At 40.9% G+C, this 144,179-nt stretch overlaps 5 protein-coding genes across 9 annotated transcripts; all 5 read left to right on the top strand.

Moving 5' to 3' along the window:
* The first annotated feature begins 1,128 nt into the window (after nt 1–1,128).
* Nucleotides 1,129–24,737, top strand: LOC308080123 (uncharacterized protein). Of its 2 annotated transcripts, XM_080421877.1 has the most exons (3): nt 1,129–1,264; nt 13,363–13,464; nt 22,469–24,737. In XM_080421877.1, exons 2-3 carry the CDS (start codon nt 13,395–13,397, stop codon nt 23,860–23,862), a joined length of 1,464 nt encoding a protein of 487 aa, XP_080278003.1. In that variant the 5' UTR covers nt 1,129–1,264; nt 13,363–13,394; the 3' UTR covers nt 23,863–24,737. The 2 variants fall into 2 exon arrangements, with proteins under 2 accessions (XP_080278003.1, XP_080278002.1); XM_080421876.1 differs by lacking the exon at nt 1,129–1,264 and having other exon boundaries at nt 13,217–13,464.
* A 31,678-nt stretch (nt 24,738–56,415) lies between these two features.
* LOC308080126 (uncharacterized protein) lies at nt 56,416–63,651 on the top strand. Its single transcript, XM_080421883.1, has 3 exons — nt 56,416–56,550; nt 61,806–61,907; nt 62,257–63,651. The coding sequence occupies exons 2-3, from the start codon at nt 61,838–61,840 to the stop codon at nt 63,159–63,161; spliced, it is 975 nt and encodes a 324-aa protein (XP_080278009.1). The 5' UTR covers nt 56,416–56,550; nt 61,806–61,837; the 3' UTR covers nt 63,162–63,651.
* A 4,523-nt stretch (nt 63,652–68,174) lies between these two features.
* LOC308080127 (uncharacterized protein) lies at nt 68,175–98,171 on the top strand. Its single transcript, XM_080421884.1, has 4 exons — nt 68,175–68,216; nt 68,338–68,396; nt 79,022–79,123; nt 96,803–98,171. The coding sequence occupies exons 3-4, from the start codon at nt 79,054–79,056 to the stop codon at nt 97,477–97,479; spliced, it is 747 nt and encodes a 248-aa protein (XP_080278010.1). The 5' UTR covers nt 68,175–68,216; nt 68,338–68,396; nt 79,022–79,053; the 3' UTR covers nt 97,480–98,171.
* LOC308080200 (uncharacterized protein) lies at nt 91,093–121,436 on the top strand (the record flags this gene model as incomplete). Its single annotated transcript, XM_080421976.1, has 3 exons — nt 91,093–91,137; nt 120,264–121,256; nt 121,378–121,436. The coding sequence occupies exons 2-3, from the start codon at nt 120,275–120,277 to the stop codon at nt 121,434–121,436; spliced, it is 1,041 nt and encodes a 346-aa protein (XP_080278102.1). The 5' UTR covers nt 91,093–91,137; nt 120,264–120,274.
* On the top strand, nt 100,926–133,933 carry LOC308080125 (uncharacterized protein). 4 transcript variants are annotated; one of them, XM_080421880.1, is made up of 4 exons: nt 100,926–101,064; nt 126,173–126,271; nt 127,498–127,599; nt 132,455–133,933. In XM_080421880.1, the coding sequence occupies exons 2-4, from the start codon at nt 126,202–126,204 to the stop codon at nt 133,381–133,383; spliced, it is 1,101 nt and encodes a 366-aa protein (XP_080278006.1). In that variant the 5' UTR covers nt 100,926–101,064; nt 126,173–126,201; the 3' UTR covers nt 133,384–133,933. The 4 variants fall into 4 exon arrangements, with proteins under 4 accessions (XP_080278006.1, XP_080278007.1, XP_080278005.1 ...); XM_080421879.1 differs by lacking the exon at nt 100,926–101,064 and adding an exon at nt 125,359–125,619; XM_080421881.1 differs by lacking the exons at nt 100,926–101,064; nt 126,173–126,271 and adding an exon at nt 119,214–119,302.
* The last annotated feature ends 10,246 nt before the right edge of the window (nt 133,934–144,179 follow it).

Genomic DNA, 144,179 nt, shown 5'->3' with positions numbered 1-144,179 from the left:
TTATACAACATCTGGAGTTACAGGAAGAGTTCAAATAGAGAAATAATATAGAAGAAAGGAACACAGAGCAAGTACAAACCAAACTAAACAGGAAGGAGCAAGTATATGCATCTTCAGAAGTATATACATGTATTAATATACCGATGGAGGCATGGGTCTGCAGACAGGGCTGATACAATAGGATTGTGGGTCTGCTTTTATAACTTGTTGTGGCTCTACATCTTAGCACTAAATAATATGAAATCTCATGATTAGTTAAGACCATTTTAGGTCAGCCTGACCCAATGCAATTACTTTCAATAAATCTTAAAGAACCTTTTTCCTGTTTCCCAGAACATGCTGGTACAATAACCAACCTCTGAACTGTCTGGAACATGCATTCCGTCATTCTCTTCTCCATGCAATGATTCATATAAACAATATTTATGTGGAAAAAAATAACTTGTGATGTTCTTACTGTGTCAGTCTGAATATTTGCATTTTTTTTTTTTTAAACAAATATTTATCATGTAACATGGTATGTTGGTATATATATGTTGTATCCTGCATTTCTATGAGATGTGATCAGACCTGTGCAGCATCAATGTGCACTGATGAAAGCTGATGGATGTAGGGCTGCAACTATCGATGATTTTCCTCACGATTATTCTATACATTATTTTCCCGATTAATCAAAAAATCAAGAATGTATTTTATATATATATATTTTTAATATATAGATCAATCAATCAATCAATTACTTTAGCCTTATTTTATACTATGCTGCACAACAGTGTCCCACGAGACTAGTGAAAGTAGCTGATCTACAAGCCATTTTTTCCCCATTTTTTCTTCAAATAATGACATCCCCAAAATAGGGCTTGATTATTAATTGATAAATGTATTAATTTATTGATTATCTGTGTCTATTTCATAATAAATGAAATGTATTAGTTGGATTAACTGTTTTACTCCTAGATGGATGTTCTCTTGTCTACAGGTCTGGAAGGTCACATATAGTACTGTAATGGACAGTACCCGAGACCAACAGTAGGGAGCAGCAATACACCAACTGGCGTCTAGACAAAGTGGTCGTCACTCAGGAGAAGAACATACCCACAATGCACTAGTGAAAACAACATGGTGGTGTGTTGACTGACTGAAATACCATAGATTTATATAAAGGTAAAACACAAAGAAAACTTAAACATGTCGTTTCTAAACAGTGTCGTCGTTAAGCAGCAGGAGGACGTTTGTTAGCAGCTCAACCACTGAAACACAGCAGGTAAAGATCAACTCATTTATGTTGGGTTTCATTAGCCCCATTTAGAACCTCTCCCTCCGCTATGTAGCTCCGAGATGAGGTCCTACGTGGCCCGGTGCCGTTTGGGTGAACATTTTCCGCACATTTTCCACTTTACATGTTTCTTACCCCTTTCTGCACATCGTATCCAAAAAGTAAAGGTTTTCTGAAATGCTCTCAGATGTTTGAAATTTTAACGTACCATAAAATCTATCCAAAGAGTTGAAAAAAGCGTTTAATTGTAAGACATTGCGCAAGAGTTGCGCCCGTAGAGATAACATTACTGATTCCCCTACTGGTCAAATGTTGAATTGCATCTATAATATTATGGAACCGGTTGAGGAGAGAAGCGATTTAAAGTTTTTTTTCAACTCGTTGGATAGATTTTATTGTACGTTAAAATTTCGAACATCTGAAAACCTTTACTTTTTGGATACGATGTGCAGAAAGGGGTAAGAAACATGTAAAGTGGAAAATGTGCGGACATTTTTCACCCAAACGGCACCGACAAACGAGGAACCTCATCTCGGAGCTAAACAGCGGAGGGTGAGGTTCCGATTGGAGCTAAGCTTGTGAGTAGAAATGGTTCACATGATGACGCTCGTCTGTCACTATAGCGTCATGACGGAACATCAACCTGGTTTTGGCACTTTCTTCATTTACAACCCGTACATCTCAGGCGCGTACGGTGGGTTCTAACGTGGACTGGGCCTCGAGCAACGATGGCTGATAAGTGACAGTCTATTGAGAATTACCATCAGCGTTAATGCAAGAGAGAGAAACGTGAATAAAACACAATATGCAAGTATAATCAATGTATGTTTTTTTATTCTCAAAAGTGTATTTACAACAGCAAAGTTAACAAATCAAATACAGTGCACTGCAGTGCAAACATATAGCAGCCTAGTCTGTTACAGCTTAATACGACGGGGCTTGCACAGACAAGGATGACGTCCAAAACAGCTTTGAGATGATCGCGGTTCTTCTCGAGTTTCTCAGCATAAATCCCATCAGTGTTTGTCAACTGATTTAGGACTGTGCCACGGCCACTTGCGGTTACTTCTTTGTATCCCAGGTATCTTTGTAGTCCTTCTTTATGTCCGTCGCTCTTCTCATGCGTCGTAAAAGCAACGCCTGTGCGTTTCCAGGCTGAAAAGCCAGCGTTCTCTGAATGCTCAGGCGCAAAATGCCGACAGGTCTTGCAAAACACAGCATCTCGACTAATGCTGTACTCGATGAATGAATATTTCTCATACCAGTTTTTTAAAAAGCACCTGGAGCGTCCGTTGATCGTTGTAGTTGGGAAGCGGCTTAGTTTGGGTTGAGTTGCTGGCTCGTCGATAGCAGAGAGGTCTGTAGTCGCAACTGCGCCGCTGGAATCCGGGGAGCAGGGGCGCACTGGTATGGTGCTGTTGGCCGCGGCGATGGTTGCTGGTGGTGGCGGGTCTGGCGTTGTGGTGGGCGCTGCTGGTTGTGGCCCCACTGGCCCCCCACCGCAGACATGCAAAAGTGTCACTTTTCAGCTACAGTCACCTTTTTTAACCCAAATAGGGCAATTGTGTGACACCTGACCCGAAAGAAAACAACATGTTGTCACCTTTTTCACCTCGGGGCTGTTTGCATGCCTGCCACCAGCAGCCGCTGGTGGGGCAGTCGTCACCGCTGGCACGGTGATGAGCGCTGGTGTCCTGGCACTGCTGCTGTCCTCCTTTGCTGGCGTCTTGCTGGAGCTGGCGGCGAAGTGTAGTAGCATGCTGCTCTGGACGAATCGTTTTTTGGTTGGTGGCTTGAGCTTCTTCATGTTGTAGAGTCACAGCTAGTCTCTGGACCCGCTTTATACTGTTTACCTGGCAAGAGAACCGGTTTGACAGGGAAACCGGTTTTTAATGGCCCGACTTGAAAACAAAGGCGAATTCCTGTGGTTGGCTACAAGAGAATAGGGTGAGGGGCCAATGTTGGGGCTAATGTTGTTATGTTGATTTTTAGTTTTTTTCCCCCTGGGGGAGCAGAATTTTCCAGACCGGGCCATGGCCCCATTGGCCTCTATGACGGTACGCCCTTGGTACATCTATGTAAACGTTCAGATCTTCAATCGGTGGCCCCTATGCTTTCAGCTTCGCGGCCCTATCGGCTGGGAGGTGTATTGGACTCTGATACATTTTTATAACTATGAAGAAAATGGCCACCGATCAGGATTAAAATGCTTTTTATTGAACAATACGGCAGATACGGGTACTTCTGAGGGCCCGTACATAATTGTAACATCCGTGGCCATGGGGTAAGCACTTTATATTTGAAATCTGAACGTTTATGTAGATGTACGGACTAGAGATGCACGATCTAGAGATGCACGATATTGTTTTTTTGAAACCGATACCGATTATTTGCTGGGTCATATCGGCCGATACCGATCCGATATATTATATATTATATTTATATTGAGCTCATTGCTGATTTTTTTTTATTTTAATTTGTTTTACTGGTGGAAGTTGATGGTAAACCCCCCTCTCCACTAACTCTACTGTGATGAAAAATATTTATGGAATAAATACATTAATTATATTCTTCTAAGTAACAAACTTAATTATGACATCATTTTTGTATGCTATAAGCCATCACAGAATTATTTGAATCTTTGTATAACACAAAACCATATGTCATTGTGGCCTATGGAACTAAGATCATTGAATCTAGTTTGTTATTAGTGTTATTCGTCTGTTGCCTAAATTAATTAGCCTCTGCTCTAAACAATAAAGCCCCCCTTAGCTCTCCCAATCACAACTCCCTGGAGCCACCACTGTGTGTGTGTGCGTGTGTGTGTGTTACAAACTAATCTTACCATAAATACAATCATTGTTTAGTTTATCACTATCTAACATTCTATAACACAAGTAAGACGCACAAACGCTGGAAGCAAACGCAGCTCGAAAATATTGTGTATTTACGGACTTGTGTGTGTGTGTGTGTGTGAGTGAGTGTGTGTGTTTTGACTGTAGCTGCAAGCAGCTTGCGTGTTCAAAAGCGTCAGCTGGTTGCACTCGAGTCGAGTAACGAGTGTTTGTTACGTCGATGTTAAATAACGAGGCAATGTACACATTCGTGTTGAAAATATATCCTCCGCAGTATCCCTACTCTAATCTAGTTTAAGATGTACAAGAAACCCTCTGACTGTTCTGGGTATGAACTATGGACGTGAAGAGTTTGTTTGCTGTTAGTTTGACTACATGTCTCTGTTCACGCAGCCTAGCCTAGCCTGCTGATCAGTGCACTGTCTGAGAGGCATGCAGAGCGTGTGTAGGGGGGAGGGGCAACTGTCTCTCTTAAAGAGACAGAGACGGGCAGACAGACTGCTCTCGGGCATTTTATTAATGCTTCTCAATATCAGGGAATTTAATCGGGTTTATTTTGAGATCGGTTCGATACCGATATGGCATTTTAGGGCAGATATCAGCCGATTCCGATACGTTACCGATTATATCGTGCATCTCTAGTACGGACCCAAGTGTGAAAGTGCAAAGACTATTTTTAACCTACTCCAAGACTGTCGGATAATATATAATATAATATATGAGCTAGTACATGTGTAGGATATTTACACTGTCCACAGTAATGTTAATGTGATTGTCAAGTGAAGTTAAACATTTGTCTAACATTAGTCATGCTGTACAGTGTTGCCAGATTTTGCGAGAGAAACAAGCAACCAGGTTTATCAGAATCAGAATCAGGTTTATTGTCACATCACAGGTTTACAAGGTAAAAAAGTGGGTGAAATTAGTTTTTGTACATCGTTCGTTCCCATCGCAATGTTATTTACATAGAAAGAAGAGGGGGAGGAAGAAGAGGAGTGGGGGGGCAAGTGGGAAGGAGATCAAACAAGAGAACAACAAAAAGGCCAAACAAGTTATCTACATATTTACAATAGTACCTGAGATAAAGGAAAAACTATACTGTGCATGATATACTTATGGACGTTAAGGTGCTTAGAGAAAAACAAGAAATGATGACTAAGTCATATTATACCGGGTGCTGTGTGTGTGTAATTCAGGGCTGCCAACACTACTGGATCCTGCAGGAGTCTCCTGACAATCTCCTGGCTTGTCATTTCTCTGGATTTGGGATCGAACTCCCAAAATTCACCAGAACACAGGGAATTACATCTACTATGTTCAAAAGTGCACACACACACACACACACACACACACACACACACACACACACACACACACACACACACACACACACACACACACACACACACACACACACACACACACAGGTGTCTGTCTGGCTGTGTCTCTGTCAGTCTGTGTCTCTGTCACTACCACTGCCTCGGTCACAATGTAGGGATGTTGGTGTCTGTCTCGGTGTGTTTTCACCAGCTTGAATAGTTACTTCATAATGTAGCCTATCCTTACCCAAGTCAAAACTACAGTATTTCACTTAGAAATGTATCGGCAACAAAAATAAACACACACACACACAGACCCATTGAATTTATTACAATGGACAGGTAATGGTCGTCAATAGCACAACATTTAACTATGAAAGAAATGAATTTGACAAAAGACAGCGAAGGATTGTCAGGTGATGGACAATTGACACGTTTCAGAATGAGTGAAAGATGCAATCAGAGTGATGCACAGCCAGTCTGCCACAGTAGGCAAAATAATAATAGTAACCAAATAGTAGCTTTAAGGCAACTATAAATGTACAACACTAAGGTACCTTACAATACACTGAATACAGACACGCTTGTAAAAGTCCCCTAGTTCCCTAACAGGGGGGTAATTAAAAATGTTCTGCCTCCAAAGCTTTTCCTGTCATACCTAAATAAATGTAGAAGTACTCTGTTACAAGTAAATGTCCGGAATTTAAAATGTATTTGAGGAAAAGAACAAAAGTATTGGAATCAAAATATACTTAAAGTACCAAAAGTGAAAGTACTAAAATGTTTGAAAATAGCAGATCTACAAGCTCACAACACGTTGTGAGCTTGTAGGTATGAAATAGGACTGAAGTGGTATAAATGTATGTTTTATAATGTAATATATATCTACAAAGTAACTAAAGGTTTCAAATAATTGTAGTGGAGTAAAAGTACAATATTTGCCCCTGAGATGTAGTTGAGTAGAAGTAAAAGTACTGATATTTGGAAATACTGCAGTAAAGTAAAAGTACCTCAACTGGTTATTTAATAATGTACCCTTATAAATGTAGTGGAGTAGAAACTACTCAAGTAAAGTACAATGACATTTTTTTGATTGTGCTTTCGTTTGGAATATGTTTAACCGTGTGTGTGTGTGTGTGTGTGTGTGTGTGTGTGTGTGTGTGTGTGTGTGTGTGTGTGTGTGTGTGTGTGTGTGTGTGTGTGTGTGTGTGTGTGTGTGTGTGTGTGTGTGTGTGTGTGTGTGTGTGTGTGTGTGTGTGTGTGTGTGTGTGTGAGAGAGAGAGCAATCTGGGAACCCAGAGCCAGTGAGAATGAAAAACAGCGCCCTCTGCTGTTTGTACTATCTCTCACTGGCTCTGGGACAATGACGACACAGCACCTATGCGCAAGGAAACCGGGGTTTTGGTCTGCCATCACCGCTCCACTTCCGGGTGGTGCGACTATGTTTTCATTCCCACTAACAATATTTCTACACGGAACACTAACACCACTTCTCCCAGAGAACATGGATCGTTTTGGTTATAAGCCCACTTGTTTCTATGATGAAAGAGCAAGTTTCCGTGGTTTTGTCTGCTCCGCGGACGCTATTGTTGAATTAGTTTCGGCTTGTTTCGAGTAGGGAAGGATCAGCGGACACGTAAATCCCGCCCACTACATTTGATTGGGCGCGGCCTGCGCCCAATCCTGCGCAGGCCTAGCGCGGCCTGCTTCCTGATCTGAAGGCACGCCCACGCCCACACAGTGCGTACACGTTATGACGAACCTTCACGACAGATTCCAACGCAGAGCAGAATCTGTTCTTGAGAGATTAGTGTGAGAGAGACACACACACTACAAAGTAACAAGTAACTAAAGTTTTCAAATAATTGTGCTGGAGTAATGGTGTTGTAAATGAATAGTAGCCTTGAAGCTACTATTAGGTTACTATTATTATTTTGGCTAGGCTACTATGTGGCAGACTGGCTGTGCATCACTCTGTGAATGCATCATGTTTCATTCTGAAACATGCCAATTGTCCACCTGACAATCATTAGCTGTATTTTTTCGTCTTTATTTCTTTCATAGTTAAATGTTGCTATTGACGACCATTACATCTCCATTGTAATAAATTCAATGGACTCTACGCATATTTCTTTCATACATAAATGAGTTAACTGGTCACCACCGGTCTTTTGTCCATGAACAATGAATACAACACTAACAACACAACAGTAGTTGTGCTTTATTGCGTTAGTTCATTATGTAGCCTACCCTTACCCAAGTGAAAACTACAGTTTTCACTTATACTATAGGCTATATGAGCAGTAGCACTGAAGCAAGCTCGCAAAGCGTTGCATTCGCGACGCTTTGTGAGCGATGTGCTATTTTCAAGTAGGTTTAAAGCGCTCATGTAGCCTAGGCGATTCTTGTGCGCTAGTTTTCATAGACCTGGTTGCTTATTTCTTTCCCAAAATCACTGCGCAAGCATGAAGCTAGCATGTAGTAGCATCTAGCCAAACACACAGTAAAAGTCACTCGTGAGTCCACCAACAAACTGGACAAAAACAATGCTTGTCTACAAAACTTGTTGCACTGCATTGTGCTATATTATTTATGTGTGTTTAAGGAGCGGTTGGGTCCATTTGGTTGCGGACTGACGGGCAGTGGTGTTGGTGTAAAGTAACTAATAAGGATGTGCCGATATGATTTTTTTGACCACTGGAGGTCGCACTTGAGTCTTTTTTCCTTTTTATGTTTTCTATGTGCTGTTGTTGACCCCTATGCTATGATGTTACATGAATTAGCGTGTAAAAACCATAATTTGGACAACAGAGTGACAGTCACACATGTCTTTATTTATCAATGCTCTCACAAATATTAAATAACTTCAAATATGACAATAAAACGGCAGGCCTAGCCTACTCAGTGACTGAAAAAAGGAACAATTGAACATGAAAACAAACTGTAAACATCCTCAAATAATACAATAAAAGATGTAATAAAACGATGTCTCAATGATTATAATAATAATAAACTGTTGCATAAATCGGTATAGGCCTAGCCTACTCAGAGTGCAAATGAACATGAAAACATCTACAATAATAACAGTGGTGTAAAGTTACTAAGTACATGTACTCAAGTACTGTACTTAAGTACGCTTTTGAGGATTTTTTTTACTTGAGTATTTCCCAGTTTCAGTACTTTTACTTCTACTTTAGTTACTAGTTACTTTTCAGATGTAAATTATGATATTATAAAACATACATTAACCACTTTAGCCTTATTTTATACGTAGGATATTTGAAAATATTTTTCAAAAATGTTAGTACTTTTACTTTTAGTACTTTAAGTACATTTTGATGCCAATACTTTCGTACTTTTGGCCTAAATCGGCAGGCCTAGCCTACTCGTATTCAGTGAGTGCAAATTAACATAAAAACGAACTGCAGTGTAAACAATAAATATCGTCAAATAGAAAAAAAAAGCCTCAATAAAAGACTATGGCATCAATCGGCAGGCCTAGCCTACTCGTATTCAGTGAGTGCAAATGAACATATAAACAAACTGCAGTGTAAACAATAAATATCCTCAAATAGAAAATAAAATTCCTCAATAAAAAACTATGAAATAAATTGGTAAGCCAAGCCTACTCAGTGCAAATGAAAATGAAATGGGACTGTAAACATTGAATAGAAAAACAAAACTACAACATAAATTAAGTGTAAATAAGAAATGACAAAACTAAAATGTGCAGTTTTTGCACACAGATATATATATATATAAAAATGCAATTTAAAGCCCAATGTAGACTTTCTGACCTTTAATATTCCCGCTGGGGAAATTCACAGGTTCTTGGCCAGAAACACCAGCATGTCTACCTTTGCAGGCTTCAAGAGAGATCTTTGAGGTCTGACTATATTCCCCGCTGTGCTAAACACCCTCTCCGATGCAGTGCTTGTAGCGCAAATGCAAAGGTACTTGCGTGCTACATTTGCCAACAATGAAAAGCGGAGCTCATTGCGTTGCCACCATATCAAAGGGTCGTCTTCTGCGTCAATCACAGCCTCCTGTGTATAAATTGCCAATTCGCTGGCAACCTTCTCCTCTGTGGTTTTAGGAGGTGCAGCGGCCGCTGCTCTGCTACCAAGAAGACTTCCCAATGACCTCTTCTTCTTTTTTGGTGGCGGAGCTGGAGCAGCTTCTACGTTGCCCCCCCGCCCCTCCCCCGCCTCCTCCTCAACTCGCTGCATCTCCTTAGCTAGAGTGACTGCCTCCGTCTCCACTTTACGCACAATGTCACCCAACTCGTCTTCATCGAAATGAATCCCACGGTACCGTGGATCAATGAAGGTAGCCGTGCGCAGCAACTCTTTCACTAAGGCCTTATCATATTTGTCCTCTAGACGCTTCAAGATGCCCTCCTTCAGATCCTTAGTGAGAGCTACATCATCCTCTGCCTCACACAAAATCTCACTCCTCATGAGTTTGAGCACTGGGATAAGCGACGATGAGGTGACATAGTTCTCCCCTGAGAGAATGTCGGTGAAATCACTGACTGGCTTGAGGGCTCTGTTCACCGCGATCAACACATCCTTATCAGACCAGTTGAGCTTGGCAATACATTTGGGGTCATTCGCTTGAATACGACGTATTGCTAATTCCTGCTCCACAATTCGCTCGATCATCTTCTGTTTGGAGCCCCAGCGAGTTGCACAATCCTGTTGGATGATAATAATAAAATTGTAAAGGGGGGGCTATAATTATAATGTATCTATAAATAACGTGAAATAGCCTACTTACTTAATATGCACGTATTGTTTATTTCTATTAATTAATAACTGGGTGGTCTTTCTTAACTACAAGGCTACATTATGTTTTTATTGATTGTCGCGTTGATGAACGTTCTCTCACTGTAATAAGCGAGTGGTCTGGTAGATTGAGATCCTGCTGTGCTAGGGCCATGTCCCTCTTTCTCTTCCAGCTGTGAGAAAATTGGCAAATGGTGCTGCGACACCGCTGCATGGTGTTATCTATCCTCTTGCGATTCGGGTCGGCTGCCAGTGTGTTGTTCACGGCAAGATGCAGGTTATGGCCAAAACAATTAAGCCATGGCCAGCACAATTCCTTGGTGATGGCAGCAACAATATTGGCTCCGTTATCCGTTGTTATTGCTGACAAGTTTTTCGGATCCAGTTGCCACTCACGTAACTGTTCTTTGAGTGCATCAGCCATGTTTTTCGCTGTGTGGTCTTCTGGGAAGAAACTTGTCTGGAGGCACTTAGACACCATATTCCATTCTTTGTCAATCAAATGGACCGTTAATGACATGAATGGTGTCATATTAACACTGGACCACATGTCCGTCGTCAGTGCGAAGTGGCCCTGGCCCTTGTTAATTAAAACTTGCACCTCATTTCTGACTTCATTGTACAAGGCTGGAACGGCAGTTTCTGAAAGATACTTGCGACCAGGTGGATCATATTGACGGTCGAGTGTATGGAGAAGTGCTTTAAAAGATGGCTTTTCCACGGTGTTGAAGGAAACCATCTCTTTCGCAATGAATTTAGTGAGTGCATCCGTGCACTCCTTCCATCTGGCACTGTCCTGATTATATTTTGTGCCCTTGGAAAATGACTCTTCTATGGATACTTGTGCTGTTGAAGGCCCAGCAGAACTTGTAGATGGTCCCCCTTTGGCTGCGGGGCCCATCTTGGCAGCAATGGCAGCATGCTTCTTTCGCAGGTGAGCGTGCAAGTTTGATGTATTACCACCTTTAGCCGGGACTTTTTTGAGACAGCTCTTGCATATAGGCACATCTAAATTTTTCGGATCACCTCTTTCATCTTTTTCGAAGCCAAAATGTTTCCATATTTCCTTTGTTTTGGTCTTTGGTAATACTAGGTGTTCTGCCATCGTGTCATTGTTTTTGTTGTCACTCCAACGCTCTGGGAAACTTTTGTAACAACAATGCAATGCGCAGCTCTCGCCCCCAGGCCCCCCCCCCCCCCCCCCCCCCCCCCCGCCCGGCCACTCAACTTGTAACCTGATCTCCTGCCTATTTGTTGCTGAGCAGCAGCAGCAGATTCGGCAGCACCACTGCGCGTCTATAAAGCGCTGGACTCCGTTTATAGTATACACAAACATAATAAATATAATACAAATACACTTTTTTGGAAGTTATATTTTAATTGGACACACTTTTAATTTTTTATTTTTATTTTTATGACAGACCGGTTTAGTCGGTCCAAATAAAATGAACCGGTTTAATCAGGCAAACCGGATCGAACCGGTTAAATCAGAAATCGTCACAACCTTAGTAACTAAGTACATTTACTCGAGTACTTCCACTTCCCCATACTAAACAAAAACAATGCTTGTCTACAAAACTTGTGTTTCACTGTGCTATATTATTTATGTGTGTGTTTAAGGAGCGGTTGGGTCCATTTGGTCGCGGATTAACGGTCGCCGTTCAGAGTATGGTGAAGTTTCGGGGAAGTCTCAGACTCCCAGTGGGGGTCCCCGGACCACCAGTGATTGCTTTGCGGGGGTCCCCAGCCCCCCTTGTATATCGGCTATAGCTTGAAGTGCTAATATGGCCTATAGTTGCTTCTTTGCAACTCTAGTGTGTGTGTGTGTGTGTGTGTGTGTGTGTGTGTGTGTGTGTGTGTGTGTGTGTGTGTGTGTGTGTGTGTGTGTGTGTGAGAGACACACACACTTCCTCTCTCTGCGTGGCTCTATTCTCTCTCTCTGCTTGGCCTGCGTGTGTGTGTGGGGGGGGGGCTTTCTTCTCTCTCTCTCTGCGTGGCCTACGTGTGTGTGTGTGTGTGTGTGTGTGTGTGTGTGTGTGAGAGACATGCACTTCCTCTCTCTGCGTGGCTCTATTCTCTCTCTCTGCGTGGCCTGCGTGTGTGTGTGTGTGTGTGGGGGGGGGGGGGGGTGGCTCTCTTCTCTCTCTCTCTGCGTGGCCTACATGTGTGGTGTGTGTGTGTGTGTGTGTGGGGGGGGGGGGTTAGCATCTCTGTAGCCTGAGGCTTAAGATGCAGTAGTGTAAGACGCATTGATTTAGCTGCGAGGGGATTGGCTTAAACGGGGAAGTGTCCCCATTGGCTTAAAGGAGTGAAGGACAGGCAGGACAGCCAATGATGAATAGGTGTCGTGGGTGACGATGTCTCTGTCTCTCTGTACACCCGGCGCTCTTCGAGCACCCGGTAATAAAAAGAGCACAATAAAAAGACAAAAAAAGGATTAAGGTGCAAAAAGTCAGTGCGTGTCAACTGCATAATCCACCTAAGGTAGACTGACCCTGGTATAATCCGCAAGTAGCTCCATGAGGGAGGGAGAGCAAAAAAAAAAGACTTGTACCTGGTGTAGTCCACAGGTATGTCCAAGGAGGAGCTAAATCCAAGTCATTTGTCCCTGGTATAATCCACAGGTGTGTTCAGGAAGAGCCAAAAAAAAAAGAGGCTGCGACCAGCTGGACAGTACCGCCTATTGTCAGGCTGCTGAACAAGGCTCATGCCTCATTCAGCAGTCTGACAGCAGCCGGATTAAAACTGCACCAGAACCTGGTGGTGGAACTCTTGATACTGCGGTAGGGCCCCTTGCCCGGTCGCGGTCGTTGTAGGGTTTTGAACAGTTTGTGACTTGGGTGGTGCTTGTCCTTGAAAACAAGGCTTGTCTATGAAAACAAGCCAAAGAAGCGACTATAGGCCACATTAAACCTATGCATCAGATATTTGAAAATAGACTATCTACAAGCTCACAACACGACACGTTGTGAGCTTGTAGATCTGAAACATTTCAACAACACAAATCTGGTAAGGGGGCCCCTGCCACAAAATGTTTTTTTTTAGATGGGGGAGTAGTCTCCAGTTTAATAACTGGAGACTACTGTGTCCAGTCAGTAATGTCCTTTTCAATTCCTTCATTTCAGACCAGTGTGTGGAGTCCAGACTGCAGGTGAAGATGAACTCTCCAGACTCAGCCAGGGCTATCTCTATTAAACAGGAGGAACCTGAAGACAACCAACACCTCAGTAAGTTTCATGTGTCTTTCTTTCATATTTTCTGTTATGTTGTAGAGTAGGGGTGTGCCTAATTTCACCAAACGATACGATACGATATTTGGCTCACAACTTCGATACGATTTCGATACGATACGATACGCACTTTTTTATTATGAAAAATATATGGGGGAGAAAAAAAGCAAATGCAAACAAATAATTCTGTTTTTGCATTATTCAGACATGCGAACTTGTAGCTTTTCAGCTACAATAGCCGTTTTGAATCCAAATAGGGCAATAGTGTGACACCTGACCCGAAAAAACAACAACATGTTGTCACCCTTTTCACCCCGGGGCTGTTTTTGCATGCCTGATTATTATTATTGTAAAAAAAAAAAAAAAAAATCTAAATGATTTTTTTTCTTCAAAACGATACATATCGTCACGAAAACGTATCGCGATATATCGCGGGACGATATATCGGCACACCCCTATTGTAGAGCTGTTACAACAGACTTGACACTTTGCGCCACCAGGAGGCCGACTTATGTAAAACACTTTTTTGATATTACTCCTTCAGATTTTTTCCAAACATCACGCAAATCAGTCCACAGTATCTCTATAGTCATTAAACAAAACGGGTCTTTCAGATTTTTCATATTCCTTCCTGATTGGCTATGATTGGCTTCCAAAGTTTGCAGGATTGCTCTGTTTTGAACAAAATGCCTCAAATCATGAACACAGTGTGCAATTTTCGTGCAACTTTGCACGCACATTCCCACTAGGCCAAGGAAAAAATGCCACTTGAAAATGTTAAAATCAGCCTCATGATGGCGCTACAACAGGCCGGTTTGTGTTTTAATCTATAACTGCACCGATCTGTGCAAACAGGGTTCCCGCGGGTCCTTAAAAAGTCTTAAATTGTTTTTGTTTTTTTTAAATGTATTTAATCTTAAATTTGACCGTAGGTATTAAATTTGAAGATTATGTTTTTAAGGCTCATGGGAAAATGAAAGCCATAAACATTTGTGCGTATTCTAGTGTTGAATTTTCCATAAAGATATAGAGCATCGCAGTTCCCGCCCACTTCCTGGTTCCACTTCGAAATACTCAATGCATTTTTCCCATTGACATTTCCAAAATAATTTATATCAATTAATTTAAGCCTAGAATCAAGCCATCCAGGGTCCTGGTGAATCATGACCATAAAACATTTTTTTCTGTGATTTTGTTTATTTTATATTTAATTATATGATATACTATATTTAATAAATACCCTTTGTTTTGCCGTTTTCAAAAAAGTTTTTTCACAGAATCAAACGTGTTATGGTCATGATTCACCAGGACCCTGGATGGCTTGATTCTAGGCTTAAATTAATTGATATAAATATTTTTGGAAATGTCAATGGGAAAAATGCATTGAGTATTTTGCGGTTGAGAGACGCACACACAGCAGTCAGTGTGTGTTCCATAGGCTAATAGCCCCGCCCTCCCCTGTCTCTCTTCTCTGTCATTCACTCAGCTGGAGTTGACGAGCTTGTGTCTCGTTGCTCGGCCGTCAGCGCTGCTGTGTCGCTCGTTAATTCATTTGCTCCAGGTGTCTGTGTAAGCTCAGAAGCTCATTTAAGTGGGCATTGGACAAAATCATAGCCACCGCGACCGTTTTGGTTGATAAAGATAGCAGTAGTTGTAGTTGAGCACTGTTTGGCAGTACTTGTTGCGAGGGACGCTTCCCCCTCAGCTGTTTGACTGATCAGAAGTAAATCAACTTGGATGCTCTGTGTGTGCGCACGCACGCACGCACGCACGCACGCACGCGCACACACACACACACACACACACACACACACACACACACACACACACACACACACACACACACAGTGCAGTGGTTCCAAAAGTGGGGTCAGGGGACCCCCAGGGGTCCTTGAGGGAGTTCCAGGGGACCCAGCTAAATAATAGATCAACCCGATCTCCAGAGATTACCGTAACATTGCACGGAACGAGTGCACTTCATTCCGTGGATAGCCGCCTCGGAACTCCCGAATTGCGTGCATATGGTACGGCGCTGCCTTTGTGACAAAACCATTTCGGAGGCGCGCAGTCACAGGCGAATTGTCCCCCCGTGAAGGACCACCGAGGGAGCTAAGGCGACCGAGTTGCCGTCCTGAACGGTGGGACATTCGCCTGTGCCTACTCAGCGCCGTTTGAGTTATGTACCGATAGGCACAGAATCGTAAATTTTATTGTGCGGACTGCTCTGCTTCCGGGTTTTTCCGTGTTGCGACTGGTTACGCCCACCGTGGGACTCGCCGTACATATGCACGCAATTTGGGAGTTCCGAGGCGACTATCCACGGAATGAAGTGCACTCGTTCCGTGCAATGTTACGGTATTCTCTGGAGATCAGGCTGAATAGATAGTTAGGAACCAAATGGACCCTTATGGGTCTGTAACTCTAGAGTGTACAAATGGAACCATTTGTACACTCTTGAGTTACATTAACATTGATTTTACAATATAAATTGGGGTCCCAGCACTATAAATGCCATTAGGGCATTAGTCCGTAGCCTAATGCATGTCAAACTGGGGATCCTTGAAATTAAAGTAGTTGAGAATCACTGGTAGAGCTGTAAAATCTTCTCTTATGGGGGGCCTTGGCTTATCTTTTCAAATGGGGGTCTGCAGGCTTATACGTGTGAATTTGGGGGTCCTTGACATGAAAAAGTTTGAAAACCACTGGTGTAGGACGGACACACACACACACACACACACACACACACACACACACACACACACACACACACACACACACACACACACACACACACACACACACACACACACAAGCACCCTAATGCTTATCAATCTGTAATAGGCTTATACAGTAAATAACACACAGCGTTTGATTAAAAATATATATATATATGCCCATAGCCGCGCTATGAGCTTGTAGATCTGCTATTTTTTGGAATAATTGTGGGTCTTTGAATATGTATATTTTTTAAAGCAAACATTTGTAACTCAAATCTTTGCTTCTGGGGATTCTACGAATGTATTCTAAATCCTAACAGTTTTTTGAGGACCAGCGTGAGGACCAGGTTGCTATAACATCAGTGGTTCTCAAAAATTATATGTATTTGGCCGTGGACCCCCATCTCAAAATATTTTGTTCCGGGGACCCCCAGAAGTTGTAACAGAGTTAAAAATGTTCGCTTTAAAAGATTTTTTCCCCGCAATTTTTCAAAAATAGATCTACAAGCTCATAGCGCGGCACTCTGAGCTTGTAGATCTGCTATTTTTGAATACCCAAAAATCTTAAAATGACACATGCGTTCCCGGTCTTAATGGATTAATAGAAGTTTTACCACCCGCTGGCCTGCACTCCCATTAGCCAATTTCAATATAGGAAGACATCGTTGCGACATTTATTTGGGTCTTAAATTACATTTGTTGAGGTCTTAAAAGGGTCTTAAAAAGTCTTAAATTTTACTTTAAAAATTGTGTAGGAACCCTGGTAAAACTTTATATGCACACTCCCTAGACGCCAAGGAAAAACCTTTGCCCTAAATGCTTCACATCTGACTTTTTTAGCGCCACCCAGGAGGCCGACTTATGTAAAACTAAAAAAAATTCAGATTTGATCTAGATTTCACGCAAATCGGTACACATGATCTCTATAGTCATGTGATCAAGACGGAACTGTTAGATTTTTCATATTCTATCCTGTATGGCTAAGATTGACATCTAAAGTTTGCAGGAGTGGCTCGTTTTGAACAAAATGCCGCAAATCATGAACGCAGCGTCCAATTTCAGTGAAACTTTGCTCTCACATTCGCACTATGTTGAGGAACAAATGCCACCCTTTTAAGATTGCCCTATTATAGCGCCGCCAGGAGGCCGATCTTTGCTAAATTACAAAATTGCTCCTACAAATCTTTTCCCAACATCGTGCAAATCGGTACACATTATCTCTATAGTCAAGTGATCAAGACGAATCCGTCCATATTCCATCCTGATTGGCAAATTACGAACATTGCTGGCCCACAATAACATACCTGACCTGGCAGAGACCTGTGCTCCGCTAGTTTAAATATTTGTAATAATTGTTGGACATATTGTCCTCAGTACTGATTAAGTAATTATAACTTACAACTTTGTTTGCACCCTCCCTATGTTTTCAGTGTTTTCATTTAAACCATTGCTACAACTCTGACACATCAAAGGTCCATATTACTGTCCTATAGTAATCATTCTTGGTGATGAGGTGGGCGTATAAGGAAGCTTGGCTGCAGAAATGTTAAAAACAGATGGGCTACTTTCAACTTATTATCTTTACTTTAAATTATTACTATTATTCATCACTAATATACTGTATAAAACTCGTAATCTTTTCACTCGAGATTCATATGTTGGAGAGTTGATCTTTGGCCATATTGCCTTTACATTCTGCAAATATGAATGCTATTTTTGACACCACTGGGTCTCCAGTTATTAAAGTCCTTATTCAATTGCTTCATTTCAGACCAGTGTGTGGAGTCCAGACTGCAGGTGAAGATGAACTCTCCAGACTCAGCCAGGGACATTTCTATTAAACAGGAGGAACCTGAAGACCACCCACACCTCAGTACGTACTGTCACTATACGATAATCTTGGCAAAAAATATAATGACTATGATAATATCCGGATATTCATAGCCATTATTAAATATCACTCAATATTTATTTTTAACATGTTTTATTCTCATTACAATATTCAAAAGCACGTCCTCTTTTTCACAAATGCAATACAAAAGAAAAACTGCTGCGGGGAACGGTGGCGCAGTCGGTAGCGCTGTCGCCTCACAGCTAGAAGGTCAGGTTCGCTGTGGGCGTTGGGGGCTGTCTTCTCCTCTGCGTCATCAGCGCCCATACCCTAGGTGGGGTTGGCGAAAGGGCCTACTCTGTGTGGAGTTTGCATGTTCTCCCTGTGTCTCCTAGGGTAGTTAATACCCTCACAAAAACATGTAGTGATCCTTGTTGCTATTCCTTCCACACGCTACGTCCTACCGGGGAAACTCCCCCCTGTCAGAAACGGAATAGATTGAAGAGAGAGATGGAAACGGAATAGATTGAAGAGAGAGAGAGAGAGATGGAAACGGAATAGATTGAAGAGAGAGAGAGATGGAAACGGAATAGATTGAAGAGAGAGAGAGAGATGGAAACGGAATAGATTGAAGAGAGAGAGAGAGAGATGGAAACGGAATAGATTGAAGAGAGAGAGAGAGATGGAAACGGAATAGATTGAAGAGAGAGAGAGAGAGATGGAAACGGAATAGATTGAAGAGAGAGAGAGAGAGAGAGATGGAAACGGAATAGAGTGAAGAGAGAGAGACATGGAAGCAGAATGGCTTGATTGGACATCTCAACCTATTGCCATTAACAGGAATCGAACCCTCAACCTTTGGATTGACAGGCTGCAACACTACCTATAGTGCTATAGCTTTGTCCAGGCTGAGGTTGTCTGTTGAAGATAAAAGTGAACCAGTGAAAGCAGCCGATCTACAAGCTCAGAAACACGTTGCTATCTGAAATGTTTTGAGATTGTAGATCGGCTATTTTCAGAATGAAGTATGTCATACATTGCAAAAACTTACCCTCTCAAATAAGCATTTCATGTTATCTTTAACAATTGCACATGTATTCATTGCTACAGTCTTGTTGTTTGCAATGCACTTTAAATGAAATCTGCACCAAGTGAGGCTTGAACCGGCAACCTTGAGATTGTGGGGCATTCATTTAAGCGGGAAGCCATTGGACCAACAGTCCTGATGTAGTGAAAACGGAGGTCAGACAGTTAATACCATTTCACGCAAATAGCTGAAAAATCCTGGGTTTAAGTGTTTTTCAAACTGCTCAAAATTGCGGACAATCTAAGGGCGGAGCTTACTGATCAAAGCGATAGATGTGTTCCTCATGAGTCAAGGCACATGTGTAAGCAGGTTTAATGGCTGTCGGCCAAATGAGGCATGACTTTTGCCTGTTTAAAGTTTGCATTTAAAAAAAATTGCTATAGCGCCCCCCTTTGGCCAATTGGAGTAAGATTGGTTTCAGTGATATTTGGAATGACCCTCAACCTTTGCAAAGTTTCAAAGAAATGTGAGTCTGCATGTATGTGTTAGGGGCAGATGAATAATTTTCATAAAACTGCAATAGGTAAAATCTATCTCCTCCTGGGATTTTTGAGTAATTTGCACGAAATTCTTTACACATGAACTTTGGACCTCTGCCGACAAAGCGTTAGTACCGGATTTTCCATAAGTGAAAAAATGCAGAAGTTAGGAGCCAATGACTGTTTTTCATATAATTCAAAATGGTGGGATATCTAAAGGTCAGAGGTCAAAAGTCAGAGGGTGAAAGTTGTTCAGCATGAGGAGACTCATATGTGTATCCAAGTTTCATGGCTCTAGGTCAAATAGGGCATTAGTTGTACCTGTTCAAAGTTGGCATTTTCAATTGAGTGTTGTAGCGCCACCTTTTGACGAAAGATTGTGAGAATTATTTCTTGATCGTTTTTCATGACCATCTACCATATGGCCGAGTTTCGTAAAAAGCGACAGCACGGTTCACCCAGAACTGCGAAAAGTGGCAGAAACAGAAGAACTAAAATAAAGGCAATCTTAAAACAGGTCCAGAGCTGAGCTCTGGCCCCGTAATGATTAGAAATAGTTCATTTTACCATATTAATACATTACAAATGCGCAATCTCCAGGGTTGGGTGTGGTCGCGAGTCGCGAGCTGTTGGGGGGAGTGTAGCGCCCACTTCACCGCTCACACCGCTCACAGAAAATTTGCACCGGGTTAAAAAGGGTTACAAAATCGTGGGATAAAAAATAAACTAAAACCTAAAGAAAAACTGCACAAAATTGTACATTTTTCTACAGAGTGGCTGTAGACCAAAGCATCTAGAACAGGGTTTGTCTATATCACACAGATCAAGCCGCTAAGTGCTTGACGTCATGAATCGGAAGCACATGAAAGCCTGACGTGCCTGGTAAAAGTTTTGTAGTAGGTGAAAACTATGAAAAATTATTTTATGGTGTGCCTCTGTAGGGGGTGAGAGCTCTAGAAATGGGTCTGTTAGTCTGCACTGTGTGAGATAACAGATCTTTGACAAGCTTTTTAGAAGTTTGTTGATTTGAGGTGTAACCACTTCAACCCTAGCATCCCTTTGCTGGCGGGGTTTGAAAAAATGCTGATCTACAAACTCAACAAGAGATTTGGTGTAGAGGGAAAAGAGAAAGGACCAGGTACATAGTCGACATTGCTCAACATTAGCATTAGTTAAAGGGCAAGACCACTTTCGTAACTACACAACCCAAACCTCTACCAAAGTGGTCTTGCCCTTTAACTAAGCTTTTTTTTTTCAAACTTTCAGAGAATATCCGTGGTCGTAATGGGGACATAGTTGACAATAAATGCCAAAAAACATGAAAATGTATAATAGTTGAGAATTTTTCCAATCTTAATTACTTCCTGTCAAACAAAAAAAATAACATAATATGAGATAACATCGGCGGGTAAGTAGGTAGCCTTGAGAACTAATTATTCCCGAGCCATGTGGCCCATAGGCAGGAGCTTATCTCCTGTTTCTGTGGTGTGAGGTGGCTTGATGTACAAGTATATCCCCGATCCATGATGTACAGTACACAGAGACTTACCCCAATCCAACCCTAGATAATGAGTGTCAAGCGGGGAGACATTGCGTCCTATTTATAGTCTTTGGTATGACCTGGCCTTGGTATTGAACCCTGACCTCCCAATCTCAGGGCAGACACTTTAACCATGCCAATGAGCTGGGTTTTCTAATCTGCGGGTACTAACCAATTAAGTAGTCTTTCAAACAGCTATGATTCATCAGCCTATGCTACATACCAGAGGACAGTGCCACTCAATCTGAACAAAGAAGATGGCCAAATGGTGCGTTATTGATTATGTTATAAACAGTACATTAAATGTTTCCAAAAACATTTGAGGTGAGAAATAGACAATGCCGAAACATACACTTGATTCAGCACTGCCTTGTTGCAGTGTGCAACGCAACATGTTTAGATCACATATTTAATATATTTGTTCGCTGTGTTATAAATATTGAGCAGAAAACTCATCTGTGATTGGCTCAGAGACACCCAGCTCCTGTTTCACTGGGAATTACGTTAAGATATGGTTGCAAAAAGCCATTTCAGCTGGTCTAAAAAGGACGACCCATTTTCAACCTATCTTCATATAATAGATCCTCACTAATGCTCCTGATAAAATAGTGTCATTTTTTCCTACTCAGTCTGTGTCTCATAGGAGGTCTGTGGACACTTCAGAAATCTGTCTACCAGTGACATCATCGTTAGGAAGGTTTCTTAGTTTTTCTTTAATATATATTTTTTACATTTTTATTAACGCGGGAACAATGGCTTCCATTATAGCATGCTAACTTTCCAGCAATAGAAAGCCTGTAGTTTCTATTAGTTGGATTCCCCATCAATGATATCACTGGTAGACAGGTTTCTGAACTGTCCACAGCCCTCTTCTGAGACACAGACTCAGTAGACAAAAATGGTGCCATATTATCATGAGCATTAGTGAGGTGCAATTATATGAAGACAGGTTGACAGACAAATCCAGTTGTATATAGCTTTGCCTCATCTTGCTCACATCTTGATTGATTGATTGAATACTTTATCAGTCAAAAAATTTAAACTGCATGGAGGTACAGTAAAACATTTAGGCTAAAAGGAACACAAAAGACACGTTTTAATGATAAATATTTTTTCTATCACCGTAATTCATTTGTCAGGTAATATAACTAAATATATTGATTCAGATTACTTTTGCTAACACTTTCGAGTCTGCTTTAGACTTTCCAGAACCACCTGTAACAACCTGTACTTATTTAGTAACTGTTTTGTCAGTCTTAGTAGGTAATAGCTATGTACATGGAAGATAGAATAGATATACATTTTAGGAATCCTGTGTTCACTATCATGTTATTTTTCTGCTCCTAGACATCCTGCACATGGTTGTGTGTAAAGAGGAGGATTCTCCTGAGCAGAAGAGGAGCCCCAGTCTGCTCCAGGAGGAACCAGAGCCTCCACACATTAAAGAGGAACAGGAGGAGATACTTCAAAGACCAGAGGAGCTTGATGGATCAATGTTGACATTACTAGCAGTGAAAAGTGAAGTTGATGATGAACACATCTCTTCACACTGCTCTGAAGTTGAACTTGAACTTGAATCTGACACTGAAGTCACTGAAGACAGTGATGATTGGGGGGAGACCAGTGGAGGTGTCCACACTGGAGAAAACCCTTTCCTCTGTAAACTGTGTAACAAGAGTTTCAGTCAGTCAGGTGACCTGAAGCGACACCAGTGTGTCCACACTGGAGAAAAACCAAAACCTTTCTATTGTAAACATTGTAGCAAGAGTTTCAGTCAGTCGGGTGACCTGAAGCGACACCAGTGTGTCCACACTGGAGAAAAACCTTTCCATTGTAAACATTGTGACAAGAGTTTTAATCACTCATTTAACCTGAAGACACACCAGCGTGTTCACACTGGAGAAAAACCTTTCCACTGTAAACATTGTGACAAGAGTTTTAATCAGTCATCTGCCCTGAAGATACACCAGCGTGTCCACACTGGAGAAAAACCTTTCCACTGTAAGCATTGTGACAAGAGTTTCAGTCAGTCAGGTACCCTGAATGCACACCAGCATGTTCACACTGGAGAAAAACCTTTCCACTGTAAGCATTGTGACAAGAGTTATAGTCGGTCAGGTCACCTGAAGACACACCAGCGTGTTCACACCAGGGAAACCCCTTTCCACTGTGAACACTGTGACAAGAGTTTCAATGACTCAGGGTACCTGAAGATACACCAGCGTGTCCACACTGGAGAAAAACCTTTCCATTGTAAACATTGTAACAAGAGTTTTAATCGGTCATCAAACCTGAAGACACACCAGCGTGTCCACACTGGAGAAAAACCTTTCCACTGTAAACATTGTAACAAGAGTTTTAATCGGTCATCTTACCTGAAGACACACCAGCGTGTTCACATTGGAGAAAAACTCCAGCGTGTCCACACTGGAGAAAAACCTTTCCATTGTAATCATTGTGACAAGAGTTTCTTTCACTCAAGTCATCTGGAGACACACCAGAGCGTCCACACTGGAGAAAACCCTTTCCTCTGTAAACTGTGTAACAAGAGTTTCAGCTTTTCATCTAACCTGAAGCGACACCAGTGTATCCACACTGGAGAAAAACCTTTCCACTGTAAACAATGCGACAAGAGTTTCAGCTGGTCAATTACTCTTGAGATACACCAGCGTATCCACACTAGAGAAAACGTTTCCACTGACAACACTGTGACAAGAGTTTCAATGACTCAGGGAACCTGAAGACACACCAGCGTGTCCACACTGGAGAAAAACCTTTCCATTGTAAACATTGTAACAAGAGTTTTAATCAGTCATCTAACCTGAAGACACACCAGCGTGTCCACACTGGAGAAAAACCTTTCCATTGTAAAGAGTTTCCGTGAGTCACGCCACCTGAAGACACACCAGCGTGTCCACGCTAGAACAAACTCTTGTCACAGTGTTAACAGTGTGAGAAGAGTTTCAGTCAGTTAAGTGCTCTAAAAAGATATCAGTGCCTTCACACCAAGGGGGAGGAAAAACACTTTCCTCTATAAATCAGCTCACTAAACAGCTGTATGTTGTCAGGGTGTTACATAGACAAGCAAAAATATCATGGAAATTTATGTCAATAGAAGTTTCCATTAGGACTCATCTTGTGGAGTCTTTGTCCAACTCTTTTGTTTTTCTTATTTTAAAACATTAATACAATCAGTTTAGTGTTAACAGTAACCTTTTTTCTTTCTTATTTTACTTAAAGGTATTCCAAATGATTGTGGTGTTATTTATTTATATTATAAATGACCATGTAAACCATATTGATTGTATAAGGTAGGACTGTTCCAGAATTGTAGTTTTTATATCATGATTTGATGTCATTGTGCTGTGTGCTATTAAGTATGCTCAATGAATGGGGCACCATTTCAAATAGCTTTCTTATTTAATATCAGTTAACTGAGGCAAAAATACTTTGTATGTATGTTTTATGAATTATGACTGTAATTGTTACACTTAATGAAATAGCTATGATGTATACTGTTCATGATATACTATGGAGTGGACATAAGGTCTGTCAAGCATGTCAATCAATCACTCAAACCATTTCAATTATTTTAATTAAATGCTGGTTAACTGAGGGATGCATTTTTATTTATTTATGACTAATAATTACACCTAATGTATTGACTATGATCACTATTAAGTAGGCCTGACCACGACTAAGTCGAATAGTCGACTGGTTAGTCGCGGGGGGTCCGAGTCGACTGCGTGTCTCTTAGTCGAATCTAGTCGAAGGCCAAAAATGTTTTTAATTGTTTTTTGGCCAAGTCTACACCTGCAACCACACGTAACTTCCACTTTATTCTTATTATTCCTCGTCTTTGTATTGGTATTGTTTGTGTTGGAGCGCCTCAGTGCGGCTGCAGAGTTCATGTGCAACCTCTTCCAGAGAGAGATAGAGACACTAGAAACTCTGCTGGAGACACAAAACAAACTGTGTAGACTTGGCCCTTTTGAAATAAAATGTATTTTGGCCCTAAAAACTATTATATATATATTTTTTGTGTGTGTGCAATAGTCGACTGCCAGTCGACTATTGGCAATTAATCGCCAATTAGATTCGACTAAACAAATCCTTAGTCTGGGACAGGCCTACTATTAAGTCATATTACATGATTAAGAGTGAGATGTGATAGCAAATTAAAGCCTGTGAAAAGCCCTATAGCACACACACACACACACACACACACACACACACACACACACACACACACACACACACACACACACACACACACACACACGTGCAAGATGTTTTATTACTACAGTATAAGCCTAATGGATTATTATAAGGAAAGTGAAATATAAGCTATGATCTCTTAACATTACTATTTGGGATGTGTGGAAGAATTTAGTCTGCAGGCACAATTCAGAATCAACTTTAGTGTCACATCACATGATTACAGATGGAAAAGAGTGGGTGAGATTATCTTTGTACAAGTTCTCAACATCTACAGTTACAGGAAGAGTTAAAATAGAGAAAGAATATAGAAGAAAGAAACAAGTAAAACTAAAAAAAGACTAAACAGGAAGGAATAACTCTAGAAGTATACTGTTAACCAGTGACTCCAGGAAACTACACTGATGTGTCCAAGTTTGTACATCAGTAGATGTTTTGTTAACAGAAATACTCTGGGAGTACCAGTGACCAGTGGGTGACGACCACGAAGAGTGTGGTGACATCTGGAGAGACAGAGGACGGCCGGAGAGACGGCAACCCGGTTTGGAGAGGGTTGGCAGCCCTAACCACTTATTCTGAGAGGAAGAACCCAAAGCAAGCTACATACTGACGTAAAACCTGCAACATTCAAGAGGGTTTATAAATCCATCAAGGCAGAATGAGATGTTTGAACGACGACACAACGCACAGAAGTCACTTCTGGTCAGATGCAGGAGGAGCCAGGCCCGGAGGCAACCCACAGTGCCCAGAGCCTCCTAGTGTCGCCAACACCTGCTTTCAACAGCTCACCTGCTACCCTAAGCCCCTAAGAGACAGTGGGGGCAGTGGCATGGCACTTGGACACATGCCGGTGTCTGATCAGCTTCGGTCGAGACGCCTGGAGGAGGATGTCTGTTGCAAGACCCGAAACACCCAGTGACTCAGGAAACAACACTGATGATGTGTCCAAGATTGTGCATCAGTAGATGTTTTGTGAACCTATATAACATTTGTTAATAAACCAACAGAGCCATATCTGCAGATAGATCTTGGTCAACAATATTATGAAATCTCATGATTAGTTACACCATTTTAGGTCAGCCTGATCCAGTGCAATTTATCCATTACAATCAATCTATCTTACTGAACTGTTTCCTGTTTCCCAGAACATTCTGGTTCAATAACCAAACTCATAACTATTTGGAACATACATTGCTTTGAAATAACTTGTGATAATCTTACTGTGTAAGAATGCCTGAATATGCCATAGGCCTACAGTCTGAATTTATCATAGCCATATTGATATAGTTACATACTTTAGTTTGAAAATAATATGGGTAATATGTTTAATACAAGGTATATGTTGCATCCTGTAACATGGTACTGTATTCTATGAGATGTGATCAGACCTTTGCAGCATCAATGTGCACTGATGAAAGCTGTGATGGATGTAGGGCTGCAACTATCCATGACTTTCTAAGCAATTCGTCTATAGATTACTTTTCTGATTAATCAAATAATTAGGAGCTGTTTTTTTCTTAATATATTTTTTACTTCTCAACAAATTGATTCAGTCCTATGTCTGTGTCGTGTAAGACATGAAAAATAGCTGATCCACAAGCTCAAAACGCATCGCACTGTGTCGTGTTGTGAGCTTGTAGATCTGTTATTTTCAATATTTTTGTATTTTAAATTTGCGGGAAGATGTTGCCTATAATGACATATCTATAATGTAATGTAATGTAATATCCAAAATAGCGATTGAAATCGGTTAATTTATCAAATTAATGATTAACAATTATTATTTTTATAATAATTTAATTTGATTAGTTGGATTAACTGCTTTACTCCTAGATGTATGTTCTCTTGTTTACAGGTCTGGAAGGTCATAGTACTCTAGTCTACTGTTACTGTATATAAACAATGGACAGTACCTGAGACCAACAGCAGGGGGCAGCTATACAACAACTGGCGTCTAGACAAAGTGGTCGGAGAACATACCCACAATGCAGTAGTGCAAACAACATGGTGGTGTGTTGACTGACTGTTGTTGACACTTTAAAATTCCATAGATTTATATAAAGATAAAACACAAAGAAAACTTAAACGTGTTGTTTCTAAACAGTGTCGTCGTTAAGCAGCAGGAGGACGTTTGTTAGCAGCTCAACCACTGAAACACAGCAGGTAAAGATCAACTCATTCATGTTGGGTTTCAATGTATTTATTGACTCAATATGGAATATAAATCTAATTGCTGTTACTTGCCAGACTATAATGCATGTGATCAGAAACACACAACAACCAGTACTTAAAGCAATGAGGTACAAACGTAGCTTGTACATGAGTAGAAATGGTTCAGATGACGCTCGTCTGTCATGACGGAACTTCTGGTTTTGTCACTTTCTCCATTTACAACCCGTACATCTATATAAACGTTCAGGTTTCAAATATAAAGTTTTTACCTCATGCCCACGGATGTTACAATACTGTACGGGCCCTCAGAAGTACCCGTATCTTCTGTATTGTTCAATATAAACTACATTTCCAATCGGTGGCCTATGCTTTCAACTTCGTGACCCTATCGGTTGGGAGGTGTATTGCACTCTGATACATTATAACTATGAGAAAATCAGACACTGATCGGATTAACATGCTTTTTCTTGAACAATACGACAGATACAGGTCTTTTTAAGGGCCCGTACATAATCGTATTATCCGTGGCCATTGGGTAAGCACTTTATATTTGAAATCTGAATGTTTATGTAGATGTACTGACCCCAAGTGCGAAAGTGCAAAGACTATTTTGAACTAACTCCAAGACTGTCAGATAATATATGACAGTCTCGTATCAAGTCTTGTAAACCAGTAGGATCTTTACTCTGTCAACAATGTTAATCTATGATGTTAATGTGATTGTCAAGTGAAGTTGGAGCTCCATGTCTTCATGAACCAGACATTGAATCCTTACCAACTAAACATTTGTCATGCTGTAGCGTGTCAGGCCTAGAATGACAACCCAGGTAATGCATGGCATTGAAAATAGTTTCCCTGTCTTGTTCATGGGCTGCAAATTTAGCTCCAAACCCACCTTTCTGCTGTTATTATAATTGACAACGGTTTTCTCCTCATTTCTTCAAATTATATAGCGTGTATACTTCAAGTTTGTTACATCACAATTTTACAAAAACGGCAAACACGCCGAGGGAACATTAATTCAGCTCTAAATGCTGAAAATAAAATAAAAAAACGGTTGAATTTGCATCATGTCTATAATATGCATACAGGCAATAGATCATTTGACATAGACCCGGCCTATATTTTCTTTTTTTAAGTGTTGACAAATGTTGGGCACACAAATATTTTCATTGAGATTTTGCACTTGTAATTGATTTTTCATGAAGAATAAGGCATTCTAATGACATACGCAAGCTTTAGTCCTATATAAGTCTGCCTCCGAGCAGACTTGAGAAAAAGCGTGCCTCCCGCACAATTCACCGTCAAAAAAGATGAATGAATCAGACTACTAACATGGGAAGCTGTGTAAATTCCTTTACGTAAAAATAATATGGGGGCGTAAACAGCTTAGTGAATTGTGCCCAACGGGTCTCATTGGGATGCATCATTATTCAATACCTTGTAGATCTGCTATTTTTAATCACCAAAGTATAGGTTTAAAATGGTTGCACTGATTTTGATGATATACATTTTGCTGGGGTGCCCCTGGAACCCCCTCAAGGACCCCTGGGGGTCCCCGATCTTCAGTTTTAGAACCACTGTTCTAATCTAGACCCTTTTTTAAACAACTGTGCAGAGCCATAACCTCGGTCCCAGCCTCACTCATCTGCGAAAAGAAGAGCCTGGTCACGACCTAAAGCAGCGAGTGTCTCGGAAGTCCTTAGTAGACAGGATTTCCGTTTCCCCCGGAAACAATATTTTTTGACCAATCACAACACTCGTTTCATTCACAGAGAATGTTAACAGATTTGTAAAGCATCAACGTAATTTCCTTGGGCGGTACTTCCGCCAAATTCAACCATTTCCGGTTGTCAACTTCCTAGACAACCAACATCCCAGGTCTTGCCCAGGGTGACAGAGCCATGGGCATGAGGAGGGAGGGTGGGGACTAGGATAAGTGGGTGGTCAGCGTGTGTCGTTTTCCTATCCGATCGTAGTAACTTGGTGAGAACAGACTGCAGCCCCTAAGATGAAGTTAGGAAGTATTTACGCAAAACACAGTTACAACGACGTAGGCACGCCGTCTCTAGTGGACTTGAACAACGAGAGACACCGCCAAACGTTGCAAGGTCCACGAGAGCCGACTCAGCGCCCTTCGAGCTATATAACCGATAGGGACCAGTGGCGTCCCCAGGATTTACATTTAGCCTAAATGTAAATCCTGGGGACGCCACTGGTCCCTAAATGATTTAGGGCAGGCGAGATTTCTGGTGGGTTTTGTCCACACAAAAATATCCTTTTAACACTTACTGTAGTACAATTTCATATAATTGTGTACAATTTTTGGAAAAACATTCTTCCTCCGTATATATTAATATTCAATTCAATTCAAACTTTATTCCAGACACACAGGGGGTCCATAGAGTACATACAAATATCACACAACAAATACATAACAAGACATAAAATCATACATAGAGGCTGACTCTCCAGTGTTTACGCAGCCTGGACGAGTACCAGAGACAGCTCTTCCCAGGATTGACTACTATATCCTCAATAATACTGTTCTGGGACTAATAATACCCAATGATCATGTTTTAGGGGAAGTAGAACCATGGAACCCTAACGTCCTTATTCAATTCCTTCATTTCAGACCAGTGTGTGGAGTCCAGACTGCAGGTCAAGATGAACTCTCCAGACTCAGCCAGGGACATTTCTATTAAACAGGAACCTGAAGACCACCCGCACCTCAGTACGTTTAATGTTCTCTCTCTTTCTTTCATGTTTCTATTGTAGAGCTGTCGCAATATACATTTTTGACTATGCAATAATCTTGACAAAATATATCATGATAATATTCCGATGATGAAACAAATTGGTCGGGCTGTCTTGTGTTGCACGTACCATAGGCACCGGATGTCCCCCCACTATTTAGCATCCGACTGGCGCTGGTCTAGCACCCCACTGTTCCCATTTTGTTGCACAATCGTCGTTGTGTATTGGCTGCATGCTTGCCTCTCGCTGCAATGACCGTTCTGTTACTGGCTACGTGTGCTACGTTGCTCTCTCAACTCGATCAACTAGGTGCCAGACAAGCTTATACACAACAAATTGTTGTTCTTTGTATTCCGCTTGTGGGTGTGAAAGAAACAGAAGCCCGTGGGGCTCGGGTTTCAAGAATCAAGTGCTGCTATGATAGACTGACTGACCAGTGATCAGATTACTGCAGCTCAATAGGCTATGGGAACAAAGTTGTTCCCCCGTCAGTTAAAGTGAGAGCAGAGAGCGCACGCACAAAGCACATCAAACCTCTGTGGAATCAAAGTGCACCGTGGCATGTGTGATCATGGATTCCTTATTCATCGAGGTGAATGTTTCTTATTGTAGGTTTCTACAGCGAGGCTAGATTTCATATTTCATTTAGAGTATAGCTGACATCTCGCCTATACTGTGTTAGAACAGCATTTTAGGTTTGTCGGTCCATAAAATAATGGGTGCTTTTTTCATAATTGTAAGAAGCCAAAGTAAAAAAAAACAAAAAACATTGACATCACTTCCCTCACAGAGGTCAAATAAAGGCTGGTTATGTGATCCCATCCCTACTTGTGAACATTAGTTGTAACTTGGGGATGTATTTTGGGCAAACAGTGTTTTCAGTGTTTACGCTAGATGGCGCTGTTCCCCAACCTGTGATCCGCCATTTCACTCTCAGGCACACAAAGAAACAGGAGATCACGTGATCACAAAATCTTAGTCACCATTCGCTTCCTTGTTATTCGTCTGTTTCTTGCCTCCCTTGTTTTCCTCTGAATGTTTGGCCAGACATGCTATATTAAACGGCCAATATCTAGAGAATGGACGGTTGAAATGAAACGTGGAAGCATATTGAAAACCTCCGTGTTTAGCAACGATTGGGGGATCGATCATACTGGAGATAAATATTCTGTGACTACTTACAAAGGTAAGACAAACGAGAAATCGCACTACTGGCCATTATTCATTTATTTACTTGGCACAGAATGAGTTAAGCATGATTCCCTAATATGAATCCTATAATCTTTGCAGCCAAGATTCATATGTTGGAGAGTTGGGCTTAGGCCATTTTGTCTTTAGCATCTGCAAATATTATTGTTATAGAGTACAGAAGTCCTGACGTCACTCGTTCATCCCCAGGTTCGTAAAGTAATTTCGCTATGGAGAATGACATTGGGTCATCTTAGAATCGTCTCATATAAGAATTGTGGTCCAAAAATAAACAAACTGTTTCGGCGATATTGTCAGGGAGGAGGTTCTGTATCGTTTATGATAGTCAGTCACTTATATTTGATACAGTCTGTTTCTGGCGAAAATTTAACTAATTCGGCGGAATTAACATCTATCTATCTATCTATCTATCTATCTATCTATCATATGCATAGGCCTATATTCTAATCTATGTGATCTATCCATCTATCTTTCAACTTTTGCAATGAGCGATTCGATATCTGAACGCAACAAACCAATTGAAAGGATTCCCTCACAAAAATACTACTTTTCGTGGGCAACATATGGTATAAATAAAGGGGTTTTAAGACTCGCGACACACACACACACACACACACACACACACACACACACACACACACACACACGTAACTTGAGTACATGTACTCAAGTACTGTACTTAAGTACTTGAGATATTGTTACTTTACTGGAGTATTTCCAATAATTTTACTTCTACTCTGCTATCCCAGAGGAAAATATTGATTTGACAACTTTAGTTACTAGTTAGTTACTATGTGGATTTTGATTATTATTACAAAACCACTTCAACCCTACATTTCGGCCATTTGAAAATAGCAGATCTACAAGCTCACACAATGTGTAATGTTCATATATATATATATATATATATATATATATATATATATATATATATATATATATATATATATATATATATATATATGTGTGTGTGTGTATGCTAGGCCTACAGTTATTATTATAAACGATCTATCTATCTATCTATCTATCTGTCTATCTATCTATATCTATCATATGCATAGGCCTATATTCTGATCTATGTGATTTATTTATTTATTGGTTCATTGATGCCTGAACGCAACAAACCAATTGAAATGATTCCCTCACAAAACTTTCCCTCACTTTTACTTTTCGCGGGCAACAAATGGTATAAATAAAGGGGTTTTCAAGACTCATGTCATAGCGGCAACATGGATCATCAGCAGCGGATCAGACGACGGAGGCTCTTGATCATTCTTGCCGCTCTGGAAGATGAGGAAACGCGGGAACGAGCCGTGGCCCGCCAGCGCTCTGAGCGGACTGTGTGGGTCCACAGCATCCTCCAGACCCATTTTGAGCGGGGTGAATTTCACACGCTGGTTCGGGAGCAAATGCTGGATCGAACCCGCTTCCAAGAAGCTTTCAGGCTTTCTGTGGCCCAGTTTGAGGAGCTGTTGGCGAGAGTGGGACCACGCATAGCGAGGATGGACACAAACTACCGCCGAGCGATACCCCCAGCTGAACGGCTCGCAATTTGTCTTCGGTGAGATCTCTTTTATTCTAGCAACATGCAAATAAGTATAGTTATTTATTTATTTTGCTTATAGCGTATTCTAGAACCCAATGAAGTGCTATTACGTTTTCTGTATTATTCTTCTGTGGTGGAAATCAACAATCTACATGTTGCTAAAGTAGCCTACTGTGTTCAGGTCAATTTAGAGTACTTTTACCTAACTTGAGTATTTCCATTTGTCAATGATTTTACTTCTACTAGGCCTACAGTAAAAAAAAAAAATACTAAAAAATGTTAAAACTATTTGCTACATTGAGGAAGCAAAACTTTTTACTTGTGGTGCATTCATTTTAGTACAAAACAAAACAAGATGACCTCTTGCTCTATATAATAATAATGATAATAACAATGATAATAATAATAATAACTAAATCTTTTTCAATTGTGTTTTCAAGCTTCTTGGCCACTGGAGACAGCTACAGGACCATAGCTGGCAGTTACCGTGTGGGCATCTCCACTGTGTCTGGGATAGTGCCAGAGGTTGCCAAAGCCATCTGGGAGTGTCTGGTTGGTGACTTCATGGCTGTACCCACCACAGATGACTGGCGTGCCATCGCTGCTACCTACCAGCGACGTTGGAACTTCCCAAACTGTGTCGGAGCCATAGACGGGAAGCATGTTGTCATCCAGGCCCCCCCGGCAACCGGTTCACAGTTCCACAACTACAAGGGGACTTTCTCCTTGGTCCTCTTGGCAGTTGTGGATGCTGATAAAAACTTCCGGGTGGTCGACGTCGGCAGCTATGGAGGTTCCAGCGACGGTGGGATCCTGGCACACTCTGCCTTTGGTCAGCGTCTGGTGGATGGCACCCTCTACCTCCCTGAAGACGCTCCACTTCCTGGGGCAGAAGACTTGGGCCGGCAACCCCATGTCTTTGTGGCAGATGAGGCCTTCCCTCTTCGCCGCAACCTCATGCGGCCATTCCCCGGGGTTCACCTCACCAGGAAGCAGAGGGTCTTCAACTACCGGCTGTCCCGTGCCAGACTGGTGGTGGAGAACGCCTTTGGCATCCTGGTAAGCCAGTGGAGGATGTACCATCGGGTCATTCCCCTCCACCCAGACAATGCAGATGCCTGCGTCAAGGCCACGTGTATCCTGCACAACTTCATGAGGAGACGCACCAGCCGTGGACCTGCTGCTGCTCGACCACCAGCTGTGGACCTGCCCGGAGAGGCTCCGGGGCTTCGTAGGCTTGGCAGAGTGGGCAACAACAACGCTGCACGAGAGCCCCTCTTCAGGAGAGAATGCTTCACCTCGTTCTTCTCTGGAGTGGGTGCTGTTCCTTGGCAGTATGACGTGGTCTAGTCCAACACAAAGGCTCTTTTAAGAGCCACCCCCATATTCCAATGAAAGAGTATAATTCTACTAAACATATGAAAACCCCCCTTTCCTAAAGAAATTCCATTAAGTAACAAGTATGCACAAGCACATAAAAGAGCCACTCGTAATCAGATGAAAGAGCAGGTAATTCTACACCAGTACATGTCAAACTTTCCTAAATATGTAGAATATACACGAGCACACATGGGCCTTTTTAAGAACCAGCCATTTTCAAATAAATGTAATATTTTGAGTATTCCTGGCACACTGAATAAATTGTTTGGCAGAGGGAATCACTGTGCAATGCAGTTATGCAAGAACATGTTTAATAACAATATAACAATTATGTGCAAAAAATAGTGCAAAAAAAGCCTTGCCACAGGTCAGAGGAGGCCAACATTTTTAACTCAAATCTTTGCTTCTGGGGGTCCCTGGAACAAAACTATTTTCAGATGTGTGTCCATGGCCAAATACATACATTTTGGGGGTCCTTGACATGAAAAAGTTTGAGAACCACTGATATATTTTTGAAATCTAACTTCCTTCAAAAAACTGTACAACACATTTGTGGAATCCCCCAGAATAGCAGATCTACAAGCTCATAGCACGGCACTCGGTGCAGCGCGCTATGAGCTGGGAGGGGAGGCGTAGTGTGTACTGGGAGGGGAGGTTTAGTGTAGCCTGGCATTGGCCAGACTGATAACGTGGATTCACTCTCACGTTCCTCCCCGGTGTCAGTCTGGACTTCGGCGCAAGGGAGCAAGTATGAGAAATCATCAATGCGTTTCAACTGCTGTCCGTACAACAGTGAAAAGCATCCAAATCATTTTCTGATTTCTCATACTCGCTCCCTATGGGCCGAAGTCCAGACTGATACCGGGAGGAACGTGAGAGTGAATCCACGCTATCAGTCTGGCCAATGCCAGGCTAGGTGTAGTGTGTTTCGGAGGGGGGCTGTAGTGTTTTTTTTTCTTTTTACAAAAAAAAAAGCACACTACAGTCCTTGCTCTCCCAGTTCCTTGAACAACTGGTCGTTCACTGCCTTCAGTATGTTCATTTTCACCACAGCCTTCCCCCTGGCCGACAGCGTCTTCACCGTGTGGGCAATGCCCAGAAAGTAGTAGTCCTCCCCATCCAGAGCCTGCGGAACAGTGTGAGGGAGGGTGTGAGAGGGCCCAGCGGTCTCTGCCATTGCCAACACAAGGCTCTCCTGGAAGGCCGTCATGTTCTGGTGCTGGGTGTTGGCCTGATGTCGACGCACTTTTCGGGGCACTGGGGTGTCGTCCTCATCCTCAGACATCTGAAATCCAGATAGCTCCAAATTAGGCATTGAAGGTTTAATTTAATTTATTATATTATATAATTTAATTGCATTGAAGGGTTTAATTGAAGATTCTTCTGAACATGTATTCGATTGCTTTGTGATCAATTCAAACACTTTAATTTTAAAATAACAAACATCAGAAAATAGCTCATCTACAAGCTCACTACGTGTCGCGACCTGTGTGCGACATGCTTCCATAGAAGACAATGCTGCCTTCTATGGAATCAAAATGACTGCAATCAGTCGTAGTGACTGAGAACTTCAATCCATGTGAATACATCCCAGACAATACCTAGTCTCTGCAATATCAATGCAATAAGGACATGTTTCCCAGCCCTTACCTGGGTTTCTGGGATGTCCTCTTCCGAAAGGGTGCCGGGGTCCTGGGCAGCTGAAGGAGGTAGGGTTGTAGTGCCCTCGGGAGATGGAGATCTACATGTACAGAAAAGAACAAAAATAAATCAGGCCAGAAGGAAACACTAACCATTCAGTCACAAAAGTATATTATAAAGCAATAGACATTTAACCAATTAAAACCTTGATACTTAGTAATCTTAACCTTTCACTCTGTGCTCTTTTTTCCCCTCTACACCAAACCTCTTTGCTGAAAATAGCACGAGGCGTTGTGAGCTTGTAGATTTGCAACAATAACTTTGACTCTTATGTACCTGTACACAGGATGTAACAATAAAACAAACCTAGAAAGTAGGCTGCTGCTGGTGCCCTGAGCTGCTGGGAAGTCCAACACGGGACCTAGGCTCAGGGTGAACACATCAGGTTCTGGAAGTGGTTGGAAGGTGTGGGGGTGGATAGCTGCAGGCTGGGTCCTCTTGCGGGAGACGGTGGCTCCAGCCTTTTTAAGTGGTCCTGGAGGCCGCACGACGCCGCTGGTGCCCTGGGAGGTGTATGTGCTGCTGTGCTGTGGTCCTAGTAGGATCAGAAACAGAATCATCTTTATTGTCACATCCAAAGTTTACAGGTGTAAAACAGTGGGTGAAATTCGTTTTAGTGCAAGCTCCATTTTTGAATGTTTCAAGAAAAGAGAAAGGCGAGAGAGAGGGGGGGGGCAAGGGAAGGAAAAATAATAAGGAATAAAAAGATAGAAGAGACAACGACGTATCTACATATACTCATAGCATATCCATCCAAAATAGCATATCCATCCAAAACATATATGTACATGAGATTTCAAAATAAGGTGCATGAGCATAGCAGCTGGTATCTGTTCCTAGACATTAGTGCAAGAACAGTTTCAGTGCATGTACATGAAGATTATGGTGCAGATTACCCTGGGGGGTAGCAGCGCTCATCTCCATGTTGCCAGTCGTGTCCCTTTTCTCCATATGGTCCTTCATGAAGGACATGACTGTGGCAAATGCCCAGATCTTAATGGGCACATTGGCCGAGCCACTGGTTTTGCAGTCCTTCACCAATTGCAGGTGCTTCTTGTAGCCCTCTTTCAGGGTCTTCCACCTTCTCATGCACTCTTCCACTGGGGAAAAACACAAAATACATGTCATGTGACCTGAGTAAAGCAGCAGCTACATCATATCAAAATAACAATTATAACATGCATTGTAAAACATATACATTTAGACATTACAGTGTGCTTGTTATTTGCCAAGTGAACTAGACAGTATGGACAACTAAGTAATGTAGAACTGTAACCGTGCATGCATGTACATTTATGCTTTCAGGTGTCATGCTTCTATGTTGTCCAATAAATGCTTATCTCTCTATTATCCAACTACTGCAAAGGACTGAGGGCTGTGATATTACACGTAGGAGAAATGCATCTCTCGCTAAGATTATGCATGTTGTTTTTAGTGCATACATTGCCAGCTACAGATGGAAAATATAATATCCATAATGCCAGCCATCTGAACTGAAATACAGTGATTTATTCTACTTTAAGTTCAGTCAGATGCAATTGTACTTCCACAAGCAGTATATGGCATTACAAGCACTTGGATGCAGATAGTAGGCCATTCATTGATTGATAGAATCGATCAGTATACTGATCAGCATTTTTACAGATCAAACCTCCAAAATATTACAACTTTTCATATATAATAATCAGGTAACATGTTAGCCCTGAGCACTTGTGTACTGTACTTAAGCACAATTTTGAGGTACTTTTACTTATTTTCAATACTTCTACTTCTACTCCACTACATCTCAGAGACAAATATTGTACTTTTACTCCACTACAATTATTTGAAAACTTTAGTTAATAGTTACTTTTCAGATATAAATTATTATATTATAAAACGTACATTAACCACTTGAGCCCTATTTTATACATAGGCCAGAGGTCTTCAACAGGGGGTCCGGGACCCCCAGGGGGTCCTCAGAGTTACTACAGGGGGGCCCCCAAATCTTTGAGTGATATGACATTTTTTTACATTAACCACTTCAACCCTAACATCCCATTTATGAGGAGAACTTTAGCCAAAAATAGCAGATCTACAAGCTCACAAAGCTTGTAGATCTGCTATTTTTGGCAAAGAGGTATAGGTGCAGAGGGAAAAAAGAGCAGACCAAGTTGAAAAACAAAGGAGTTTAATCTACAACACAATGTTATACATAGAGGGGGTCCCTGCTTCATCTCTCTCTCAGCTAGGGGGTCCTTGGCCTGAAAACGTTGAAGACCCCTGACATAGGCTATAGCCTAGATCTGCTATTTTCAAACATTTTAGTAATTTTACTTTTGGTACTTCAAGTACATTTTGATACCAATACTTTTGTACTTTTACTCAAGTATATCTTGAATTCCTGACCTTTACTTGTAACAGAGTATTTCTACAATGCAGTGCTGATACTTTTACTTAAGTAAGAAATGTGAGTATTATATATTTAGCATTTTTGCTAGTATTTTAACTCACCTTCCTGGGCGACTACTTCAGCTACCTTCCTCCATGCGTCCATCGTCTTCAACCTGTTTCTGTAGTCGACAAGCTTGTTGTCGTACAGTATGGGGTACCGACTCACTGCAATGATCAGACTATCTTCCCACTGCTGCCTCCTCGCCTTTCTTGTGGCTTTTTTGCCCTTTTTGCCACCTTGTTGACTTGTTTGTCCTTGTTGATCCGCCATTCTGTCTGTCTTCACCAAAAACTTCTCCACGAAGGGGGTGTGTTCCGATCGATGGGGAATAGGACAGCTGTTTCTGACACCCGACACCACTGTCCTAGTGGCCTCGGGTGGTCAGCACACAAAGTGCATAGCACACACACATGCCGTTCTACGGCGGGGAGAGATCTCCACTTGCTCGCTGAGAGCAGGTCAGAGTGATCAGTTGTGATTTATCGCCTTCTCGGTGATAAAGGTTATTATTAATTCATCATGACAGTATGTAGTAACTTTAATATTCGTTTTATGTGGGTGTGTGTAGTCACCGACCATATATATGCCATGTTCTTGCCAAATCACCATTAATATTACAATCAGTATTATTATTACTAATAATAATTACTTTTACTTTTGGTACTTTAAGTACATTGTGATGCCAATACTTTTGTACTTTTACTCAAGTAAATTTGGATTACCAGACGTTTACTTGAGTGTTTCTATATTACAGTATTGATACTTTTACTGAAATAAAAACATTTAGTTATTTTCCCACCACTGACACACACACACACACACACACACACACACACACACACACACACACACAGTGATGCGGCGGGGAGATTTCCACTTGCTCGCCGAGAGCAGAGCAGAGCAGGTCAGAGTGATCTGTTGTGATTTGTCGGTGTCTCGGTGATATGATAAAGGTTATTATTAATTCATGACAGTATGTAGTAACTTTAATATTCGTTTTGTGTGGGTGTGTGCAGTAGTCCAATTCGGCCTCCGTGTTCATCTACCCCGCTCCGGTGAAAACCGGGCGGTCTGTGGTCAACTGTGGGGACCACAGACCACAGCGGACCGTGTGACCTGTCCGCCCCCAGCGTGCTCTCTCCTCCCCGGGGTGAGCTGGCGGGGAGAGGGGCCTGTCTCACGGAACATAACCAGTTTTAACTGCTTTCACGACTTGTTGGTCACATATCCTTTTATTTCCGACCATTTATATGCCATGTTCTTGCCAAATCACCATTAATATTACATATACAGCCTTTATTTAAAAAAATAGATTTTTCTTTCGGAAAACCGCATCTCCCTGTCTGCAGCGCCTGCGAGCAGGCAGTGCGAGCAGCGGGCTGACATTATTTTTTGGCTGAATGCGCTAGTCCCCGCCTACTCAGATCATGCTGTGCTCTGATTGGCTAGAATTGAGCTTTAAACGCCTACAGTTTGAAATGCTTTGAAAGCAAAAGCTTCAAAACTCGTGTCTGGGGAGAAAAAAAGCACGCTTTTCCATTTAGGCGTTTAAACGCTTATGAAAAAAATTAAAACGCCAATTTGCATAGAGATAACATTGAAAATAGAAGCCAAGTCATTGTTCAGAAAAACGTCGGTGTGAACACAGCAGAGGAGGGGGGAGTTGTTTGTTTTTGACGGACAGTTTGAGGGTCCAACGGAGTTAGGAGTTTTCGTCAGAGGCGCTTTTTAATACTTTTCATATGTTATTATTAAAAAAAAAATTACACAGATGTAGAGGGGGTTCAATAGCGTTGATTTATGAAAAAGAAAAAAAAAACTGAAAATGGAGTTAGCTGGTCCCGGCTGGACACCGACGATATAATAGATCCTCACTAATGCTCCTGATAAAATAGTGTCATTTTTTCCTCCTGTCTCATAGGAGGTCTGTCTCTGGACTCTTCAGAAATCCGTCTACCAGTGACATCATCGTTAGGAAGGTTTCTTGGTTTTTGCCAGACCCAAGGGGTCGGGCTTATTGATTGATTGATTGAATATTTTATTAGGCAAAAAAAATTAAAACAGCACAGTTACATTTAAAATACTTTGTCTAACAGGTCCGTTCATAAAAGTCCTTGCGGACTTGTTTCCAATGAGGGCCTTGGTATTTAATTCATAGACATATATAGTGGCACCACAGTTCAAATATCATTACAAAATAAACAGCAAAAAAAAATAACACTATGTACAACAAAAAATTAAAAAAGAGGGGGAAAAAAATAAAAATGTACAAGAACAGGGGGGGAGGGTCTGCTGTCTAACGGGAAAATGGTACTACCTCCTCCTTTGGCCTCCTGAAAGGTGATTTTTTTAAGGCTCTTTTAAATGAGCCCAGCGAACTGCATTTTTTGAGGGATGGAGTTAGACTATTCCAATCCTGGGTGGCAGTGCTGTAGAAGGAGAATTTGCCCATGTTTGTTTTATGGGTGGGTGGTACCAAATTGTTGTTAACGCTCCCTCTGGTATTGTGACTGTGGGTGTCGCTAACCTTTTGGAGGTATTTACTCAGATATGCGGGAATAGGGGGCATATCGGGCAAATTTGCATTTACAATTTTGAAGGCCAGTCCCATTTTTAGTTGTTTAACCCTGTCTTCCACCCTGAGCCAGCCTAGGCTGGCAAAATGGGTGGGAGAAAGGTGGGTCATGGGCCCCAATCCGAGGAGTAGCCGAATCAGTTTGTTTTGGGAGGTTTGAAGCTTAGTCTTCAGTGACACTGAGGTGTTGGAGTACCAGGAGGTGCAAGCATAGTCAAAAAGTGGTTGAATCAGGGCCCCAGAGAGGGTCCTGAGGGCCTGAGGGTTGACAAAAGAGGAAACTCTGCCCATAAATTTGGTTCTCTGGTTTACTCTTTTGACCACCTTTGTAGCCATGCTTTCACCTGTCAGGTATTTGTCAAGAACACAACCCAAATAGGTAATCTCTTCTTTGCTAGAGATAATTGTGTCATCGACTTTGACCTTGAAATCATTTACATCCATCTGTCTGAGGGAATGTTTGGTCCCAAAGAGAATGGATTCAGTTTTCCCAAGGTGTAGTGACAGTTTGTTATCGGTAAGCCAAGTACGGATTTTTGAGAGTTCGGAGCTGAGCGCCTCCTCAACTTGCAACTTGTCCTCTCCCGAGATCAGGAGTGCCGAGTCATCAGCGAACAGGAACAATTTGCAGTTACAGGCAGCACTCATGTCGTTAATGTATAGAAGAAACAGCAACGGCCCTAGAATGCTGCCCTGAGGAACCCCACAGCTCACCGGGAGGGATGAGGACATGGTTCCGTTGATGTCAACCACTTGTTCTCTTCCCTCCAGGTAAGATCTCATCCAGTTTAGTGATGTGCAGTCAAAACCAATCGCCCTCAGCTTATCAAGTAAAATGTTTACAGTGTTTACAAAAGTTTACAGTGTCGAACGCTTTTTGGAGGTCCAACATGACCATGCTGCAGTATTTGCCCGCGTCTACCTCACGTTTGATGTAGTCGGTCAGATACAGTAGGCATGTGTCAGTGGAATGGGAGGTTCTGAAGCCCGATTGGAATTCAAACAACAGTTTATGCTCGCTGAGGTAGCTGTTGATTTGTTCTTGAATTAATCGCTCTACAACCTTTGAGATGGAACAAAGGATGGAAACAGGCCTATAGTTGCCAGGTTCTAATTTGCTTCCTTTTTTATGCAGAGGGATTACTCTTGCCAACTTGAAATCCTGTGGGACGTGACACTGGCTGATGGATAGGTTTGTGATTTGGGCTACTATGGGGGCAATAGCAGTAGCTGCGTCTCTGAGGAATCTGGTGGGGATATTGTCAAGGCCGGTGGCCTTGTTTGGCTGGAGAGCGAGTAGTTTTTTCTGCACATCATCAGCATTTACTGGTTTGAATGAAAAAGAGTCTTTTTTAGCCCATAGTTTAACATAGTGAGCATGGATGTGGTCAGAGCCGTACAAACCTGAATGCTGAGGAAGTTTGCTTACCAACTGGGTTGCAATGGTGGTAAAAAAGCTGTTAAAACAGTTCGCTACCGCTTGCTTGTCGGTAATGAGCACGCCGCTTGAAATAATGCAGATGTTTGTAGCTTTGGTTTGAATTTTGTTGTTGCAGCCCAATTTCTGTAGCGCTTCCCACAGCTTTTGTGGGTGGCTTTTGTTTGCCTCAATGCTTTCATTTAAGAAATTCTTTTTGGCAGTTTTGACCAATTTGTTTACTACATTTCGTTGATTTCTGCATCTTTCAAGTAGTTGCACATCTTTGCATTTCCTGAACTCAGAGTACATTTTGTTTCTGAGTTTGATGGCATTTAGGATGTCTCCATTCATCCAGGGTTGTGTACTGGCTCTGACTCTCACCACCTTCTTGGGCGCTAGGCTATCAATTACAGACACAAAAGCAGTTTTGAAACCAGTCCAAGACTCCTCAGCCGAGGAGCCACTGAGTACATTTGACCAATCCACTCTCTCCAGAGCTGTTGTGAGAGCTTCTGATGAGTAAGTTTTCATAGCTCTGCAGCTGACCGTGCTATGACAATCAACTACAGATCTGTGAAGCCTACGCGTGCAGAAAATTATGTTATGGTCGCTTAGACTGCACTCAATGACTCCACTTAAAGGAATCCTCGACTGGTCTGATGTCAAAATGAGGTCAATGATGGTCTAAGAAGTGGGGCCTACCCTCGTGATATTTTTTATCATTTGGGTGAGGCTATGCATGTCACAGAATTTATTGAAAGATTTAAATATGGCGGCGTCTTTCCGGAGTACATCCGTATTGTAGTCGCCAATCAAAATCAATTCCGAATTTCCAATGATTGCCATGTGCTCCTCTAATAAATCATAAAACTCATTTTGACCTGGGGGCCTGTAGATTGCGCCAATTATCAGGGGTTTAGCGTGAGGATAGGTGATTTCTATCCAGACTGATTCCGTGGAGTTGTTCTCCAATTTTGGGTACACATTGAAAATGATGTCAGATCTCACATAAATGCATACCCCTCCTCCACCAAGAGTTCTGTCTTTCCTAATGACATTGTAGCCTATAATCTCAATTTCAGAATCGTCTACTGTGTCATCCAGTTTTGTCTCTGAAAAGGAGAGAACCCCTACCTTGCCATTTCCAAACATGGATCTTAGTTCAGACATCTTTGTGGGGGTTTTGAGGCTATCCACATTTAGGTGAATGATGTGTAGGCCTTTTTTGGAGAAAATCGTGTCCATCTGTTCAGTCTGGAAAAAGTCAGGTTCCTTAAGCTGTTTTGTTCCTGTAGCTTCAAAGGTGGGTGGGGCAGGTGGAGGTGTGATCGGGGGAGGGGGGCTTTGTGTTTGCAGCAGGGCAGTGGGGGAGGGGGGTGCGGGAGGGGATGGACTTTTGGGGGAAATGGGAAACTCAGGGAGAAAATAATCTCTGTTTCCACGCCGATCCCACAGAGGAAAACCTTGTAGTTGACCTCCAGTGCCCGTTGGAAAAACAGGGAAAAGGACGTTTCCCAGCATTCCTCTCGGTGGGACACTTTGTTGTTGTCCTGGTATCGACTGGTGGTGGTGGTGGAGGTGGAGGAGGAGGGGGGGTGGGGGAGGGGTGAATCTGTTGTCCCGCGTCGACGCCATGCGGTGGTGCCAGGAGATAGGAAAAACAGTGGGAAAATCACCGTATTCCTGTGCTTCCCTCTGAGAAAAACCTTGCGTTTGTCTCGAGTCCATGTTGCGCATGAGGAAATCCTCTCGTTGACGATGTTGGTGGGGAAACCCCTGTGAAGTCATCGGCCAGATTTCCTCTTGCAGTGGTGTTCTGTATGAGAACGTGGGTCCTGGAGCCAACACAGACGTTAAACGGGACAAATAATCCATTCTTGTTTCTCCAGGGCTCTGCTGGGGTTCGTACTTATCAGGTGAGGTTGTCCGTTGCCAAACAAAGTTATTTGACTGCATGTTGTGGACTGCCGGGCTCCGTCTAACGCTTCCTATACACATTCTACACTACTACATCTATCGCACTACTATATATGGCACTAATCAATGATACTGCTTCTCGTTCATTGACGAAGTCGGGCTTTGACAAAGTCGCCTCTTGCCTTTGTTCGCCTGGCCTTCGTTTGCTAGCCGCTTTGAAAGCAGGTGGTTTAAAACAACTTCAACTGATTGCTAATTGTCTGTCAGGACTGGAGCCCCTAGTATGAACAAGGCAATTGGCCTGGTTCAGGTCAAACTCCCTCTGATAGGGCAATCAGGTCACACCTCACAATATAGCTCTAATGCTTTTAAACAAATTACTTTTAAACACACTAAACTATATACAGCACTGATACTCTGAAGCAAGCAAAGTACAGCTAAGCAACTTGATAATACAAGAAAAGATATACTCAGACTACAGGTGAGTCAGGCAGTTACAGAGTTCCTCCAGGTGATTGAATAACACACTGGAGAGACTTTGGCTGAACAGACTTTAAATACACCTTGAGAATCTGGAGACTCCTCCCCTAGTATCAACAAGGCAATTGGCCTGGTTCAGGTCAAACTCCCTCTGATAGGGCAATCAGGTCACACCTCACAATATAGCTCTAATGCTTTTAAACAAATTACTTTTAAACACACTAAACTATATACAGCACTGATACTCTGAAGCAAGCAAAGTACAGCAAAGCAACTTGATATTACAAGAAAAGATATACTCAGACTACAGGTGAGTCAGGCAGTTACAGAGTTCCTCCAGGTGATTGAATAACACACGCTTACATGAGGCTTTGTATCTGTTTTCTCCATACATGGGCATGGTCACTTTGTCCCCCGGCCCCAGCCAAAAAACGAACTATTCATGAAATCATTATTATGTCACATACTAGGACTTCATTCTGGGTCTGGCAGAACGCTGGTCTTGTTCTTCAATATATATATATATATTTTTTTGGGCGGTGTAGCCGCCCCTATAAGTGGGGTTGGGACACCTCATTAGTATTAGTTTCCTGCACTGTGATTGGCCCATTAGTACACACCTAGCTGTACTGTGATTGGCTGACTCTATTGGCTGACTCTATTCAGCACTGTGATTGGCTAGCGAGACACATGATGACATTAATAACCTATAAATAGGATTATGCACTTCCAAAAATCATTTTTTTTGGAAGTGAGCTTCCATCACTATGATGACCACTGTGATGACCACACCGCCCACTTCACACTGGGTGTGATTTTTTTGGGCGGGGAAACCGCCCCTTTATGTGAGGTTTGGATATTTGCACACCAAATCCTGCGCTGTGATTGGCGGGGTACACCAGTGTACCCCGTCTATTCAGGACTGTGATTGGCTAGGGAAACATGACAATTGTGCATAGCCCTATAAATAGGACTATGCACTTTAAAAAAACCACATTTATGTTTTTTTTTAAGTTAGGGGTGTTGGTCCACAATATTACTTTTCTTTAAGTGAACTTCCATCACTGTGAAACCATTGTGACCACACCGCCCACTTCACACTGGGTGTGATGTTTTATTAACGCGGGAACAATGGCTTCCATTATAGCATGCTAACTTTCCAGCAATAGAAAGCCTGTAGTTTCTATTAGTTGGATTCCCCATCAATGATATCACTTTTAGACAGGTTTCTGAACTGTCCACAGCCCTCCTCTAAGAAACAGACAATTTGACAGTAGACAAAAATGGGTAGACATATTATCATGAGCATTAGGTGAGGTCCAATTATATGAAGACAGGTTGAACATGGGTGACGTCGTCCTTTAACACTTAACCTGCCAGAATTATTTCAGATTTATTGCAGTTTATTTTTCATTGAGAAAAAAAAAGTACTCAGGAGCCGAGATACAGAATTTTTAAGTTTTAAGTTAACAAGGAATTGGATAGGAGTCTAGATCTTCGAAAAATCATATCTCCTTGGTCTTTGGGTCAAATTAAAAAGAAAAAAAGAAAAGAAAAAATAGTTAACTCGATCTTGGCAATCAAGTGATTAACAACATTAAAATAAGTATATCTTCAACTATTTCCAGATTTCAGTGCATGGCACGTCACTTGAAAGCTTACAGTCTGCGCTTTAATAATAAAACTGAATAATATAATGACCATGACTTGCAGCGCATTCTATTAGATGTGGAAAAAAGCTTGCTTGCTTGACCTATTGGCAGCATGCACAAGAAATGTGGCACTGATCGGTACAGTGGTTTGTGAAATTAGCACCAGACACACAGACTAATTTCTAGACATACTGTACACGGTCTGATAATGAAAATAAGTGTACATACATTTTAAACTACGACCCATTAACTTTCACCAGACATGTAAAGCTTTTGTGTTTGGAGGTGCTTCTGGTTCAAAACGTCATGCACTTAGTGGCATGAGCTATGATTGGTCTACTTTGGAGGTGACATACTGTACATACAGACACATCCAGTTGTATATAGCTTGGCCTATAGCCTCACTTACTCTCAATTCAGAGCTCACATCTTGATTGATTGATTGATTTAATACTTTATCAGTCAAAAATGTAAACTGCATGGAGGTACAGTAAAACATTTTGGCTACACAAAAAACACATTTTAATGATTCAAATTAAATATTTGTTCTATCACCGTAATTCATTTGTTGGGTAATATAACTAAATATATTGATTCAGGTTACTTTTTAAAATATGTATTTTGATATAATCTTGCTAACACTTTCGAGTCTACTTTCGAGTTTCCAGAACCACCTGTAACAACCTGTACTTATTTAGTAACTGTTTTGTCAGTCTTAGTAGGTAATAGCTATGTACATGGAAGATGGAACAATAGATTTACATTTTAGATATCCCGTGTTCACTATCATGTTATTTTTCTCCTCCTAGACTTCCTGCACATGGTTGTGTGTAAAGAGGAGGATTTTCCTGAACAGAAGAGGAGCCCCAGTCTGCTCCAGGAGGAACCAGAGCCTCCACACATTAAAGAGGAACAGGAGGAGATACTTCAAAGACCAGAGGAGCCTGATGGATCAATGTTGACATTACTAGCAGTGAAAAGTGAAGTTGATGATGAACACATCTCTTCACACTGCTCTGAAGTTGAAGTTGAACTTGAATCTGCCACTGAAGTCACTGAAGACAGTGATGATTGGGGGGAGACCAGTGGAGGTGTCCACACTGGAGAAACCCCTTTCCTCTGTAAACATTGTGACAAGAGTTTCAGCCATTCAGTTCACCTGAATAGACACCTGCGTATCCACACTGGAGAAAAACCTTTCCATTGTGAACACTGTGACAAGAGTTTCAATGACTCAGGGAACCTGAAGAGGCACCAGCGTGTTCACACTGGAGAAAAACCTTTCCATTGTGAACACTGTGACAAGAGTTTCAATGACTCAGGGAACCTGAAGACACACCAGCATGTCCACACTGGAGAAAAACCTTTCCACTGTAAATATTGTGACAAGAGTTTCAGTCGGTCAGTTCACCTGAAGACACACCAGCGTGTTCACACCAGGGAAAACCCTTTCCACTGTAAACATTGTAACAAGAGTTTTAATCAGTCATATCACCTGAAGAAACACCAGCGTGTCCACACTGGAGAAAAACCTTTCCATTGTGAACACTGTGACAAGAGTTTCAATGACTCAGGGAACCTGAAGAGGCACCAGCGTGTCCACACTGGAGAAAAACATTACCTCTGTAAACTTTGTAACAAAAGTTTCAGCTTTTCATCTAGCCTGAAGCGACACCAGCGTGTCCACACTGGAGAAAAACCTTTCCATTGTGAACACTGTGACAAGAGTTTTAATCAGTCATCTCACCTGAAGAAACACCAGCGTGTCCACACTGGAGAAAAACCTTTCCATTGTGAACACTGTGACAAGAGTTTCAATGACTCAAGGAAACCTGAAGAGGCACCTGCGTGTCCACACTGGGTAAAAACCTTTCCACTGTAAGCATTGTAACAATAGTTTCAGTTGTTCAGGTGACCTAAAGAAACACCAGCGTATCCACACTGGAGAGAAACCTTTCAACTATAAGCATTGTAACAAGAGTTTCATCTTTTCATCTAGCCTGAAGCAGAAGAAGAGCCCCAGTCTGCTCCAGGAGGAACCAGAGCCTCCACACATTAAAGAGGAACAGGAGGAGATATTTCAAAGACCAGAGGAGCCTGATGGATCAATGTTGACATTACTAGCAGTGAAAAGTGAAGTTGATGATGAACACATCTCTTCACACTGCTCTGAAGTTGAACTTGAATCTGACACTGAAGTCACTGAAGACAGTGATGATTGGGGGGAGACCAGTGGAGGTGTCCACACTGGAGAAAACCCTTTCCTCTGTAAGCATTGTAACAAGAGTTTCAGTTGTTCAGGTGACCTAAAGAAACACCAGCGTATCCACACTGGAGAAAAACCTTTCCTGTGTAAGCATTGTGACAAGCGTTTCAGCCGTTCAGATCACCTCAATCGACACCTGTGTATCCACACTGGAGAAAAACCTTTCCATTGTGCACACTGTGACAAGAGTTTCAGTGTTTCAGTTCACCTGAAGACACACCAGCGTATCCACACTGGAGAAAAACATTTCCATTGTAAACATTGTAACAAGAGTTTCAGTCAGTCAAGTGACCTGAAGACACACCAGCGTATCCACACTGGAGAAAAACCTTTCCATTGTAAAGATTGTAACAAGAGTTTCAGTCAGTCAGGTGACCTGAAGCGAAACCAGGGGTCCACACTGGAGAAAAATCTTTCCACTGTAAGCATTGTGATAAGAGTTTCAGTCAGTCAGGTGACCTAAAGAAACACCAGCGTGTTCACAATGGAGAAAAACCTTTCCACTGTAAGCATTGTGACAAGAGTTTCAGTCAGTCAGGTGACCTGAATGCACATCAGCGTGTTCACACTGGAGAAAAACCTTTCCACTGTAAGCATTGTGACAAGAGTTTTAGTCAGTCAGGTGACCTAAAGAAACACCAGCGTGTTCACAATGGAGAAAAACCTTTCCACTGTAAGTATTGTGACAAGAGTTTCAGTCAGTCAGGTGACCTGAATGCACACCAGCGTGTTCACACTGGAGAAAAACATTTCCACTGTAAGCATTGTGACAAGAGTTTCAGCCATTCAAATAGACACCTGCGTATCCATACTGGAGAAAAACCTTTCCACTGTAAGCATTGTAACAAGAGTTTCAGATGTTCAGGTGACCTAAAGAAACACCAGCTTATCCACACTGGAGAAAAACCTTTCCATTGTGAACACTATGACAAGTTTCAATGACTCAGGTCACCTTAAGAGGCACCAGCGTGTTCACACTGGGGAAAAAACCTATCCACTGTAAACAGTCTGACAAGAGTTTTGTTGGGTCGCGTCAACTTAAGGTACACCAGCGTATCCACACTGGAGAAACACCTTTTCACTGTAAACATTGTAACAAAGAGTTTCAGTCGAAAACTCTTGTCACATTAACAGTTTGAGAAGAGTTTCAGTCTGTTAAAGGTTTCATGACGTTCAGTTTTACCACACATTAAAAGTCTTTGTCATGGTCCTTCAAACGTGTATAAAAAGTTAACAAAAAAATCCACTCCATTGATCCATGGCAGGTGTTTTTCTCTCACATTTCTAAAGCCTTTTCAACTGCAATGAAAAAAGAAATCTTTGCCTGCGGGTGTCGCTGGTGAGGGATTTTGCCTGTCAATCATCACCTCTGCTCCGCCCCCCCCCCCCCCCCCCCCAAAGGAAAGGATAGGGGAGGGTAGGGGTGAGGAGGAGTCTGGGCGGGATTAATGGGCTGTGACTTCACTACCGAAGGGCCAAGCTCAGATTACTTTTCAGCCTAATTATTCAGAAAACCCCAGACCACAGAAAATCCACTTAATGTTCAAAGTTCAGATTTTTTGGGTGTAATTGAGGTCATAAAACCCCCCAAAATACATAAAAAATAAAAAAAAAGTGAAAATGAATGTCATAGAACCTTTAAGTGCTTGAGGTTAAAGTGTGTGCAGAGGTGTCTTTTATACAGGTAACGAGTTCAAACAGGTGCAGTTAATACAGGTATTGAGTGGAGAATAGGAGGGCTTCTGAAAGAACAAGAAACAGGTCTGTGAGAGCCGTAAGTCTTACTGGTTGGTAGGTGATCAAATACTTATTTCGTGCAATAAAATGAAAATGAATGACTTAAAAATCATTCAATGTGATTTTCTGGATTTTTTTTTCCTGGATTCTGTCTCTCACAGTTGAAACACTTCAACTGTGAGAGACAGAATCCAGGAAAAAAAATCCAGAAAATCACATTGAATGATTTTTAAGTCATTCATTTTCATTTTATTTTCATTTTTATGTAACCATGACAGGTTACATTCTTTGTAACCTGCAAAATCGGCAGTGTATCAAATACTTGTTCTCCCCACTTGGGTATAGCATCTGGACAACCGGATCCTATATGCCTATGGGCGTATCAGGTTTATTTATACTTAAGTCTGAGTCATAGTGACATGCCTATATATATATATATATATATATATATATATATATATATATATATATATATATATATATGGGCTTTTCGGGTTTGTTTGTGGTTCTCTGAGTTATAGTGACATGGTCGTGGTCCTGCCTATACTGTATACGTGTATCAGGTTTGTTTATGGTTGAGTCAGAGTGACGTGGCCGGAGTCTTCCCGCCCACCCTCCTTTAGCTACTTTTAACATAGGATTTTAAAAAACATTTTAAAATACTGAAATTAGCCGATCTACATTGATGCATTGTGAGCTTGTAGATCGTTATTGTCTCCGCCAGGCCGAGAGCCATGGCGGTTTTGCCCCCCGTCCGTCCGTGTGTCCGTCCGTGTGTCCTGTCCGTGTGTTAGCAGCTAATCTCCGGCACCGTTGGCCCGGTCGCTGCGAAACTGTGCACACACACTCCCTGGATGCCAATCAGAATCTCTGCCCATTTTTTCCCCATTACTCCTACAGCTTTTAATCAAACGTCATGCAAATCGGTACACAGTATCTCTATTGTCATGTGATCAACCCGGATCTGTCCGATTTCCCATATTCCATCCTCATTGGCTTCCAAAGTTTGCAGGATTGGTCCGTTTTGAACAAACTGCCTCAAATCATGAACACAGATTTCCATTTCCATAAAATTGCACACGCACATTCCCACTAGGCCGAGGAAGAAATGCCACTTGAAAAGTTTCAAATCAGCCTCATGGTGGCGCTATAACAGGCTGTTTTTCATTTTTAACAATAACTGCACCGATCTGCGTGAAACTTTGCACGCACACTCCCTAGAGGCCAAGGAAAAACAGCATTTTTCACATCTGCTTTTTACAGTGCCACCAGGAGGCCGACTTATGTAAAATACATTTTTGGATATTATTCCTTCAGATTCTGTCCAAAAATCACACAAATAGGTACACAGTATCTCTATAGTCATGTCATCAAGACAGATGTGTCCGATACTTCATATTCCATCCTAATTGGCTAACATTGCCTTCCAAAGTTTGCAGGATAGGTCCGTTTTTAACAAAATGCCTCAAATCATGAACGCAGTGTGCGATTTCCGTGAAATTTCGCACGCACATTCCCACTAGGCCGAGGAACAAATGCCACCCTTTACACATTGGTCTATTATAGCGCCACCAGCAGGTCTAATTTCACAAAACAAAAAATATTTTGGAACAAAATGCCTCAGATCATGAATGCAGTGTCCGATTGCAGTGAAAGGCCTAAAAACAAATGGCACCCGTTTCACATTGGCCTATTATAGCGCCACCAGAAGGCCACAATAACCTACCTGACCTGGCGGAGACCTGTGCTCCGAGGAGCACCTTTTCTAGTTTTCACAATTTTTAAATGTTTTTGAAAATACATTTAAAAAATGCCAAATTATATTGTCATAAGGGACATGGTGTTGCGCAAGTTAGGACCCTCAGTTTTAAAGGGACAGTAATGCACCAGTGCTACCAGTGGAAAGGTTAGTATGGAGTCCTGTCTGATGTGAAATTAGTACTGATTGATTTTATTGGTTAAGTTTCTGCCATCTTGCATCTTGATGCATCTTGCAGTCCATGCTTCAAATGACTGTTTAAAATTGTTGAAACCTGGAACCCAATTTGAATCTACAATTAAATATAACAAATTAATTATTGATGTAATATACGTAGATAATAAATATGTTCTGTAGTGTTTTACATATGATCAACAGGCAATGGATTTGAAAAGTATATTGGGAGAGAAATGTATGCGCGGCACCACTGGCAACGGTACCCCCTAGTTTAGTTTAGTTTAGTTCATTAGCATATTGTTATAACAAATATAGAAACAATACATATAAATGACAAGTTGCTGTGCAAGGAAAGGAAGAAGCCGGCTGGCTTATTTGGAATCCTTTCCTTCATGGGAGAAATCATTAAACAACAGGATTAAAAGTTCAATACAAAATAATACAAGTTTCCAAGGGGAACAGTGGTGCAAATAAAGAAATTGTAAAGATTACTAAATCAATGGACTACAGTAAGGAAGACATGAGATATTGTTTTAAATGTTTCTTAAATATTGGGAAGGATAGTGAAGACTTGAGTGATGCATCAAGAGAGCTCCACAACTGAGGGCCTCTAAATGTGATGAAATATTGATGTTTCGAAGTGCGACAAAAAACTAAATTAAAATCATCTCTTTGCCTTGTGGGGTAGGAGTGAAAATCAGAAGTAACAGGAAAAAAAATATGAAAAGAATAAGGAAGGTCTTGTTTACATTTTCTTTATTTTGAACATAAATAAGCAGGTTTGAAAAACATGAACCTTATCTATAGGCAATAAAGAATATTTAATAAAGAGAGGTGCAGATGGCTTGTGTCTATTTGAGTTTGAAATAATTCTCAAAAACCTCTTTTGAATGATAAGTAGTTTAGTTAGATTTGTAGGATATGTAGCAGCCCAAACAATATTACAGTAATTAAGATGGGGGACAATTAAACTAAAATAAAGAGTTAAATGAGACGAAGGATGAACCAGTGGACAGATCTTTCTCAATATGCCAAGCATCTTCATAGACCTCATAGCTACAGTATCAATCTGTTGTTTCCAATTTAAATGATCATCTATAATGACGCCCAAAGATTTTGTATGTGAAACCTGACAGATTTCCGTACCATTAATGAAAATTCTAGATTTATCTATTGGGATTTTTTTGTTTATATTACTAAAAATGTAGGCAGGGCAAGGAGGAATTTGGATGAGGCAAGTAGATTGGAGAAGTACTTGTAGGGGGAAAAAAAAAAACTCATGTCAGACTCGCGTTGATAATAATTCGACTTGTATTGCAAATTACGGTATTGTGCTATTCACTTACACTGTAAATAACTATAAACTATATACAGTATGTGGTACAACAGTTTTTTCTAGAATTCTACAGTTTTTATATGATTGAATGTAATCTGGCTGTGTTTCATTACACCCAATGGGAGACACGATTTCAGTTATTTTACTTATTAAATATTGGTTAACTGAGGGGAGAAACTTCATGTATTGTTATGTATTATGACAGTATTTTTTACAATTAATGGAATGGCTATGATCACTATTAAGTTGTATTACATTATTAGAGTGTTATGTGATAGCAAATTAAGGCCTTTGCAAAGCACTATAAAACACACACACACACACACACACACACACACACACACACACACACACACACACACAAACACACACATACACGCAAGATGTTTCATTATTTTGATATAATGTATAATATAGTTATCAGGAAGGTGAAACATTAGCTATGATGTCTTAACATTACTATATGTAGGATGTTTGGAATAATTTATTATCTAGGCACAATTCAGAATCAACTTTAGTGTCACATGTTCACATCACATGATTACAGATGTTAAGGACAATTACAATTATACAACATCTGGAGTTACAGGAAGAGTTCAAATAATATAGAAGAAAGGAACAGAGCAAGTACAAACCAAACCAAACTAAACAGGAAGGAGCAAGTATATGCATCTTCAGAAGTATATACATGTATTAATATACCAATGGAGCCATGGGTCTGCAGACAGGGCTGATACAATAGGATTGTGGGTCTGCTTTTATAACTTGTTGTGGCCCTACATCTTAGCACTAAATAATGTGAAATCTCATGATTAGTTAAGACCATTTTAGGTCAGCCTGACCCAATGCAATTACATTCAATAAATCTTAAGAACCTTTTTCCTGTTTCCCAGAACATGCTGGTACAATAACCAACCTCTGAACTGTCTGGAACATGCATTCCGTCATTCTCTTCTCCATGCAATGATTCATATAAACAATATTTCTGTGGAAAAAATAACTTGTGATGTTCTTACTGTGTCAGTCTGAATATTTGCATGTTTTTTGTTTTTTTTAAAACAAATATTTATCATGTAACATGGTATGTTGGTATATATATGTTGAATCCTGCATTTCTATGAGATGTGATAAGACCTGTGCAGCATCAATGTGCACTGATGAAAGCTGATGGATGTAGGGCTGCAACTATCCATGATTTTCCTCACGATTATTCTGTACATTATTTTCCCGATTAATCAAAAAATCAAGAATGTATTTTATATATATTGTTGCCAGACCCAAGGGGTCGGCTTACATGAGGCTTTGTACCTGTTTCGTCCATACATGGGCATGGTCACTTTGTCCTTAGGCCCCAGCCATAAAAGTCTGTCCCCCTTTCGTCCATACATGGGCATGTTTTGTACCTGTGTTCTCCATACATGGGCAAAAAACAGGTTTTGGTCACTTTGTCCTTAGGCCCCAGCCATAAAAGTCTGTCCCCCTTTCGTCCATACATGGGCATGTTTTGTACCTGTGTTCTCCATACATGGGCAAAAAAACTGGTTTTGGTCACTTTGTCCTTAGGCCCCAGCCATAAAAGTCTGTCCCCCTTTCGTCCATACATGGGCATGTTTTGTACATGTTTTCTCCATACATGGGCAAAAAACAGGTTTTGGTGTCACTTTGTCCTTAGGCCCCAGCCATAAAAGTCTGTCCCCCTTTCGTCCATACATGGGCATAGACACAGGCTGACACGTCATGTGAAGTCTAAGTCTGGCAGAACCAGGTCTCCTGGTCTTGTTTTTGGGCGGTGAAACCGCCCCTATAAGTGAGGTTTGGATATTTGTACAACAAATCCTGCGCTGTGATTGGCCAAAAATGTACCCCGTAACCCCGCCTAACCCTGCACCGTGATTGGCCAATCACAGTCTATTCAGGACTGTGATTGGCCAGTGTCACATGACACATGTGCATAGCCCTATATAAGAAACCATAACTTTAAAAAAAACATAAATTTGTTTTTTTTAGTTATGGTTTCTTCCATCATAAAGAGTGTTTCAATAAATGTATTTATTTTTTGTACATGATTGGTTGACTCCATTCAGTATTGTGATTAGCTAGCAAGACACCGCCCACTTCACACAGGGTGTGATTTTTAAATATATAGATCAACGAATCAATCAATTACTTTAGCCTTATTTTATACTATACTGCACAACAGTGTCCCACGAGACTAGTGAAAGTAGTTGATCTACAAGCAAGTTTTTTTTTTAAATTTTCTTCAAATAATGACATCCCCAAAATAGGGCTTGATTATTAATTGATAAATGTATTAATGTATTGATTATCTGTATCTATTTAATAATAAATAAAATGTATTAGTTGGATTAACTGTTTTACTCCTAGTTGGATGTTCTCTTGTCTACAGGTCTGGAAGGTCACATAGTACTGTAATGGACAGTACCCGAGACCAACAGTAGGGAGCAGCAATACACCAACTGGCGTCTAGACAAAGTGGTCGTCACTCAGAAGAAGAACATACCCACAATGCAGTAGTGAAAACAACATGGTGGTGTGTTGACTGATTGTTGTTGAAATACCATAGATTTATATAAAGGTAAAACACAAAGAAAACTTAAACGCGTCGTTTCTAAACAGTGTCGTCGTTAAGCAGCAGGAGGACGTTTAGCAGCTCAACCACTGAAACACAGCAGGTAAAGATCAACTCATTTATGTTGGGTTTCATTAGCCCCATTTAGAACCTCTCCCTCCGCTATGTAGCTCCGAGATGAGGTCCTACGTGGCCCGGTGCCGTTTGGGTGAACATTTTCAAACAAGAAATGATGACTAAGTCATATTATACCGGGTGCTGTGTGTGTGTGTGTGTGTGTGTGTGTGTGTGTGTGTGTGTGTGTGTGTGTGTGTGTGTGTGTGTGTGTGTGTGTGTGTGTGTGTGTGTGTGTGTGTGTGTGTGTGTGTGTGTGTGTGTGTGTGTGTGTGTGTGTGTGTGATATTCAGGACTGCCAACACTCCTGGATCCTGCAGGAGTCTCCTGACAACCTCCTGCCTTGTCATTTCTCTGGATTTGGGATCGAACTCCCAAAATTCACCAGAACACAGGGAATTACATCTACTATGTTCAAAAGTGTGCACACACACACACACACACAAACACACACACACACACACACACACACACACACACACACACACACACACACACTCACACACACACACAGAGGTGTCTGTCTGGCTGTGTCTCTGTCAGTCTGTGTCTCTGTCACTACCACTGCCTCGGTCACAATGTAGGGATGTTGGTGTCTGTCTCGGTGCTTGAATAGTTACTTCATAATGTAGCCTACCCTTACCCAAGTCAAAACTACAGTATTTCACTTAGAAATGTATCAGCAACAAAAATAAACACACACACACACACAGACCCATTGAATTTATTACAATGGACAGGTAAAGGTCGTCAATAGCACAACATTTAACTATGAAAGAAATGAATTTGACAAAAGACAGCGAAGGATTGTCAGGTGATGGACAATTGACACGTTTCAGAATGAGTGAAAGATGCAATCAGAGTGATGCACAGCCAGTCTGCCACAGTAGGCAAAATAATAATAATAGTAACCAAATAGTAGCTTTAAGGCAACTATAAATGTACAACACTAAGGTACCTTACAATACACTGAATACAGACACGCTTGTAAAAGTCCCCTAGTTCCCTAACAGGGGGGTAATTAAAAATGTTCTGCCTCCAAAGCTTTTCCTGTCATACCTAAATAAATGTAGAAGTACTCTGTTACAAGTAAATGTCCGGAATTTAAAATGTATTTGAGGAAAAGAACAAAAGTATTGGTATCAAAATGTACTTAAAGTACCAAAAGTGAAAGTACTAAAATGTTTGAAAATAGCAGATCTACAAGCTCACAACACTTTGTGAGCTTGTAGGTATGAAATAGGACTGAAGTGGTATAAATGTATGTTTTATAATGTAATATACTAGAAGTTCTGCCCGCTACGCGGGCAGAATTCTAGTATCCCCCCCCTAACCCCGCCAAAGAAAATGTCGTTTGGGGGTACAAAATCATGGGATATAAAAAAGAAAAACCCAGAGGATCGCCCCTCCCCCCCCCCCCATTAGGGGTCCCTGGAGACCCTGGGGTCTCCAGGCCGTGACCTACAGACACGGCGAAGGAAAACTGTGAACACAGCCACGCATGCAAGATGTTGCACATGAACTCAGCAGCCGCACTGAGGCGCTCCAACACAAACACTCTGACATTAAGCTTCACACAACAAACATCAGCAGCAAACATTCACCACAATGACAAAGAAATTACGTCCGCGCAAAAATAAGCGAGGGCTCGCTTATTTTGTCTTTCCCTCCCTCCCTCTCTTCCTCTCTCTCTCTCTCCCTCTCTGTCTCTCTGTCTGTGTCTGTCCGTCAGTAACCTCGCATCACCAGTCTTTCCACCTTGGAGGAAAAGTCCGTCAGCGAAAATTATCTGTCGCTGTTTGGCTGACTGTTGTCTCTCTCCCACCCTCCCTCTCTCTCCCTGTGTGTGTGCGTGCGTGTGTGTGTGTGTGTGGTGGGGGTGGGGCGGGGGGGACAGCCATGACGCAGCGGGACTTTTGAGATGGCTATTGGCAAAATAGGTTGACTTATTCGGATACATGCGTGTGACTGTTCGACCCTGCCGGTTCTCTGAATTTTTATTTTTAAATAGGCTCTGTCATGATTAATTAACCACACATATGAAGTGAAACAACTGAATTCTATCCAAACGATATGTTATAAGTGAATTCCTTGACTCAAAGAAGAAGTTTGAGAGCGTTTAATAAGCGAAAATAAGAAGTGAAGGCACTGGCACCCTGAGTCGCACAACCAACAATGGCTGCCGTTCGGTTTTTTTCAGGCTGCGAACGCGCCACCTGATTGGCCAACTTTTGCTGTCAATCACAGAACGATGAGCGACGTTGCCATGTCCAGGAGTTGTAAGCGTGAAGTGGGTGTAAATTGGTTAGAGAAAGTGCGTTTAATAATATATAACATGTATATGTAGAATATATTGAAAGGTCCATAGGCATAGGTATGTTATTTATATAGATCCAGCGTGTCTGTCCCCATCTGTGGTGTTTTTGGCATGAAGCTGGTGGCTTGTTGCTGGACTCTTGTCTTCCGGAGGAAAATTCACGGAGCGGATTGCGTATTACTGTCGCGCAACCTGGCAACGTCTTTGAGGCTCCTAAAAGGTCTCACCTTCCGGTGTGTCGGTAATGTGTGGGGAATTTTGTGTTGGACGGATTTAATTATGGTGTGAGGGGGCAAATGTGTGTTGAGGAATGGAAAGTGGACGAATAACTGCGTGAATGAATTGCGCACGTTGTGACTGGTGTTGTAGTGACATGTGAGATGTTATTGTCGTTATTTCGGCGAAACAAATGATTAAAAATGAAGTGCCTTCAGTCGCACCACCGGAAGTGAGACGATCTCTCAATTGTAATAATAGATATCTACAAAGTAACAAGTAACTAAAGGTTTCAAATAATTGTAGTGGAGTAAAAGTACAATATTTGCCTCTGAAATGTAGCTGAGTAGAAGTAAAAGTACTGATATTTGGAAATACTGCAGTAAAGTAAAAGTACCTCAACTGGTTATTTAATAACTTATAAATGTAGTGGAGTAGAAACTACTCAAGTAAAGTACAATGACATTTTTTTGATTGTGCTTTCGTTTGGAATATGTTTAACCCAAAGTGTGTGTGTGTGTGTGTGTGTGTGTGTGTGTGTGTGTGTGTGTGTGTGTGTGTGTGTGTGTGTGTGTGTGTGTGTGTGTGTGTGTGTGTGTGTGTGTGTGTGACACACACACTACACACACACTACAAAGTAACAAGTAACTAAAGTTTTCAAATAATTGTGCTGGAGTAATGGTGTTGTAAATGAATAGTAGCCTTGAAGCTACTATTAGGTTACTATTATTATTTTGGCTAGGCTACTATGTGGCAGACTGGCTGTGCATCACTCTGTGAATGCATCATGTTTCATTCTGAAACGTGTCAATTGTCCACCTGACAATCATTAGCTGTATTTTTTCGTCTTTATTTCTTTCATAGTTAAATGTTGCTATTGACGACCATTACATCTCCATTGTAATAAATTCAATGGACTCTACGCATATTTCTTTCATACATAAATGAGTTAACTGGTCACCACCGGTCTTTTGTCCATGAACAATGAATACAACACTAACAACACAACAGTAGTTGTGCTTTATTGCGTTACTTCATTATGTAGCCTACCCTTACCCAATTATACTATAGGCTATATGAACAGTAGCACTGTAGCAAGCTCGCAAAACGTTGCATTCGCGACGCTTTGTGAGCGATGTGCTATTTTCAAGTAGGTTTAAAGCGCTCATGTAGCCTAGTCGATTCTTGTGCGCTAGTTTTCATAGACCTGGTTGCTTATTTCTTTCCCAAAACCACTGCGCAAGCATGAAGCTATTATGTAGTAGCATTTAGCCAAACACACAGTAAAAGTCACTCGTGAGTCTACCAACAAACTAGACAAAAACAATGCTTGTCTACAAAACTTGTTGTTTCGCCCCTTACTGCATTCCGCTATATTATTTAAGTGTGTTTAAGGAGCGGTTGGGTCCATTTGGTTGCGGACTGACGGGCAGTGGTGTAAAGTAACTAAGTACATTTACTCGAGTACTTCCACTTCCCCATACTAGACAAAAACAATGCTTGTCTACAAAACTTGTGTTTCACTGTGCTATATTATTTATGTGTGTGTTTAAGGAGCGGTTGGGTCCATTTGGTCGCGGACTAACGGTCCGACGGGCAGTGGTGTAAAGTAACTAAGTACATTTACTCGAGTACTCCCACTTCCCCCATACTAGCATGGGACTGGGAGGACGGCCGCCGTTCAGAGTATGGTGAAGTTTCGGTGTGTGTGGGGGGGGGGGGGCTCTCTTCTCTCTCTCTGCGTGGCCTACGTGTGTGGTGTGTGTGTGTATGTGTGTCTGTAGCCTGAGGCTTAAGATGCAGTAGTGTAAGGCGCGTTGATTTAGCTGCGAGGGGACAGGCCGTCTCCCCATTGGCTTAAACGGGGAAGTGTCCCCATTGGCTTAAAGGAGTGAAGGACAGGCAGGACAGCCAATGATGAATAGGTGTCGAATAGGTGTCGTGGATGACGATGTCTCTGTCTCTCTGTACACCCGGCGCTCTTCGAGCACCCGGTAATAAAAAGAGCACAATAAAAAGACAAAAAAAGGATTAAGGTGCAAAAAGTCAGTGCGTGTCAACTGCATAATCCACCTAAGGTAGACTGACCCTGGTATAATCCGCAAGTAGCTCCATGAGGGAGGGAGAGCAAAAAAAAAAGAGTCACTTGTACCTGGTGTAGTCCACAGGTATGTCCAAGGAGGAGCTAAATCCAAGTCATTTGTCCCTGGTATAATCCACAGGTGTGTTCAGGAAGAGCCAAAAAAAAAAGAGGCTGCGACCAGCTGGACAGTACCGCCTATTGTCAGGCTGCTGATCATGCCTCATTCAGCAGTCTGACAGCAGCCGGATTAAAACTGCACAACCTGGTGGTGGAACTCTTGATACTGCGGTAGGGCCCCTTGCCCGGTCGCAGTCGTTGTAGGGTTTTGAACAGTTTGTGACTTGGGTGGTGCTTGTCCTTGAAAACATGGCTTGTCTATGAAAACAAGCCAAAGAAGCGACTATAGGCCACATTAAACCTATGCATCAGATTTTTTAAAATAGACTATCTACAAGCTCACAACACAACACGTTGTGAGCTTGTAGATCTGAAACATTTCAACAACACAAATCTGGTGAGGGGGCCCCTGCCACAAAATGTTTTTTTAGATGGGGGAGTAGTCTCCAGTTTAATAACTGGAGACTACTGTGTCCAGTCAGTAATGTCCTTTTCAATTCCTTCATTTCAGACCAGTGTGTGGAGTCCAGACTGCAGGTGAAGATGAACTCTCCAGACTCAGCCAGGGCTATCTCTATTAAACAGGAGGAACCTGAAGACCACCAACACCTCAGTAAGTTTCATGTGTCTTTCTTTCATATTTTCTGTTATGTTGTAGAGCTGTTACAACAGACTTAATCTCTCAAGAACAGATTCTGCTCTGCGTTGGAATCTGTCGGGGAGGTTCGTCATAACTAAATATATTGATTCAGGTTACTTTTTAAAATATGTATTTTGTTATAATCTTGCTAACACTTTCGAGCCTACTTTAGAGTTTCCAGAACCACCTGTAACAACCTGTACTTATTTAGTAACTGTTTTGTTAGTCTTAGTAGGTAATAGCTATGTACATGGAAGATAGAACAATAGATTTACATTTTAGATATCCCGTGTTCACTATCATGTTATTGTTCTGCTCCTAGACATCCTGCACATGGTTGTGTGTAAAGAGGAGGATTCTCCTGAGCAGAAGAGGAGCCCCAGTCTGCTCCAGGAGGAACCAGAGCCTCCACACATTAAAGAGGAACAGGAGGAGATACTTCAAAGACCAGAGGAGCCTGATGGATCAATGTTGACATTACTAGCAGTGAAAAGTGAAGTTGATGATGAACACATCTCTTCACACTGCTCTGAAGTTGAACTTGAACTTGAATCTGACACTGAAGTCACTGAAGACAGTGATGATTGGGGGGAGACCAGTGGAGGTGTCCACACTGGAGAAAAACCTTTCCTCTGTAAGCATTGTAACAAGAGTTTCAGTTGTTCAGGTGACCTAAAGAAACACCAGCGTATCCACACTGGAGAGAAACCTTTCCTGTGTAAACATTGTGACAAGCGTTTCAGCCGTTCAGATCACCTGAATCGACACCTGCCTATCCACACTGGAGAAAAACCTTTCCATTGTGCACACTGTGACAAGAGTTTCAGTGTGTCAGTTCACCTGAAGACACACCAGCGTATCCACACTGGAGAAAAACCTTTCCACTGTAAGCATTGTGACAAGAGTTTCAGTCAGTCAGGTGACCTGAATGCACACCAGCGTGTTCACACTGGAGAAAAACCTTTCCACTGTAAGCATTGTGACAAGAGTTTCAGTCAGTCAGGTGACCTAAAGAAACACCAGCGTGTTCACAATGGAGAAAAACCTTTCCACTGTAAGCATTGCGACAAGAGTTTCAGTCAGTCAGGTAACCTGAATGCACACCAGCGTGTTCACACTGGAGAAAAACCTTTCCACTGTAAGCATTGTAACAAGAGTTTCAATGACTCAGGGAACCTGAAGAGGCACCAGCGTGTTCACACTGGGGAAAAAACCTTTCCACTGTAAACAGTCTGACAAGAGTTTTGTTGGGTCGCGTCAACTTAAGGTTTCTCCAGCGCATCCACACTGGAGAAACACCTTTCCACTGTAAACATTGTAACAAAGAGTTTCAGTCAAACTCTTGTCACATTAACAGTTTGAGAAGAGTTTCAGTCTGTTAAGTGCTCGAGGTTAAAGTGTGTGCAGAGGTGTCTTTTATACAGTTAACGAGTTCAAACAGGTGCAGTTAATACAGGTATTGAGTGCAGAATAGGAGGGCTTCTGAAAGAACAAGAAACAGGTCTGTGAGAGCCGGAATTCTTACTGGTTGGTAGGTGATCAAATACTTATTTCATGCAATAAAATGAAAATTAATTACTTAAAAATCATTCAATGTGATTTTCTGGATTTTTCCCCCTGGATTCTGTCTCTCACAGTTGAAGTGTACCTATGATACAAATTACAGACCACTACATTCTTTGTAACCTGCAAAATCGGCAGTGTATCAAATACTTGTTCTCCCCACTTGGGTATAGCATCTGGACAACCGGATCCTATATGCCTATGGGCGGGTTTATTTATGCAAGTCTGAGTCATAGTGAAATGCCTATATATATATATATCTATGGGCTTTTCTGGTTTGTTTGTGGTTCTCTGAGTTATAGTGACATGGTCGTGGTCCTGCCTATACTGTATACGTGTATCAGGTTTGTTTATGGTTGAGTCAGAGTGACGTGGCCGGAGTCTGCCCGCCCACCCTCCTTTAGCCACTTTTAACATAGGATTTTAAAAAACATTTTAAAATACTGAAATTAGCCGATCTACATTGATGCATTGTGAGCTTGTAGATCGTTATTGTCTCCGCCAGGCCGAAAGGCATGGCGGTTTTGCCCCCCGTCCGTCCGTGTGTCTGTGTGTCCGTGTGTCCGTCCGTGTGTCCTGTCCGTGTGTTAGCAGCTAATCTCCGGCACCGTTGGCCCGGTCGCTGCGAAACTGTGCACACACACTCCCTGGATGCCAATTCAGAATCTCTGCACCGCATTTTTCACATGGGCCTGTCATAGCGCCACCAGCAGGCCGATTTGTGCAAAACCCATTTTTTTTCTCATTACTCCTACAGCTTTTAATCAAACGTCTTTCAAATCGGTACACAGTATCTCTATTGTCATGTGATCAACCCAGATCTGTCCGATTTCCCATATTCCATCCTCATTGGCTAAGGTTGGCTTCCAAATTTTGCAGGATTGGTCCGTTTTGAACAAACTGCCTCAAATCATGAACACAGCTTGCCATTTCCATAAAATTGCACACGCACATTCCCACTAGGCTTAGGATGAAATGCCACTTGAACATTTTCAAATCAGCCTCATGGTGGCGCTATAACAGGCTGATTTGCATTTTGCCAAGGAAAAACTAAAATGTTCACAACTGCTTTTTACAGCGCCACCAGGACATTTTTGGACATTATTCCTTCAGATTCTGTCCAACAATCACACAAATAGGTACACAGTATCTCTATAGTCATGTCATCAAGACAGATGTGTCCGATACTTCATATTCCATCCTAATTGGCTAACATTGCCTTCCAAAGTTTGCAGGATAGGTCAGTTTTTAACAAAATGCCTCAAATCATGAACGCAGTGTGCGATATCCGTGAAATTTCGCACGCACATACCCACTAGGCCAAGGAACAAATGCCACCCTTTACACATTGGTCTATTATAGTGCCACCGGCAGGTCTAATTTCACAAAACAATTTTTTGGAACAAAATGCCTCAGATCATGAATGCAGTGTCCGATTGCCGTGAAAGGCCTAAAAACAAATGGCACCCGTTTCACATTGGCCTATTATAGCGCCACCAGGAGGCCACAATAACCTACCTGACCTGGCGGAGACCTGTGCTCCGAGGATCACTTTTTCTAGTTTTCACTATTTTTTTATGTTTTTGAAAATACATTTTAAAAATGCCTAATGATATTGTCATAAGGGACATGGTGTTGCGCAAGTTAGGACCCTCAGTTTTAAAGGGACAGTAATGCACCAGTGCTACCAGTGGAAAGGTTAGTATGGAGTCCTGTCTGATGTGAAATTAGTACTGATTGATTTTATTGGTTCTGTTTCTGCCATCTTGCATCTTGCTGTCCATGCTTCAAATGACTGTTTAAAATTGTTGAAACCTGGAACCCAACAATTAAATATAACGAATGAATTATTGATGTAATATACGTAGATATTAGATAATAAATATGTTCTGTAGTGTTTTAGCTGGCAACGGTACCCCCTAGTTTAGTTTAGTTTAGTTCATTAGCACATTGTTATAACAAATATAGAAACGATACATATTAAATGACAAGTTGCTGTGCAAGGAAAGGAAGAAGCCGGCTGGCTTATTTGGAATCCTTTCCTTCATGGGAGAAATCATTAAACAACAGTATTAAAAGTTCAATAAGAACAATACAAAATAATACAAGTTTCCAAGGGGAACAGTGGTGCAAATAAAGAAATACAAATTGTAAAGATTACTAAATCAATGGACTACAGTAAGGAAGACATGAGATATTGTTTTAAATGTTTCTTAAATATTGGGAAGGATAGTGAAGACTTGAGTGATGCATCAAGAGAGCTCCACAACTGAGGGCCTCTAAATGTGATGAAATTAATTTCGAAGTGTGACAAAAAGGTACATTTAAATCATCTCTTTGCCTTGTGGGGTAGGAGTGAAAATCAGAAGTAACAGGAAAAAAAATATGAAAAGAATAAGGAAGGTCTTGTTTACATTTTTTTATTTTGAACATAAATAAGCAGGTTTGAAAAACATGAACCTTATCTATAGGCAATAAAGAATATTTAATAAAGAGAGGTGCAGATGGCTTGTGTCTATTTGAGTTTGAAATAATTCTCAAAAACCTCTTTTGAATGATAAGTAGTTTAGTTAGATATGTAGGATATGTAGCAGCCCAAACAATATTACAGTAATTAAGATGGGGGAAAATTAAACTAAAATAAAGAGTTAAATGAGACGAAGGATGAACCAGTGGACAGATCTTTCTCAATATGCCAAGCATCTTCATAGACCTCATAGCTACAGTATCAATCTGTTGTTTCCAAAAAAAAAATCCATTTAAATGATCTATAATGACGCCCAAAGATTTTGTATGTGAAACCTGACAGATTTCCGTACCATTAATTAAAATTCTAGATTTATCTATTGGGAATTTTTTGTTTATATTACTAAAATTCTAGGCACCTCATGTATGTCAGACTTGCGTTGATAATAATTCGACTTGTATTGCAAATTACAGTATTGTTGTGTTATTCACACTGTAAATAACTATAAACTATATACAGTATGTGGTACAACAGTTTTTTCTAGAATTCTACAGTTTGTATATGATTGAATTGAATGTAATCTGGCTATGTTTCATTACACCCAATGGGAGACACAATTTCAGTTATTTTACTTATTAAATATTGGTTAACTGAGGGGAGAAACTTCATGTATTTTTATGTATTATGACAGTATTTTTTACAATTAATGGAATGGCTATGATCACTATTAAGTTGTATTACATTATTAGAGTGTTATGTGATAGCAAATTAAGGCCTTTGCAAAGCACTATAAAACACACACACACACACACACACACACACACACACACACACACACACACACACACACACACACACAAGATGTTTCATTATTATGATATAATGTATAATTTGGTTATCAGGAAGGTGAAACATTAGCTATGATGTCTTAACATTACTATATGTAGGATGTTTGGTGGAATTTGTTCTCCAGGCACAATTCAGAATCAACTTTAGTGTCACATGTTCACATCACATGATTACAGATGTTAACGACAATTACAATTATACAACATCTGGAGTTGCAGGAAGAGTTCAGATAGAGAAATAATATAGAAGAAAGGAACACAGAGCAAGTACAAACCAAACTAAACAGGAAGGAGCAAGTATATGCATCTTCAGAAGTATATACATGTATTAATATACCTATGGAGCCAGGTCTGCAGACAGGGCTGATACAATAGGATTGTGGTCTACTTTATAACTTGTTTTGGCCCTACATCTTAGCACTAAATAATATGAAAACTCATGATTAGTTAAGACCATTTTAGGTCAGCCTGATCCAATGCAATTCATCCATTACATTCAATAAATCTTAAGAACCTTTTTCCTGTTTCCCAGAACATTCTGGTACAATAACCAAACTCTGAACTGTCTGGAACATGCATTCCATCATTATCTTCTCCATGCAATGATTCATATATACAATCATTTTTTTCTGCAGAAGAAAATAACTTGTGATGTTCTTACTGTGTCACAATCTGAATATTTTTTTACAAATATTGATCATGTAACATGGTATGTTGGTATGTTGTAGCCTGCATTTCTATGAGACGTGATCAGACCTGTGCAGCATCAATGTGCACCGATGAAAGCTGTGATGGATGTAGGGCTGCAACTATCCATGATTTTCCTCACGATTATTCTATACATTATTTTCCTGATTAATCAAAAAATCAAGAATATATTTTATATATATTTTTTTAAATATATATCAACGAATCAATCAATTACTTTAGCCTTATTTTTTACTATGCTGCACAACAGTGTACCGCGAGACTAGTGAAAGTAGTTGATCTACAAGCTCAAAATGCATCGCATCATGACACGTTGTGAGCTTGTAGATCGGCTCTTTTCACTTTTCTTTAAGCTCTGGACGTTTTTTTTTCAAATAATGACATCCCCAAAATAGGGATTGATTATTAATTGATAAATGTATTAATTTATTGATTACCAATTTGTTTTTAATAATAAATCAAATGTATTAGTTGGATTAACTGTTTTACTCCTAGATGGATGTTCTCTTGTCTACAGGTCTGGAAGGTCACATAGTACTGTTACTGTGATGGACAGTACCCGAGACCAACAGTAGGGGGCAGCTATACACCAACTGGCGTCTAGACAAAGTGGTTGTCAGAAGAAGAACATACCCACAATGCAGTAGTGAAAACAACATGGTGGTGTGTTGACTGACTGTTGTTGACGCGATATATGTAAGTGCACGTTTTTGACTTAGATATATATATATATCTATAGTTGTTGACACTTTAAAATACCATAGATTTATATACAAGTAAAACACAAATAAAACTTAAACGTGTCGTTTCTAAACAGTGTCCTCGTTAAGCAGCAGGAGCACGTTTGTTAGCAGCTCAACCACTGAAACACAGCAGGTAAAGATCAACTCATTCATGTCGGGTTTCATTTGTATTTATTGACTCAATATGGAATATAAATCTAATTGCTGTTACTTGCTAGATTATAATTCATGTGACCAGAAACACATAAAGCAATGAGGTGCAAACGTAGCTTGTACATGAGTAGAAATGGTTCTCATGACGCTCGTCTGTCACTATAGCGTCACGACGGGGAACTTCAAGCTGGTTTTTGCCTGATGGGTTTTTGGCACTTTCTCCATTTACAACGTTCAGATTTCCAATCGGTGGCCTCCTATGCTTTCAGCTTCGTGACCCCATCGGCTGGGAGGTGTATTGCACTCTGATACATTTTTATAACTATAATAAATAAAATGGCCACCGATCAGGATTAAAATGCTTTTTATTGAACAATACGGCAGATACGGGTACTTCTGAGGGCCCGTACATAATTGTAACATCCGTGGCCATGGATGGGGTAAGCACTTTATATTTGAAATTATCTGAACATTTATGTAGATGTACGGACCCCAAGTGTGAAAGTGCAAAGACAATTTTTAACCTACTCCAAGACTGTCAGATAATATATGACAGTCTTGTATCAAGGCTATGTCATGTGTAGGATCTTTACACTGTCCACAGTAATGTTAATGTGATTGTCAAGGGAAGTTAAACATTTGTCTCATCTTCATCTTTCTGTGGACGACGGATTCATTCCTTGAATCTCCACAGAATCTACACCTGATGGAGACAGAAAAGGGGAATCCACGGGAAATGAGAAACGAAAAACACTCTGATTTCTACCTGATCGGCGCTACAGTATCAACAAAACATCTGGGATTTGCGGCTGGAGTTCTCCATACACTCCTGGCTAGAAAGAAGAACGCACCCCCGGCAGGACGAATGGACCGAAGATATTTTTCTTCTCCTGTCGGGTGATATCCACGTTAATCCAGGCCCAGTTACCACCAGGCAAACTTCTGCCCGTTTGGCGAGGGAGGAAAACTTTGCCAACGATGCTAACGTTGCTAAAGCTGCTAGCATTGCCAACGGCAACGTCGAACAACAACAAAGCCTGGCTGCAACAAAGAGCTTCCAGATCACCGGAGCCAGCGCAACCAGCGTTGCCACTGAAGCTAGCTACGTCGACAACACCAATGGCTCCCCACCAAATCAACTAGGCGAATCAACCCAAATGATCAACCGAAACACCCACGTTGTTTCCACCGCAGCCGTCGACGAGGACGCTTGCACCGACGTGCCACGGCGATCAACCGGGAGATGCAGCATAGACGAGGACGCGGAATCAAGGAGTCACCTAGCTGTTTTCACCAAAGCAGAGGCCCTGATGCACCGTTTTCAACCTACGGTTCTTTCCACGGCCTTGGTCCTAGCAGAGGCCGTGCTGGGGCCCCCGCGACCCATCCCCCCCACAACCCCCCACCCCCCCCCAACCCCCACAGCTGGCTTCTTACGACGGAACAAAGGCTTTGATGGACGCTTACGCCTCAACACCCCCCTCCCCCCGATACTGCTCCTCAACATTTTCTCTCAGTGGATAAACATCTCTCCATTGAACAAATGAACAAATCTTTTGGTGTAGGCTTGCACATGATCCACCTCAATGTGAATTCCCTCGTAGGAAACAAGCTAACACAAATCAGGCAGATGTTTTATGATGGTAAGGTTGACATTTTAACTTTCTCTGAAACTAAACTTGATCATACGATAATGGACTCTGAGATTGAAATTGAAAACTACAAATTCTTCAGAAATGATAGGAGCATTAATGGGAGAAATGGGGGTGGTGTATGCATGTATGTACATAATGACAATGACTGCATCCTTCGCGAAGACCTGAAGGATGCAGCCATTGAAGCTGTGTGGGTCGAGATCATTTTTAAACATGCCAAACCTGTGCTAGTCGGTACCATATACAGACCTCCTAACCAGACTGATTTCTATGAAAGACTTGAGGAGTGTTTAGCTAAGGTGGAATATGCGGAGACGATACTTCTTGGTGACTTTAACACAGACATGCTCCGTAAGGAAGCGTCAGTGTATAAGTCATTCAAGGGGTTTTGTCATCGGCACTCATTCCACCAGCTGATCACTCAGCCCACAAGGCTGTGTTTTTCCACTCAAACTACAATAGATCTCATTCTAACAACGGACAAGGACAAAATCCTCAATAGTGGTGTTTCTACCTGTGGCATATCTGATCATAACATGATCTTCTGCACCAGAAAGAAACTTAAACCTAAGACCGGTTACTACAAATCAGTCACGATCAGAGACCTCAAAAACTATAAGAGTGAGGACTTAGATCACAGGCTAGAGGAACTGGACTGGTCCGACGTACTAAACAGCACACAGGTAGACGAATCTTGGCTTGGTTTCAAAACCAAATTGATTCAAATTTTGGACAGTGTGGCAGTGGCTCCCATGAAAACCATCAGGGTCAAAACCCGCTCGGTACCATGGATGAATTCGGACATCCTTACTGCCATGAAAGTCAGAAACAAAAAGTGTTCTGAGTTTCATAAAGGTAGGATCAAACTCGCCAAATGTTTTAACAAGGTTCTCGTATCCCACGTAGCTAAACTTGAAAAAGAAAAAAACAAACTAAGAAACAAGGTTAATGGCATGCTCCTATTAGCAGAAAAAAGCTTCCTCGATGACAAAATTGAGGAAAATCAAAGCAAACCACGAGAGCTTTGGAAGCTATTCAACAACCTACTAGGCTGCAGCAAGAAATTGAAAACCAGGTTTACAAACATAAGCCTCAAGGTGAATGACACTCTCACCACATCCAAACATGAAGTGAGTAAAATCCTCAACATATTCTTCACGACCATAACCTCAGATTTGGTTGAAAAACTACACCCTCACTCTGGCTGCTATGGTGAAGAGTATGTTGACTCATTTTACAAAAAACAGGGTGAACGCAAAGATGATTTTAAACTCTCCCCTGTGAAAACAGAAGAGGTGTTTAAAAAATGTAGTGCTCTTCATCAACACAGAGCCACAGGCCTCGACAATATCCCCGCCAAATTTCTAAAAGACTCAGCCGCCTCCATTGCTCCAATCATTACATAATCCCACATAATAAACCTCTCCATCATACAGGGACGGGTCCCTAACGATTTCAAAAAAGCAAGGGTGACCCCTCTGTACAAAAAAGGAAACAAATTAGACCCTGGCAACGCCCTATTTCTATTCTTAGCTCCATCTCGAAAGTCATGGAAAAAATAGTCTATGAACAGGTCGATAAGTATCTTGCCGAGAAAAATCGAATCTACAAATTCCAATCTGGTTTCAGAACAAACCACTCCACTGACACATGCCTTCTCTATTTGAACGACTCTATCAAACAAGATGTCGACAAGGGCAAATATTGCGGCATGGTCATGTTGGACCTCCAGAAGGCCTTTGACACCGTTAATCACCCAATTATGATCAATAAGCTCAAAGCAATAGGTTTTGATGATACGTCAGTGAACTGGATGAGATCCTACCTGGAAGGGAGGGAGCAAGTGGTGGAAGTAAACGGCACCCAGTCCCCCCCCCTTCCTGATATATGTGAATGATATGTCATCAGCCTGCGACTGCAAACTGTTCCTGTTCGCAGATGACTCTGCCCTGCTAGTCTCGGACAGGGACAGGCTGCAGGTTGAGAATACCCTCAGCTCTGAACTCAACAAGATCTGCATCTGGCTCTCTGACAACAAACTTTCACTACACCTGGGTAAAACTGAATCCATCCTCTTTGGGTCCAGTCCTAACCTTAGCAAGGCAGAGAGTTTCACGATCAAAGTGGGTGATGATGTCATCAAAAAGGATGAAATTACCTACCTGGGCTCCATCTTGGAGGCAAACCTCTCTGGTAACAAAAACGCAGAAGAAGTGATCAAAAATGTCAACCAAACAACACGCTATTTGTGGAGGATTGATCGTCTAGTCAGTAAGAATACTCTGAAAATTCTTGCAGGGGCCCTCATTCAAGGTCATTATGATTATGCATGCACTTCATGGTATCACAACACCTCCAAGGCCTTAAAAATAAGGCTCCAAACATCCCAAAACAAACTTGTAAGGCTACTTCTTGGCCTCAATCACAAAACCCATCTAACCCCTGCACATTTAGCTAGGATTGGATGGCTTAGGGTTGAGGACAGAGTACAGCAACTTGCTATGGGCCTGGTCTTCAAGATACACCACAACATTGGGATCCCCCTGTATTTGTCAAAATACCCCTGTCTAAGTCTTAACCTACCCCCCACTACCCCCCCCCCCCCTCTTTAATTTTCCTCTTTTGTATATATATTTTTTTCTCTCTTCATACCAGTAACCTGAAAGCTGATTGTATGACATTCTGTATAGTAGTGTGTATATCCGTCTGTCTGTCTCATCATGATTTGTGTGCATGGGGTTCTCATCTTAAACAAGCTGCGTGCTTAACTGAGTCTTCCAGTTTAGTAGACCTTGTATTGTGAATTTTGTACTTCCATGTACTGTGATTCTCATGTCTTACTAAATAAAAGTACATCAGTCTAACATTTGTCATGCTGTACAGTGTTGCCAGATTTTGCGAGAGAAACAAGCAACCAGGTCTATCAGAATCAGGTTTATTGTCACATCACAGGTTTACAAGGTAAACAAGTGGGTGAAATTCGTTTTTGTACAGATTCGTTCCCATCGCAACGTTATTTCCATAGAAAGAAGAGGGGGGAGGAAGAAGAGAGGTGGGGGGCAAGTGGGAAGGAGATCAAACAAGAGAACAACAAAAAGGCCAAACAAGTTATCTACATATTTACAATAGTACCTGAGATAAAGGAACAAGACCAGGAGACCTGGTTCTGCCAGACCCGGAATAAGTACTAAGATCAGAGCACTACGTCACAGCTAAGCCGGACGTGTCAGCCTGTGTCTATGCCCATGTATGGACGAAAGGGGGACAGACTTTTATAAGCCGGACTTCACATGACGTGTCAGCCTGTGTATGCCCATGTATGGACGAAAGGGGGACAGACCTTTATGGCTGGGGCCTAAGGGCAAAGGGGGCATGCCCATGTATGGAGAAAACAGGTACAAATATGCCCATGTATGGACGAAAGGGGGACAGACTTTTATGTCTGGGGCCTAAGGACAAAGGGGGCATGCCCATGTATGGAGAAAACAGGTACAAAGCCTCATGTAGGCCGACCCCTTGGGTCTGGCAACAAAAACTAAGGTGCCTGAGCATAGCAGCAATGTATGTATACTGTGCATGATATACTTATGGACGTTAAGGTGCTTAGAGAAAAAAAAGAGCACAATAAAAAGACAAAACAAGTCAGTGCGTTATACATGGGATTAAGGTGCAAAAAGTCAGTGCGTGTCAACCGCATAATCCACCTAAGGTGGACTGACCCTGGTATAATCTGCAAGTAGCTCCATGAGGGAGAGCAAAAAAAATGAAAGTCACTTGTACCTAGTGTAGTCCACAGGTATGTCCAAGGAGGAGCTAAGTCCAAGTCATTTGCAGGGGGGGCTCAGGGGGGCGGCGACCCCTTAGCTCTGGAGATACTATGGGGGCTGGGGGCTGGAAGCTCCACATGCAGGCGCGAACACGCACCGTCAGCGGCGAGACGTATTTAACACCTTAAACAATGGCCTCAACCTGGCAGCTTTGCATAACATTACGTTCTCACTTTACGTCCTAAAACGGGTTAAACGGGTATCAGCCTTGATGTTCATCAAGTTACATGGGCCATTGGGTCACCTGTAGACGACTGGGACCATACAGATTATGTGCTAAATTGGAATAGATTCCATCGCTTAGCAGAGGACCCAAGAATGAGAGCTGTACCAGACACTCACATGTTATCCTTGACCATTGTTGGAAGTTCTTCTGACTGTTCATGTTAAAACCACTGTTGAAAGCAATGTAAGTGATGTTGTCATCTTGTGTCTTTAAAACATAATTAAGTCATTGAAGTAAAGATGAAAACAAGGCTTGTCTATGAAAACAAGCCAAAGAAGCGACTATAGGCCACATTAAACCTATGCATCAGATGAGTCATTCCACGAAACCGGTACGATTTGCACTTTTTTTTTTTTTTTAAATGACCCAAATGTTTCACTTTTCTGAATACCCCACAACATTAAGGACATATTTAACTTGCAGAAAAAAATATTTTCCCATCTCAGGCATTAAATCCATATTATTATTGGTCATTATTATATGATACAGCACTATATTTTCTCAACCCCGTTATGGACACTCTGGAAGCAGTTTGAATATGATTATGAACTGTATTTGTAATTAAACAAACATTTTCCTATTCATAAAATGTCCCTCACACTAATTCAATAATTGGAAATATAAAAAGTACATCAATTCTCCCACTTTTGTTATACTAAAGCCTTAAATGTGCCATTTTTTAAAATTCTTTGATGCTTTTTTATCATAAATCTACTTTAGCATCTGACTTTTAACTAAACAAGGTATTGTTATGATTGCTCTGAACATTTCTGACAGAGTTCAACAAACATTACATACATTTTCATAAAATATTAAAGAAATAATCACAGAAAATATAGGCGTGACAGGGTTGAGACTAGGATAACAGGGTTGAAGGTGGTAAACGGGGTTGAAGAGACAAATACAGCTTAACATAAATAGTTTTTTTTAATCTCAAATTCAATGTAATATTTTCTATAAACATTGTATTTCATTATGCAACCATTTAAGAAGAACAATAGACATCCATTTTAATTTAACTGAATTTTATTAACACTCTTAATGCAGGGTATTAATGATATGTAATATAGCAGTTCTACTAGCAGTTTGCTAATGATCTAATGATCCCCTTAATCCAGACTCTTGTCTGGAGGGTTACTGTCAGGAGGGGCTATGTCCATGGGGATATTGACAGGAGGGGACATGTCTGGATGGACAGGTTCGGGAGGGGCCAAGTCTGTGTCCGGGCAGTCAAAGTCCGGGGGGACCATGTCTTCAGAGCACTGTGGTGGGCCTTCCGCACTGTCAACAGCAGAATGGACAACATCCTGTTCAGGGTCTGGAGAAAGTCAGACTGTGAGAGAGTCAGACTGGGCAACATCAGACCCTTGGTCAAGTGAGTCGTCATCCTCTTCTGAATGAACTTCATCATCACCTGCCTGCATCAGCCAGTTGACTGTACGGACATCACTGTCTTCCATCACGTCAGGCACTTCAGGGCACAGATCACTTCCATGTGCAGCAGCATCACATTCTGAGTGTGCAGATCCACTGTCCACTTCACCCTCACAGGGCAAGAAGCTAACAGAGAGTAGTAGATTCCTGTGGACGACTCTCTCTCTCTGCCTATCAGGCAATCCTTGACTCTGTAGACATTGATCTCAGGCTTGACTGACATGACCTCATAAGGAGTCGACTCCCACTTGTCTGTAACTTTGCGTTTCCCTGGCACACCTCTGTTGGCGATCAACACTCTGTCTCCAACGACGAGGGGTGAGCCCTTGACTTTGCGATTGTACAGCATAGCATGGCGAGTCTGTTCTTTGAGACTGTTCCTCTGCACAATCTGAGCAGCCTCATGTAGATCTTTCTTCAGGTGGGACACAAAGTCTGAGTGGCTGACAACAGCGTCATTGGTGAGAGCATGCTGAAACATGACGTTGACGGGAAGACGAGGGATTCTCTTGAACACAAGGTAGAACGGTGCAAACCCTGTTGTCTCATGCTCCATGCAGTTATATCAGAAGGTGAGCAACTGCAGCATTTGCAGCCACTTTGCTTTGGATAGAGGGGGAAGGGACCTGATCATATCTCCCAGCGTTCTGTTAAATCGCTCTGTGACACCATTTCCCATGGGGTGATACGGAGTCGTATGGGATTTCTGCACCCCGGCCATCTCTAGAAGCTCCTTAATCAGCTTGCTCATAATGTTGGCTCCCTGATTCGAATGCAGACGACGGGGAAAACCATAAATGAGAAAGAAGTCATTCCAGAGACGACAAGCGACTTGCTTGGCAGTCTGATTCTTGCATGGGAAGGCGTGTGCCATCTTGGAGAAATGATCAGTCACGCCTAGAACATCCACAGACTTGCTCCCTTGCTCAGCAGTCCAAAAGTCTATGCAGACTAATTCCATAGGCTCAGAGGTGACTATGTTCTTGAGTGGTGCACGGCTGTGTGGCTCAGGTGTCTTCCCTACTATGCAGCGCTGACAGGACTTAACATAGTACACAGCATCACGTTCCATGCCACTCCAGAAGAACCGTTGCCTCACCAGAGACAAGGTACGGTGCTGGCCTTGGTGACCCGCTGTGTCATGGAGACCGTGGAGTTGGGCACTATGAAGTGGAAGATCTTCTTGTTCATGTGGGGATCTTTCTTTGTCTTGTACAGTATGCCATTCTGTATGGTGAGTCTACTCCAATGCTTCAGCAGCTTGATCACGCTACGTGACTCAACAGCTCTCTCAAGCTTGGTAGGTCTCTTGTGCCTCTGTACAAAGTACATGGCCCTGCTTATTGTGTTGTCATTCTCTTGTTGACTGACAAGCTGGCTCTGCAGGAGTGCAGTGGACTGGTCTTCCTTCTGCAGAAGATTGAAGTCAGCATCTGTTCCCATCACGTGACTCAGACCCCCAGTGGACTGAGCATTGAGGATGGCTCTGATGCGACTGAGCATCTTGTGTCTGGTGGAACTGCCTCTTGCACTGGCATGTTCGATGTCTCACCGCCTTCATCCACAACAGCCTGACAGTTGGACACTCTGAACACCTCTTGCACGGTTCTGTCGTTCACGCCGTTGACCTGGTCCAACAGCGAGGTATAAGGCTCGGTCACAAGGCGATGACTGACACACGACTGGACAAACGGCTCACGGCTCAAGGCGTCGGCTACGATGTTCTTTGGGCCGGGGATGTACTTCAAGTCAAAGTCGTATGCAGTGAGCTTCGCCACCCACCGCTGTTCACACACATCAAGTCTGGGTTTGGTCAGAATGTATGTCAAGGGGTTATTGTCAGTCCATGTGGTGAAGTGTCTGCCTTTCAACCAATGGCTGAACTTGTCACATACTGCCCATTTCAAGGCCAGAAATTCAAGCCGGTGTGCGGGGTAGTTCAGTTGGGAATGAGAGAGGGTTCTACTCGCAAAGGCGACTGGTCTGGCTAGTTTTTCACCACCTTTTTCATCTCCAGGATAAACGCTGGTGCCGCTGTCATTGATTGCTTTTTTTCCCCTTAGCCTATACATTGTTTTTCCATCTTTGTCGTTCTCTCTGCAGGTATTGCTCTCTCCTTGCAGGATCAGCATTTAGGCGGGCACGGTACTGCCTCTGCCTTTCTGCCGCTGTTGTTGGTGCCATCTTGGACTCATAGATGTCTGTAGATAATTACATTGATATAATTAAATCAAATATACTTCCAGAGCTATTCTATGGGCAGAAACTTTTAGAAGAATAGAAAACTTTTCCAATGATGTGATTCTGAACAGCAAACCCAGCTTTAGCGTAGACATTATGAAGTATATAATATGCATGTAGTATAAGAATGTTAATGTAATACAATAATTCATTTAAATAATATTCAACTTCACAACTAAAGTGTTAAAACACAACCCCGTCACAATCTCTCAACCCTGTTATGATGAAATTAATAACGGGGTTGAGTGTAACGGGGTTGTGATTTTTTACTCAAGATGGCCACTACTCTACCTGTGTTGATTAAGAGGAGACCACATGGCATGCATGATAGTAAGAAATCCAATATATTGTTGAAATAACAAAGATAATTTTCCAAAACAATTGTTTTCTATATTTATTACATGTAACGGAGTTGAGCTGTTAAGCTTTACGACCACACTATGCAAGTTTAAATGACTATAAAACATTGTAAAAGAAGGTGGGAAGTTACCTTTCTCTGCAGCATGTTGTTCAGAAGACTTGTAGAATGTCACTTCCTGTTGGTGATGTCACTAAAGGACCAGTTCATTATTTTTATGGAGGGTGGAATGACTTGTGTAACGGGGTTGAGTGCGACTGGGGGACGGATCTATATAATGCAATTTTAATGATTAATCATCTATTTATTAAAAAACAAAACATGACCAGCAATAAAGCACGGATACAATTGTATGTCAATGGCAAAATGTATAATTTTTTTTACATTTTTAATAGTCATATCTCAAGTCCACTTTCATCGAAGGCCATGGGGGACATGAAAACATGGACAAAATAGGTGGTGTCTACTGAAAAAAGCAAGATAATTTATGATATAAAGATAAAATGTATGTAAATTCTTTACACAATATTCAAGGTAACATTTCAATTGATTCTAAAAAGCTTTTAAAATTTGATTTTGGTGACCCGATGGATACAATACACTCAAAAAGGTCAGAGGGACCGCAAATCGTACCGGTTTCGTGGAATGACTCAGATATTTGAAAATAGACGATCTACAAGCTCACAACACGACACGTTGTGAGCTTTTAGATATGCTATTTTCAAAAGAATCTTGAAACATTTCAACAACACAAATCTGGTAAGGGCACAAAATGTTTTTTTAGATGGGGTAGTAGTCTCCAGTTTAGTAACTGGAGACTACTGTGTCCAGTCAGTAATGTCGTTTTCAATTCCTTCATTTCAGACCAGTGTGTGGAGTCCAGACTGCAGGTGAAGATGAACTCTCCAGACTCAGCCAGGGACATTTCTATTAAACAGGAGGAACCTGAAGACCACCCACACCTCAGTACGTACTTTCACTATACAATAATCTTGGCAAAACATATAATGACAATGATAATATCCGGATATTCATAGCCATTATTAAATATCACTCAATATTCCTTTTTAACATCTTTTATTCTCATTACAATATTCAAAAGCACGTCCTCTTTTTCACAAATGCAATACAAAAGAAAAACTGCTGCGGGGAATGGTGGCGCAGTCGGTAGCGCTGTCGCCTCACAGCTAGAAGGTCAGGTTCGCTGTGGGTGTTGGGGGCTGTCTTCTCCTCTGCGTCATCAGCGCCCATACCCTAGGTGGGGTTGGCGAAAGGGCCTACTCTGTGTGGAGTTTGCATGTTCTCCCTGTGTCTCCTAGGGTAGTTAATACCCTCACAAAAACATGTAGTGATCCTGGTCGCTATACCGCCTCCCCCATGGCAGCCGGGTCGCCTGATGGTGGGGTAGGAAACTGGTTGGAATAACGTGTTCCTTCCACGCGCTACGTCCTACCGGGAAAACCCCCCTGTCAGGGGACAAGAAGGTCAGTTGGCTCTCATGCATTGAAGGAGGCATGATCTCGGCCCTGGGCTCCCTAGGCCAGGGGTTCACAAAGTTGGATACAATCTAAAAAGGATTAGAAATAGTTCATTTTACCATTTTATACATTACAAATGCGCACCGAACGTGCAAGTTTATGTGCATAAATTACCTCCAGTGTTGGGTGGGGTCGCGAGTCAATGGACGCATTATTTTGGGGTCGCGGGCTGAAATGTTTGGGAACCCATGCCCTAGGCTGTTAGGGGAGTGTAGCGCCCACTTCATCGCTCACTTAGAAAATTGGCACCGGGTGAAAAAGGGTTACAAAAGCGTGGGATAAAAAATAAACCAAAAACTAAAGAAAAAGTGCACAAAATTGTACATTTTTCTACAGAGTGGCTGTAGACCAAAGCATCTAGAACAGGGTTTGTCAGGGTTTGTCACACAGATCAAGCCTAAGTGCATGACGTCATGAATCAGAAGCACATGAAAGCCTGACGTGCCTGGTAAAAGATTTGTAGTAGGTGAAAACTATGAAAACTGATTTTATGGCGTGCCTTTGTAGGGGGTGAGAGCTCTAGAAATGGGTCTGTTAGTCTGCACTGAGTCGACATTGCTCAACATTAGCATTAGTTAAAGGGCAAGACCACTTTGGTAACTACACAACCCAAACCTCTACCAAAGTGGTCTTGCCTTTAACTAAGCATTTTTTTTCAAACTTTCAGAGAATATCCGTGGTCGTAATGGGGACATAATTGACAATAAATGCCAAAAAACATTAAAATGTATAATAGTTTTTCCAATCTTAATTACTTCCTGTCAAACAAAAAAAATGACATAATATGAGATAACATCGGCGGGTAAGTAGGTAGCCTTTAGAACTAATTATTCCCGAGCCATGTGGCCCCTAGGCAGGAGCTTATCTCCTGTTTCTGTGGTGTGAGGTGGCTTGATGTACAAGTATATTCCCGATCCATGATGTACACAGAGACTTACCCCAATCCAACCCTTGATAATGAGTGTCAAGCGGGGAGACATTGCGTCCTATTTATAGTCTTTGGTATGACCAAAGACTATACCCTGAACCCTGACCTCCCAATCTCAGGGCAGACACTTTAACCATGCCAATGAGCTGGGTTTTCTAATCGGCGGGTACTAACCAATTTTAACATATTATATTAAACACTTGTCAAGTAGTCTTTCAAACAGCTATGATTCATCAGCCTATGCTAGATACTAGAGGACAGTGCCACTCAATCTGAACAAAGAAGATGGCCGAATGGTGCGTTATTAATTATGTTATAAACGGTACATTAAATGTTTCCAAAAACATTTGAGGTGAGAAATAAACAATGCAGTAACATACACTTGATTCAGCACAGCCTTGAAAATGGGTGAAGTAGTCCTTTAAGTTAGGGGTTCCCAACCACCGGTCCGCGGACCGGCACATGTACCACCGAAGTCCAAGTTTTCCTCGTCGTGAATCTATAACCTTCCTGTAGTGACATCATTGTTGAATCCTTGCTATCTTTATCTTTGCCTTTGTTTCAACGTGTGTTGACGTGCGCCGTCGCTACAAGCTGTAGCCAATTTTGTCACTATGATGATCGATCGCGCTAATTAAACACTAAACAGGATTATGATTTCATGTCAACATTCAAGTACATCTATCAGAAGATGTAACTCAAGTAAAGTAATGCGTCACTCTGCAAGTTTAACCATAGAGTTAGAGTTTAGTTTTCCACCTGTCCAAAGTCATTTCTGATACAGACATATCCTTTTTCCTATCACCCCTGTCCTTGTTGATATATCGCCATTTAGGTCAATGATATAACATTATGTAGTGATATAATAATATATAAATAGCAGCCAGTGATGTGTCATTGACTGTCAGTCAACTTGTGTTTTGATACGATTGATGCGCCCCCCACCCCCCCGTTGACAAAACGGCGCAGGGGGGCACCGAACTGGGTCCAAGCACCGGGCACCATGCCGGTCCGCGAAACTTCATGAACTGTCAGCTGGTCCGTGGTAACAGAAAGGTTGGGAACCCCTGCTTTAAGTGGTTAACAACATTCAAATAAGTATAACTTCAACTATTTCCAGATTTCAGTGCATGGCACGTCACTTGAAAGCTTACAGTCTGCACTTTAATAATATGTAAAAAAACAGAAAATAGAATAATATATAATATGACCATGACTTGCAGCGCATTCTATTAGATGTGGAAAAAAACTAGCTTGGCCTATTGGCAGCATGCACAAGAAATGTGGCGCTGATCGGTACAGTGGTTTGTGAAATTAGCCCCAGACACACAGACAGATTCACAGACTAATTTCTAGACATACTGTACAGGACCTGGTCATAAGAATAAGTGTACATACATTTTAAACTACGACCCATTAACTTTCACCAGAAATGTCAAGCTTTTGTGTTTGGAGGTGCTTCTGGTTCATAACGTCATGCACTTAGTGGCATGAGCTATGATTGGTCTACTTTGGAGGTGACATACATACATACTGTACATACAGACACATCCAGTTGTATATAGCTTGGCCTACAGCCTCACTTACTCCCAAATCAGAGCTCACGTCTTGATTGATTTAATACTTTATCAGTCAAAAATGTAAACTGCATGGAGGTACAGTAAAACATTTTGGCTAAAAGGATAACACAAAAAACACATTTTAATGATTCAAATTAAATATTTGTTCTATCACCGTAATTCATTTGTTGGGTAATATAACTAAATACACTGCTCAAAAAAATAAAGGGAACACTTTGATCCCTTAATTCTTTTGAGCTGTTTTCGTTTTTTTTTCGTCAGCATTATGTACACAGTTCATGAAAAAACTCAAAAGAATTAAGGTATCAAAGTGTTCCCTTTTATTTTTTTGAGCAGTTTATATTGATTCAGGTTACTTTTTAAAATATGTATTTTGCTATAATCTTGCTAACACTTTCGAGCCTACTTTAGAGTTTCCAGAACCACCTGTATTACAACCTGTACTTATTTAGTAACTGTTTTGTCAGTCTTAGTAGGTAATAGCTATGTACATGGAAGATAGAACAATAGATTTACATTTTAGGAATCCGGTGTTCACTATCATGTTATTTTTCTGCTCCTAGACATCCTGCACATGGTTGTGTGTAAAGAGGAGGATTCTCCTGAACAGAAGAGGAGGCCCAGTCTGCTCCAGGAGGAACCAGAGCCTCCACACATTAAAGAGGAACAGGAGGAGATACTTCAAAGACCAGAGGAGCCTGATGGATCAATGTTGACATTACTAGCAGTGAAAAGTGAAGTTGATGATGAACACATCTCTTCACACTGCTCTGAAGTTGAAGTTGAACTTGAATCTGATACTGAAGTCACTGAAGACAGTGATGATTGGGGCGAGACCAGTGGAGGTGTCCAAACTGGAGAAAAACCTTTCCTCTGTAAACTGTGTAACAAGAGTTTCAGCTGTTCATTTCACCTGAAGAGACACCAGCGTGTCCACACTGGAGAAAAACCTTTCCACTGTAAATATTGTGACAAGAGATTCAGTCGGTCAGTTCACCTGAAGACACACCAGCGTGTCCACACTGGAGAAAAACCTTTCCACTGTAAGCATTGTGACAAGAGTTTCAATGACTCGCGGAACCTGAAGACACACCAGCGTGTCCACACTGGAGAAAAACCTTTCCATTGTAAACATTGTGACAAGAGTTTCTTTCAGTCAAGTCATCTGAAGACACACCAGAGTGTCCACACTGGAGAAAAACCTTTCCATTGTAAACATTGTAACAAGAGTTTTAATCAGTCATCTAACCTGAAGACACACCAGCGTGTCCACACTGGAGAAAAACCTTTCCATTGTAAACATTGTGACAAGAGTTTCTTTCAGTCAAGTTATCTGAAGAGACACCAGCGTGTCCACACTGGAGAAAAACCTTTCCATTGTAAACATTGTAACAAGAGTTTTAATCAGTCATATCACCTGAAGATACACCAGCGTGTCCACACTGGAGAAAAACCTTTCCATTGTAAACATTGTAACAAGAGTTTCAATGACTCACGGAACCTGAAGACACACCAGCGTATCCACACTGGAGAAAAACCTTTCCATTGTAAACATTGTAACAAGAGTTTCAATGACTCACGGAACCTGAAGACACACCAGCGTGTCCACACTGGAGAAAAACCTTTCCATTGTAAACAGTGTGACAAGAGTTTCTTTCAGTCAAGTCATCTGAAGACACACCAGAGTGTCCACACTGGAGAAAAACCTTTCCATTGTAAACATTGTAACAAGAGTTTTAATCAGTCATCTAACCTGAAGACACACCAGCGTGTCCACACTGGAGAAAAACCTTTCCATTGTAAACATTGTGACAAGAGTTTCTTTCAGTCAAGTCATCTGAAGACACACCAGAGTGTCCACACTGGAGAAAAACCTTTCCATTGTAAAGAGTTTCCGTGAGTCACGCCACCTGAAGACACACCAGCGTGTCCACGCTAGAATAAACTCTTGTCACAGTGTTAACAGTGTGAGATGAGTTTCAGTCAGTTAAGTGCTCTAAAAAGATATCAGTGCATTCACACCAAGGGGGAGGAAAAACACTTTCCTCTATACATCAGCTCACTGGGAGGATCAACTGAAACAGCTGTATGTTGTCAGGGTGTTGCATAGACAAGCAAAAATACCATGGAGATTTATAATGCTCCTGTTAATAGAAGTTTCCATTAGGACTCATCTTGTGGAGTCTTTGTCCAACTCTTTTGTTTTTCTTATTTTAAAACATTAATACAATCAGTTTAGTGTTAACAGTAACCTTTTTTCTTTCTTCTTTTACTTAAAGGTATTCCAAATGATTGTGGTGTTATTGATTTATATTATAAATGACCATGTAAACCATATTGATTGTATAAGCTAGGACTGTTTTTCTAGAATTGTAGTTTTTATATCATGATTTGGTGTCATTGTGCTGTGTGCTATTAAGTATGCTCAATGAATGGGGCACCATTTCAATTAGCTTTCTTATTTAATATCGGTTAACTGAGGCAAAAATACTTTGTATGTATGTTTTATGAATTATGACAGTAATTGTTACACTTAATGAAATAGCTATGATGTATACTGTTCATGATATACTATGGAGTGGACATTAAGGTCTGTCAAGTATGTCAATCAATCAGTCAAACCATTTCAATTATTTTAATTATATGCTGGTTAACTGAGGGATGCATTTTTTATGATTTATGACTAATAATTACACCTAATGTATTGACTATGATCACTATTAAGTCATATTACATGATTAAGAGTGAGATGTGATAGCAAATTAAAGCCTGTGCGGTGCCACCTGATTCGGATGCTAGCGCGCACACACATATATGTGCAAGATGTTTTATTACTACTGTATAAGCCTAATGGATTATTATAAGGAAAGTGAAATATAAGCTATGATCTCTTAACATTACTATTTGGGATGTGTGGAAGAACTTAGTCTGCAGGCACAATTCAGGAAAAGAGTGGGTGAGATTATTTTTGTACAAGCTCTCAACATCTACAGTTACAGGAAGAGTTAAAATAGAGAAAGAATATAGAAGAATGAAACAAGTAAAACAAAAAAAAGACTAAACAGGAAGGAATAACTCTAGAAGTATACTGTTAACCAGTGACTCCAGGAAACAACACTGATGTGTCCAAGTTTGTACATCAGTAGAAGTTTTGTTAACAGAAATATAGAAGGTACCAGTGACCAGTGGGTGACGACCACGAAGAGTGTGGTGACATATGGAGAGACAGAGGACGGCCGGAGAGACGGCAACCCGGGTTATTCTCACTTATTCTGAGAGGAAGAACCCAAAGCAAGCTACATACTGACGTAAAACCTGCAACATTCAAGAGGGTTTAGAAATCCATCAAGGCAGAATGAGATGTTTGAACGACGACACAACGCACAGAAGTCACTTCTGGTCAGATGCAGGAGGAGCCAGGCCCGGAGGCAACCCACAGTGCCCAGAGCCTCCTAGTGTCGCCAACACCTGCTTTCAACAGCTCACCTGCTACCCTAAGCCCCTAAGAGACAGTGGGGGCAGTAGCCCCCACTACAACCATTACAATCAATCTATCTTACTGAACTGTTTCCTGTTTCCCAGAACATTCTGGTTCAATAACCAAACTCATAACTATTTGGAACATACATTGCCTTGAAATAACTTGTGATAATCTTACTGTGTCACAGTCTGAATATGCCATACAGTCTGAATTTATCATAGACATATTGATATAGTTACATACTGCAGTTTGAAAATAATATGGGTAATATGTTTAATACAAGGTATGTGTTGCATCCTGTAACGTGGTACTGTATTCTATGAGATGTGATCAGACCTGTGCAGCATCAATGTGCACTGATGAAAGCTGTGATGGATGTAGGAACTATCCATGACTTTCTAAGCAATTCGTCTATAGATTACTTTTCTGATTCAAATAATTAGGAGCTGTTTTTTTCTTAATATGTTTTTACTTCTCAACAAATTGATTGACAACATCAGTCCTATGTCTGTGTCGTGTACGACATGTGAAAATAGCTGATCTACAAGCTCAAAACGCATCGCACTGTATCGTGTTGTGAGCTTGTAGATCTGCTATTTTCAATATTTTTGTATTTAAAATTTGTGGGAAGATGTTGCTTATAATGACATATCCAAAATAGCGATTGAAATCGGTTAATTTATCAAATTAATGATTAACAGTTATTATTTGTATAATCATTTAATTTGATTAGTTGGCTGAACTGCTTTACTCCTAGATGTATGTTCTCTTGTTTACAGGTCTGGAAGGTCACATAGTACTCTACTGTTACTGTATATAAACAATGGACAGTACCCTTGACCAACAGCAGGGGGCACTTATACACCAACTCGCGTCTAGACAAAGTGGTCGTCAGAAGAAGAACATACCCACAATGCAGTAGTGAAAACAACATGGTGTGTTGACTGTAGATATATATAAAAGCCTTTATATATATCTATGGTGTTGACCATAGAGTTATAATATATCGGTGTTGACTGACTGTTGTTGACACTTAAAAATACCATAGATTTATATAAAAGTAAAATACATAGAAAACTTAAACGTGTCGTTTCTAAACAGTGTCGTCGTTAAGCAGCAGGAGGGACGTTTGTTAGCAGCTCAACCATAGATATATATATCTATGAGCTCAACCACTGAAACACAGCAGGTAAAGATCAACTCATTCATGTTGGGTTTCATTTGTATTTATTGACTCAATGGGCGCGTTCGAAAATTACGCACCGGAGCACACTCGCCTATTAGTTTGTATTGGCCAGTGCGCTCAGTGCTGTATTTTCGAACGCACCCAATATGGAACATTAATCTAATTGCTGTTACTTGCCAGACTATAATGCATGTGATCAGAAAAACACAACAACCAGTACTTAAAGCAATGAGATGCAAACGTAGCTTGTACATGAGTAGAAATGGTTCACATGACGCTCGTCTGTCATGACGGAACTTCAACCTGGTTTTGTCACTTACTCCATTTTACAACCCGTACATCTATATAAACGTTCAGGTTTCAAATATAAAGTTTTTACCTCATGGCCACGGATGTTACAATACTGTACGGGCCCTCAGAAGTACCCGTATCTTCTGTATTGTTCAATAAAAACTGCATTTCCAATCGGTGGTCTGCTATGCTTTCAGCTTCGTGACCCTATCGGTTTGGGAGGTGTATTGCACTCTGATACATTATAACTATGAGAAAATCAGACACTGATCGGATTAACATGCTTTTTATTGAACAATACGACAGATAGAGGTCTTTTTGAGGGCCCGTACATAATCGTATTATCCGTGGCCATTAGGTAATCACTTTATATTTGAAATCTGAATGTTTATGTAGATGTACTGACCCCAAGTGCGAAAGTGCAAAGACTATTTTGAACTAACTCCAAGACTGTCAACAGTAATGTTAATCTATGATGTTAATGTGATTGTCAACTGAAGTTGGAGCTCCATGTCTTCATGAACCAGACATTGAATCCTTACCAACTAAACATTTGTCATGCTGTAGCGTGTCAGGCCTAGAATGACCATCCAGGTAATGCATGGCATTGAAAATAGTTTCCCTTTCTTGTTCATGGGCTGCAAATTGACAGTTTAGCTCCAAACCCACCTTTTTGCTGTTATTATAATTGACAACGGTTTTCTCCTCATTTCTTCAAATTATATAGCGTGTATAATTTAAGTTTATTGTTACATCACAATTTTACAAATTTTACAGAACATGAATTCAGCTCTAAATGCTGAAAATAAAATAAAAAACGGTTGAATTCGCATCATGTCTATAATATGCATACAGGCAATAGATCGTTTGACATAGACCCGGCCTATATTTTCTTTTTTAAGTGTTGACAAATGTTGGGCACACAAATATTTTAATTGAGATTTGGCACTTGTAATTGATTTTTCATGAAGAATAAGGCATTCTAATGACATACGCAAGCTTTGGTCCTATATAAGTCTGCCTCCGAGCAGACTTGAGAAAGAGCGTGCCTCCCGCACAATTCACCGTCAAAAAAGATGAATGAATCAGACTACTAACATGGGAAGCTGTGTAAATTCCTTTACGTGAAATAAATATGGGGGCGTAAACAGCTTAGTGAATTGTGCCCAACGGGTCTCATTGGGATGCATCATTATTCAATACCTTGTAGATCTGCTATTTTTAGATCACCAAAGTATTCTAGGTTTAAAATGGTTGCACGGATTTTGACGATATTCATTTTGCTGGGGCGCCCCTGGAACCCCCTCAAGGACCCCTGGGGGTCCCCGATCCTCAGTTTTAGAACCACTGTTCTAATCTAGACCCTTTTTAAACAACTGTGCAGAGCCATGGGCATGAGGAGGGAGGGTGGGGACTAGGATAAGTGGGTGGTCAGCGTGTGTCGTTTTCCTATCCGATCATAGTAACTTGGTGAGAACAGACTGCAGCCCCTAAGATGAAGTTAGGGAGTATTTACGCAAAACACAGTTACAACGACGTAGGCACGCTGTCTGTAGTGGACTTGAACAACGAGAGACACCGCCAAACGTTGCAAGGTCCACTAGAGCCGACTCAGCGCCCTTCAAGCTATATACAGATAGGGACCAGTGGTGTCCCCAGGATTTACATTTAGGCTAAATGTAAATCCTGGGGACGCCACTGGTCCCTAAATGATTTAGATTAGGCGAGATTTCTCTCTTGGAAAAACATTCTTCCTCCGTATATATTAATATTCAATTCAATTCAAACTTTATTCCAGACACACAGGGGGTCCATAGAGTACATACAAATATCACACAACAAATACATAACAAGACATAAAATCATACATAGAGGCTGACTCTCCAGTGTTTACGCAGCCTGGACGAGTACCAGAGACAGCTCTTCCCAGGATTGACTATATCCTCAATAATACTGTTCCGGGACTAATAATAATACCCAATGATCATGTTTTAGGGGAAGTAGAACCATGGAACCCTAACGTCCTTATTCAATTCCTTCATTTCAGACCAGTGTGTGGAGTCCAGACTGCAGGTCAAGATGAGACCGTGTATAGAACTGTACTTTCTGTGCTTTTTTTGCAAACTGTTTATAAAATATTCAATCCATCAATTGACCTGAAGGAAAAGGGGCATTTCACTATTATGGTAGTGAACCTGAACAATGTTTACCTGAAAAATAAAAAAGTTTGTATTGTTTATATTAATATTATTAGTATTTCATTTGCACAAATCATAGTGTAAATAATTTTGAATAATTTTCCTAAAAATAAAACAATCGTTCTACTTGCCTTTAAGAGGGGAGACATGAAGATATTAATTATATTTTCCACAAAATATTAATGACTGCAAAACATATTGAAGTGAAAACGGGCCTTAAAGGTTATGAATTATTATTTCTTTACCAGCCCTAATGCTTTATAATCAGGAAATGTTCTGTGAAAAAGTTTCTCGCCCAAATGACAAGTGATTACCATGTGACATGATTACTAAGTTAGTTATACGTGTGTGTGTGTGTGTGTGTGTGTGTGTGTGTGTGTGTGTGTGTGTGTGTGTGTGTGTGTGTGTGTGTGTGTGTGTGTGTGTGTGTGTGTGTGTGTGTGTGTGTGTGTGTGTGTGTGTGTGTGTGTGTGTGTGTGTGTGTGTGTGTGTGTGTGTGTGTGTGTGTGTGTGCGCTTGAAGTGTAAAAGGTTATGAATTATAATTGAAGTGTTCTATGAAAAAGTTATTAACACAATAAGTTACTCCTTCCTTAAGTTGCTGTATGTTATTGTTGAAGTTGAGTATAAGAGGAGTTTGTCTTCTTAATTAATCCTAAACTCCTCTGGGATTTTTATTGTTTCATTCCAGACTCTGTGAAGTCCAGACAGCAGGTGCAGATGAACTCTCCAGACCCAGCCAGACCCGTTTCAATGAAACAGGAGGAACTTGAAGACCAGCCAGACCTCAGTACGTTTCATTCTCTTGTCTGTCTCTTTTTTCCTCTTTTCTAGCTTCAAGGTGTTTATTGTCACATACACATACAATACAGTTGCTAGTTGTGCTTCAACAGTGTGGAATTAGATACAATAATAATGGAATAGGATATAACGGTAATGGTAGTTATAACAAATAAAATATTGCGCTTTCAAAGAAAAATTGCCAGAACAGTAGAATGTTTTCTTTATAAATTGGTCAGTTATGCACATCCATAATCTGGATGATTGTTTCTGGTCATGTGGCCTTTTCCACTACACACAGACACTGCCAACTATGACTGAATGCAGCTTCTTCCAACAGTTACAGTAAATAGTCCTTTAATGCACCCAGCAAGGATCCTTTAGGCCACTCACACACAAGTTGTCTCAAAGTCTAATTGACAGATTGCTATGAAACTTAATTTGCGTATGCATGCTCCCTGGAAGATGAACCCTAACCGAGTGTCACCATAACCTCTCTCATAACCATCTCCTAGCTCCCTGGAAGATGAACCCTAACTAGCTCCACTGTTAAGACAAAATAGTTACTTTTCACACACGGTTGGGGCTGTTAATTGGTGGTGGTGTGGGTGTAGAAGGATGGGATGCATGGCAGAAGAAACATTAAAAAGAGATACTTTCACCTTATTTACTTTAGACCATTGTTTGCATTGCAGGAGTCCAACTTTGTATACATTTATTTCCTTGTCTAATCTTAAAATAAGTGTGATTACTTCCCTAATATATAAATCCCACAATCTTTGAACCCAATATTCATATTTTGGAACGTTTACTTCGGCTAATTTGCCTTTACATTCTGCAGTTCATTATTTTTGACACCACTGCCATTCAAGTCATTATTCAATGTGTTCATTTCAGACCAGTGTGTGGAGTCCAGACTGCAGGTGAAGATGAACTCTCCAGACTCAGCCAGGGACATTTCTATTAAACAGGAGGATCCTGAAGACCACCCACACCTCAGTACGTTTTTTAACTATACAATGATCTTGGCAAAAAATATCATGACAATGATAATAACCGGCTATTATAAGATATTATAAGTCCCCAGGACTTTTTGTGTTATCCTTTTGGCCTAAATGTTTTACTCTACCTCTGTGCTACTTACATGTTTTGACTAACAAAGTATTCAATCAATCAATATGCATAGGCATCATTAAATATGCGAAGAAATACAAAAGAGAAACTGCACCACATTGTACATTTCTCTACAGAGTGGCCGTAGACCAAAGCATCTAGAACACTGGCCCTCATTCATCAACGCGGTGCAGACCAAATAATGGGCATACGGCGAGATCACCGCAACTTTCGGCATTTATCAATATATCCTGACGTTGGCTTCATCCTACCGTACGCTGAAATCTCACGTCTGGTCGATAGCAGTTGTTGATTTGGGCTGCGCCCTTTTATTCCATTGTAGAGCTGCGGAGCAGCATTGTCTGACAGGCATCTGGACACATAATCCACTCCTAAATGTATATCTACACTAATAAATAATCCCTGTGAAAAATTTAAGTAATTTAAACAAACTGCTTTAACAGTCATTCGGTTAAGCTTGCAGATCTGGCTGCATTGGCTATTTTAAAATAGCAGATCTGCAAGTTCACAACGGTTCGCATCGCGCCGCATTGTGAGCTTGTAGATCTGCTATTTTCAAAATATACGAGCGCTTCTGCGAGCGCATTTTCGGGACTCCCGACCATCTTTTCATGGACAGTGAGGTGTACAAACTTACAGTAGCTTGTCCTATGGTATGGAGTTATGTCATAGAGAGTTATGAAGACTACAACCTGGCTGGGTTAAGGATATAAACCCGACGCTCCAATCTCTTATTAACGTGGCGGCACGGAATCACTGCAGCCTGCCCGAGTCTGACTGCTTTATTTTAGTGTAACTCGAACGCGCACTGCTCGGGGTAAATAAATTAATATGCAAACGTATTCCATTCATGGTGATGTGATTGGTATAATAACCCTGCCACCCATTTCAGATGCTGGCAATGCATTGAATGGGCCATTATCACGTTTAATCAGACTATTGATTGGTCTAAGTAGGTGAGATACTGACCTACCCACGAGGATCAGTAGGTGTTTCGTATAAAGTATAGTTTTTTGACCGCAACGGAGGCGTGCCGTCTCACGCAAACTTGAGCCTCGAGAGGCACTGACCGAGCTCAAGCGAGCACATTCGGCACGGCAACTCACTCGCTTTAGCTCTCTCGATGGTGCCTCTCGTGGCTCACGTTTGCTTGAGCCGACTCAGCGCCGTCCGAGTTACGTACCGATAGGCACGGAATCATAAATCATGTTTTGGGGTGAGCGTTTGCCCCAACTTTCATCAACCCACGGAAAAATAACAAAAAATTACTGGGGAATCATACTTCCCCAGTACATCAAGCTCACGCCACAGAAACAGGAGATAAGCTCCTGGCCTATGGGCCTAGCCTGGTTCCATACCATAGACCTCGCCCACTCTCTGAGCACTCTCTGAGTGGGCGGCCTCTTGGTCTGGAGTTGTAAATGTGAACCTAGGACTTCTCCGGTACAAAATGCGTTGTCCAATGAGAGGCGGAGGTGGCCGTGGGGATCCCTTAGGATTGGTTTAGGGAATTTCTAATACCCTCCCCCTTGTAATCCCCGACACTGGAGCCAATTTCAGACTGAAGCTCCACGCAGCTTCATTCTGATAATCAGGCTACTATGGGCCACATGGCTTGTGGAATAATTGGTTTTCAAGGTTGTCTACCTACTACCTGCCGATGTAATCTCATATTATGTTTTGTCGTTATTCTGTGGGTTGATGAAAGTTGGGGCAAACGCTCACCTCAAAACATGAATTATGATTATTTGCCTATCGGTAAGGATGGCACTGAGTTAGCCTGGGACCAGACGAATCTGCCAGTGCAAAAAAAAAAACATTGCCCTCTGCGATTTCGGTCTGGCACCGCTCCGTTGTGAATCCATTTCCTGCCCCAGAAGTCTGGGGTGACCAATCAGGGCCCAGTATTCAAATATGGGAGACTGTGATTGGTAGTTGGTTGTAGGTCTAACGAATAGGGCATAGCAGTGGCGGACATTTTTTGGTTCCACCCCAAAATAGTCAATGCATTTTTCCCATTGACATTTCCAAAAATATTTATATCAATTAATTTGAGCCTAGAATCAAGCCATCTGGGGTCCTGGTGAATCATGACCATAAAACATTTTTTTCTGTGATTTTATTTTATTTTATATTTGATTACATTACATTACATTACATTACAGTCATTTAGCAGACGCTTTTATCCAAAGCGACTTACAATAAGTGTATTCAACATAGGTAGGGAACGAAAACTACTAGTCACCAGAAGTCTTTAGTGCATTTTCTGCAAAAACAAGCAACCAAGAGTATACCGAGTGCTAAGGTAAAAGTGCAATATATCAGCTACCTATTTCCTTAAACAGATGAGACAAAATAGCTAAGTCAAATGAGCATGAGCTAAAACAATTCAGTGTATCGACTAAACAAGATCCAATAAACAATACAACAATAGAAAACAAGCGTTCGTACAACTAGTTAACAACAAGTAGGTCAGGCAGAGAGGAAGGGTAGTGTTTCCTGAAGAGGTGGGTTTTCAACCTGCGGCGAAATATGGGCAGTGACTCTGCTGTCCTAACATCAGTGGGAAGTTCATTCCACCACTGTGGGGCCAGAACAGAAAAGAGTCGTGACCGTGTGGATCGGCCAGAAGGACCCTTGAGTGACGAGGCAATCAGTCGCCCCGAGGTGGCAGACCGAAGTGGTCGGGCAGGGGTGTAGGCATCGACCATAGCCCGGAGGTAGGAAGGAGCTGTTCCTTTCACTGCCCTATAGGCTAGCACCAGGGTTTTGAACTGGATGCGAGCCGCTACGGGGAGCCAGTGTAGAGAACGGAGAAGGATGGTTGTGTGGGAGAACTTGGGGCGGTTGAACACCCGACGAGCCGCAGCTTTCTGAACAAGCTCCAGAGGTCTGATGGCAGATGCCGGAGCACCAGCGAGGAGGGAGTTGCAGTAGTCCAGGCGGGAGATGACGAGAGCCTGGATGAGCACCTGGGCTGCCTTCTCCGTGAGGAAGGGGCGAATCCTCCTGATGTTGTAGAGGAGGAATCTGCAGGACCTTGTCACTGATGCGATGTTTGCCGAGAACGTCAGTTGATCGTCCAGGGTCACACCCAGATTCTTCGCAGTCCGAGTTGAGGTCACCACAGCATTATCAATGGTGATGGCCATGTCTCGGTGTGGACAGCCCTTCCCCGGGAGGAACATCAGCTCGGTCTTGTCCAGGTTGAGCTTCATATCATATATATATATATATATATATATATATATATATATATATATATATATATATATATATATATATATATATATATATATATATATATATATATATATATATGATCTACTATATTTAATAAATACCCTTTCCATTTTCAAAAAAGTTTTTTCACAGAATCAAACGTTTTATGGTCATGATTCACCAGGAGCCTGGATGGCTTGATTCTAGGCTTAAAATATTTGATATAAATATTTTTGGAAATGTCAATGGGAAAAATGCATTGCCTATTTTGGAGTGGAACCAGAAAATGTCCGCCACTGCTATGCCCTATAGTGTGAAGAGCCAGAGGCTAAAGCAGGTAGACTATCACTATGGGTCCCATTTTCATAGTCTTTAGTATGACCCGGCCGGGGGATTGAACATGGACCTCCCAATCTCAGGACGGACACGGCAACCAATTTTTAAATGTCCTATTAAGCACTTGTCAGGTAGTCTTTCAAACAGTTATGATTCATTAGCCTATGCTAGATTCTAGAGGGCAGTGCTACTCTGTTGAATCTGAACAAAGACGATGGCCGATTGGTGCCTTATTAATTATGTTATAAACAATACATTAAATGTTTCCAAAAAACATTTGAGGTGAGAAATAGCCAATGCAGTAACATGCACTTGATTCGCCTTGTTGCAGTGTACAACGCAACGAGTTTAGATCACATACTTTAAATTACATATGTACGCTGTGTGACTGTTGTAATACTGAGCTGGAAAACTCAGCTGTGATTGGCTCAGAGCCACCCAGCCCATCCTGATTTACTGGGAATTAGGTTAAAATATGGTTGCAAAAAGCCATTTAATCTGGTCTTTAAGTGGTTAATAAAATTCAAATAAGTATGTCTTTAACTATTTCCAGATTTCAGTGCATGGCACGTCACTAGAAAGCTTACAGGCTACACTTTAATAATCTGTAAGAAACTGAAACATGACCATGACTTGCAGCACATTATATTCGATTAAAAAAATACTTGCTTGGCCTACTGGCAGCATGCACAAATTAAAATTTGGCGCTAATCGGTACAGTGGTTTGTGAAATTAGCCCCAAATACAGACCCTGATAAAGACCTTTTTAGGTCGATACGTGTTGATCATATTGTTGCCTTGCTCAAAATAAATCCTTAATATATTGTTTTTCATCAAAGACGCAGTGCCTTGGATTCCTTTTCTTTGCAAGCCTATTTGGGCTGTATTCTTGACGAATACCTGACAGGTGAAAGCATGGTAACAAAGGTGATCAAAAGTGTAAATCAAAGAAGATTGTTGGGCAGATTGTTTTGTCTACAAAAGTGCTCTCAGGACTCTTTCCGGAGCCCTCATTCAGCCCCACTTTGACTATGCTTGCACCTCCTGGTACTCCAACATCTCAATGTCACTAAAGACTAAGCTTCAAACCTCCCAAAACAAACTGATCCGACTACTTCTTGGCCTGGGGACCATGACCTGCCTTTTTCACCACACATTTTGCTACAGTAGCCTAGTATGGGTCAGGGTAGAGGACAGGGCTAAACAATTAAAAATGGGTTTGGCTTTCAAAATAGTCAAGGAGACTTTGCCCTCAATGACCTGAATACCCGCATATCTGACTAAATACCTCAAAAAATGTGCGACAGCCACAATACTAGAGGGAGCGTAAACAACGATCTGGTAACACCCACCTATAGAACAAACATGGGTAAGTTCTCCTTTTACAGCACTGTCACTCAAGTGTGGAATGCCCTGACCACATCCCTCAAAAAAAGTATTTCACTAGCTTCCTTTCAAACAACCCTGAAAATTCACCTTTCTGGAGGCTAAAGGGGGTATCACTTCTCCCTTTGACAGGTGACCCCTACCCCCCCCCCCCCCACCCTATCTTTACCCCCATTCCCCTCCTCTGCTTTATTTCCCTACTCTGTACATATACTGTTTTATATTTCTGTTGATATTGAATGTTTGGTGCTATTTTTTATATGTTGATGAATTGAATTCCTAGGACCCCAATGTAAACAAGACCGCACAGACTTTTTTGGTGTTATCCTTCTAGACAAAGTGTTTGACTGTACTCTGTTTTTGCATTTCTGTCCAATAAAATATTCAATCAATCAATCAATCAGTCAGTCAGCAGTCCAAACCATTTGGGAGTTAAGCAGTACTTATTTGAAAACTTTTTTTTTTCCTATTTAGTTTAGTCAGTTTTTGTAGGCAATAGCTCTTTACATGAAACATAGAAGATAGAAAAAATAATTTAAATTTTATGAATCCAGTGTTGACTATGATGTTATTTTTCTGCTCCTAGCCATCCTGCACATGGTTGTGTGTAAAAAGGAGGGTTCTCCTGAACAGGAGAGGAGCCCCAGTCTGCTCCAGGAGGAACCAGAGCCTCCACAGATTAAAAAGGAACAGGAGGAGCTACTTCAAAGATCAGAGGAGCCTGTTGGGTCAATGTTGACATTACTAGCAGTGAAAAGTGAAGATGATGAAGACATCTCTTCACACTGCTCTGAAGTTGAAGTTGAGCTTGAATCTGACACTGAAGTCACTGAAGACAGCGATGATTGGGGGGAGACAAGTCGGGGTGTCCACTCTGGAGAAAAACCTTTCCAGTGTGAAAATTGTGACAAGAGTTTCATTAAGTCTCATGGCCTGAAAAAACACCAGCGTGTCCACACTGGAGAAAAACCTTTCCAGTGTGAACATTGCAAGAAGTGTTTCAGTGAGTCAGGTTCCCTGAAGACACACCAGCGTATCCACACCGGAGAAAAACCTTTCCAGTGTAAACACTGTAACATGAGTTTTAATCAGTCATCTAACCTGAAGACACACCAGCGTGTCCACACTGGAGAAAAAACTTTCCATTGTAAACATTGTAACAAGAGTTTTAATCAGTCATCTAACCTGAAGACACACCAGCGTGTCCACACTGGAGAAAAACCTTTCCATTTTAAAAGAGTTTCCGTGAGTCACGCCACCTGAAGACACACCAGCGTGTCCACGCTAGAATAAACTCTTGTCACAGTGTTAACAGTGTGAGAAGAGTTTCAGTCAGTTAAGTGCTCTAAAAAGATATCAGTGCATTCACACCAAGGGGGAGGAAAAACACTTTCCTCTATAAATAAGCTCACTGGGAGGATCAACTTAAACAGCTGTATGTTGTCAGGGTGTTGCATAGACAAGCAAAAATATCATGGAGATTTATAATGCTCCTGTCGATAGAAGTTTCCATTAGGACTCATCTTGTGGAGTCTTTGTCCAACTCTTTTGTTTTTCTTATTTCAAAACATTAATACAATCAGTTTAGTGTTAACAGTAACCTTTTTTCTTTCTTCTTTTACTTAAAGGTATTCCAAAAGATTGTGGTGTTATTTATTTATATTATAAATGACCATGTAAACCATATTGATTGAATAAGGTAGGACTGTTTTTCCAGAATTGTAGTTTTTATATCATGATTTGATGTCATTGTACTGTGTGCTATTAAGTATGCTCAATGAATGGGGCACCATTTCAATTAGCTTTCTTATTTAATATCAGTTAACTGAGGCAAAAATACTTTGTATGTATGTTTTATGAATTATGACAGTAATTGTTACACTTAATGAAATAGCTATGATGTATACTGTTCATGATATACTATGGAGTGGACATTAAGGTCTGTCAAGTATGTCAATCAATCAGTCAAACCATTTCAATTATTTTAATTATATGCTGGTTAACTGAGGGATGCATTTTTATGATTTATGACTAATAAGTACACCTAATGTATTGACTATGATCACTATTAAGTCATATTACATGATTAAGAGTGAGATGTGATAGCAAATTAAAGCCTGTGCAAAGCCCCATAGCGCACACACACACACACACACACACACACACACACACACACACACACACACACACACAAACGTACGTGCAAAATGTTTTATTACTACTGTATAAGCCTAATGGATTATTATCAGGAAAGTGAAATATAAGCTATGATCTCTTAACATTACTATTTGGGATTATGCAGGCATAATTCAGAATCAACTTTAGTGTCACATCACATGATTGCAGATGGAAAAGAGTGGGTGAGATTATCTTTGTACAAGCTCTCAACATCTACAGTTACAGGAAGAGTTAAAATAGAGAAAGAATATAGAAGAAAGAAACAAGTAAAACAAAAAAAAACAGGAAGGAATAACTCTAGAAGTATACTGTTAACCAGTGACTCCAGGAAACAACACTGATGTGTCCAAGTTTGTACATCAGTAGATGTTTTATTAACAGAAATACTCTGGGAGTACCAGTGACCAGTGGGTGACGCCCACGAAGAGTGTGGTGACATCTGGAGAGACAGAGGACGGCCGGAGAGACGGCAACCCGGGTTGGAGAGGGTTGGCAGCCCTAACCACTTATTCTGAGAGGAAGAACCCAAAGCAATACTGATGTAAAACCTGCAACATTCAAGAGGGTTTAGAAATCCATCAAGGCAGAATGAGATGTTTGAACGACGACACAACGCACAGAAGTCACTTCTGGTCAGATGCAGGAGGAGCCAGGCCCGGAGTCAACCCACAGTGGCCAGAGCCTCCTAGTGTCGCCAACACCTGCTTTCAACAGCTCACCTGCTACCCTAAGCCCCTAAGAGACAGTGGGGCAGTAGCATGGCACTTGGAAACATGCCGGTGTCTGATCAGCCTCGGTCGAGAGTCGAGACGCCTGGAGGAGGATGTCTGTTGCAAGACCCGAAACACCCAGTGACTCAGGAAACAACACTGATGATGTGTCCAAGATTGTGCATCAGTAGATGTTTTGTGAACCTATATAACATTTGTTAATAAACCAACAGAGCCATATTTACAGACAGATCTTGGTCAACAATATTATGAAATCTCATGATTAGTTACACCATTTTAGGTCAGCCTGATCCAGTGCAATTTATCCATTAAAATCTGTCTTACTGAACTGTTTCCTGTTTCCCAGAACATTCTGGTTCAATAACCAAACTCATAACTACTTGGAACATACATTGCCTTGAAATAACTTGTGATAATCTTACTGTGTCACAGTCTGAATATGCCATACAGTCTGAATTTATCATAGACATATTGATATAGTTACATACTGTAGTTTGAAAATAATATGGATAATATGTTTAATACATATGTTGCATCCTGTAACATGGTACTGTATTCTATGAGATGTGATCAGACCTGTGCAGCATCCATGTGCACTGATGAAAGCTGTGATGGATGTAGGGCTGCAACTATCCATGACTTCCTAAGCAATTCGTCTATAGATTACTTTTCTGATTAATCAAATAATTAGGAGCTGTTTTTTTCTTAATATGTTTTTACTTCTCAAATTGATTGACAACATCAGTCCTATGTCTGTGTCGTGTAAGACATGTGAAAATAGCTGATCTACAAAAAACGCATCGCACTGTATCGTGTTGTGAGCTTGTAGATCTGCTATTTTCAATATTTTTGTATTTTAAATTTGCGGGAAGATGTTGCCTATAATGACATATCCAAAATAGCGATTGAAATCGGTTAATTTATCAAATTAATTATTATTTGTAGAATTAATTTGATTAGTTGGCTGAACTGCTTTACTCCGAGATGTATGTTCTCTTGTTTACAGGTCTGGAAGGTCACATAGTACTCTAGTCCAGTGTCTATCAACCTTTTTTGTGCCAAGGCACACCTGGCATAGCCAAAAAATCCCAGGGCACACCTAGATATACGGTATATATATATTATATAATATATATATATATATATACGGTATATCTATATACACAAACTAGGGGTGTGCCGATACACTAATTTCACGAAACGATACGATACGATATTGGGCACACAACTTCAATACGATTTCGATACGATACGCACTTTTTTATCATGAAAATATATGGGGGAGAAAAAAAGCAAATGCAAACAAATATTTCTGTTTTTGCATTATTCAGACATGCAAACTTGTAGCTTTTCAGCTTCCACTAGCAGTTTTGAATCCAAATAGGGCAATAGTGTGACACCTGACCCGGGAAAAAAACAGCATTTGTCACCCTTTTCACCTCGGGGCTGTTTGCATGCCTGATTATTATTATTGTTTAAAAAAAAAAAAAAAAAGTTTTTTTTTTTTTTTTTTTTTTCAAAATGATATTTTTTTCAAACCTTCTTCAAACGGCGCGGCACACCTCAGCAGTAGCCCCGGCCCAAAATTGGGACGTTTGCCAGGGTTGATATACACTGCTCTAGTCTACTGTTACTGTATATAAACAATGGACAGTACCCGAGACCAACAGCAGGGGGCACCTATACACCAACTGGCGTCTAGACAATGTGGTCGTCAGAAGAAGAACATACCCACAATGCAGTAGTGAAAACAACATGGTGTGTTGACCATAGAGTTATAATATATCGGTGTTGACTGACTGTTGTTGACACTTAAAAATACCATAGATTTATATGAAAGTAAAATACAAAGAAAACTTAAACGTTTCGTTTCTAAACAGTGTCGTCGTTAAGCAGCAGGAGGACGTTTGTTAGCAGCTCAACCACTGAAACACAGCAGGTAAAGGTCAACTCATTCATGTTGTGTTTTATTTGTATTTATTGACTCAATATGGAATATACATCTAATTGCTGTTACTTGCTAGACTAGAATGCATGTGATCAGAAAAACACAACAACCAGTACTTAAAGCAATGAGGTACAAACTTAGCTTGTACATGAGTAGAAATGGTGGTTCACATGACGCTCGTCTGTCATGACGGAACTTCAAGCTGGTTTTGTCACTTTCTCCATTTACAACCCGTTCATCTATATAAACGTTCAGGTTTCAAATATAAAGTTTTTACCTCATGGCCACGGATGTTACAATACTGTACGGGCCCTCAGAAGTACCCGTATCTTCTGTATTGTTCAATAAAAAGCATTTCCAATCGGTGGCCTCCATATGCTTTCAGTTTCGCGACCCTATCGGTTGGGAGGTGTATTGCACTCTGATACATTATAACTATGAGAAAATCAGACACTGATCGGATTAACATGCTTTTTATTGAACAATACGACAGATACAGGTCTTTTTGAGGGCCCGTACATAATCGTATTATCCGTGGCCATTGGGGTAAGCACTTTGTATTTGAAATCTGAATGTTTATGTAGATGTACTGACCCCAAGTGCGAAAGTGCAAAGACTATTTTGAACTAACTCCAAGACTGTCAGATAATATGACAGTCTTGTATTAAGTCTTGTAAACAAGTAGGATCTTTACTCTGTCAACAATGTTAATCTATGATGTTAATGTGATTGTCAAGTGAAGTTGGAGCTCCATGTCTTCATGAACCAGTCATTAAATCCTTACCAACTAAACATTTGTCATGCTGTTGCGTGTCAGGCCTAGAATGACCATCCAGGTAATGCATGGCATTGAAAATAGTTTCCCTGTCTTGTTCATGGGCTGCAAATTGTCAGTTTAGCTCCAAACCCACCTTTCTGCTGTTATTATAATTGACGGTTATTCTCCCGGTTTTCTCCTCATTTCTTCAAATTACGTGTATAATTCAAGTTTATTGTTACATCACAATTTTACAAAAACGGCAAACACGCAGAGGGAACATTAATTCAGCTCTAAATGCTAATAAAAATAAAAACGGTTGAATTTGCATCATGTCTATAATATGCATACAGGCAATAGATCGCTTGACATAGACCCGGCCTGTATTTTCTTTTTTAAGTGTTGACAAATGATTTGGCACTTGTAATTGATTTTTCATGAAGAATAAGGCATTCTAATGACATACGCAAGCTTTGGTCCTATATAAGTCTGCCTCCGAGCAGACTTGAGAAAGAGCGTGCCTCCCGCACAATTCACTGTCAAAAAAGATGAATGAATCAGACTACTAAAATGGGAAGTTGTGTAAATTCCTTTACATAAAAAAAATATGGGCGTAAACAGCTTAGTGAATTGTGCCCAACGGGTCTCATTGGGATGCATCATTATTCAATACCTTGTAGATCTGCTATTTTTAGATCACCAAAGTATTAAGTATTATAACCAAAAATGGTTGCACTGATTTTGATGATATACATTTTGCTCGGGCGCCCCTGGAACCCCCACCACTGTTCTAATCTAGACCCTTTTTTAAACAACTGTGCAGAGCCATAACCTCGGTCCCAGCCTCACTCATCTGCGAAAAGAAGAGCCTGGTCACGACCTAAAGCAGCGAGTGTCTCGGAAGTCCTTAGTAGACAGGATTTCCGTTTCCCACAGAAACAATATTTTTTGACCAATCACAACACTCGTTTCATTCACGGAGAATGTTAACAGATTTGTAAAGCATCAACGTCATTTCCTTGGGCGGTACTTCCGCCAAATTCAACCATTTCCGGTTGTCAACTTCCTAGACAACCAACATCCCAGGTCTTGCCCAGGGTGACAGAGCCATGGGCATGAGGAGGGATCCTATCCGATCGTAGTAACTTGGTGAGAACAGACTGCAGCCCCTAAGATGAAGTTAGGAAGTATTTACGCAAAACACAGTTACAACGACGTAGGCACGCCGTCTCTAGTGGACTTGAACAACGAGAGACACCGCCAAACGTTGCAAGGTCCACGAGAGCCGACTCAGCGCCCTTCGAGCTATATAACCGATAGGGACCAGTGGCGTCCCCAGGATTTACATTTAGCCTAAATGTAAATCCTGGGAACGCCACTGGTCCCTAAATGATTTAGGGCAGGCGAGATTTCTGGTGGGTTTTGTCCACACAAAAATATCCTTTTAACACTTACTGTAGTACAATTTCATATAATTGTGTACAATTTTTGGAAAAACATTCTTCCTCCGTATATATTAATATTCAATTCAATTCAAACTTTATTCCAGACACACAGGGGGTCCATAGAGTACATACAAATATCACACAACAAATACATAACAAGACATAAAATCATACATAGAGGCTGACTCTCCAGTGTTTACGCAGCCTGGACGAGTACCAGAGACAGCTCTTCCCAGGATTGACTATATCCTCAATTATACTGTTCCGGGACTAATAATAATACCCAATGATCATGTTTTAGGGGAAGTAGAACCATGGAACCCTAACGTCCTTATTCAATTCCTTCATTTCAGACCAGTGTGTGGAGTCCAGACTGCAGGTCAAGATGAACTCTCCAGACTCAGCCAGGGACATTTCTATTAAACAGGAACCTGAAGACCACCCGCACCTCAGTACGTTTAATGTTCTCTCTCTTTCTTTCATGTTTCTTGTAGAGCTGTCGCAATATACATTTTTGACTATGCAATAATCTTGACAAAATATATCATGATAATATTCCGATGATGAAACAAATTGGTCGTGCTGTCTTTTGTTGCACGTACCATAGGATGACAAAAAAAAATAGGAGACAAAATAAAAACTACACTGGATCCATTGGAACATCCTTGCTCATATATGTACAATAACGTTAGTGTGAACAGGCCAGGACTGAGCAATGAAGTTAGAATGATACTAAAACCGACTACCATTCCATTCTTATCAACAGTCATTGCTTTTAAACAGTGAACTCAGCAGCCAGGATTAGTCCCTTAGAGTCGGCCATACCAGCCTTGACAAAAAAGGATAGTAATTTTGTATTTAAAAACCGGATGTCCCCCCACTATTTAGCATCCGACTGTCGCTGGTCTAGCACCCCACTGTTCCCATTGTGTTGCACAATCGTCGTTGTGTATTGGCTGCATGCTTGCCTCTCGCTGCAATGACCTTTCTGTTACTGGCTACGTGTGCTACGTTGCTCTCTCAACTCGATCAACTAGGTGCCAGACAAGCTTATACACAACAAATTGTTGTTCTTTGTATTCCGCCTGTGGGTGTGAAAGAAGCAGAAGCCCGTGGGGCTCGGGTTGCAAGAATCAAGTGCTGCTATGATAGACTGACTGACCAGTGATCAGATTACTGCAGCTCAATAGGCTATGGGAACAAAGTTGTTCCCCCGTCAGTTAAAGTGAGAGCAGAGAGTGCACGCACAAAGCAAATCAAACCTCTGTGGAATCAAAGTGCACCGTGGCATGTGTGATCATGGATTCCTTATTCATCGAGGTGAACGTTTCTTATTGTAGGTTTCTACAGCTAGGCTAGATTTCATATTTCATTTAGAGTAAAGCTGACATCTCGCCTATACTGTGTTAGAACAGCATTTTATGTTTGTCGGGTCCATAAAATAATGGGTGCTTTTTTCATAATTGTAAGAAGCCAAAGTAAAAAAAAACATTGACATCACTGCCCTCACAGAGGTCAAATAAAGGCTGGTTATGTGATCCCATCCCTACTTGTGAACATTAGTTGTATTTTGGGCAAACAGTGTTTTCAGTGTTTACGCTAGATGGCGCTGTTCCCCAACCTGTGATCCGCCATTTCACTCTCAGGCACACAAAGAAACAGGAGATCACGTGATCGCAAAATCTTAGTCACCATTCGCTTCCTTGTTATTCGTCTGCATCTTGCCTCCCTTGTTTTCCTCTGAATGTTTGGCCAGACATGCTATATTAAACGGCCAATAACTAGAGAATGGACGGTTGAAATGAAACGCGGAAGCACATTGAAAACCTCCGTGTTTAGCAACGATTGGAGGATCGACCATACTGGAGATAAATATTCTGTGACTACTTAAAAAAGGTAAGACAAACGAGAAATCGCACTACTGGCCATTATTCATTTATTTACTTGGCACAGAATGAGTTCCCTACTATGAATCCTATAATCTTTGCACCCAAGATTCATATGTTGGAGAGTTGGGCTTAGGCCATTTTGTCTTTAGCATCTGCAAATATTATTGTTGTAGAGCACAGAAGTCCTGACGTCACTCGTTCATCCCCAGGTTCGTATAGTAATTTCTCTATGGAGAATAACATTGGGTCATCTTAGAATCGTCTCGTATAAGAATTGTGGTCCAAAAAAAAAAAACTGTCTTGGCGATATTGTCAGGGAGGAGGTGCTGTATCGTTTATGATAGTCAGTCACTTATATTTGATAGTCCGTTTCTGGCGAAAATTTAACTAATTCGGCGGAAGTAACATTATCGTTTTCTCACCGTCAGTTGATGCTTCATATCCATAAGATTAAAACCGCCAGGGTCATTTGTTTCTTTTTGGAACACAGTTCTTATTTGACGCGATATTAAATACGTCTATGGGGATTCAGAATGGGAGTGGAAAACCGCGAACCAGGTAGACAAACCTAGAATGTGTAAATTACGTCAGACTTCGGTGCTCTATTCTTGACACCACTGGGTCTCCTATTATTAAAGTCCTTATTCAATTGCTTCATTTCAGACCATGGTGTGGAGTCCAGACTGCAGGTGAAGATGAACTCTCCAGACTCAGCCAGGGACATTTCTATAAAACAGGAGGAACCTGAAGACCACCCACACCTCAGTACGTATTGTTACTATACGATAATCTTGGCAAAAAATATAATGACAATGATAATATCTGGTTATTCATAGCCATCATTAAATATCACTCAATATTCATTTTTAACATGTTTTATTCTCATTACAATATCCAAAAGCACGTCCTCTTTTTCACAATCGCAATACAAAAGAAAAACTGCACCAAATTGTTAATTTTTCTACAGAGTGGCTGTAGACCAAAGCATCTAGAACAGGGTTTGTCTGTCACACAGCTCAAGCCGCTAAGTGCTTGACGTCATGAAACAGAAGCACATGAAAACCTGACATGCCTGGTAAAAGATTGGTAGTAGGTGAAAACTATAAACTGATTTTATGGTGTGCCTCTGTAGGGGGTGCGAGGTCTAGAAATGGGTCTGTTAATCTGCTCTGTGTGAGATAACAGATCTTTGACAAGCTTTTTAGAAGCTTCTTGCTTTGAGGTGTAACCACTTCAACCCTAGCCTCCCTTTGCTGGGGGGGGGGGGGCATTTGAAAAAATGCTGATCTACAAACAAAGAGATTTGGTTTAGAGGGAAAAGAGAAAGGACCAAGTACAGAGTCGACCCTGCTCAACATTAGTATTAGTTAAAGGGCAAGACCACTTTGATAACTACACAACCCAAACCTCTACCAAAGTGGTCTTGCCCTTTAACTAAGCATTTTTTTTCACACTTTCAGAGAATATCCGTGGTCGTAATGGGGACATAGTTGGCAATAGATGCCAAAACAATTATTGTAATTGTTGAGAATTTTTCCAATCTTAATTACTTCCCCGAGCCATGATGTACACAGGGACTTACCCCAATCCAACTCTTGATGCTGAGTGTCAAGCGGGGAGACATTGCGTCCTATTTATAGTCTTTGGTATGACCCGGCCGGGGTATTGAACCCTGACCTCCCAATCTCAGGGCGGACACTTTAACCATGCCAATGAGCTGGGTTTTCTAATCGGCGGTTACTAACCAATTTTAACATATTATATTAAGCACTTGTCAAGTAGTCTTTCAAACAGCTATGATTCATCAGCCTATGCTACATACCAGAGGACAGTGCCACTCAATCTGAACAAAGAAGATGGCCAAATGGTGCGTTATTGATTATGTTATAAACAGTACATTAAATGTTTCCAAAAACATTTGAGGTGAGAAATAGACAATGCCGTAACATACACTTGATTCAGCACTGCCTTGTTGCAGTGTGCAAAACAACATGTTTAGATAACATATTTAATATATTTGTTCGCTGTGTGACCGTTATAAATATTGAGCTGGAAAACCCATCTGTGATTGGCTCAGAGACACCCAGCTCCTGTTTCACTGGGAATTACGTTAAGATATGGTTGCAAAAAGCCATTTCAGCTGGTCTAAAAAGGACGACTTCTCCCATTTTCAGCCTATCTTCATATAATAAATCCTCACTAATGCTCCTGATAAAATAGTGTCATTTCTTTCTACTCGGTCTATGTCTCATAGGAGGTCTGTGGACACTTCATAAATCCGTCTACCAGTGACATCATCGTTAGGAAGGTTTCTTAGTTTTTCTTCAATATTTTTTTTTACATTTTAATGGCTTCCATTATAGCATGCTAACTTTCCAGCAATAGAAAGCCTGTAGTTTCTATTAGTTGGATTCCCCATCAATGATATCACTGGTAGACAGGTTTCTGAACTGTCCACTGCCCTCCTCTGAGATACAGACTCGGTAGACAAAAATGGTGCCATATTATCATGAGCATTAGTGATGTCCAATTTTATGAAGACAGGTTGAAAATTGGTGACGTCGTCCTTTAACAACTCTTTGACTGCCAGAGTATTTTCATAAAGTACCCCAGTGCCAGCAATTTTCGTGTTTTTTTGTTTTGTTATTTTGTTATTTAATTTTCATATAGACTGTCTAAGCTGGACTTTTGAACTCATACGATCACCCACCACTAGAGAGCAGCAAATAGCCAGCTTGATCAGCTCTCTGAATCACTCACACCCCTCACAGCCAGTCCAACAGTCAATAACATCAAACCGGATGTGAAGTGGTCTCAGATTCTCTGATCGGCGAAAATTACGATGTGATACACGACGGCGATGACTGTTCGTCACCCAGACCATAGATTATAGAAGGGGAGGTCTCCGATCGTTTTTTATACCGTGTGAAAAACTGTGTTTCCTTATTCTGGCCGAAAATGACTGTGGAAAAAAAAGAAAACGGAAACTGAAATCGCGTCATAAAACCAGATGCAGTGGTGGGTGAAGTAAGTGGAACCTGAAACTTAGAGTGATTGCAGAATAGCGTGATCAGAGATTAAACAATGAACGCGCGTCCAACGCGTCTAACGCGTCGACGGCCAACTGGACAAAGTAGCTATTGACGCGTTATCGAGTCAAGGGCAGTCAAAGAATGGTTAACAACATTAAAATAACTATTATTAGTACTATTTCCAGATTTCAGTGCATGGCACGTCACTTGAAAGCTTACAGTCTGCAGTTTAATAATAAAACTGAATAATATACTGACCATGACTTGCAGCGCATTCTATTAGATGTGGAAAAAAGCTTGCTTGCTTGACCTATTGGCAGCATGCACAAGAAATGTGGTGCTGATCGGTACAGTGGTTTGTGAAATTAGCACCAGACACACAGACAGATTCACAGACTTTCTAGACATACTGTACACAGTCTGATCATGAAAATAAGTGTACATACATTTTAAACTACGACCCATTAACTTTCACCAGACATGTCAAGCTTTTGTGTGTTTGGAGGTGCTTCTGGTTCATAACGTCATGCACTTAGTGGCATGAGCTATGATTGGTCTACTTTGGAGGTGACATACATACTGTACATACAGACAAATCCAGTTGTATATAGCTTGGCCTACAGCCTCACTTACTCCCAAATCAGAGCTCACATCTTGATTGATTGATTGAATACTTTATCAGTCAAAAATGTAAACTGCATGGAGGTACAGTAAAACATTTAGGCTAAAAGGAACACAAAAAACACGTTTAAATGATAAATATTTTTTCTATCACCGTAATTCATTTGTTCGGTAATATAACTAAATATATTGATTCAGGTTACTTTTTAAAATATGTATTTTGCTATAATCTTGCTAACACTTTCGAGTCTGCTTTAGAGTTTCCAGAACCACCTGTAACAACCTATACTTATTTAGTAACTGTTTTGTCAGTCTTAGTAGGTAATAGCTATGTACATGGAAGATAGTACAATAGATTTACATTTTAGGATTCCCGTGTTCACTATCATGTTATTTTTCTGCTCCTAGACATCCTGCACATGGTTGTGTGTAAAGAGGAGGATTCTCCTGAACAGAAGAGGAGCCCCAGTCTGCTCCAGGAGGAACCAGAGCCTCCACACATTAAAGAGGAACAGGAAGAGATACTTCAAAGACCAGAGGAGCCTGAAGGATCAATGTTGACATTACTAGCAGTGAAAAGTGAAGTTGATGATGAACACATCTCTTCACACTGCTCTGAAGTTGAACTTGAATCTGATACTGAAGTCACTGAAGACAGTGATGATTGGGGCGAGACCAGTGGAGGTGTCCAAACTGGAGAAAAACCTTTCCTCTGCAAACTGTGTAACAAGAGTTTCAGCGTTTCATTTAACCTGAAGAGACACCAGAGTGTCCACACTGGAGAGAAACCTTTCCTGTGTAAACATTGTGACAAGAGTTTCAGTCAGTCAGGTGACCTGAATGCACACCAGCATTTTCACACTGGAGAAAAACCTTTCCACTGTAAGCATTGTGACAAGAGTTACAGCCGTTCAGGTCACCTGAAGACACACCAGCGTGTCCACACTGGAGAAAAACCTTTCCATTGTAAACATTGTAACAAGAGTTTTAATCAGTCATCTAACCTGAAGACACACCAGCGTGTCCACACTGGAGAAAAACCTTTCCATTGTAAACATTGTAACAAGAGTTTTAATCAGTCATCTAGCCTGAAGACACACCAGCGTCTTCACACTGGAGAACAACCTTTCCACTGTGAACATTGTGACAAGAGTTTCAGTTTGTCATTTAACCTGAAGACACACCTACGCAGGTGTGTCTTCACTGGGGAAAACGCAGGTGTGTCTCACACTGGGGAAAACCCTTTCCACTGTGAACACTGTGACAAGAGTTTCAATGACTCTGGGAACCTGAAGAGGCACCAGCGTGTTCACAATGAGGAAACAGTCTGACAAGAGTTTTGTTGGGTTGCGTCAACTTAAAGTTATAGTTCACCCCCAAAATGACTTTTTTCTTATCGATTAGTCACCCCATGGAGACTTGAATTCATGGATATTATTTTGTTTTTGTCACATTCCAAAGCCAAAATTTGATGACCAGCGGACCGGTAGGCAGCGGTTCCAGTAGGAGACACATAGGAGACTCTTTGTGTGTCCTACCGGAACCACTGCCGGTCATCAAATTATTGGCTTAGGAATGCGACAAAAACCAAAAAAAATCCATGAATTCAAGTCTTCATTTAGTAGCCTCGGAAACCCATGCTTTTTTTTTTGTTACAAAAGAAAAAAAGCCTGGGGGAGCCATGCAGGAACGATGGTCTTAATACCTTGTTATCTCCTAACCAATCAGAGTGTAGAGGGGCGTCGCTCTAAATTTGGTGACGTCAGCGTGCTCCGTGCACAGGCCGGGGGGGGGGGGGTAGGGGAGGGGAGGCGGGGACATAGATTGGTGAAGCAATAGGAATTCCCGCACGAATCCGGGCGGCTGCGTTTGGAGCCGCCCTTCAAGACCATCGATTGAGCTCGTTGTCTCAGGCTATCATTTAGTGACTAATCGATAGAAAAAAAGTCATTTTGGGGGTGAACTATCCCTTTAAGGTACACCATCATATCCACACTGGAGAAACACCTTTCCATTGTAAACATTGTAACAAAGAGTTTCAGTCGGTCAGATTACCTGAAGAGACACCAGCAGCGAGTCATTCCCCAGCTCTTTTGTTTTCTTCTTTTAAAACCTTACTACATTCAGTTTATGATAACGGTATTTTTAAAAAAAAATGTTTTTTTACCTAGAGGTATGTTAATTATTTTGGCATTATTCATGTATACAAAAAATTACCATGTAAACCATATCAATTGTATGAGGTAGAACTGGTGTGGAGTCCAGACTGCAGGTGAAGATGAACTCTCCAGACTCAGCCAGGGACATTTCTATAAAACAGGAGGAACCTGAAGACCACCCACACCTCAGTACGTATTGTTACTATACGATAATCTTGGCAAAAAATATAATGACTGATAATATCTGGTTATTCATAGCCATCATTAAATATCACTCAATATTCCTTTTTAACGTGTTTTATTCTCATTACAATATCCGAATGAGCACGTCCTCTTTTTCACAATTGCAATACAAAAGAAAAACTGCACCAAATTGTACATTTTTCTACAGAGTGGCTGTAGACCAAAGTATCTAGAACAGGGTAGTAGGTGAAAACTATGAAAATTGATTTTATGGTGTGCCTCTGTAGGGGTGCAAGGTCTAAAAATGGGTCTGTTAATCTGCTGAGAATCTGCTGTGTGAGATAACAGATCTTTGACAAGCTTTTTAGAAGCTTCTTGCTTTGAGGTGTAACCACTTCAACCCTAGCATCCCTTTGCTGGGGGGGCATTTGAAAAAATGCTGATCTACAAACAAAGAGATTTGGTGTAGAGGGAAAAGAGAAAGGACCAAGTACAGAGTCGACCCTGCTCAACATTAGTATTAGTTAAAGGGCGTTTTTGATTATGTTATAAACGGTATATTAAATGTTTCCACAAACATTTGAGGTGAGAAATAGACAATGCCGTAACATACACTTGATTCAGCACTGCCTTGTTGCAGTGTGCAACACAACATGTTTAGATCACTTATTTAATATATTTGTTCGCTGTGTGACTGTTATAAATATTGAGCTGGAAAACTCATCTGTGATTGGCTCAGAGACACCCAGCTCCTGTTTCACTGGGAATTACGTTAAGATATGGTTGCAAAAAGCCATTTCAGCTGGTCTTTAAAGGACGACTTCTCCCATTTTCAGCCTATCTTCATATAATAGATCCTCACTAATGCTCCTGATAAAATAGTGTCATTTTTTCCTACTCGGTCTATGTCTCATAGGAGGTCTGTGGACACTTCAGAAATCCGTCTACCAGTGACATCCTTGTTAGGAAGGTTTCTTAGTTTTTCTTCAATATTTGTTATTCTTATTTGTATTAACGCGGGAACAATGGCTTCCATTATAGCATGCTAACTTTCCAGCAATAGAAAGCTTGTAGTTTCTATTAGTTGGATTCCCCATCAATGATATCACTGGTAGACAGGTTTCTGAACTGTCCACAGCCCTCCGCTGAGACACAGACTCAGTAGACAAAAATGGGTAGACATATTATCATGAGCATTAGTGAGGTCCAATAATATGAAGACGGGTTGGCGTGACGTCGTCCTTTAAGTGGTTAACAACATTAAAATAAGTATATCTTCAACTATTTCCAGATTTCAGTGCATGGCACAGTAAAACATTTTGGCTAAAAGGAACCCAAAATACACGTTTTAATGATAAATATTTTTTCTATCACCGTAATTCATTTGGTAAGGTAATATAACTAAATATATTGATTCAGGTTACTTTTTAAAATATGTATTTTGATATAATCTTGCTAACACTTTCGAGTCTGCTTTAGAGTTTCCAGAACCACCTGTAACAACCTGTACTTATTTAGTAACTGTTTTGCATGGATTCAAGTTCTCTGTCGTGGCGACGGATTTCCGTCGTGAGGATTAGTAGGGACTATTTATGAGATCAGTGCAGATATGCAACAAAAAAAAAAGGGGGGGTATGTACATCGATGGCTGCGGTGTGAATGACATGATCGAAGTCGTCAAAACTCAGCATATAGGCCTACTTGCTAGTCAAAATGATCTCCAAACTACAAAGCAGCCACCCTCCCCAGTGATCTATCAGCTGCGCCACGACGAGCTGAATGTAACTTGACACCCCGGCGGGCCCCACGTGTTTAGCCTCAGCTATACTTGGTTGTGTGCCGGTGTCATGCGCAGTAAATAGCAGATCTACAAGCTCACAACGCATCACGAATAGGACGCGTTGTGAGCTTGTAGATCCGCTATTTACGGCATGCAACACCAGTGTGCAATTAAGTATGTTGTGCTCCGTTCCCCCTCTCATTAATGTATGACTTAAAGTAGCACAGATTTACCACTGTGAAGTTATGGAAGGTGAAAGGTTTCCAAAAGATGAAATCCTAGGAATAATGGAAGACACAGGAGTTTTAAATCGAAAGTGGATTACGCTACGTAATAGGTAGGATCTAATTTAGCCATGGTTCACATGGTGCCGAGTCCCCCTGGTTTATAGCGGTGTTCGATTTTTTTTTACATTGCCAACTCTCACATGTACATAAACGTTCAGATTTCAAATATAAAGTGCTTACCCCCGAGCCACGGATGTTACAAGGCAACCCGGACTGCGATAAGTACCCGTATCTCCCGTATTGTTCAATAAAAAGCATTTTAATCCGATCGCCGGCCATTTTCTCCAAATTTTCTCCTATACTTTCAACCATGCGACACTAATGGTTGGAAGGTGTATTGCACTCTGATACATTACAAGAAAAAGAAAATGGCCGGCGATGGGATTAAAATGCTTTTTATTGAACAATACGGTAGATACGGGTACTTATTGCGGTCCGAATCGCCTTGTAACATCCGTGGCTCGGAGGTAAGCACTTTATATTTTAAATCTGAACGTTTATGTACATGTGAGTTGGCAATGTAAAAAAATCGAACACCGCTATAAACCAGGGGGACTCGGCACCATGACTGTCATGGTATGACAGTCATGTTTCAGGGCTAAATCTAATTATTTGTTGACACGGAAGACCAGCAGTAATTAACAATAAACGTATGCTTACATTCCCTTGCATTAAAATAAGCTGCGGAACAATTGCTATGTTTACCAATCGGAGATTCGAGAGGATTTATTTGTCACTCTGACTCACAAAAGTCACTCATACAGGTGCCATTGCAAACACTGTGGTGTTTCATTTGGGATGGTAGAATCATGATAGGTTTTCAAAAGCAGTAGTCGGAGGTTTATCCAGCGGCCTCTATATTGGATTGTTTCTCGAGAGAAGATGCATTAAATTACTCCCACTTAATTGCGGTCCAGTCGAACGATTCATCGCTGTGGCGTTGATGATAAAAGAAAGTTTGGACGTGACTGTCATTGAGAGCACAGTTAAACAAGAATGGAGACGAGCTTGGCTGAATGAAAAAGTTGAAACGGGAAAGCTGTTCAGGTCATGGTGCCAATCCTCCTGTGGGTGCTTGGGAGCTCATGCACCCACGGGAGACAGCGAGCGAGCATCCACTGGGAATGCGCTGGTCGGACGGTTAAAATGCTTTGTAACGTGCGCACTGCGCAGGATGCATGATACCCAGTCAGATTTGTATCAGAGGAATGCGTTGTGCACTTCCATAAAGCTCTAATAGTTGTGCTACAACTGGTTCCAGAAACGGGCAGACGCACGCACCTTTCGAATGACACCGTTTTATTGTTTTTCTCCTCGCCGTGGGGGTGGGGGCTGGTGGGTTGAGCACCCAACGGCAAAATCATAAATTAGCACCCCTTTCATCAGTTTTGTGTCAATTCATTTTTGTTTGTTTGTTTATACATATTCTTTCTATTAAGGATTGGGTAAGTGATTTTCTTTGGTTGAAATAAGTGTTAAATAGCTCTATATTCTGATAATACTCATTGATATAGTGTTTGTTCAGTAACGGGAGCCTCCATGTCAGTCCAGCTCTTTATTTAACAGAAACAGCATTTTCAGGTCAGGATACCAATTTTATCCAATCAGAATAAAGAACTCAGACATGATACAGATTAAACAAGTTAAATTGGAAGTGATGACACAAATGAGCAGACACACAATTGAAACTAGAACAATATAAAAAAGTAAGCTGATAAATGGGTACTTTCTCCTGGTTGGCTGAGATTTTGTCACCTACCTGAAAATGTATTTTTGTTTATTAAAGAGCTGGAGAGACAGGGAGACTCCTGTTCCTGAACAAACACTCTATAGCAATGATTCCTATCAGAATATAGAGCTTTAAACTTTTAACAAAAAGCTTTTTGTTTTAACCCAAAACCCCAAAATACCCAAAACGTACCCTACCATTAATATGTTGAATTCAAATTAATGTGTATTAACGTGACCTTCGGCTCTGTACTTAGTCTGCTCTTTTTCCGCTCTACACCAAAATAATATCTACGTCAAAAGTAGCAGATCTACAATGTCATTGTTTGTGAGCCTCTAGATCTACCATTATTGGTAAATGTAGGGATGCTAGGGTTCAATTAGTTTTTTTCTTAATATGAACAATATAAACAAATTGATTGACAACATCAGTCCTATGTCTGTGTCGTGTAAGACATGTGAAAATAGCTGATCTACAAGCTCAAAACGTATCGCACTGTATCGTGTTGTGAGCTTGTAGATCTGCTATTTTCAATATTTTTGTATTTTGAATTTGTGGAAGATGTTGCCTATAATGACATATCCAAAATAGCGATTGAAATCGGTTAATTTATCAAATTAATTATTAACAATTATTATTTGTATAATCATTTAATTTGATTAGTTGGCTTAACTGCTTTACTCCTAGATGTATGTTCTCTTGTTTACAGGTCTGGAAGGTCACATATATGTGACCTTCCAGTAGAGTACTAAGTACTCTAGTCTACTGTTACTGTATATAAACAATGGACAGTACCCGAGACCAACAGCAGGGGGCAGCTATACAACAACTGGCGTCTAGACAAAGTGGTCGTCAGAAGAAGAACATACCCACAATGCAGTAGTGAAAACAACATGGTGTGTTATATTATACCTCTATGGTTGACTGACTGTTGTTGACACTTTAAAATACCATAGATTTATATAAAAGTAAAATACATAGAAAACTTAAACGTCTCGTTTCTAAACAGTGTCGTCGTTAAGCAGCAGGAGGACGTTAGCGGCTCAACCACTGAAACACAGCAGGTAAAGATCAACTCATTCATGTTGGGTTTCATTTGTATTTATTGACTCAATATGGAATATTAATCTAATTGCTGTTACTTGCTAGATTATAATGCATGTGATCAGAAACACACAACAACCATGCAGTACTTAAAGCAATGAGGTGCAAACGTAGCTTGTACATGAGTAGAAATGGTTCACATGACGGAACTTCATCCTGGTTTTGTCACTTTCTCCATTTTACAACCCGTACATCTATATAAACGTTCAGGTTTCAAATATAAAGTTTTTACCTCATGGCCACGGATGTTACAATACTGTACGGGCCCTCAGAAGAACCCGTATCTTCTGTATTGTTCAATAAAAAGCATTTCCAATCGGTGGCCTCCTATGCTTTCAGCTTCGTGACCCTATCGGTTGGGAGGTGTATTGCACTCTGATACATTATAACTATGAGAAAATCAGACACTGATCGGATTAACATGCTTTTTATTGAACAATACGAGAGATACAGGTCTGATGTACTGACCCCAAGTGCGAAAGTGCAAAGACAATTTTGAACTAACTCCAAGACTGTCAGATAATATGACAGTGTTGTATAAAGTCTTGTAAACCAGTAGGATATTTACTCTGTCCACAGTAATGTTAATCTATGATGTTAATGTGATTGTCAAGTGAAGTTGGAGCTCCATGTCTTCATGAACCAGACATTGAATCATTACCAACTAAACATTTGCCTATTTGCCTAGAATGACCATCCAGGTAATGCATGGCATTGAAAATAGTTTCCCTGTCTTGTTCATGGGCTGCAAATTGACAGTTTAGCTCCAAACTCACCTTTCTGCTGTTATTATAATTGACAAAGGTTTTCTCCTCATTTCTTCAAATTATATAGCGTGTATACTTCAAGTTTATTTTTGTATCAAAAACGGCAAACACGCCGAGGGAACATTAATTCAGCTCTAAATGCTGAAAATAAAAACGGTTGAATTTGCATTATGTCTATAATATGCATACAGGCAATAGATCGTTTGGCATATAGACCCGGCCTATATTTTCTTTTTTAAGTGTTGACAAATGTTGGGCACACAAATATTTTAATTGAGATTTGGCACTTGTAATAGATTTTTCATGAAGAATAAGGCATTCTAATGACATACGCAAGCTTTGGTCCTATATAAGTCTGCCTCCGAGCAGACTTGAGAGAGAGCGTGCCTCCTGCACAATTCACAGTCAAAAAAGATGAATGAATCAGACTACTAACATGGGAAGCTGTGTAAATTCCTTTACGTAAAAAAAATATGGGGGCGTAAACAGCTTAGTGAATTGTGCCCAACGGGTCTCATTGGGATGCATCATTATTCAATACCTTGTAGATCTGCTATTTTTAGATCACCAAAGTATTATAGGTTTAAAATGGTTGCACTGATTTTGATGATATACATTTTGCTGGGGCGCCCCTGGAACCCCCTCAAGGACCCCTGGGGGTCCCCGGTCCTCAGTTTTAGAACCACTGTTCTAATCTAGACTTCTTTTTAAACAACTGTGCAGAGCCATGGGCATGAGGAGGGAGGGTGGGGACTAGGATAAGTGGGTGGTCAGCGTGTGTCGTTTTCCTATCCGATCGTAGTAACTTGGTGAGAACAGAATGCAGCCCCTAAGATGAAGTTAGGAAGTATTTACGCAAAACACAGTTACAACAACGTAGGCACGCCGTCTCTAGTGGACTTGAACAACGAGAGACACCACCAAACGTTGCAAGGTCCTATAGAGCCGACTCAGCGCCCTTATATACCGATAGGGACCAGTGGCGTCCCCAGGATTTACATTTAGCCTAAATGTAAATCCTGGGGACGCCACTGGTCCCTAAATGATATAGGGCAGGCGAGATTTTTCGCACCTCTATTACCCCCCAAAAAGAAATTTCAACGGAAGGTCCAATCTGCTCAGTTGATTTCGGTTCAGTTAACTTTTCGGGTTATTTGTTTTTTTTTAGGGGAGGCTAGATCTTAGTTGGGCAGCCTGCCCTGCCTCTACAGTGGGTACGCCACTGATAGGGACAGAATCGTTAATTATCTCCCCCCACCACACCCCAGGCAGTGCCTGAGGACTATTTTCCACCACGGAGGAAAGCCGGCCAGTGCTGTCCTCTTGGAATGAGACGCAGTGACTAGGGGCGAAGCAGTTCCGTGTACGTCACAGAAGGGGGCGTTGCCAAGTTACTACGAAAACGACACATGCTGTACAGGTCCTGTAGAAGGACGGGGAAGGACTGGGTCAGTCAGGTGGGTTGTGCTAAGGTGCCAACCAGGTATACTTAAAGTAATACTAGGTAACGTTTTCAACAAAACTAAAGTTAAATTGTATATCTTTTGCGAGTGGCAAAAGTTTCACAACACCCACTCCGTGAATTTCACCCCCGGAAGCCTTTTATTTATATATTTTCTATTGAACGTGTACGGGGGGGACTTTCCCGGGAAAATGACGTTCCTGGCCAACGTCATGACGTCGTGGCCGACGTCCTCAGGAACTACCGCAACGGTTTCCTGTTTGGCCAGGAACTACCGCGCTATTAACAAAAAGGAACCTCACGCTGATTTTAAGATAATGTAGGATTGGGAGATCGAAAAAGAACAGAAAAAGAAAGCACAGCTCATGGTAACTAATGCTCCACTGGCTAAGAGAAACGATCCGTAGATAGTATAAAACAATTAAAAGATCGCTTTTTGAAACGCTTCCGGCTTCCGGTGAAAACGAATGGAATTCTGGGTAATCGAGGACTAGGGAAATTGTATGCAGTGACGGTAGTGACCAGCAGAGGTTGCTAAAAATCGTTATTTGTGATTTTGCATTGTACAACTTTAATGAACTGGTAGGTTTTGTCCACTCAAAAATATCATTTTAACACTTACTGTAGTATATATTAATATTCAATTCAATTCAAACTTTATTCCAGACACACATGGGGTCCGTAGAGTACATACAAATATCACACAACAAATACATAACAAGACATAAAATCATACATAGAGGCGGACTCTCCAGTGTTTACGCAGCCTGGACGAGTACCAGAGACAGCTCTTCCCAGGATTGACTACTATATCCTCAATAATACTGTTCTGAGACTAATAATACCCAATGATCATGTTTTAGGGGAAGTAGAACTATGGAACCCTAACGTCCTTATTCAATTCCTTCATTTCAGACCAGTGTGTGGAGTCCAGACTGCAGGTCAAGATGAACCGTCCAGACTCAGCCAGGGACATTTCTATTAAACAGGAACCTGAAGACCACCCGCACCTCAGTACGTTTAATGTTCGCTCTCTTTCTTTCATGTTTTTCTGTTCTATTGTAGAGCTGTCGCAATATACATTTTTGACTATGCAATAATCATGACAAAATATATCATGATAATTTTCCGATGATGAAACAAATTGGTCGTGCTGTCTTGTGTTGCACGTACCATAGGCACCGGATGTCCCCCCACTATTTAGCATCCGACTGGCGCTGGTCTAGCACCCCACTGTTCCCATTGTGTTGCACAATCATCGTTGTTTCTTATTTAGTAACTGTTTGGTCTGTCTTAGTAGGCAATAGCTTTGTACATGGAACTTGGATGTAGGGATGTTCAATATTGACTTTTTTACCGATAACCGATATACCGATATTGTCCAACTCCTAATTTCCGATACCTATTTCAACCGATACCGATATATGCTGGCCTTTTCACCAAAAGTCATCTAATTGTCTGGTAACAACATCATATATCTAATAAAATAAAATAGCTATAATATCAATATAATATCTAATACATCTAATATAATAGAGTGATGTTGTTAGATTTTCAATAAAGTGAGTCCCGGCCGGGACTCACTGGTTGCCATTTTAAGTCCCAATAATCTTAGATTATTGGCCTAGGCTATTTGACGTGCAGAAGCATAATTGCTCTGATGCCTATAACATTAATGAGTGTCAACGAGCGTCAGCTGGACCCAGACAGACACACCTGCCCTCTGCAGTGCTCTAATTTGAAAGTGACTGAAGTCTGTCTCATTTCTCTGCAAAAGCCCTTGAATATGATGGAATATGATTAAGGATTACTGTGATTATGGTAAGCTCACATTTCATATCACACACCATACAGTAAGAACTCATGTAACTTATTTAAAACATAATTTAAAAAAACATCCCTACTTGGAAGATACAAAATGTATCTACATTTTATGAATGCAGTGTTGACTATCATGTTATTATTCTGCTCCTAGACATCCTGCACATGGTTGTGTGTAAAGAGGAGGTTTCTCCTGAACAGGAGAGGAGCCCCAGTCTGCTCCAGGAGGAACCAGAGCCTCCACAGATTAAAGAGGAACAGGAGGAGCTACTTCAAAGACCAAAGGAGCCTGTTGGGTCAGTGTTGACATTACTAGCAGTGAAAAGTGAAGATGATGACGACATCTCTTCACACTGCTCTGAAGTTGAAGTTGAGCTTGAATCTGACACTGAAGTCACTGAAGACAGTGATGATTGGGGGGAGACAAGTCGGGGTGTCCACTCTGGAGAAAAACCTTTCCAGTGTAAACTGTGTAACAAGAGTTTCATTAGTTCATCTAAACTGAAGACACACCAGCGTGTCCACACCGGAGAAAAACCTTTCCAGTGTAAACACTGTAACATGAGTTTTAATCAGTCGGGTAGACTGAAGAGACACCAGAGAAACCACAACGGAGAAAAACCTTTCCAGTGTAAACTGTGTAACAAGAGTTTTAGCCATTCATATCGTCTCAAGATACACCAGTATGTCCACACTGGAGAAAAACCTTTCCACTGTGAAGATTGCGACAAGAGTTTCATTTTGTCATCTGAACTGGAGAGACATCAGGAACAGGAGGAGCTACTACAAAGACCAGAGAAGCCTGTGGGGTCAATGTTGACATTACTAGCAGTGAACGGTGAAGATGATGAAGACATCTCTTCACAATACTCTGAAGTTGAGCTTGAATCTGACACTGAAGTCACTGAAGACAGTGATGATTGGGGGGAGACAAGTCGGGGTGTCCACTCTGGAGAAAAACCTTTCCAGTGTAAACTGTGTAACTGGAGTTTCATTAGTTCATCTAAACTGAAGACACACCAGCGTGTCCACACCGGAGAAAAACCTTTCCAGTGTAAACACTGTAACATGAGTTTTAATCAGTCGGGTAGCCTGAAGAGACACCAGAGAAACCACAACGGAGAAAAACCTTTCCAGTGTAAACTGTGTAACAAGAGTTTTAGCCGTTCATATCGTCTCAAGATACACCAGTATGTCCACACTGGAGAAAAACCTTTCCACTGTGAAGATTGCGACAAGAGTTTCATTTTGTCATCTGAACTGGAGAGACATCAGGAACAGGAGGAGCTACTACAAAGACCAGAGAAGCCTGTGGGGTCAATGTTGACATTATTAGCAGTGAACGGTGAAGATGATGAAGACATCTCTTCACAATACTCTGAAGTTGAGCTTGAATCTGACACTGAAGTCACTGAGGACAGTGATGATTGGGGGGAGACCTTTCCACCTTTCCATTGTAAACATTGTAACAAGAGTTTCAGTAAGTCATCTGACCTGAAGAAACACCAGCGTATCCACACTGGAGAAAAACCTTTCCACTGTGCACTCTGTAACAAGAGTTTCAGTCAGTCCGGTTCCCTGAAGACACACCAGCGTGTTCACACTGGAGAAAAACCTTTCCAGTGTAAACATTGTAACAAGAGTTTCAGTGGGTCAGGTTCCCTGAAGAAACACCAGCGTATCCACGCTGGAGAAAAACCTTTCCAATGTAAACATTGTAACAAGAGTTTCAGTGGGTCAGGTTCCCTGAAGAGACACCAGCGTATCCACACTGGAGAGAAAACATAGTGAAAAGTGTTTCATTTATTCAGGTGACCTAATTGTTTGGGTAACCTGAAGAAACACCAGCGTGTCCACACTGGAGAAAACTCTTGCCACTATGTTAACAGTGGGTTAAGAGTTTCAGTCAGTTAAGTGCTCTGAAAAGACATCAGTGTATTCACACCAAGGGAAAAAATATCCACTATAAATAACTTGACTGGGAGGATTAAATTAAACAGCTGTGTGTTGTCAGGGAGTTGGATAGACAAGCAAAAAATATGGATATTTATACTCATCTTTTGGAGACATATCCCAGCTCTTTTGTTTTCTTCTTTTAAAACCCCATAACACATAGTTTTTAAGTGTTAAATGTAAAAAATATATATATAATTGTTTTACCTTGAGGTATTTTAAATGTATTTTGGTGTTATTCATTTATACCATAATAGCAAGAGAAGGTCACACCATTGAAAGTAACAAATGAAAACCTCCCAATGTGGCACCACCTGTCCATTGAACTCCATTGAACGTTCCCTTAAGCTATATAAATGACCATCTAAACCATATTAATTGTATAAAGGTACAACTGTTTTTCTAGAATCTTAGTTTTTATATTATGATTTAATGTCATTTTGATGTATTAGATTACATGCACAATGAATGGGGCACTATTTCTATTATTAAATAATCAGTTAACTAAGGACACAATACTTTGCATGTATTTTTTATTACTTATGATGTTTATACACTTAATGTAATGGCTATGATCAGGGCAGGAATTTCACAGCGCCCACGACGGCCATGGCCCTCTCTTTGGCTGTGTGCCCCTCGAAAAATGACATGGCCTCACGGCCACAGTGGCCCCAGCTGCGCCGCTTTTCCTCTGCGTGTATTTTATTGTATTGTAAATGTATTTTGTATTACTTATGATGTTTATACACTTAAAGTAATGGCTATGATCATTATTAAGTTGTATCACATTATTAGATTGTGATAGCAAATTAAAGGTGACATTATTCTTTGAACAAATACTTAAAATATCGTGATACGGTATGACGTCACTTCGATACGTGTCGTCATGTTTCAATATCGAGATATATCGCAGGATTCACTTTAAACAAGACCAAGAGACCTGGTTCTGCCAGACCCGGAATAAGTACTAAGATCAGAGCACTACGTCACGGCTAAGCCGGACTTCACATGACGTGTCAGCCTGTGTATGCCCATGTATGGACGAAAGGGGGACAGACTTTTATGGCTGGGGCCTAAGGGCAAAGGGGGCATGCCTATGTATGGAGAAAACGGGTACAAAGCCTCATGTAGGCCGACCCCTTGGGTCTGGCAAAAAGGGTGAATTCTTACCCTCCTTCAAAACCACCATAGAGAGCACCTGTCTGCGATTTGTCACTGGTACTAGTAAAGTCTAAGCTTAACATCAGAAATTACCCCCCCCATTTTACAGTACACATTTTATTGATACTAGTGTTGATGTCTTGTGTATTACTGTATGTCTTTAAATGCCTCGATGAATTGAATACACAGGACCACAATGGAAACAAGCCCTTAGGGCTTTTGGTGTTATCCTTTTAGCACCATTGTATCCACAAGTTTCCTAGGGCGTTGTGGGCATCACTTCCTGTCGATGAAATCCAATGATATCCAATGAAATCGACAGGAAGGGATGCCCACAACACCTTAGGAAACTTGTGGATAATCGTACCACTGTACTATTTGCAAACTGTTAAAGTATTCAATCAATGATTAGGTACACCATTTTAGGTCGGCCTTTTTATTTTATTTTATGTACGCTTATTTGACAGGGACAATACAAAAAACAATACAAGTTATAAAACATGAAACTGTTGCATTGTATATGGGGTTTATAGCCAAGCCTAATGTGCGACCCCAGTCCCTGGTTAGACCTTTCTAATATACAAAATATATACAAATATCTAGTGTACCTAGTAAAAAATGGACCCAAATGAGACCCTGACCCATTGAATTACAATCAATCTATCTTACAGAACCGTTTCCTGTTTCCCAGAACATTCTGGTACAATAACCAAACTCAGAACTATTTGGAACATACATTGCTTTGAAATAACTTGTGATACTCTTATTGTGTCACAGTCTGAATATACCATACAGTCTGAATTTATCATAGAAATATTGATATAGTTACATAGTTTGAAAATGATATGGTTAACATGTTTAATACATGGTATGTTGTTGTGTCCTGTAACATGGTATGTTGGTATATGTTGTATCCTGCATTTCTATGAGACTGCACAACAGTGTCGTGCAAGACTTGTGGAAAATATCTGATCTACAAGCTCAAAACGCATCGCACTGTCGCGATGTGAGCTTGTAGATCTGCTATTTTCAATATGTTTGCCTGTAATGACATGCCCTACATAAAAATTGTAATCATTTAAATTGATTTAGTTGGATTAACTGATGCACTCCTAGATGGATGTTCTGGTCTATACAGGTCAGGAAGGTCACATAGTACTGTTACTGTATAGAAACAATGGACAGTACCCGAGACCAACAGTGGGGGGCAGCAACACGCCAACTGGCGTCTAGACAGACTCTGGTGTGTTGACTGACTGTTGACACTTTAAAACACAAAGACAACTAAAACAAGTCGTTTCTAAACAGTGTCGTCGTTAAGAAGCAGGAGGACGTTTGTTAGCAGCGCAACCACTGAAACACAGCAGAAGATGATCTCATTCACGTTGTTTCATCTATTTGTAAAACCTTTAAAACGTATTTTTGTTTAAGAATAAACTTTGAAATTAATGGTACATTATTAATTCATTGGACATTTATGAGGCTTCTGCGGGAACTCTGCGGGAATAGTTTTCCCTGAAACATGACTGTCATACCATGACAATCATGGAACCACTATTGTTCCTGGTTTGCAATTCTTTTTACATTTACAACTGTCACATGTACATAAACGTTCATATTTTAAATATAAAGTGCTTTACCCCATGGCCACGGATGTAACAAGTTGAGGCGCACTAGTCTAAGTACCCATATCTCCCGTATTGTTCAATACAAAGCATTTTAATCCGATCAGCGGCCATTTTCTATTTTCTATTATATTTTTTGTAATGTATCAGAGTGCAGTACACCTCCCAACCAATAGGGTCGCGTAGTTAAAAGCATTAGAGAAAATTCCAAGAAAATGGCTGGCAATCGGATTAAAAAGCCTTTTATTGAACAATTCTGAATATACAGGTACTTAGACCTTTTTCGGCTCAACTTGTTACATTCGTGGCATGAGGGTCAGCACTTTATATTTGAGATCTGAACGTTTATGTAGATGTAACATTTGTAAATGTAAAACAATCGCAAACCAGGAACAAGTGGTTCCGTGACGCTTGTGACAGACGAGCGTCATGTGAACCATGGCTACGGGAATAGTGTGTTTCCACCTACACATCCATTAGAGCCAAATAAACAGAGCAGAGAGTGAACGAACTGATACAGACAAAGTCTGTGTTATAATATAAGTTTGCAGTGAAGAAACCTTTGTGTAACTTCTGTCTGAGTGTCTTTGTGCGACAGTCTGTGTAAAGAGTGACAGGCTGGCACGTTGTGAAACGAGAGGAATTTACACACGACGTTCAAAGACTTTGCTTTGTTGTTGTGGTGGGCTAATGCTAATGCTAGCTTCAAGTACACTCCACATTAGAGGTGTTCAACAGTGTGTTTTCTACCAGGATACATTATTGAGGAAGGTATGTTTTTTTTATTTTTAATAGGAATGAATTTAGCAGACAATGTAGCCTATATAGAACTGTACTTTCTGTGCTTTTTTCTCAAACTGTTAATAAAATATTCAATCCATCAATTGACCTGAAGGGAAAGGGGCATTTCACTATTATGGTAGTGAACCTGAACAATGTTTACCTGAAAAAGAAGACGTTTGTATTGTTTATATTAATATTATTAGTATTTCATTTGCACAAATCATGAATACATAATTTAGAATTATTTTCCTAAAAATAAAACAAACTCGTTCTACTTGCCTTAAAGAGGGAACATTTTCTCTCTCTCTCCCTCTCTCTCTCTCTCTCTCTCTTTCTCTATGTGTGTGTATACTTGAAGTGTAAAAGGTTATGAATTATAATTGAAGTGTTCTATGAAAAAGTAACTGACCCAGTTGACAAGTTATTAACACAAGACGTTACTCCTTCCTTGCTGTATGTTATTGTTGAAGTTGAGTATAAGAGGAGTTTCTCTTCTTAATTAATCCTAAACTCCTCTGGGATTTTAATTGTTTCATTCCAGACTCTGTGGAGTCCAGACAGCAGGTGCAGATGAACTCTCCAGACCCAGCCAGACCCGTTTCAATGAAACAGGAGGATCCTGAAGACCAGCCAGACCTCAGTACGTTTCATTCACTGTCTCTCTCTTTCTTCCCCTTGTCTAGCTTCAAGGTGTTTATTGTCACATACACATACAATACAGTTGCTAGCTGTGCTTCAACAGTGTGGAATTAGATACAATAAAAATTGAATAGGATATAAAGGTAATAGTAGTTGTACAATTTTTGAATTGAAACACATTAACCCTCGTAGGGTCCTCGGGTCCTTTTGACCCGGTTTAACATTTTCAACATGAATTAAACGTATGTAAACATTTTTTGTTCTCTATGAAACTTCTTCTATTTGCCTTATTTACTGTACTAAACATGTGATATGAAAATGAAAATTTTCATTTTCATGAAAATGAAAATTTTCACACAGGGCCTTCGGGTCAAAGTGACCCGAAGGCCCTGGGTGTGACTAAAACACGAAGACCCTACGAGGGTTAAATGAACAGTAGAATGTTGTATTTATAAATTGGTCAGTTATGCACATCCATAGTCTGGATGATTGTTTCTGGTCATGTGGCATTTTCCACTGCACACAGTGCCAACTGTGACTGAATGCAGCTTCTTCCAACAGTTACAGTAAATAGTCCTTTAATGCACCCAGCAAGGATGAATCTTACTGATTTTGGTGCCCAAATGCTCCACCTTTAGGCCACTCACACACAAGATGTCTCAAAGTCTAATGGACAGATTGCTATGAAACTTGCTCTGCGTTTGCATGCTCCCTGGAAGATGAACCCTAACAGAGTGTCACGACAACCTCTCTCATAACCATCCCCTAGTTCCCTGGAAGATGAACCCTAACCGAGTGTCACCATAACCTTAGTCATAACCATCTCCTAGCTCCCTGGAAGATGAACCCTAACTAGCTCCACTGTTATGACAAAATAGTTACTTTTCACACACGGTTGGGGCTGCTAATTGGTGGTGGTGTGGGTGTAGAAGGATGGGATGCATGGCAGCAGAAACATTAAAAAGAGATACTTTCACCTTATTTACTTTAGACCATTGTTTGCATTGCAGGAGTCCATCTTTTGATACATTTATTTCCTTGTCTAATCTTAAAATAAGCGTGATTTCTTCCCTAATGTATAAATCCCACAATCTTTCAACCCAATATTCATATTTTGGACTTTGACTTCGGCTAATTTGCCTTTACATTCTGCAAATCTTTAATTATCCTTGACACCACTGCTGGGTCTCCAGTAATTAAAGTAATTATTCAAAGTGTTCATTTCAGACCAGTGTGTGGAGTCCAGACTGCAGGTGAAGATGAACTCTCCAGACTCAGCCAGGGACATTTCTATTAAACAGGAGGAACCTGAAGACCACCCACACCTCAGTACGTATTTTAACTATACCATAATCTTGGCAAAAAATATCATGACAATGATAATGTCCGGCTATTATAGGATATTATAGGATATTATAAGTCCCCAGGACTTTTTGTGTTATCCTTTTGTCCTAAATGTTTTACTCTACCTCTGTGTTATTTACATGTTTTGACTAATAAAGTATTCAATCAATCACTCAATCAATCACTATACATAGGCATCATTAAACATGCAAAGAAATACAAAAGAGAAACTGCACCACATAGTACATTTCTCTACAGAGTGGCCGTAGACCAAAGCATCTAGAACAGTGTGTGTGTCACACAGCTCACAGCTCAAGACGCCAAGTGAATGACATCATGAAACAGAAGCATCTCCAGCCATGAAAGACACAAATGCCTGGTTAAAGTTTGGTAGCAGTTGAAAACTATGAAAACTGATTGTTGATGGTTTGCCTCTGTAGGAGGTGAGAGGTCTAGAAATGGGTCTGTGAGTCTGATCTGTGTTTTTATAAGCTTCTTGATTTGAAGTTTAACCACTTGAACCCTAGCATCCCTATGCTAGGGTTCTGCTAATAACTGATCTAAAAGCTCACAATGCATCACAAAATACTTGGTTTATAGGGAAAAAAGAGAGGACCAAGTACAGAGTATAGAGTCGACGAGTCGCTCAACATAAGTTTTAGTTCAATCAATAAGTATGTTTTTCACACTTTCAGAGAATATCCGTGGTCGTAATGGGGACGTAGTTAGATGCCAATATATGAATAAATATATAATTGTTGAGGTTTTACATCAATAGTCCAATCATAATTACTTCCCGTCAAACCAAAAACATAAAATGAGATTACATCGGCAGGTAAGTAGGTAGCCCTGAAACCATTTAAGCCATGTGGCCCATAGGCCAGGAGCTTATCTCCTGCTTCTGTGACGTGAGGCAGCTTGATGTACAAGCATTATCCCCCAGCCATAATGTACAAGTACAACCCCTGGACAAGACTGGTCCAGTATGTCACAGGGACTTATCCCAGTCCAAGCCTTGAGGCTGAGTGCCAAGCAGGGACAGCCTGGTAAACCATCCTGGTCGCATGAACATATCGTGTTGATCATATTGTTGCCTTGCTCAAAATAAATCCTTAATATAGGTTTTTTCATCAAAGACGGAGTGCCTTGGATTCCTTTTCCTTGCAAGCCTATTTTGGCTGTATTCTTGACGAATACCTGGCAGGTGAAAGCATGGCAACAAAGGTGATCAAAAGAGTAAATCAAAGATTTGTGGGCAGAATTTCCTCTTTTGTCTACAAAAGTGCTCTCAGGACTCTTTCCGGAGCCCTCATTCAGCCCCTCTTTGACTATGCTTGCACCTCCTGGTACTACAACATCTCAATGTCACATTGATTGACTAAGCTTCAAACCTCCAAAAACAAACTAATTTGACTACTTCTCGGCCTCGGGCCCATGACCTGCCTTTTTCCCCACAGCGAGTAGAGTTTGATTGATTGATTGAATATTTTATTAGGCAAAAAATGTAAAACAGCACAGTTACATTTAGAATACTTTGTCTAACAGGTCCGTTCATAAAAGTCCTTGCGGACTTGTTTCCAATGAGGGCCTTGGTATTCAATTCATAGGCATATATAGTGGCACCACAGTTCAAATATCATTACAAAATAAACTTTTTTTTTTACAAGAACAGGGGGGGGGGGGTCTGCTGTCTAACAGGAAAATGGTACTACCTCCTCCTTTGGCCTCCTAAAAGGTGATTTTTTTTAAGAGACCAGGGTTAACCCTGTAAGACCCGGATATATTTGTACTTGCAAAAAAAAATTAAAAACCTTTCAGATGGTCTTGTAGGAGTATTTAGAAGAGGAAAATATAATGTTTTTAAAAAATATATGTTTTGGTAATTTTTATGCAAATGTTGACATTTAGCAACGTTGGGTCCATCAGGTAGCAAAATTTCCTATAGGCCATTTTTATGGATATCATGGCAAATGTGTAAATACTTCACTAAAACAACTTAATGATTCATTTATATGGTTTATTATTTGGCCTCAGATCAATTATGAATAATATTTGGCCTCAGAACAGTATACATTATGAATAATAACACCAATAAGCCATATTTTTAAATCAATGCCCTTGTATTTTTTTGCAACCAAGAGGGCCCAACGTTGACCAAAAGCAACAAGTATGAATCATGCTATAATTTAAATTTGGGACATATGTACATGTTCTAGACATTGTAATGTTCACCAAAACAAATATTACAGGCATATTACTTACGTTTTTGTGAGGAATATCTTCCAGAGAAATCCAGAGATTTTTCAAGTTGTGATGATTCCTGGCTCTGTGGGGGGTATTTATATGCAAATATCCTGGCCATTGGCATTGTAAGACTAAACAATAGGACCCAATGAGGATTTAGAGGTGAAAAAATAACAGAAAAACAAATTATTTAAACTCCTTTCTTTATAAAATATAATTGTTACTCTAAAGCGACGCTGGGTCTTAGAACAGTGTCTAGAACATCTAGAACAGTGTGTGTGTCACACAGCTCACAGCTCACACAAGAGGACAGGGTTAAACAATTAAAAAAGGGTTTGGCTTTCAAAATAGTCAATGCGACTTTGCCCTCCATGACCTCAATACCCGCATATCTGACTAAATACCTCCAAACAACACAATACTAGAGGGAGCGTAAACAACGATCTGGTAACACCCACCTATAGAACAAACATGGGTAAATTCTCCTTCTACAGCACTGCCACCCAAGTGTGGAATGCCCTGACCACATCCCTCAAAACAAGTTTTTCACTGGCTTCCTTTCAAACAACCCTGAAAATTCACCTTTCAGGAGGCTAAAGGGGGAGGCAGTTATCACTTCTCCCTTTGACATTCAACCCCCCCCCATTACCTCATTCCCCTCCCCCGCTTTATTTCCCTACTCTGTACATAATGTAGTGTTATATATTTCTGATGATATTGAATGTTTGGTGCTATTTTTTTATATGTTGATGAATTGAATTCCTAGGACCCCAATGGATTTTTTTTTGTTTTATCCTTTTAGACAAAGTGTTTGACTGTACTCTGTTTTTACATTTCTGTCCAATAAAATATTCAATGAATCAATCAGTCAGTCTGCAGTCCAAACCATTTGGGAGTTAAGCAGTACTCTTTAGGCGGCTTTCCATATACATGGACTTACCTAGCCCCACCCCACACCGCCCACCACAGCAACGGTTTCCACTACAATGAAGTGGGTAGAGTGGTGTGTAAGTGGTACTAAACTGGTGCCTAAAAAGTACCCAGTCTTGGGTAGGTCTGAGCTGGGCTAAGCGGGGCTAAAGCTGTGACGTATACGCTGCTGCTACTGATTGGTCGGCTCACAGCTGTGTCTGTCCACTCAGGTCTCTGTAAAATGTAAACACTACGGTAGCAGTGTTGCCATGTCCACTTATTATAAGCGACATTGGGCTTATTTTTCTGTAAAGTTGCTTGTAAATATTGGTAGTACTTTTACTCCACTACAATTATCTGAAAACGTATTAGTTACTAGTTACTAGTTACTTTTCAGATATAAATGATTACATTATAAAACATACATTAACCACTTAAGCCCTATTTTATACCTAGGCTATTTGAAAATAGCCGATCTACAAGCTCACAACGCATCGCATCATTGTAGATCTGCTTTTTTCAAACATTTTAGTACTGACTTTTGGTACCTTAAGTACATTTTGATACCAATAGTTTTTGTACTTTTACTCAAGTAATTCCAGACTTTCACTTGTAGATGCTTCTACATTGCAGTATTGATACTTTTACTTAAGTAAAACATTTGAGTACTTTTTCCACCACTGCTTGTTTCTAAAATGTAGTTGATTATTTGGGGGCTTGTTTCCATATGTTGTTGAAACCAGTGGTTCTTAAACATTTTCATGTCAAGGACCCCCAAATTAATATGTATTTGTCAACATTATATATGTATATATATTTTTTAAATAGCAGATGCACACACTCACAATGCGTCGCATCGCTACGCGTTGTGAGTTTGTAGATCTGCTATTTTCAAATAGCCGTAGATAGTCGCTTCTTTTGGGATTGTTTTCATAGACCTGATTGCCTATTCTTTTCTGCTAAACCTGGCAACAATGAATGTGCGACGATACACGCTAATAATGTTTTTTATATAAGTGATGGCAACGTGTTTAGACACCACACAGGTCTTCCCAACAATAGCGAAGATTAAAGTCAGGGTGAACATGGCCAAATAATAACTTAAGAGCCAAACTAGCTCTGAGGAAGCACGCTAGCATTTAGGCTAACCCTGTAGCCTGAGGCTAAGTTGGTGTGTTACAGAAAGGGGCGTTGATTTCCTTCGGGAGGGGAGGGGAGGGGAGGGGGGGGTGGGGATTTTGCGAGTGGGGACTTTTGTGCAATGGAAACGCAAGACATTTTGAAGCGGTGCGGTGCGGTTCTGGACTGTACTGGACAGTGTCGTGCTTAAGCTGTGATGGAAAAAGGGCTTTTGAAAACCTTTTTTGTTCCTATTTAGAAACTGTTTAGTCCGTTTTTTTCCCCCTTTAATATTTTTATTAGAAGTTAGGTACAAAAACAGTTCACATCTGCATGATTGCATATATCAAGCTTGTTTGAGGCATACATGAAATGAAAACTTTCAGCATATGATCATGCCTACTTCCTTTAAATGTTTTTTTCCTTTAAAAAAAAACATACAACACCTAACAGACATCAGCAAAAGTCAGTTTTTGTAGGCAATAGCTTTGTACATGGAACATGGAAGATAGATTTACATTTTATGAATGATGTGTTGACTATCGTATTATTTTTCTGCTCCTAGCCATCCTGCACATGGTTGTGTGTAAAGAGGAGGTTTCTATTAAACAGGAGAGGAGCCCCAGTCTGCTCCAGGAGGAACCAGAGCCTCCACAGATTAAAAAGGAACAGGAGGAGCTACTTCAAAGAGCAGAGGAGCCTGTTGGGTCAGTGTTGACATTACTAGCAGTGAAAAGTGAAGTTGATGAAAACACCTCTTCACACTGCTCTGAAGTTGAAGTTGAGCTTGAATCTGACAGTGAAGTCACTGAAGACAGCGATGATTGGGGGGAGACAAGTCGGGGTGTCCACTCTGGAGAAAAACCTTTCCAGTGTAAACATTGTGACAAGAGTTTCATTAGCCCATCTGCACTGAAGATACACCAGCGTATCCACACCGGAGAAAAACCTTTCCACTGTAAACTGTGTAACAAGAGTTTCAGCCGTCCATATTGTCTCAAGACACACCAGCGTGTCCACACTGGAGAAAAACCTTTCCAAAAACCTTTCCAAAAACCTTTCCATTGTAAACATTGTAACAAGAGTTTCAATGTCTCACAGAACCTGAAGAAACACCAGCGTGTCCACACTGGAGAAAAACCTTTCCACTGTAAACATTGTAACAAGAGTTTCAGTCAGGCAGGTAACCTGAGGCGACACCAGCGTGTCCACACTGGAGAAAAACCTTTCCATTGTAAACATTGTAACAAGAGTTTCAATGACTCACTGAACCTGAACACACACCAGTGTGTTCACACTGTGGAAAAACCTTTCCACTGTACGCACTGTAACAAGAGTTTTAATTGGTCGAGTCACCTGAAGATACACCAGCGTATCCACACCGGAGAAAAACCTTTCCACTGTGAACATTGTGACAAGAGTTTCAGAAAGTCATCTGACCTGAAGAGACACCAGCGTGTCCACACTGGAGAAAAACTCTTGCCAAAATGTTAACAGTGTGAGAAGAGTTTCAGTCAGTAAGTGCTCTGAAAAGACATCAGTGCATTCACACCAAGGGAAATAATGTCCACTATAAAATACTTCACTGGGAGGATCAAATTAAACAGCTGTATGTTGTCAGGGAGTTGGATAGACAGGCAAAACTATCATGGATATTTATACTGCTCCTGTCAACAGAAGTTTCCATTAGGATTCGTCTTTTGGAGACATATCCCAGGTCTTTTATTTTCTTCTTTTAAAACACACAGTTTTTTAGTGTTAAATGTAAAAAAATATATATATAATTGTTTTACCTTGAGGTATTTTAACTGGAGACCTTGCGCTAATGAAGCATTCATGTTATGTTGTAATTATGTGTGCATGTACATGTGCACAATTATGTCATATATGTACTGTATGTTACGGATCTATTTGGTTCCATATGTACACTTTTAAATGTATTTTGGTGTTATTCATTTATACCGTAATAGAAAGAGAAGGTGACGTCACACCATTGAAATTAACAAATGAAAACCTCCCAATGTGGCGCCACCTGTCCATTGAACTCCATTGAATGGTCCCTTAAGCTATATAAATGAACATGTAAACCATATCAATTGTATAAAGGTAGAACAGTTTTTCTAGAATCTTAGTTTTTATATTATGATTTAATGTCATTTTGATGTATTATATTACATGCACAATGAATGGGGCACTATTTCAATTATTAAATCAGTTAACTAAGGACACAATACTTTGCATGTATTTTGTATTACTTATGATGTTTATACACTCAATGTAATGGCTATAATCTGGGCAGGAATTTCACGGCGCCCACGACGGCCATGGCCCTCTGTTTGGCCGTGTGCCCCTCGAAAAATGACATGGCCTCACGGCCACAGTGGCCCCAGCTGCGCCGCTTTTCCTCTGCGTGTATTTTATTGTATTGTAAATGTATTTTGTATTACTTATGATGTTTATACACTTAAAGTAATGGCTATGATCATTATTAAGTTGTATCACATTATTAGATTGTGATAGCAAATTAAAGGTGACATTATTCGTTGAACAAATACTTAAAATATCGTGATACGGTATGACGTCACTTCGATACGTGTCGTCATGTTTCAATATCGAGATATATCGCAGGATTCACTTTAAACAAGACCAAGAGACCTGGTTCTGCCAGACCCGGAATAAGTACTAAGATCAGAGCACTACGTCACGGCTAAGCCGGACTTCACATGACGTGTCAGCCTGTGTCTATACCCATGTATGGACGAAAGGGGGACAGACTTATATAAGCCGGACTTCACATGACGTGTCAGCCTGTGTATGCCCATGTATGGACGAAAGGGGGACAGACTTTTATGGCTGGGGCCTAAGGGCAAAGGGAGCATGCCCATATATGGAGAAAACGGGTACAAATATGCCCATGTATGGACGAAAGGGGGACAGACTTTTATGGCTGGGGCCTAAGGGCAAAGGGGGCATGCCCATGTATGGAGAAAACGGGTACAAAGCCTCATGTAGGCCGACCCCTTGGGTCTGGCAAAAAGGGTGAATTCTTACCCTCCTTCAAAACCACCATAGAGAGCACCTGTCTGCGATTTGTCACTGGTACTAGTAAAGTCTAAGCTTAACATCAGAAATGACCCCCCCCCCATTTCACAGTATACATTTTATTGATACTAGTGTTGATGTCTTGTGTATTACTGTATGTCTTTAAATGCCCGATGAATTGAATACACAGGACCACAATGGAAACAAGCCCTTAGGGCTTTTGGTGTTATCCTTTTAGCACCATTGTATCCACAAGTTTCCTAGGGCGTTGTGGGCATCACTTCCTGTCGATTTGATCCAATGAAATCCAATGATATCCAATGAAATCGACAGGAAGTGATGCCCACAACACCCTAGGAAACTTGTAGATAATCGTACCACTGTACTATTTGCAAACTGTTAATAAAGTATTCAATCAATGATTAGGTACACCATTTTAGGTCGGCCTTTTTATTTTATTTTATGTATGCTTATTTGACAGGGACAATACAAAAAACAATACAAGTTATAAAACATGAAACCGTTGCATTGTATATGGGGTTTATAGCCAAGCCTAATGTGCGACCCCAGTCCCTGGTTAGACCTTTCTAATATACAAAATATATACAAATATCTAGTGTACCTAGTAAAAAATGGACCCAAATGAGACCCTGACCCATTGAATTACAATCAATCTATCTTACAGAACTGTTTCCTGTTTCCCAGAACATTCTGGTACAATAACCAAACTCAGAACTATTTGGAACATACATTGCTTTGAAATAACTTGCGATACTCTTACTGTGTCACAGTCTGAATATATACCATACAGTCTGAATTTATCATAGAAATATTGATATAGTTACATAGTTTGAAAATGATATGGTTAACATGTTTAATACATGGTATGTTGTTGTGTCCTGTAACATGATATGTTGGTATATGTTGTATCCTGCATTTCTATGAGACTGCACAACAGTGTCGTGCAAGACTTGTGGAAAATATCTGATCTACAAGCTCAAAACGCATCGCACTGTCGCGATGTGAGCTTGTAGATCTGCTATTTTCAATATGTTTGCCTGTAATGACATGCCCTACATAAAAATTGTAATCATTTAAATTGATTTAGTTGGATTAACTGTTGCACTCCTAGATGGATGTTCTGGTCTCTACAGGTCAGGAAGGTCACATAGTACTGTTACTGTATAAAAACAATGGACAGTACCCGAGACCAACAGTGGGGGGCAGCAACACGCCAACTGGCGTCTAGACAGACTCTGGTGTGTTGACTGACTGTTGACACTTTAAAACACAAAGACAACTAAAACTAGACGCGTCGCAATTCTGGGAAATTGCAAAGTGTGGTTGCGCCGACGCCGGTCGCGGCCGCCGGGACTTGAGGAATACGCTTGGAGGAATACCGTCGGAGGCCGCGCGACGTGCCATTCGAATTTGGTGATGATTGGATCCTGCGTTCATGATACATGGCGTTTTGATTTTAAGAAATAGGCCCCTCCCACTAAATAAATAGGCCCCTCCCACAAATGTAGCGGGCCAATGACATCGTCCTGTAACTCCTGAGATCACCTGCTTTTTATTTTGAGAGGAGTGATCCCCCCAAAAATCATGTTTTTGCATCAAACGGTTACGTTTTGTGCATTTTTTGGCGCCCCCTGTGGATCAAAGTGGAAATGCTTTTGGAGATTCGTTGAGTAAACCACCCTCGACATTTGATTCAAATTTGGGATTGACCGGACGTTTTGTTCGTGATTTTTGGCCTTTTTGGTAAAACGGGCCCCTCCTACTAACTTCAGAAGCCATTTACGGACGAACGGTACGGACTATCAAAATTCTGTTTCACTCCAGATTATCGCATGGGTCCAGAGATCATGTGTACTGATTTTTGTGAAATTTGGAGAAAATATGTGGGAGGAGGAGCTAAAAGTGTGTTTTGAAGAAAATTCAAAATGGCGGAAAATCTATCCTGACGCAAATGGGCGTGGCCTATATGGGGAGTTAAGTCATGACCCAAGGAATCTAGGGGAAAAGATTTCTATTCTACGACTTACGGTTCAAGAGTTATAGGCCAAAACGTAAAGGGGGCTGTTATAGCGCCACCATGAGGCCCAATGATATAATTTTTATTTCAATAATTTCAAACAATATTATAAACCTCCCCTTAAAGTCTTGTAACTCTAGCGCTTACGGGTTTTGAGAAAAAAATACTTGAATTGTATTTTTTTCATTTTCCCATTAAAGTGGATGGGGACATTTAATGCACTAATAAATCAATATCAATAAAACTATGTAACCAATCTCTTAGCAAAGTACAAGCGCACGATTCCCGATGAAGCCGGTCATTTTGACATATGGCACGAAATTGGGAAAAAAAAACTGTGTGAGGAGTAGCAGCCTGAAATAAAGTTTATCTATAAAGTCAGTAGAGTACTATAGTCTGGTTGCCCATTCTGGGCAACCACACTAACAAGTCGTTTCTAAACAGTGTCGTCGTTAAGCAGCAGGAGGACGTTTGTTAGCAGCGCAACCACTGAAACACAGAAGATGATCTCATTCACGTTGTTTCATCTATTTGTAAAACCTTTAAAACGTATTTTTGTTTAAGAATAAACTTTGAAATTCATGGTACATTATTAATTCATTGGACATTAATGAGGATTCTGCGGGAATAGTTTTCCCTGAAACATGACTGTCATACCATGACAATCATGGAACCACTATTGTTCCTGGTTTGCAATTATTTTTACATTTACAACTGTCACATTACATAAACGTTCATATTTTAAATATAAAGTGCTTTACCCCATGGCCACGGATGTAACAAGTTGAGGCGCACTAGTCTAAGTACCCATATCTCCCGTATTGTTCAATACAAAGCATTTTAATCCGATCAGCGGCCATTTTCTATTTTCTATTTTATTTTTTGTAATGTATCAGAATGCAGTACACCTCCCAACCAATAGGGTCGCGTAGTAAACAGCATTAGAGAAAATTCCAAGAAAATGTTCGGCAATCGGATTAAAAAGCTTTTTATTGAACAATTCGGAATATACAGGTACTTAGACCTTTTGCGGCTCAACTTGTTACATTCGTGGCATGAGGGTCAGCACTTTATATTTGAGATCTGAACGTTTATGTAGATGTAACATTTGTAAATGTAAAACAATCGCAAACCAGGAACAAGTGGTTCCGTGACGCTTGTGACAGACGAGCGTCATGTGAACCATGGCTACGGGAATAGTGTGTTTCCACCTACACATCCATTAGAGCCAAATAAACAGAGCAGAGAGTCAACGAACTGATACAGACAAAGTCTGTGTTATAATATAAGTTTGCAGTGAAGAAACCTTTGTGTAACTTCTGTCTGAGTGTGTCTTTGTGCGACAGTCTGTGTAAAGAGTGACAGGCTGGCACGTTGTGAGCAGTGTTCCGTCAGCAACTATAACGGAGCAACTATAAGACTTCCGGTGGACGATCTCTTCAGAATAAGAGTACCCTCTAGAGCAAAAAGGAGCCATTGAAAAACGGTTAATTTGCACATTAAAACTATAAATTAAGCATTTAAACGACACATTATGTTTCTATACAACACATATTATGTTTCTGTGTAACAAAAACGGTTTTTAAAACATTAATAATTTATATAAATGGATAAATGGTCAGAAAAGGTCAGAAAAGTGCCATTTTCAGACAACAGTGGACACTGGACAGGCGCCGGCGGACACTGCCGACACTTCTGACATACGCACGCGTGCGGGGACACCTCCCCTACAACGCCACACTCTCGGATAAGCCCGAGAGGTGTAAAAAAAAGTGTGGTGGACCGTCCAGTGAGGTCAGAGGTCAGAAAAGTGCCGTTTTCAGACAACAGTGGACACTGGACAGGCGCCGGCGGACACTGCCGACACTTCTGACATACGCACACGTGCGGGGACACCTCCCCTACAACGCCACACTCTCGGATAAGCCCGAGAGGTGTAAAACAAAGTGTGGCGGACCGTCCAGTGAGGTCAGAGGTCAGAAAAGTGCCGTTTTCAGACAACAGTGGACACTGGACAGGCGCCGGCGGACACTGCCGACACTTCTGACATACGCACGCGTGCGGGGACACACTCCCCGCTAAGCCAAACAGGTGTATTTTGAAAAGTGGCGGGCCGTCCAATGAGGTCAGGGGTCAGAAAAGGGTAATTTTCAGTGCATAGCCTTTACAAATTGGACGCTGGACACGAGACAGCTATTTGTCGTGGCACTTGTGACATACGCACAAGGTTTATCATACCTGCCATTCCATCTGTACTTTAATTTTATTTCTGTTATCTATAATTTTATTTCTACTTCATTACATCAGTATTGTTACTTGTTACTGACATATTTTGTTTGGTTGTGTTAGCACAGGTCTCAACATTTCACTGCTAATTCATATGACACTGTGGTTGATGATATATTTGACTTGACTGCTGATGTTTGTGAAGGTACATCTCCCTTCAAAGACTATTTTGAACAAGGGCTACAGCCAATAATACAATTAAAACCAGCAATGACACAGGTGAAAATCAATACCATGGAGAAACTATTTTAATATGGTCAGATCTACTCTCAGGTGATTTGCAGCGATTCTCTGGAGCCTATGCAGCACAAATAAACCAGAGTAAGAAAAGCACAGCTATTAGTGAGGCCATGTTCAAAAACACAAAATTGTTGCTTTTACGAAATGAGAAATACAGACTTGACGAATGTATACAGCACATACGCTCACTATACAAGCAGTCAGCCATAGATTTCATTGACAAAGTAGGCTACAGGATACCACAGGCATCACAGCGTCCACACCCACCACCTGTAGAAACGTGGAACAAAAAAAAAACTATGCCGCCAGCCCGCCACAGCTGAGACGCTCTTATCAACATCGGCCACCAGCAAATTCAAAGATTTTCTCACAAAATGAAAGCTCAGCAAGTGTGCCAGACAAAACAAAGGCACAAAACAGAGGCACAAATGAGGAAATATGCAATATTATATGCAATAGTATATGCAGGTTTGCAAATAACTAGAGTAATTGTTGGCTAAATGCAACCCTACAATCGATACTGCATCTGCAATCATTTGTCATGCAGGCTCTATGGCCAAAGCCGGACACTTCTGGGCACATTTGCTTTATGACAATGTTGTAATTAAAGCAGATGATACAATTATAAACATCCTCCAACCAGCAAATGCATTGCAAGTGGCAAAACCACATGGGTACATTTATTTCTATGTGAAATGTAATGATGCACCACTTAATGCTGGCATCACAATAGAGGACAATTTGGAAGATATTGGCCATGATGTGGATGTGTTTTTTTGCAATGAAAGACCAAATCACAATATGTGTGAAGCCATACCATTACCAATACTAACATTTCTAAAACAGACATCTGCTTTCCAAAAATGTCACACACGGCTAGCAGCAGCGCAGTCCCCAGCATTGTTTAAAAAAGCGCTTGAGAAACTCAATGTTGCCAACACTCAGGTGGTGTCATTAGTGTCTCTGCAATTTTCGTGTGCCACATATTAAACAGCTTTGTGGATGACACACTTGGGACTCCTTTCCTTGGAAATGACCTGCTTTGCCTTAAAAGTCTTGGTCGCTATATTTGTACACAATGTGGTGACCAGGCCGTACCATCTAGAAAGAACATGTCACAACTCATAGTGCAGCCACTTGAAGTGTCACAAAAAGGCATCTTGGACACAGTTGCAAAAATATGTTCTGCTCAACTTGACCAATGTGAAACATGTAAGCAGGACAAGCTTATCAACCTATAAAGTAATTCACAGCCCACAGACTTTACTTCTCCTGCTAAGATCTGGTGCAGAAATTCCCAAAACGTTCACTCTCTCCTGTCTGTACCACCAAAATTATTATGCTGTGTCCAGCATTTGTGCATTTTTTGACAAGTCACCATATGTGTCATTGTACACCTGGCTGTAAAGACCAGCAATGGCATATCATGACAAATGCATCCAATGACACAGCAGGCTATACCTTTGAGCTGATGCTAAAAATACTGACCACAGCTAGTTTCTTTGTCGTGTCATACGAGAAAACTAATAGTGTGAAACTAATCAACCTTCAGCAGGTCGAACAAAAACATAAATGCACAGACAGATGCAAACAACACAAGCAGACAAGGGATACAAGATCCATTCCAAAGCCAGCTGTGGAGAATAACGGGTGGCTGAGTGATAAGATGAACGATGAGTACCATGAGCTCTTGCTTTCGAGTGTTGAAAAAAATGCACATATTGTCCCAGCACTTTTGTAAGCCAACAGTTACAGAGTTTTTGATGTGATGACATCAGTGTCCTCCCAGATGATCACGCAATTGGTGGAATTGGCACTTTTCTGACCTTATCTGGCTTATCCGAGAGTGTGGCGTTGTAGGGGAGGTGTCCCCGCACGCGTGCTTATGTCAGAAGTGTCGGCAGTGTCCGCCGGCGCCTGTCCAGTGTCCACTGTTGTCTGAAAACGGCACTTTTCTGACCTCTGACCTCACTGGACGGTCCGCCACACTTTTTTTTACACCTCTCGGGCTTATCCGAGAGTGTGGCGTTGTAGGGGAGGTGTCCCCGCACTTGTTCGTATGTCAGAAGTGTCGGCAGTGTCCGCCGGCGCCGGTCCAGTGTCCACTGTTGTCTGAAAACGGCACTTTTCTGACCTCTGACCTCACTGGACGGTCCGCCACACTTTTTTTTACACCTCTCGGGCTTATCCGAGAGTGTGGCGTTGTAGGGGAGGTGTCCCCGCACTTGTGCGTATGTCAGAAGTGTCGGCAGTGTCCGCCGGCGCCGGTCCAGTGTCCACTGTTGTCTGAAAACGGCACTTTTCTGACCTCTGACCTCACTGGACGGTCCGCCACACTTTTTTTTACACCTCTCGGGCTTATCCGAGAGTGTGGCGTTGTAGGGGAGGTGTCCCCGCACGCGTGCGTATGTCAGAAGTGTCGGCAGTGTCCGCCGGCGCCTGTCCAGTGTCCACTGTTGTCTGAAAACGGCACTTTTCTGACCTCTGACCTCACTGGACGGTCCGCCACACTTTTTTTTACACCTCTCGGGCTTATCCGAGAGTGTGGCGTTGTAGGGGAGTATATATTATATTCAATGGTATTTGGGCTTTGTGCTCTAAAGAAATTGAGGGAAAAAAACACCATGAGAAACACCATGAGGCCAAGTGGCCTTGACCCTATAAAATGACGAAATTCCCCCCCCCCCTCCCCACACACACACACACACACACACACACACACACACACACACACACACACACACACACTGTATTGTATTGTTAAATATGTTATAAACCCCTCACATGTTACACCTGTACAAGCTACTATTATTATTTATAGAAAGGGGATTACCATCTTTGGCATTTCAATTTAAATCTGAAACCTGTTTCTAATCACAGTGGTTAAACATGGGTGTATGGAAAATTTGCTAAGTGCCCATTGAATGTGGATCAAAGGCCAATTTCAATAACGACCTGTTAGGGCGTAGGCAAATTCTTATAAATACATCCATCAATGCAGTGGTGGAAAAAGTACTACATTTTTTTACTTATGTAAAAGTATCAATACTGCAATGTAGAAATACTCTGCAAAAGTAAAAGACCTGAATTCTAAATGTAATTGAGTAAAAGTACTGGTATCAAAATGTAATTAAATATACAAATATTTTGCTTGTAGATCGGCTATTTTCAAATGGCCAAAGTTTAAATAGGGCTGAAGTGGTCTTGTATAAATATAAAAATCTTTTGCTTGTAGATCGGCTATTTTCAAATTTCCAAAGTTTAAATAGGGCTGAAGTGGTCTTGTAATTATAATCAAAAATATACAAAGTAACAAGTAACTAGTATAATATCTGCCTCTGAAATGTAGTGGAGTAGTACTTAGTTACTTTCCACCACTGTATAAGTGTATTTTTCAAAATGCATAGTACAGTAATTGATTACATGTACTTAGTTACTTTCCACCACTGTATAAATGTCTTTTTCGAAATGCATGTATGTCTTTCATAAAACATTAAATGCGATGCTCTTACTTTGAAGGCAACCGGAAACCTTATAGTTGCTAGCTCAAAAACCGGATGTCTTATCGTTGCTACCGGAACGGAGCTAACAACAACACAGCCCTCCCCCCGTTTCCTCTCTTCTTAAAGGAGCAGTGCATAATGTCTTTTCACCATCGAAATACCCACTATCTGGCAGTTTCAAAATTATTAATTATTATTTGACATAACATGTTCAAAATAAGAAAAAGTAAATGACTTAGAATAATTAATAATATAAACAATGAACATCATTATTATTATTCCTCAGGGGTACTACATATATATATATATATATATATATATATATATATATATATATATATATATATATATATGAATTAAAATACATTTTCATTTGCACAAATCATTAAATAATTGAGTATTTTTCCAAAGAAATAGAAAAAATTACCATTAAGAGATAATTACATTTTCTATCAGAGAGAGGATTGCATTAACATATTAATTATATTTTCCATATAATATTCAAGACTGAATTAACTGACCCAGTTGACAAGTTATTAGCACAAGAAGTTACTCCTTCCTTGTTGTATGTTATTGTTGAAGTTGAGTAGAAGAGGAGTTTGTCTTCTTAATTAATCCAAAACTCCTCTGGGATTTTAATTGTTTCATTCCAGACTCTGTGGAGTCCAGACAGCAGGTGCAGATGAACTGTCCAGACCCAGCCAGACCCGTTTCAATGAAACAGGAGGAACCTGAAGACCAGCCAGACCTCAGTAGGCTACGTTTCATTCACTGTCTCTCTTTCTTCCCCTTTTCTAGCTTCAAGGTGTTTATTGTCACATACACAATACAGTTGCTAGTTGCACTATACTTTGGCAGCGGAAATATTTTTGCTTCAGTGTGGAATTAGATACAATAAAAATAGAATATGATATAACGGTAATGGTAGTTATAAAAAATAAAATGCTGAAACACATTCAAAGAAAAATGCAGTATAATGTTGTATTTATAAATTGGTCAGTTATGCATATCCATAGTCTGGATGATTGTTTCTGGTCATATGGTCTTTTCCACTGCACACAGTGCCATCTATGACTGAATGCAGCTTCTTCCAACAGTTACAGTAAATAGTCCTTTAATGCACCCAGCAAGGATGAATCTTTGGTGCCCACCTTTAGGCCCACTTTGGTGCCCACCTTTAG

The sequence above is a fragment of the Gymnoscopelus braueri genome, assembly GCF_963280865.1.
Source record: "Gymnoscopelus braueri genome assembly, chromosome: 24".
Classification (NCBI taxonomy): domain Eukaryota; kingdom Metazoa; phylum Chordata; class Actinopteri; order Myctophiformes; family Myctophidae; genus Gymnoscopelus; species Gymnoscopelus braueri.
The sequence above is the reverse complement of the archived record's forward strand: the minus strand, read 5'-3'. Positions and strand labels throughout refer to the sequence as shown.

What these genes read in the sequence shown, in the direction of transcription:
- LOC308080127 (XM_080421884.1), top strand. Translation starts at nt 79,054, where the DNA reads ATGAACTCTCCAGACTCAGCCAGGGACATTTCTATTAAACAGGAGGAA. An exon ending in TGAAGACCACCCACACCTCA is followed by an intron (nt 79,124 to 96,802) that starts GTACGTACTTTC and finishes TTCTGCTCCTAG; the next exon opens with CCATCCTGCACATGGTTGTG.
- LOC308080125 (XM_080421880.1), top strand. Translation starts at nt 126,202, where the DNA reads ATGAACTCTCCAGACCCAGCCAGACCCGTTTCAATGAAACAGGAGGAT. An exon ending in TGAAGACCAGCCAGACCTCA is followed by an intron (nt 126,272 to 127,497) that starts GTACGTTTCATT and finishes TGTTCATTTCAG; the next exon opens with ACCAGTGTGTGGAGTCCAGA. An exon ending in TGAAGACCACCCACACCTCA is followed by an intron (nt 127,600 to 132,454) that starts GTACGTATTTTA and finishes TTCTGCTCCTAG; the next exon opens with CCATCCTGCACATGGTTGTG.
- LOC308080126 (XM_080421883.1), top strand. Translation starts at nt 61,838, where the DNA reads ATGAACTCTCCAGACTCAGCCAGGGCTATCTCTATTAAACAGGAGGAA. An exon ending in TGAAGACCACCAACACCTCA is followed by an intron (nt 61,908 to 62,256) that starts GTAAGTTTCATG and finishes TTCTGCTCCTAG; the next exon opens with ACATCCTGCACATGGTTGTG.
- LOC308080123 (XM_080421876.1), top strand. Translation starts at nt 13,269, where the DNA reads ATGTTTTTTTTTAGATGGGGGAGTAGTCTCCAGTTTAATAACTGGAGA. An exon ending in TGAAGACAACCAACACCTCA is followed by an intron (nt 13,465 to 22,468) that starts GTAAGTTTCATG and finishes TTCTGCTCCTAG; the next exon opens with ACATCCTGCACATGGTTGTG.